The sequence below is a fragment of the Pleurodeles waltl genome, chromosome 3_1 (genome assembly GCF_031143425.1).
Source record: "Pleurodeles waltl isolate 20211129_DDA chromosome 3_1, aPleWal1.hap1.20221129, whole genome shotgun sequence".
NCBI classification, from domain to species: domain Eukaryota; kingdom Metazoa; phylum Chordata; class Amphibia; order Caudata; family Salamandridae; genus Pleurodeles; species Pleurodeles waltl.
In genome coordinates, this window is record NC_090440.1 from 740845336 (window position 1) to 740989514 (window position 144179).

Here is a 144179-nt window from a genome sequence, read left to right on the forward strand (position 1 = left end):
CTGGGGCTAACAGAAAGTCCTGTAAATCAGTATTATTAGACAGGAGACTGAGGTGTTCTCGATCCGCAACTAGTGAGGAACTCTTTAACCATTGCTGGCATAGTTTACCTACACTGTATGTTGTTACTATACCCGCATGTTCGGATGATATATAGCGAGGGTCCGGCCTACTAGTTCTAAAACAAACCTGTGGAGTTTATAAAACGTTTATGACATCCATTGGTATCTATTGTCCACAATAACCACCCACCAGAACGTGACAGTGAAGCATTAAATGTGCCATTCTGGACCCATTCATAGAGCTGATCTTCAGTTGCATTTATATATTTTTGCCATTTATGAAATTTTGCAGGGGTAGGAATACTGGCCGTGTTCAATTCCTTAATCTCTGCTAAGCCTAAGCACCTTGTTTGTTGTACAGTTTCATTTAAAAATATCATTTGAACAGGTATCAGGCATGCACTAAATAAAGCTTCCTTCCCCCATATTTGCCAATGTCTGGTTTCCCACACACTTTTTAAGTCAATCGACTTCAGCCAATATTCATAGCCTTCTATAGTCAACCGGAAAACAAAGGAATCTGAATAAATAAATTTTGTATTTGTCAATAATATGCGAAAATGTTCTGTAGGTGGCAATTTAAAATAAAATAACTCAGCATTTTTAACATCGTGCCCAGAGAAATATGTAAAATTTTCAGAGTATGTTTTAGAACTCCCTTGAGATGGAGTTGGGCAGTGTTCCAATTGTGTGTAAGTAAAAACAGTCTTTGGGGCACTTGCTCTGTGGATGAAATGGTGCCCATAATAATTATAGCAAAACATATCACCATAATTCTCTTTAGATTGATAAACATATTTGTTTTCAAATACAGTGTAAAACTGCAATTCAGTCATCATAGAATCAACTGTTTTCACATCCCAATCATCAGTAACAACTCCAGGTATTATTATATCGTTCATTTAAATGTAAACACATCTGGTATTTGAATGACCTCTGTGGGGCCATATTTATCAAATGTTACTTTATCCCAAACAATCCCATGAGAAATTGGTATGGCAGAAATGTTCACAAAAGACAAGTCTCTACGGAACTTGTGAGAAGAAATATGTGGTTTTAGGACCTCATCCACCAGTTCAACCGTCGATTTTTCAGGAAGAAAACGACCATGTATTAATAAAAAGAATGTTATGACAAACCCAATCCAAAGCAGGAAAGTCAGTACAGTCAAGGAAAGCCACAGATAGTTCCATGGAAGAATAAAGTAAGTTGTTTTAAGCCAATTTACCAGCTTACGTGTTCTTGATAGTTCAGGTGTCGAAGAGGCGAATGAGTCCGAAACGTTTTCGTTGATGTCGGCAAAGTATCCAGAAGCAGTTTGTGCAAAAACTGGAGCCGTGTTTGTAGGTGCAGTGGGTGTTTCCCGCAGTGGCTCAGAATAAATGACGCCGTCTTTGTTGAAGTTGTGTCAAATCGATCAGTTATTTGTGTATTGTTTGATGTCAGTGGAACCAATGCAAGATAATTTTCCACCCTCCCCAAGCTCGGAGAGGTATCAGTGTTGCTGCTTACAACTTGTAAAGGAACTTCTTGACCAGTAGCGAGAGGGATTCGGGAACTACTGGCTGTTTCAATTTGTCGGCTGTGCAGGATCGGCCACATGGTGTAACTTTACATAGTCGATAGATACAAAGCGGTTTTCTTTGACACCTGCTAATGGTGGTAGAATGACAGTTCTGGTACCATGTATTCCCAAGTCTGGGACTGGTGCATGATCAGAAGGACCAAATTCCATTTTCACAGCAACCTTTCACGTACTAGATCCCCAACTTTAGGAATCCAGCATGTAGGCGTTACAGGTACGTCCTTAATTCCTGTGGAGGCAGCCCTAGCCGAAGCGTTGTTGTCACAGAACTGTTGCAATTCCTGTAAGACAGTGACACTTTCATTTATATTAAAAGGTGTTTCTGCCGCCTCCACGCCAGGACACACCTCAGCAGTGCTCAGATCACCCTGAGAATCAAGAGATAGCAAGGAGTCATTGTACCCATTAAAGAAAGGCCACAAGGGGTTGACAACAGGGTCACTTAGGGAGACAAAAGCTTAGTGGTCTCTGTAAGAAACTGAAGACCTGGCTCGTCACCTAGCTCTGACCCTTGCTCAGTCCATACATCTCTTGCTTCAACACCAGGATACCCTCCTGGGTGTGCTGCGCGCTATACAAATACACATAACAGAACAGAGCCAAGCACTCTGTAGCCTCCGGAATCCAGACGAGGTGCTCCATTCCTCTGCCTGCCCTCAGGGTGAAGAGTAGCACTCAGGGATGGAGACAGGAGGCAAGAAGGATGGGAAAAGAGAGCCACAGTTCCCTGGGGGAAAAGGACCCCAGCAACCTGCTCACATCAGCACTGTCCAGTGGTCTGGGGCATGGAGGTAGCCAAGGAATGGATCTCATGTCCATCATTCACTAAGCCACATCAGTGCCACACCCTGCCTGACCTCCACCCCGCCACCAGGGGCCATCACCTGACCATTCTTGATGTCAGCCTCCGACTAGCAACAGCACAGTAATCCATGCCCTTAGAGATGTTGTAGTCAATATATTATGTTGGAAGCCGGCGGCGATGCAAAATCAAGCATCCACCATGCTGGGCTGTCAAACTATGCTCCCAGTCAAATGATATTTTTAACTAGACATTCAGGTACCCTACCTTCAATGACATGTAATATGTCTCATCAAGCATCTACTATTAGCGCTATCTCTTTTTGCTTTGTGGTAGTTGTAAGAAATTGGGGCATAAGTTGAAAGGGGTGACAGCTCCACTCAAGTAAGAAGCATAATACTTGCCAGGGTGAACCACAAAAGTCACTAAATAAATCTATGTTTAACTCCCTGATAGGTTGACAAAAAAGCAGTCAGACAATGTAGAGGCAATGTGTTATGTATTTATGCAGCACTCAAACAGTCAAACCACAAAACAAAAAAATCCCAAACCAATATAGAAAGCTAGGGTTAGTTTTAGTGCATAAAATTACACCAAAATTACAAAAATCTAATCAGTAGAACAGGAGTTATGAATTTTTTAATTTGTAAGTAAAAATCAAGCCAAGAAGCACAAAGCACCTATTGCAGTTAACTGGTCACTATGAGCGAAGTTAAAGTAAATCGCAATTGAGCGTGGGTCAGATACAAGGACCAGTTCTTCCCAGTGGAAAGTTTTCCTTCTAACTTAAAGCCTGATTTAATCTAACTCCCTTTCTATCCAATCAGATATAGATTTTGGTGGATAGGATATCCTTCACCACTGTGATGGAGTACCCAGTCTGACGAATTCTAAATCAGGCCCTTAGTCTAGTTCCACACAAAGAGCCTCCGTTAAAGGTTCACATTGGTGGTGCAGTGGTTGATGGTGTGAGGAGCTTGCTGGTCAAAGCTTTGCGTTGGCGAGAAATGTAGGGCGTTTTTTGTAGGTAAAATTAGCCCTATGCAGGTGAAGTATAGAGGCCAGGTAGGTTGTGGCAGCAGTCTAATGCAGGTTTAATGTTGATCTCGATGAAGTTTCTCCCTGTTCACAAGGAGACAGGAAGCAGTTTTTTTTATGTGAAGAGCCCAGAACCTCTGGATTTTCACCTGGAGTCTAGTTCTTGCGGTTTGTGGGTTGGGGAGCACACACTGACACTGGCCAATGGTCCTGGTGCTGGGGTGGCACCTCTTGGGGGCAGGACTCACTCCAGCAGAGGCAGTAGCATGGTCCAGGTAGGTACATTTGCTGCTGTTCAGCTGGGTAGTTGCAGTGAAGGTCTCTGGAAGCTTGTTGTGTCCATGTAGTTCAAACAGGAGGTCACACAACTGACCTTTGGGTTCAAGGCAAGCAGATTGAACCTTCCATCTTCAGACAACATGGCAGTCCTTCTTCTGAATCTTCTTAGGTTTAGGAGTGTTCTGATTCTAGGTTCTGAGGGTGCCACATTTATACCCAGTGCCAGCCTGTCTGTGAGAGGCAATCCTTGGTCCATTCCCAAACTAGTTTTGGCCAGTACTTTCCTTTTCCCTGGGTTTGGCTCCAATCTGTCTAGAGTAACAAAGGGCAGACAGGCCCTGGTGTGAGCTGCATTATACAGTAATTGGGAAGGCATTTTCATAAGTCAGGAAGGGGTGGGTAGAGCCTAAGGCTACACTCTGAAGCTCAGGAAGGGTTGGATACAAATCCTATGCCATCCTGCTCAGGAAAAGAACATCCTTCCCACACCAAGGACACTTTCCCCCCTATTTTGAAGAAAAACACATCACTCCACAGGAGAGTCATTAACAGTCATGTGACCCAGGACACTGGTAGCAAGGCCCGTTTGCGATAGATAAAAAAGTACCCGTTTTCTAAAAGTGGCATTTTCAGAAAGTTATCTTTTCTTTTTTTAATTTTCATTTTAAAATTCAGTGAGTAGAGGAAGTATTATTCTAGCTGTTCTCAGTCGCAAGTTGTCACTTATTAAATGTAATAAGTCTTTGGAGAGCTACAGTGAAAACCGACTTTGAGAGTTTTTAGCAGTCAACACATGTAAAACGTAAGTACACGTCCTATTTTAAAAAATACAATGCACCCTGTCCTATGAGCCTTTATGGCCTACCTTACTGGTGACTTGTCAGTATTAAAAAAAAGGTTTAGTCCTGAAAAAAGGTTTGTTTTGCTAGGTTGAAATGGCAGTTTAAAACTGCACACACACAGGCTACAGAGGCAGGCCTGGATACGATGGGTACTGCAGTCCATTGAATTTATAGACTCTAGGCACATGTAGTATCATGTACTAGAGAATTATAAGAAAATTAAATGGACCAATCAGGTGTATACCAATTGTACCATGTTTAAAGGGGCGAACCCAGCACTTTACCACTGGTTAGCAGGAGTAAAGTGTGCTGAGTCCTAAATGTCAACAAAAACAAGTACAGCAAAGGAAGACAGAAATCTGAGGTGACACTGCAGAAAGGGCCAGGTCCAAGATTAGTCATTCTGAGTCACCTAAACAATGTGCAAAAGAAGAGAAAATATAATTAGAACATCACTTCATTAATCAAGTACTTGCTGTTTTTCCTTTTAAACCTTAAACACAAATGTTTGCGTGCCAATCTGTCTTTCCAGAGCTCAATCCATTACTACCTTTTTGAAACCTGGTGCATCACAGCATTAATGATGCTTCTCTTTACCTTAGTACTTATGTTTCTCATGTTGTGGTTAGTATCTTTGAAGGGCCAGTTGCTTCACAGAATTAAAAGGCATTCCCCACATCCTCAGTTCATGGTCAGTTTTGTGACCCGTCTGCAGTCTTAAAATTACTAATTAATTTCACTCAAAGTTACTGATTAGTTTATTCAGGAAAATGTCTTATGGCACTCACAGTCGCATGGATGCACTTACCCGTAACACTTTATTTGTCAGATGATACGTTAGGTCACACAATAACTTAATGAGAAATCCAGAGCTGAGTGAAAAATAAGAGCCTTAAGGGGCCAACTGGGAAGATGCTGCCCTGTCTGTGTCTCTGTCTCTATCAGTCAGTAGAGGGCTGGTAGCAGGGTGCACCTCTTAGTCCAATGCTTGATTTTCTAGCAAGATAATTGAGAATTACGTTGGGTATATACAGAGGAGGCAAGAAAATAGTCACTGACATTTGATGTCCTCATGAGATCATGGAGATCCCATATCTCGCAGGAACACCAATTCCTAACCACGTAACATCCTGGAAAATGTAGTCCCAAGTGGCTGATTTCTTCCTGGGAACCACATTCCTTGCCTACTACCATGCCAAGCAGTTTGGAACCTCAAAACTCCCCATAATTTGCATGTTGTAATAGGAACAGATACAACATTAACAGACCCTTCACCCACGTGGTCTGCTCAGATGCAGGAGGGACTGGTGTGGTCAGGCCTAATGGGTTCCCTAGACATGGGTTGGGATGTGGACCCTCTGTGGCAATGAAGCAGGGCTTTGGCCTGGTTTAGATATCTGTGAACGGGTTACTGCATCACAGTGGTGACCGATAGCTCGTCTGCTGAAATCTAAATCCCATAGCATATAACCGTTGTGACAGGGTAACCCATCTGCCGAAATCTAAATCAGGCCCTTAGTATCCATCCTGATGCAAGAGCTTCAGGGCTTGAACAGCAATTCTGAAGTCACTTTCTGGTTGAACATTTTTCACTTTCTTTAGCAAAGAGCGCTAGTACCAGGCCTTCTTGGTTTTCTATAAATTTTGAGGGTGAGATTGGTGGTAAATGGGAATTTGAGTGACTTGGCGCTGGTTGAAAGTGGGGCTTTGAATCCTTTGTGTGGACCTGCAACAAGGTATGAGCTATGAATCCATTTGTTAGACTCATTCTTACAGCATTTCCAGGACTAGAGTGTACATACTTTAACATATTAACAAGCTTTGTGTCTGGCAGGCCCAATGTGCCCATTTAAAGCTATGCTATGGTTTCAGCCGCACTGGGGATCCTTATGTGCAATTCATAATGTAGAAAGACTCACATCCATGGACTTTCATCACAAACACTAATGAACGCGAGTACTATCTGAAGTACGACACCGAGCATTATATCTATGCACTGTAAGTGTCTCTAAGCACTCTCAGCCCAACCTCCAATTTACTTAGTTTGTGCGGGTAGGAGGACTAAGGTAAGGGGTGTCTGAGTAGTCATTGAGTAAGACCACGAGGGTCCTTGGAATACATACAAGTGATTAATATGATTCTACCAATTCCAGGTACATTCATAATCATTGTATCTTCTCTCTGGAGAGAATCAGGGTTAGCACTAAAACTGACACAGGACATTATTGTAGCAGTAGTTTGTTGTGTGGTCTTGCTTTTGTTTTGTTCTGCAGAAAATCATGCAATGTAATCCACGATGAAAGGCAAAGCTTGAGTGCAAAAGGCATTGGGGAAGCAACACCGAGAGGTGTGATTAACAAACAATTTTGTTTACAATGTTTTATATTTAATATGAAAGAATATCAAAGGAAGTGTATCAATGAATCATGAAATATCTAGAAATAAATGTTTTTTCAAACATAAGGAGACAAATGGATCATTTAACTGTTCAACAAATGAATGGGAATCACTGATGCAGAGTAAGTATCATTAGAATGCCATACAATGCTGTGCATGGGGAGAAACATACCATGAAATGAGGAGTGCTTAAAATGGCATTGGTTGGCAGAGACATCAGGATCTTGTGAGGATTGCTTCAGAAAAGAAGAGATCTTTGATAAGAGGTAGGCATAATCTTCTTTGTAGATGGCTTTGAGGGAGCTGAAGAAATTGGCAATGTAAGTTAGTCTTGCATGTTTTACAAAACACTGCCTAAACTTACACACCTAAACACCATTATTCTTTTGTTATGTATAATAAGGGATTCACTCCTTCGAGAATTAACAGAATCTCAGAATCTACCACAATTTTAGATTTTTTCTGGAATCTAATTCATTTGTAGATTTCAAGACATTAGTCTAGCCTTCTAGCCCTAACCAATTTCAGGAATGAATTTAAAGTGTGTTTTGCACTTTTCTGTGAAATTCATTTTCCTCTACAGGGATCCTAGTTTTCTGTGAGGTGAAACCCCTTCCCCAGCACAACTCCCACATTAAATATGATAGGGTGCCTGTAACAGGCTGATGGATTGGACACCACTAAAGAGGTATTAGAGGTATGATGCCTTTTATTCAGAGTATGTTTGGTAACACTACCATAAGGTTGAATCACCACCCGCTGGGTCCTCTTTCTGAGTTCACCGATGGGACTCCTTGGCTTCCCCCCTCCTTGCAATGGTGTGATGTACCCTCAGGGATAAAAGAACATAGGTCTTCATAATCGGGCTCCTATTATTTCACACCACACCGTAATGTGACAGTTTTAGAGAAATCTTTTTCTCCACAGGAAATCACTCTTGCCTGTGTGCACCCTTGTGTACTTGTTCATAAATAAGAAAAAGAACACTCAAGTAAAAGTTTGTGCCAGCGGTGACAACACGCAAGACCTTTGTGTAACCAAGCACTATCAAAACACAGTTATCGCTTCTCATATCGCCACCCACCTCTGTGAATTTCCTGAACCCTTATGGTTCACTTGCCTAAGATCACTGCTCTGAACCAGAGCCCCAGCGCCCATGTCTTTACTGCCTCCCCTTGGGGAAATCACCTCGGCCTCCACACCTGCTGCTGCCACCATCTCCTCCTCACTTCCTTTGTTCTTCCACCAGTCACCTCATCTCGCCTTCTCTGCTTCTGCAGATGCCCTATAGGTTTCCGATCTCTGACCTCCTGTCGACGTCTCGTCCTCACTTCACACTCCTTCTTCTGCATGCCTCCATCATCCCTGTCTTCGCCACCATTGCCTCCTTCTCTGCCCATTTTTACAGGATTGGTCACAACATCACCAACCACTAGAATGTTCACCAGATACTCGCTGGTACTCCTGGGGTCCTGGTGGCCTCGCACTGCAGGACAAACGGACAAAGCATTGAAGGCCGTAGCCCTCCGCCAGCAACGTGTGCTGTTCCACCCGAGGCCATTGGTGAGGCAAGACTTAGAGAAACCCAAAAACCTGGGAGTAATCAAGAAAGTATCTGGACCAATGCCCTGGGTGCCCCCCATGCTTACAGCTGAAAAGCCAAAACAGCCTGGCAAAGTGAATTTGTGCATGGCCTCCTGAAAAAAGGCCGTAAAAAAGCAGCGGCACATCACGCCCACAATGGGCAATATTATTGCAGACCTAAAGGGAGCCAGGTGGTTGTCAAAATTAGATCTCAACGAAGGCTACCACCAACTGCAACTAGCTGATGAAAGGTGGTACATAGCAACGTTTTCCACACTCCCAGGGTTACGCAGATAGGAACGATTGAATTTTGGCATTTCCTCAGCGGCGGAAGTGTTTCAAGATGCCATAAAAGAGGCACTATCAGGGCTGCAAGGCGTTATGAATGTGAGTGATGATATTCTAATCTATACAATAACCTCAGCGGAACATCAAAGGTGCCTGCAAGCTACTCTGAAACACCTGTGGGAACATGGAGTCACCCTCTCACAAAAACAAATGCTCCTTCTTCCAAACCTCAATAGAGTTCTTTGGAAATGTCTTCACTCAAAAAGGAGTGCAGGTCGACCCTAGAAAACCGCAAGCCATCAAACAAGCTCCAGCACTGACCATCGCCTTTAAGTGCATAGCTTCCTAGGCATGGCCATGTATTGTGGATGATTCATCCCCATCCTAGCAATGATCGCTGAACCCTTGAGTGCCCTAACAAAGGTAAATGGCTATTAGGTGTGAGCCCGAGTGAGGAAGATGCCTTCCAAAAGATATGCACAATGCTCTTGTGCAAGACATTGATGACGTATGTTGATTTGAAGAAGAGAACTGAGTTCTTCATTGATGCAAGACCAGTTGGCTTGTGAGCAGTAGTCACCCAAGCAGTAGAACAGGCGAGATGGACAGCACTAACATTTGCCAGCAGAGCAGTCATACCAGCTGAAGCAAATTGAAAGAAAAGCCTTAGCTATCGAATGGGCATGTGGTCATTTTACTGATACCTCTGTGGGAGACCCTTCAGGATACTTACAGACCACCAGCTGCTGAGCCATTCAGTGACAGCATTACTGCTTCAAAGTGGTTTGTTGGCAACGGTCCAAAAACTCAGCAGACTTCCTCTCACATCACCCTCCCCAAGCTGCAGGAGAGGCAGAAGAAGAGACAGGGCCGACAGAAAAGTACATCCTCACGGTGTCCCAAGGGGCTTGCCAGAGAGCTTTAAGTCTGTGTGAGATTGAGGAAGCCACTGTTGATGCAACGCAAACAAATGGTGATGGACACTACAGCGAGGCTTGTGGCATAACTTCCTATGCGATGCCAACAATTGCCATGGCCCGGACAAAGAGAAACTCACCCAAATGTTTGGGAAGAACTCAGCGCCACCCAAGAGGGCCTCATATTGCAAGGCTGCAGGTTAGTGATCCCTAAGAGTCTACAACACCAAGTAGCAACGCAACCCCATGGGGGGCATCAAGGGACAGCGAAGATGAAGTTGTGTCTGTGCGAGAAGATGTGGTTCCCAAATCTTGAAGCTGTGGTGGATTAGTTAGTGGAAGAGTGTCCTCCATATCAACTCATTAGACACCCTGAAGCTCCAATGCCAATAATTACTGAAGAACCCCGCACCACCCTGTGGTCCAAGGTGAGCATGGACCCCAGGAGCTGCCCAAATGGTAGAATGGGCCCGGTCCTCATGGACAGCTATTCCAAATATCCAGTTGTCAAAGTGGTTGAAACCATGGCATTCGCTAATGTAGCTCAGGTGCTGGAAAAGGTCTTTGCTTTGGTCGGTCTGCTAGATGAAATCAAAACGGACAACGGGCCACTGGTTCAAGGATCGGAATTTGAAGATCTACTTGAGCGACTAGAAATCAGACATCATCGTATCAAACCCTAATGGCTGCAAGTGAATGGGGAGGTCAAATGCTCCATGCATACCCTGAACAAGTCTCTTAGGGTTGCCACTGTTGAAGGGTCCAACCCAGAAGTCAGCCTTCAAGGTTTCCTCCGTAAATATCGAGGGATGCAACATTGCACTACGCAGTGCCCCCCTGGTCTCTAATGCTAAATGGGCCTAAGAGAGACATGATCCCAGTTCACCCAGAATGGACTACACACGTCTAGAGCCTGGTAAGTACCCAGGCACGGCGTACATAGACTAATGAACGAGCTAGTCTTCAGAGGAGACCGATCCTATGACAAGTGGCACAAGGCAACAGTGTGCTCATCAGGGACCGAAGACCATGATGGGAGTTCAATATTCCTTCCAAACGTGGAGTGTGGACAGTACTCAGTGTGGATGTCACCATGATCACAGCCCACAAGGGTGGAGAGATTGTCAGTAGGAACATTTTGTGGCTTCGGAAGTGAAGAAACTGAGTAAGCCAGAGCCGGAAGAAGAGACAGCCGAGGTTGATGTCCCACCCATGGATGAGAGACCTAGCGACCAAACCTCGAGCGAAGTACCCCTGGGGAGGACCGGAGCAGGGGAGAGAAACAGTATGGACACTCACAGTGCCCAGAACACAGAAGATGGGCCAGACTGCTTACATCATCAGAGGTATAATCTCAGTCGAGACCCCATGCTGAACCAAAGGTTTGAGGGCTTTGTGAGCCAGGTCTAAGAATACAGTTTTCCATATCAAGTTGGGAATGGATGTAAAGAGCCACCCGGACTCTTCTGTGGTAGCTCATAGCCCCAGATGTACAGGCTCTACATCCTATGGGCAGGCGTGGCAAGAGGCTAATTAATAAGGGTGTCTTCACCCGTACTCTTACACTGTGTGATTCATTGTAGTCAGTACAAGAGTGCCACGTGACTTTGGTTGTGGATGTGACCAAGTCACCCCTGCACACCTATCAGGAGCCAAGCAGCAGCCTTTCGGGTCAGGGTCGTATCATAAGCTCCTGCAGCCCCTGCGGTGCAGTGGGCCCCGAACCCCTAACCCTTCAAAGGGGCACCCATTCAGCTCAAAGCCAACTAATATATGTGTCACTTGTGCTTCCTGGGTAAGAACCGAATAAAGAAGAAAGCTAGACTGCACATTGTTTTATCAGGAGAAATAAGACCTTACATGAGAGTAGGCCAGACTGTATAAAGGAAGGAACAGGAGGTTGGGAGTGAGTTTTGGCGGGGTTAGGTTTCAAAAGATCTGACATCCACCACCATTTATAGACAATTTCGAAAGGAAGTGGCCTTCCAGCATGAAATGTCATGAAAAAACATTGTGGCTGCTCTTAAAGAGAAACCCATGTTATCGTCACAGGTTCTACGTGCCATCGTTGCATTTCTTTCACCATCCGCCCCTCTTAATTCCCTTTTCCTTAACACAGACTTAATGGGAAAAGGTCGCATATGTGAATGAATTTCCTTTTGTAAAAAATGAACAAGTCCTGGTCTGCGAAAAAGTATTTGGAATTTACAAACATCAATTAAAAGGAGCATCCAGTTTATAGAAAAAAGGCAAGCTCTCTTTACCGAGTCTTCCATTGCTAACAATCACGAAAAAGCAATTCCAGAATATTTCTGATGGTGTCAATATGAGTTGTAAAGCATATTGTGACATCATTCAACGGCTGGCCCGTTCAAACTTTTATGTTCACAAACCATTTTGGTAAATGAGGTCCTTTGTAGCTATATTTGTAATTGCTGCAGTGCCATTACTATTAGCCTCCCTTTGAAAAAGCTGGTGAAAGCAAGCCTACATAGTCTTGATGGTTCATAAATTTATTTGCACAAAGATTAAGCATTCCCTGTTTTAAAACATCTCAATTTTGCATCTCTGGGGTTGCTGCTGGGAATTCGAGTGCGGAAGTTCCATTGATGTGCGCCTTTTTAAGTTCCTACACTATCCATGTTTTGATCTTCACTTGCTTAAGAAATAATCGTTTTGTCAAACTTAAAGGAAGTCTGATTCTAATTTGCAATCTACGTCTACATTCGTAAATTCTTTTTATAGATTTTTTTAAACAAGTTATCACTAAAATCTTCCTTCACTCTAGCATAAGTGAAAGTTTTATCTTACTCGGTAGATCACACAAATAATGTATTACTGAGGAAACAAAACCTTTTGCCTTCAGACATATTTCTTTAGGACAGCTGTGGTATTTCAGAGAAAGCACCAAATCTGTGATAGCCTGGACTGCAATCAACCATTTTTAATAGGAATTTTTTACAGACTTTTAATAAGCCTTCGTAATGTAATTTATGGCCTGAGTTTTTGAACTAAAGCTACATTTTTGGCAAAGTGTTCTTCCTCTAATCTCAGGAAATTTAAATGAAACGTGGTCATTTCCTTCTAGCTTGTATGTCTCAAAAAAGACTAAGAGGAACACCTGTTGCAAGAGTTCAGAGTAAGTTGCTTCCTCGTCCAACCAAAATATTATAGTAAAGAAAAACATTGTATTTGTAATGGTTCGAGCTGCAAGAGTGTCCAGCACTGAAAACTTTTTTTTAAAAATCTTCAAATTAGCATCTATTCAAATTGGCTGGTACTGACCTGACTGATCTGTGAACTCATACCTTATATTTTTCAAAGGAAAACATTGATACTTTTCAACACAACCACTTGTCCTTGGATGAACAAGTATCAGCAAATAAATTACCTTTCCCTTAAATATTAAGCCATGAATATGTGGAATTGATATTCTAAATTTGCATATGACATAACGTGTTTTTAATATGGGAAGTTCGCCTTTTGTAAGAGCTAGCAATGACTGACATTCCTGTTATTTAACGTCATCATTCTCAAATTACTGAGTTTGAAAGGAAGAGAAGACAGTTGCCCTTGTTGGTGTTCAGTTTGATGTCCCATCGTGGAATCGTGTGGAGAGGATACACTGCTTTACTGAGAGGGAGACTAAGATGTGATTTACGTCCACCACCAGGCAATGCCTTTGCCACCTCTATTCCGGCAGACGGATCCTTTAGGTGCCCTCCTCCCACCCTGCTGTTTTTTATATCACCAACCTGGCATACCTCCACTCTCAACACATTGACCCTGTCAGTGACATCTTGCCACACGACCTACTTCTCCCTGCATGGCCTGCTCCTCCTGTCCACTGAGGATATCGAAGAAGCAGAATTTCTGGTCAGTTTCAAGGTTACAAAGTTAACAATGAGCTCTGTTTCCTTGCCAATGAAGCTCCTCTTCCGCTAGACTGAAATGATTTGTATCTTGGATGCAGCTGCAGTGCTTTAGCTCAATGATGTCTCACAGCACAAAGGAAAAGCCCAATGACTCAGCCCACGGATGGCTTGTGTTTATGTGCTTCAACGTGCAGTTTTTTCCAGGTATGTGGTTTTGCTCAGGTTTTGCCCTACTTCTAGGTAGCTGACATTTAGTGATCTCAACAGCTTAGGCTTGTTACTCAGAGTTGTATCTAAAATATAATTGAAATGTTACTTGTGGTAACATTACAGTCATATCTTGAGATCATCATTACACCACCCTCTCATTTACATGGTTGAGGGTATGGAGAAACCTGTACCCTTAGTACTGGGTATATTTAAAAAACAAATCTGTAAATTGTATCTGAAGGAAGACACAGGCACAGATATAGGTTTAACTTTGAGAATGGGGCCATAGCCTTTAACCTTTGTGACCTTAATTAAATGTGTAACAACATGTTCATTAATGACATCAACTGTATAGGTAAAACCTATTTTTAATATATTCAGAAGTCACCCTGCAGTGTGCCCTACAAGCTTACAGGGCAAGATTTTTTTTTTTTTTTAAATAGTACACACTACACAGTGGGGTTAGTGTGCTCTCACAGCGAAATACAATTCTAAAGGAATTTCACTATGTAGGCCTTGCTAGACTTTTCCTTGAACAGGTGTAGATTGGATTAAAATCTACATTTCCTATTTCTGGTGCAGGAAAAAGCACAAAAGTGCTTCTAAGCTGTTTCCTATTTCACTGTCAAACAATGACTTAATGGTGAAATCATGGTTTTGAAAAGTTAAGTGAAAGAGTAACCTTTTACAAATGTACTCTATGGTGTCTGAGCCAGAACTGGCTAATATCAGTTTTGTAACTTATCATACCTCCAGAGCTGAAATACATATCCTAGAATACGGGAATTAACAACTCTAGTTCAGCAGTGCTTAATTTGTAAATCAAAACGTGCCAGTGCTCAAAGACCTCCTCTTAAAGACGCGGCTGCTGCAATTAAATGTGGGAACACGGAATACTGAGGCAGCGTAATCCTGAAGCCATCTGGAGCCTCTTTAATCCGTTTACAGCCACTCCCTGTCTCTTTGTCTCACTCTTGCAGCTTTCTGCTTTCTGCTTTCTCCCATTGTGACGCTTTTTTTTTTTTTTTTCTGCCTTCGCCTTTCACATATGTGTCTTTTGCTCGCAGCAAGTGCTTGAGGCAGAAGAGTAAGAGCCGGCAAAAATAAGTGCCGGTGCTCTGCACCGGAAACAACAAGCACAAATTAAGCACTGTACTTCAGAGGACAGTAACCCGCCCCTAACTGAGGCCGACCGTCACTGAACACAAAGCCAAAGGGAGCAAACTGCAGGCATAGGTGGATTCTTTCGGACCAAAAGCTAGAAGATGCTGAAGGTGAATCGCCATGCAACCACATCCGTCTGGAGGGGCTGCATGAAAAAGAGAAGCTTCCTTGTGCTGAGTTATTTGTGGAAAAATGGGTGGCATCAACAGTGATGGAGAGGAAGGTCTCCAACCTATATGCCATGGAACGAGTGCACAAGGTTCCTGGATGGACGCCTGCACCGGTAGCACAGCACAAACCTATAGTAGTGCCTGCAGAGCTTTAGTGAGAGGGACATTATTCTGTAGCATGCACACTCTCATGGGCCTTGGCAAATTGAAGGGGACCGTACCGCAATGTGCATTGCCAGCTTGAAACATTCCTGATAGTAAAAACAACATCAAATAAGCCTTGCTTTTACTGTCATGCCTCCACAACACAATTGACTCAGAGGCTCACTTCTCTTCTTCGCAGTGGCACAGGAGGTATGGGATTGTTTGGAGTGCTAGAGCCACCCTATGCCTGCATCATAGGACAAAGAATGCTCAGCCAAGTGGCACACGTACCAGCTGCGCTGATGTTTCTAGGTGACTCCCACACAAGAAGAGGCACAGGCAGAAAGGTACAAGGTGGTAGCAGAACTGCATCGGAGCTATCCATTGACCTTGCAGAACTGTTACTAGGCACTGAAAAGAGACTCTGAACAACCAAATGAGGGCATATCCGCCTCCTGGGAGGGCACAGAAGGGCTTTCCACATCCAGTGGTAACCCCTATGATGAGGTCAGATAAGACCATGGATGTGAGGATGGAACTACAAGTGTCGGCCCAGGCACATAGGACACAGAACAGCCTGCACTGGTTTGCCAGTGGGCAGCCTTATGGTGTGCCAACCAGGCCTGGCCAATCTGGGACTACACTGTTGGCCAGTTAACTCATTAGGTAATGTATGAGGTATGTTTGAGAGGGTGACCGGCACCTAGGGCATTGGGGTGGCTGGTAGTTTTGAACTTGCAGCACGGGGTAATGGGAGGGTGGGAGCACTGTGAAGGAGTGGACTGATAATTGGGCAAGGAGAGGAGGGAGAACCATTAGAGGGCCCCAAGACAACCCTCAATTATGTCAGGGGACCCTTTGGAGGGCCCTGAGACAACCATCATTTGTGTCACAGGTTACATTTCAAGTACAGCGGGATGACATCTCCCTTACAATTATGTCCTGGAATGTATTTGGCCTTAGTAATAAATTGAAAAGGGGAGTGGTGCTCATATAACTCACCCAGCACTTCCTGGACCTTCTCCAGGAAACACACCTGGCAGGCAACAACTGTGGATTCCTGGGTATGGGCCGTTACAAGGCCCTGGTTCATGTGTGTTACTCCACTGGGTCTATAGGCATTGGGACATTTGTTCGTAGGTTCTTGTCCTTCCTGGTGGTGAAAACGTGGGAGGACCCCTTTAGATACTGGGCAGCCATAGAAGGTAGGTGGAATAGAGAAAGGTTGATCGTGGTATCCTGGTACCTCCCTCTGGGTCTTCAGAGGGAAGGTCTGTGAAAGGTGGGGATGGTGGAATGGTTGACAAGGATCTCTGATGCACTGCTGGTAGTGGGAGGGGACCATAACTTGACCCTACAGGGAGATGTTGATCAAGTCCTTCAATCAGGTCAGTCACTCAGGGAAGATGCTTGTCTCCGTATATTCACGGAAGCCTAGGGACTGACAGACTTGTGGCGGGCCACACACTCTGAGGCTAGCTAATATTACTCCTCGTCCAACGCAGTTCGCTCACACCCCAATGTAAAAGACACCGTAACACTGCTTACTTACAGAGTGGTATTTCAGACCACTCCCCACTACTCACAGAACTCTGCAGCCCAGGTATGTGTGTCCGCTCAGGCTGGCGCCTGGACCCCTGCGACTTAACAGACTTTGTCACCCCGAAAATTATCCAAGAGGAGAATTCCATTACTTACAGAAAAACACAGGGTTGGTGGCCTCAGAGCTAACCCTCTGAGAGTGCCTATAAGACAGTGCTGAGAGGTCAAATTATTTTCCATGTTACAGGGAAGAAATGGGACCGGGATGCCAAAGTACTGGAGCTAGAGGAGGAGACACAGTTAGGGAAAGTGACTTACATAGAGGCCTCATAACCCAACTTAGCTGATTGTTTGTCCCATCTCAAGGATCAATATCGCCAATCGCTGCTGCAGGAGGCCAGAGCACTTCATAGGGCTAAGTGAAGTATGATTTATGAACAAGAGGACAAGACTGGGATGCTGTTGGCCTGGCTGGCTCAGAAGGAGGAGGGACAAGGATGGATCTCTGTGATCCAGGCACCCCAGGGCAAAGCAACCAACACAACAGAGGCCATAGGAAAGATTTTTCTAATTTCTGTATGATCTTTATAGCCTGTGTCTCTTCAAGACAGCTGAGAGAAATTGTCTAGTTTTTTGGCAGATATCCGAGTTCACACTTACAGAGGTCAGATATACGGTCTCTTGAAACTGATATTGCCAACAGGGAGAATGCAAAGGCCATTTCCCAACTCAAAAGCAGGAAGACCCCGGGACCAAATGGCTTCCCGAGGGTATTTTTCAAGTGTGTTAAGAATGGAGAGCACAGGGCAAACACCCCAGGGAGTACAGGCAGGCTTCCATAACTCTAACACATATAGGGGGTCATTCTGACCTTGGCGGTCTTTTCGCAAGACCGCCGAGTTACCGCCGCGGTGAAGACCGCCGACCGCGGCGGTATGCCGCTGTGCGCATTCTGACCGCTGGGAGCGTTCCGCCGGAAAACCGCCAGCAGCCACACTGGTGGTCGGCGGGAAAGTGGAGACTGGTCAACCTCCACCGCCACGCCAGCAGAACACCGCCCACAGAATTACGACCCACATTTCTGTGTGGCGGTCTTCTGTTGGCGGTCTTCTGTTGGCGGTCACCTCCCCATGGCTCCTGTCACCTCCCGGAGGACCAACGCACAAGGTAAGTTGATCGTCCGTGAGGGGAGGGGGTGGGGGGGTGTTGTGTGATGTGTGAGTGCATGGGGGTGTGCGTGTGAGTGTGTAGAGGGGGTGTGTGAGTGCGTGCATGCGGGCGGGGAGTGCTGCTGTGCCTATGGGCAATGTGTGTAGTTCGGCGGGTGCGCATGTCGGCATGTATGTGTGCGGGTATGTGTCCCCGTTGTGTATGTGTGTGTGTAGGGGGTGTGTATATGTGCATGTTGGGGGTGTGTGCATGTCGGGGTGCGTGTATGTGCATGTCGGGGTGGGGGTGGGGAGGGGGTTCGTACCACCTCTGGGGGGTGGCAGAGGGGTGGAGGGTGTGGGGGGAGGACTCGGGGGGGCAGTGGGGGGGGGGGGTGGAGACCCCTATCAGTGCCAGGGAAGGAATTCCCTGGCCCCGATAGTGCCTACCGCCATGGTTTGCATGGCGGTTCCCGAACGCCAGAAACCGCGGCGGTAAGCAGGGTCATGATACCGTTGGCGGTCTTGGGTCGACCGCCGGACCGGAGTGCGCAGACTCCAGCCCGTCGGTCATGACCGCCGTGGCTGTCGGAGTGGGGAAGTGGCGGTCGGTTGCGGCGGTGACCGCCGCGGTCAGAATGCCATTTTTAATACCGCCGGTCTGTTCGCGGTCCGACCGCCGCCTCTCCGCCGACCGCCAAGGTCAGAATGAGGGCCATAGTGCTAATTCATAAGCTGATTAAGGCACCAGAGGAGTGTGGGTCCCATCAACCAATAACCCTGTTAAATACAGAACCACCTTATGGAGATCACTGACCACGATGTCGCCCTTGACCAGTCAGGTTTTATACCGAACAGATGAACTATACACAATCCCTGGTGTCTTTTTTAGCTGCCTGGTCCACAGTCAAAGATTGAGGGAACCAGCAGTGATTCTGACACTCAATGCCAAGAAAGCTTTTGACACTGTAGTGGCCATACCTTTGGAAACTTTAGTTAGGTTTTTGGCCCTCCTTTCTGGCCTCAGTGTGCCTTCCCTATTCAGCACCTATAGCAAGAGTAATAGTGAATGGCACTCTTCCAGAAGAGGTTGACCTGGGCAGGGGTACACACCAGGGTTGTTCCCTGTCACCTCTACTATTTGCTATTTGTCCCTGATGAACTGGATTAGTAGGGATGCATTGCTCAGAGGTCTTAGATTGTATGGCGACTGGGAGGATGTTCTCTCCCTATACACGGATGATGTCCTTCTCTACTTAACAGACCCAGATGGCTACCACCGACCAGTGTTGAAGGGGGAGCAGCAGGCAGGCTACCCTACTACTTATGATTTGGGAAAACCCAAAATTACCTGAATATTGGACAGAGATACAAAAAGAGACTCTCCCAGGTGGTGAGTGACGCCCTGGTGTTCACTCTCCAGTTGATAGCCCTGGGCATTTGAGGTGAGGTGACTCTGGACAGATACATGTTGACCCTCTGCAACACCGTCTTAGCAGTGGCGGGATGTTGTACGCAAATGAGGGAATAAGGATCTCTGACAGCTCAGGACAGTATGTCTAACATGAAGTGGTGCAGACAGTGAGAGGAACCAATAGACCAGGGTTGAGGATGTCCCCAAAATCATGGTAAAATTTGGGGACCATGGCAGGAGGAGGTGGGGGACAGAGGGGAATAACCAAGACCCTGAGATAGGGTTAATGGGTGCCGCCCAAACCCTGAAGCTAGACCAAGAGATTTATGTGGCAAGAGGGGTAGAAAGCCCGAACGCACCAATGGGAGGGGAGAAATCCTTAAATTTTGTTTGGATCCTCTGTCCGTTGTCCACAAATGTGGGCATATAGTTCTGTAACAATATTTGCTCAGCACCTGGGGGGTGATTGTTAATTAAGATTGTTATTGTGTTGTAAAAATGCCTAATTAAAAGAGGTTTTGCAAAAAAGTACACATTTAACAACAAGGAAGCCTTACTGTCCTCAGTCTTGAATCTTGTCCTATTGCAGTGCTTCCCAAATTTTTGGAACCACAGCCCATTTTTTATTCTAACAAATATTTGCAACCCACCTAGCTTTAATGGACATTACATTTCTATTGTAACTAAAGCATCATGTGGTAGTGCACTGTCATTTAAAGGCAGCACATTTTACAATAAAATGGTCACAAAATTTACACAGACATACAATTTTACTGATTAAACTATATGTGATAACATGTGGAAATTGGGTTTCTGGGAAGATTTATTATTTCTATTTTACCAAGTAAAGTATCTTAATTTGTTCTGATCCAATTAAAATATTTTTTTTCCATCACACTTCAGAATTACCAAAAAATTAGCTTCATATTTGCCTTCCTAACTGCCGAATATGTACAATTCATTTACAGGTATTTACATTTTGCTGTGTGTAGTCCAGCAACATTGTCACATAATGTATTTTATTTTTATTTTTATGACAGCAAAGTGAGAGGAGTTTGCATTCACCAGCTCCTATTTTAAAAACATAAGCAGCAGAAGACTTAGCCTGGCTTTTGACCTCTGTCTTTGAAGTGAAGATGAATACAGATTTTAAGAGCGTAATTATTTATTTCTTATACCTTTGCAACCCAACAAAAATTGACTAACAACTCACCCACGACCCACAGTTTGGGAAACACTGTCCTAGTGGATGATTTTGACCTCCATTTCAAAGACTAAGGGACTGATTTAGACTTTGGCAAACAGGTTATTCTGACACAAACGTGATGGATATCCCTCTCTCAGTATTCCAAGGGCATTCAATGGCACTTGCAATATGGTGGATGGGCTATCCGTCAACTTTGTGACAGATTAACCTGTCGGCCAAACTGTAAATCAGGCCCTAATTCTGAAGATAAAAAGTTTGACCAGATCCACCTGCTTGGTGGATCTGAACTCCTCTCCATTTTGGTTGGCTTGAAATCGCAGCTATGACCCAGTCAACAGCGAGCAGTCTCTTTTGATTGGCATTTTACTTTTTCTTGGCACTGTTTGCCTAAAAACTTAAAAATTCACATCCCTGCTTCCATGTTAACCTAGTTTCATGACATTAGTGTTTCTTTTAAATTTGGCTATATTTTTCTACATTGGTTGGGGAACTTTAGTGAGGTGTGTACTTTGCTTTGAGTTAATTGCTACTTCTTGAACTTACCACTAGGCCAAGGCGGAAAACTTCTTTCCACTTAGGGAGCTGATGGAATTCAGGTAACTCCACGCTGCGCTTGTAACGTGGTGTTCCCGTGTAATTCCGCCGTCTGGTGCATGTTTTTTTTTCCACATGAGACTCTGTTATCAAGTTTGAGTCTCCGTTATTGTAAGTTTGCAAGCACGAACAAGCTTTCCTCACCCACTAGCTCAGCTTCTGGTCTCCACAGAGCCTTCCGGTGCTGTTTTGTGACACCGGTGATTGCTTCTCTGCTTCCCAAGAAGATTTTCAACTCGAGAAGCAGGTAAATCAACTCAAAAATACCTTTTCAAGTTGAAATTCTTCTCCAATGGACAGCTCAAGTTGTTTTTTTGTGCGAAAAGCAATTTTTTTGTTTACTTTTTTTTCAACAGGAAGGAAGTGCCCCAGAAACTGCAACTTCCTCTTCCTGTCCAGAAGGCTCCTCCCAGTGCTTGGTCCATCTCTTAGTCACTTTTCTTTCAGGTTTCAAGGCGAAAGGATCACTCTCTTTGTCTGCTGCATATACTATTGGATTTTAAGGACTTTGGCCCTCATTACAACCCTGGCGGTCGGTGTTAAAGCTGCGGTAATACTACCAACAGGCTGGCGGTTAAAAAAATGGGATCATGACCACGGCGGAAACTGCCAACACATACAGCCACTTTAACACTCCGACCGCCCCGGCGGTAACAACCAACACCACGGCGGTCACCACCAACAGACAGGCGGAAGACAATGTACCGCCCACCACATTACAACCCACCAATCTGCCAGCTTTTCCGGCCGGTACCAACACCATCAAAAGCACAGCGGAAACAGTGTTTGGAAGGGAAACCACTCACTGCTCGACACTCAACAAAGAATCAGGACGCCATGGAGCCCGAGCTGCAGGTTCTGCCGATGCTGGTCTACCTCCTCATCTGCCAGGAACACCAAAGACAGTGGCGGCGACGACGGTGAGTACTGCACCTAGTACACAGTGGAGGGGGGAAGAGAGTGACACACAGACGCAACACGCAACATCCCCACCCTCACCCACAACACCATACACACAAACATGTGGTGGTAGTGCTGGTGCTGGTGGGGGTGCTGCCAGTGGTGGTGGTAGGCTCCAGCTCATCTCCTGCAGACTCGGTGCTGGTAGTGGTCCAACTGTCAGCGGTGCAGGTGGTGGTGCTTGTGGCGGTGCTTGCGGCGGGGATGCTGGCGATGCTAGCCATGGTGCAGGTGCTGGTGCTGCCAGTGGTGGAGGGAGGCTCCAGCCCTTCTCCTGCAGCCTCGGACAGCTGCCCACTGGGGATGCTGCTGCTGACAGCAGTGGTGGCTTCTTGGAGTTGCAGGTTCCACATTGGACGGCGACTTGGTGGCCGAGGTGCTGGGCTGGGTTCTGGACACCCTGGCCTGAGGGGAAGGACGGGGGATGGGTAGGGAACAGGTCAAGGTTTGCCAGGAAATGTTTTTTAGACACACTGGGGCGGGAAGATGGAGAGGGTTTGGGAGTGGAGGAAGAGGGAGCGGTTGTAGGAGGTGTCTTTCTTCTAAGTTTGGGTGAAGGTGTATGGGCTGGCTGCTGTAGTGGGGTGGATGGCTGTTGGGTGGGTGGGTGCTTGCGTTTGTGTACTTTGAGAGGAGGCGTCACAGACACACTGGGAGAGGACACAGGGGACGTGTGCATGGTTGTGGGGTTGGTGACTGCCAGTGAGGGGTGTGTAGTGATGGGCGTGCTGGTGATGGAGGTAGAGGATGAGGATGCAGTGCACGCAGGTGTGATTGGAGACAATACTGGGAGGGAGGTGGATGAAGAGGAGGAGGGGGACACAGTGGAGGCCGTGGATGTTGGTGTGTCTGCGAGGGGGACACAGGGGAGGCAGTGGATGTTGGTGTGTCTGCATGGGGATGGTGTTTGTGTGAGTGCATGTGAGATGAAGTGTGGTGCATATGTTTGCCTGAGACATCTTTGTGTGTTGATTTGGGTGAATGCTGGTCTGAAGGTGTGCCTGGGATAGGCTGGGGTTGACAGGATTGGGTCTGGGTAGAGGAAGTTGGAGGGGGGAGGCTAGACACAGGGACAAGGGCTGCCATCAGTGCTGAGGCCAGAGCCTGAAATGCTCTCTGTTGGGCCGCCCTCAGAGAATGAATGCCCTCCAGGTATGCATCTGTTTGTTGCAAATGCCTCTCGACACCCTGGATGGCATTCAGAATGGTTGACTGCCCAACAGTGAGGGATCTCAGGAGGTCAATAGCCTCCTCATTGAGGGGTCTGATGTGCCTTGGGCGAAGGAGATGCCCGCCGTCCTGGGTGAGTGGGCACAGGAAACACGCTGAGGGAATGCTGGGAGGGCGGTGCTGGTAGGGGAGATGGCAGCTGTACAAGTTGTTGGGGTGGGCACAGAGGTGTCCGCCACCTCCAGGGAGCTTCCATCGGAGCAGAAGTCGCTATCAATGGTCTCCCATACTATCCCCGTTGTGGTGCTCCCCTCGCCCTCCCATGTGGGATGCAGCTCCCTCCAATGCCGGTGCCTCTGCTCCTCCGCCAAATGATGCTAATGCACACAAGGACAGGGTGACAAAACAAAAAGGGGGGAGAGACAGAGGATACAGTTGGTCAATGCCAGCAACACCACTCCCATTGGCATACACAACACACAGGGAGCAGCCCTATGCACTAGGCCATGCACTACCAGTTACTAAGACAGTCACCAGCCCAGGGGGTTCAATGCCAACCCCATTAGCTGTACACTTGAAACCCACAGGACCCTGCCCAGGAGTAGATGGCCGCCAACACTATTGGGGTAGGAGTGATTCTGAGCCTGCCCAACAAGGGACCTACTCTCTCATGTTCGCCCTGGCCTAGGGGCACCCAAAGCCCACATCCCCTACCCAGGTACCTCCTAAAGCGCGCAAAGTCAGGTTTCAGATTCTGTACTCACACCCTCATGGCTGCTGTGAGGCCTTCAAGCGCCCATCCAACTCCGGATAGGCCACTGCCAGGATGCAGAACATCAGAGGGGTCATTGTGCAACGGGCACCCCTTCCTCGTTGGGAGGCCAGCCCCAGCTGGACCTCCGCCGTCTTCTTTGCCCAGCAGCGCAGGTCCTCCCACCTTTTGTGGCAGTGGGTGCTCCGCCTGTCAAAGACCCCCAGGGTCCGCACCTCCTTGGCGATGGCACTCCAAATACCCTGTTTCTGGTGGGCGCTGACCTGCAGGGAAAAAGACAGCAGAAAAGGGAATTATTCACTCCTCCGCACCGTCATACTCATTGCCCACCAGATCCCACACATCCCCTGACGCACATACATTGACCACCTTACATGCTGCACTCTGGCCAGGACCCCTCTGCCCTCCCTACATGTGGCTTACACACACAGCAGTCCATACATTCATGGCCCACACATCATGCTCACAGTGTACACCCCGGTTTGTCTGGAGAACCGTAGAGTAACGTGTACTGGGGTAGGACCCCATTCACCAGTTTATCCAACTCCTCTGCAGTGAAGGCCGGGGCCCTTTCCCCAGACACATGAGCCATTGTCGCTTCCAGACACAGGTCACAGCAGGACTTGCAGTGTAGGTCCTCTCCTGTTGAAGGTCAGGTAGCAAGTGAGTGATTAGATAGAAAATGGCGGTGACGTCCACGGTGGTGCGTACCGTCACCCCCGACGTACATCACCATTGGCTCCTGGAACCCATAGGCCCCAATGATAACCAAAGCGAATTTGCTCGGCAGTCATTGACCGCCTACTGCAACGGCGCACAACGCCAGCACAATTACCTAATTTCCACTTGTCCCTCCTCACAGGTCAGGCAGCCACCATTTCAGGGGGGCACAGGGCATGGCACCTAACTGCATCACAGCAGACATTGGCACATCAACGGACTCTGGACTTCACATACTGTTTCTGTAAAGACAACAATTCATCATTAGTGCAATATAAGTGTGAATATGACCCTCTGCTCACCGTTCTCTTCCATAGGCTTTAACCGCTGAGGTAGAATATGAGATGGCGGCATCCTCCGGTGTACAGACCCCTGGTGGATTTAGTGACAATAGAGGACAGACACATTATCATTACCTACAGGCTTGATCGTGCCACAATCCAAGAACTGTGTGCCTAATTAGAGCCAGACCTGATGTCTGCTATCCGCCAACCCACAGGTATCCCCCCTCTAGTGCAGGTCCTGTCAGTACTCCATTTCCTGGCAAGTGGTTCCTTTTAAACAACAGTGGCCATGGCATCAGGGATGTCTCTGCCAATGTTCTCCAACATGTTGACCAGAGTGTTGTCAGCCCTGCTTAAACACATGCGCAGCTACATCGTGTTCCCCCATGTGGAGGATTTGGCCAACAAGAAAGCTGACTTTTATGCCCTGGAACATAACCCCAACATCATTGGTGCCATTGATGGTACACCTGTGGCATTTGTCCCACCCCAGAGAAATGAAGAAGTTTACAGGAATAGAAAAAGCTATCACTCAATGAATGTCCAGGTGGTGTGTTTGGTGGACCAGTACATCTCCCATGTGAATGCCAAACTTCCTGGCTCTGTGCATGATGCCTATATCTTGACGAATAGCAGCATCCCATATGTGATGGGCCAACTCCAGAGGCACCGGGTGTGGCCAATAGGTGAGCCAAAGGTCCCCACACAGTATGAGTAGGTGTCTGGGTATGGGGTTGTCCCTAAGGGTTAGTGTGTGTCTAACAGTTGTCCCTCAATGTTTTCAGGTGACTTTGGTTACCTCAACCTCTCATGGCTACTGACCCCAGTGAGGAATGCCAAGACAAGGGCAGAGGAACGTTACAGTGAGGCACATGGGTGTACAAGGAGGATTATAGAAAGAACCTTCGGCCTCCTGAAGGCCAGGTTCCGGTGCCTCCATCTGACAGGTGGCTCCCTGTACTACTCACCCACGAACGTGTGCCAAATCATCGTAGCATGTTGCATGTTGCAAAACCTGGCCTTGAGACGCCAGGTGCCTTTTCTGCAGGAGGATGTGCCTGGAGATGGTCTTGTGACAGCGGTGGAGCCTGTGGACAGTGAGGAAGAAGAGGCAGAGGGAGAAAATGTTGACAACAGAGCCAATGTTATTCGGCAGTACTTCCAGTGACATACAAGTAAGACACTGTAACTTCACTTAACATTTCAGCTATCTGTTGCACATTGTACAAGGCAGCCTGTTTCCCTATGTCTATGGCCATTGACTGTACCCTTTGGCATCTCCATTTTCAGATCTCTGTGCCCCATTCTGGCTCCTGCTACGTGTACTGCTGCCAACCAGAGGTCATCCTAAAGTATATTTCACTGTACTTTTGAGTTGCAATGCCTTGCTAATGTTCTTCTAATACATATTTGAATCATTTAACAGACTCCAGATTGGTATTTGTTCAAAGGGTGTTTATTTAGGTGCTCATAAGTAGATGGGGTGGTGCAAGGGGCTGGGCTGATGATGGAAGAAAGTTCAGGGTAGAGTCCAGTCTCTTGGTATCACAGGTGCATTGTCCACTGGGGCATAGGAAGGGGAGTAATGGCAGTTCAAGGTAGAGAGGGGGACAGTGTGGGACACAAAGGTGACAATCAGGAGAGTTGTATTTCCTGGCGGAGTCTTGGCAATGTTCTCTGTCTTCTGCCTGGATCGCAGGGACCGTTTGCAGTGTGGTTCTCCTTCTGCAGGGGGTGGGGTGCTGGTGGCCTGTTGGTCCTGTGGCAGGGCCTCCTGTCCACTAGCGTCGGCGGAGGTGGAAGGCTGTTCCTCAGTTTGGCTAGTGTCAGGCACCCGTTGTTGTACCACTGACTCCCTCATGGTCTTGCCCATGTCTGCCAGCACCCCTGTAATGGTGACGAGGGTGGTGTATATTTTTGTTAGGTCTTCCCTGATCCCCAGGTACTGTCCCTCCTGCAGCCGCTGGGTCACCTGCAGCTTGGCCATTATCTGGCCCATGGTCTCCTGGGAATGGTGGTATGCTCCCAGGATGTTTGAGAGTGCCTCATGGAGATTGGGTTCCCTGGACCTGTCCTCCCCCTGTCGCACAGCAGTCCTCCCAGCTTCCCTGTTGTCCTGTGTCTCTGTCCCCTGAACCGTGTGCCCACTGCCACTGACCCCATGTCCCTGATGTTCTTGGGTTTGTGGGGTTGCCTGGGGTCCCTGTAGTTGTGGACACACTGCTGATTGATCTGTCCTGGGGACAGAGGGATGGGCCCTCTGGGTGGGTGCTGTGGTGGTGTTTCCTGAGGGGGGAGGCTCTGTGGTGTGTTGGGACTGTGGCAGGGGAACCGACTGTCCAGAGGTCCCGGATGGGCCAGGTTGGTCATCGAGATCCAGGCGTGCAGAGCTGCTGTCGTCACTGTGGGCCTCTTCTGTGGGGGGACTGGATGTAGCTGGCACCTCCTCTGCGGTGACGTTGAGTATGGGTCCTGTGGGGCTGCAAATGCAGTGTTATTGTATCTGCGTGGGCCATATTGTGCATGGGTGTGTTTCCCTCTATGATTGTGATTTCCCTGTCAGCTTAGCCTTGTGTGAGTGGTGATTTACTGGGCATGCTGTGGTGATGGGTGTCCATGCAGGTCTGTGATGTGGGTCCCTGCATTGCTGTTGCATGCAGGGCTTGGTATTGGGAGGGGTGGGTTGTGATAGTGGGGTATGTGTGAGGCGATGGAGTGATGGTAGTGAGGGTAAGTTTGGGGGTATGTGATGGCATGCAGGTAGGGTGGGGGATATAATAGTAAAGATATGACTTACTAGAGTCCAATCCTCCTGCTACTCCTGTGAGGCCCTCAGGATGCATGATTGCCAAGACTTGCTTCCCCCATGTTGTTAGTTGTAGGGGAGGAGGTGGGGGTCCTCTGTATGGCTACCTGGTGTCTTGCTACCACGGAACTCATCTTCCCCTGTAGGTCGTTCCGCCTCTTCCTGATGTCATCCCTTGTTCTGGGGTGCTGTCCCACGGCGTTGACCCTGTCCACAATTCTCCACCATAGCTCCATCTTCCTAGCTATGGACGTCTGCTGCACCTGTGATCCGAAAAGCTGTGGCTCTACCCGGATGATTTCCTCTACCATTACCCTTAGCTCCTCCTCAGGAAACCTGGGGTGTCCTTGGGGTGCCATGGATGTGGTGCGAGTGATATGTGTGAGGATGTGTGGGGTGATGTGTGGGGTGATGTGTTGTAGTGTATGCTGTGATGTGCATGGATGGTGTATGGGTGATGGTATTCTGTGCCTCTGATTGAGTGGGTGCTCCTGCCTTGTCTCTCTCTGTGTGCCATTGTTTTTTTCGCTGTAAGGCATTGTGAGTAATGTGGGTGTGTGTTTTTTAGTGGTGTGAGTGTGTGGTGTGTGCATATGTGTCAGGTGTGTGTGGTTTGAATTGTTCAATGGGGTGTTTCGTAAGTGTGTGTGTATTTTGAGCGCGGCGGTGTGTACCGCCAATAGTTTACTGCGGTTGAAAGACCGCTGCGGTGATTCGTGGGTCGTGATACTGTGGGCGTATTCCTGTTGGTGTAACGGTGTGGGTTTAGCTATCGCCAGTTTATCACTGACCTTTGGTCTGGAGGACTTGTGTGGGTGTCTGTATTGTGGCGGATTTCTCAGTGTGAGTCATAATACCCGTAGCGGAATACCGCCGCGGTCACAGTATGTTGGCGGCTGTCAGCACGGCGGTAGGCGGCATTTACTGCCAGGGTTGTAATGAGGGCCTTTGTTTTTGTGACATCACAAAAAGTAAGTTCAAAAACCTTTGGACAAGGGTGTTGTTTGATAGAGGGCATGCACCAGTATTTTATTTTCACTTTTCTTCAATTTTTTTATTTGATTGTAGTTGTGATGGGTGTCCTGGAGTTGCAGTAGGGGCCTAGTATTTTTTTGCATTTAATTTTTTATCTTTTATAATGGAAAAAGTTTGCGCAGTTAAGTGTAGTTTCTCCATGTTTGTTAAATTTGCACTATTCATTTATTTTACCATGTGGCCCAGTCTGCCCATGGGTCACCAAGCGAGTACTAGTCATTGGGTACATGATACCACTATATCTGTGGTACATGTTGTTTTAAAACATCTATGATGACTTAGGCCAAGGATGGCATTGGATTAAATGCTATTTTGTGTTTGTATTTCCCTTTTTTTTTTGCTAAAAGTGTACTTTTGTGGGGTAATATGATATCACACTTTGGGAGGATGTTTGTTTTAAAACTTTTCATAGCTGACTTAATTTTCATTTTTGGCATTGCTTAATTAATGGTAGTGTTTTCTTCATTGCTTACTAGGCATGCTTTGTCTGGCTAGTGTATGTGTGTGTGTGTGTTTGCCATAGGCCAGCATTTTGTTTTTGTTCTCCATGCCATGTCTCCAGAGCCCATTTCGTGTAATCAATATCCTTCCATTGGCCAGCATATTTTCTTTGCTCTCCATGCCTCCTTGTTTGCTATTGTTGTTTGATAATGTGACCGGTGGCCATTTTGTGTAGGCAGTCAGTGTGCTTTTGCCATAGGTCTGCATGTGTTCTTTGTTCCCCAGGGCTCCTTGCTTGCTGCTCTGTTGTTGTTTCACCATGTGGCAATTTTGTGTAGGCAGTTAGTGTGCTTTTGCCACAGGCCTGCATGTGTTCTCCATGCCTCCATGCTTACTTTTGTTGTTTGACCAAGTGGCCCGCTGCTATTTTATCTAGCCAGTCAGTGTGCTTTTGCCATAGGACTGCATGTATTCTTTGTTCTCCATGCCTTGTTGTTGTAGTTGTTTGACCATGTGTCCGGTGGCCATTTTGTGTAGGCAGTCAGTGTGCCTTTTCCATAGGCCTGCATGTGTTCTTTGTTCTCCAATGCCTCCTTGCTCTCTGTTTTTGTGTTTCACCACGTGGCCAGCAGCCATTTTTAGCCAGCCAAATAGTGTATCATTATTCTCTTTTTTCCAGTTTTTAGAGCCATTTTCTAGGGACATTCACATAAAAGGACTATGCCATTTTAATTTAGTTTTTTTACTTTTTTACCCTAATATCAGTTTAATGTACTTGAGAATCATTGTAGTATTTGTAAGAACAGTATTTAAAACATTAAATGCATTTTTTTTTCCATTTTCCCCTGCACTTCCTGGCCTCCCAATGGATTTCTCATAGTTCTTATTGATACCCAAGCAATTTTCTTTTTTAACATTTTCCCTCCACCCCTTTCCTGCCATAGGTCTTCTTCTCTTGGACCATAGAAGCACATCAGCATTTATTTTTTAAAGATTGTTATATTTTCCCCACACTCCCTGCCTACCATACTCACACCAGCATTCACTTAGAAGGATTATTCCATTTTCCCCACAATCCCCTGCCTACCATAACCCACACCAGCAATAATTTTTTAAGGATTATTCCATTTTCCTCTGTGCCCCCTGCCTGCCACAAGTGCACGCAAGCATTCATTTTTGTAATGATTATTCAATTTTTCCCTGCATCTCTACCCCATGACTACCATAGGCACACACCAGCATTTATTTTTAAGGATTATTCCATTTTCCCTGCAGCTCCCTGCCAGCCGTAGGTGTCTCCCCTTTGCACATGAAGCTAAAGCAAATAGTTGCATCTGTATGTTGTTATCCTGATTTGAAATATTAAGTCATGGTGTGGATAAGAATTGATAGTCGATACATTGTTGTTAATTTGGTACTACCTCACAAAGGGCCAGATGTATCAAGAATACCTTTTGGAATTCGGAAATAGCGATTTTTTAGAAATTGCTATTTCTGATTCGCAAAATGCAATGTATCACATTTGCGATTCGGTAATAGCGATTTCTTAAAAATCTCAAATGCTATTACCGAATCGCAAATTGCGATACCGGCCGCATTCACACCTATATTTGTGAATTTTTTGCATTTCCAAAATAGCGAATTTCTAACTGGAATTCGCAATTTTTGGAAATGCAAAGTCCAGGGTGCTGGGGGTCTTAGGCCCCCTCTGCTGCACCCCAGAATTTTTTTTTACAACATGTAAGATACACACATGCCAAAAGGGCATGTGTGCTTTTCATGGAAATTAAAAAAAAACATTTTAAATGCATTTTTAAAATTTGCACATGGTTACCACCAAGTTCAACTTGGTGGTAAATAGCGATTCCTAAATGCCCAATTCGCATTTAGGAATTGCTTCTTACATGTGCTTTAGAAATCGCAAATAAGGAATCCTTATTTTCGATTTCTTATTTAGAGAGTCGCAATTTGCGACTCTCTAAACAGGGTCGCAATTTTAAGGAATCGCTATTTTAGCGATTCCTTAAAATTGCTTTCAGAATGCCTTTGATACATTCTGAAATGGCTTTTTGCATTCGCAAACAGGCATTCGCACCGTTTGCGAATGCAAAAAGCTTTGATACATCTGGCCCTAAATTATATTGTCTGGTCTATAAATAATTCAAACAGCAAAAATGCCATGTTTCACTAATGTTTTTCTTGTTTGTTTAATTTTAGGTGTATAAGAGACATCACCCACAGTATTGCCAGTCAGGGGGCTGGCACAAAGTAACGTGACCACAACACATGACGTGACTCATCTGTTTCCGCTTGTGCAGCTAAGTGTCAACTGACAGAGCTTGAAGATGGCCCCAAAGAAAGGTACTGCCAAGAAAGTGGCCAGTAAGGAGGAGAAGAAGAAGCAGATTGCCACCACTGGCATTCCATCCTCCACCTTTTTCAGGAAATGTGGTGGGCCTGCCACACCGTCCTACAGGCAGCAAGCTGGGTGCAGCATTCCCACATCAATGACAGCACCAACCCAACCTAAATCCAAGGCCATGTCTCTCAGCGAGGCAGCCACTGTAATCATGGCGATGAGGAGTGAGTATGAATTTGAGTTGTCTCAGCTGCAATCTAGTACCCAATCGTAGCAGGAATTTGAGCAAAGTGGAAAACAGGAGCTGCAGCCAAAGCCAGCAATTTTTCTTCCTGATTTAGGAGCAAAATAGGAGTTTGAGCTTCCTGCTGAGCAAGATGTGCCTTTTCTTGAACCATTGGCTTCCCAATCTCCAGCAAGAAAAAGAAAAGGTACTCCACCATCTTCTCCAACCCCCTTTTCTGATGATCTGGACATGGATTGAGTCCCCGCTGAGTCCGGACCCACCACAAGAGACAACGGAAAAGATATGTTTCTGAAAACCTTAGAAAAGTTTGGAAGGAGAGAAGGAGGATAAGCCAACCATTGTCATGGAAACTGGCTCAGACAATACCTACATTATCCTTCTTATTCAACCTGTTCAGGGGCATGTGGCACTGGTTCCACCACCACCTCCAGCTACAATATTTGTAAGGCCCCCACTGTGACCTGAATCCACCGGTAATAATTAGTCAAAGTACGCACTGCAGAGAGGCTATCGTCAACACACTCACCTACCTTCAGTTATTCGGGCACTGGCAAAGGCACCAGTGGTACACTAAAAAAGTTCTCCTTCCCTGTTTGGGATTTCTTTACGATTAACAAGCAGAAGGATAACATTGCAATATGCTCCATTTGCCATCCGAGTGTTTGTTGAGGCAAGCCTGGTTCACACTATGGTAATGGAGGCCAAACAACCCATATGAAAAATCATCTTGCAATTCGGTGGGAGGCATATCTTAAAAATTGCTGCAGGTGGTGGTGGTGATGAAAGAGGGGAATCAGCTCTGATCACAGTGAGAGGCGATGAGGAAGAAGAGGGTGACAGCTTTACACAGAGCACCCCTGTACCCAGCAGTGTGCCAGCATCAGCAACCCTAAAATGACACAAGACCTAGATGAACACACCACCCCATACATTGATCACTACCCCAAGACGCATATTGAGCCTATCACCTCCTGGACATCTCCCGAAGTCACCTGCGTCAGTGGTACTACAAAAGAAAAAAATACAAGCTACTATTATGGGCATGTTTAAGCAGGAGGGGCCTTATGAACGCAACCACCAATGGCACATTTGTACAACGGAAAGCTGGCTAAAATGTTAGCACTGGACCTCCTCCATTTTACTTCTGTGGAAGGAGTAGAATTTTTAAAATTTATGGCAGTTATCTGCCCGCAATGGAAGGTTGCCAGCCAGACCTATTTTGCCACAGTTGCTTATCTAGTGCTCCTTCACAGTGTGCTGCAATTGGTAGGACAAGCTTTGAAGCAGAGTGCTGTTCACACTATCACACTATACGCCGGCATTACCAAGAAACTTCAATCAAGACTACGAGTCCAGAATGCAGCAGCCAGGCTCATCCTGGACATCCCCCGCACAGCCAAATCTCCTCCCACCTCAGAGACCTACAATGGCTCCCAGTCAACATCCACATCACATATAAACTCCTGATTCACACCTTCATGGCACTGCATAACATAGGACCAGCACACCTAAAACACTGCCTCACCTTCTACGTCCCCAACAGATGTCTCAGCTCCTCCCAGTTTCCCCTTGCAACCATCCCCAAGATCTGGAAAAGTACAGTAGGATGAAGATCCTTCTCCTTCCTAGCAGCCCGAAATGGAACACAATTCCCATCAAGCTCAGACAGACTGTATAACTGAAGCAGTTCAGGAAGGACCTGAAGACCTGGCTCTTCATCTGAGCAGCATGCCTTAATCCTGTGCCTTGAGATGCTATGGGTGATTAGCCATGCTTTGCAACAGTAGCAATGTTCGCCATGGAGAAACCCCATACAGCTGCAGCATCTTGGAAGACTTTAACAGCAAGGTGTTTGAATGGCTGGGACCCAGAGATTTCAGAATTGTATTTGTTGCCTCATACAATGGCAATATTATAGTCAAGGCCATGGAAGGTGGTGGAAGTTTCAGGGTCCTATGTTTGGCACATTGCATCAACCTGATTGTGCAGGTCTTTCTAAAAAATGAAGACATAGTGAGCAACATACTGACCACCTGCAGAAGAATCTGCACTAATTGCAGTCATTTTTTTAAAGCCCATAAGCAGATAAGGATCATTCACCGTTCTAACAGAGTACCGGTTAAAACCCTCATGGAGGAGGTGCCAACACATTGGAACTCAACCTAGTGCATTTTGCATCATCTGTTTGATCAGTGCAGGTCAATCACCGACTATGTCCTTCAGAGAGGAAGAGATGCAACTGGGAAAAGCATGACCATGGAGGTGGACAAATTGTATTGTATTGTATTATATGTATTTGTAGAGCACATTCTGGCTGTAGCATCGAAGCGCTAAAGGAGAAAGGTAAGTCGGAGAAGTCCTGATATGAGCGAAACCAATCACTGAAACTACATAAAAGCAACATCCTTCCTGACGTGAAAATAGCCAGGTTTTAAGCTGCTTCCGAAAGCGGAGGTACGTCTCCTCCTGCCTGACAGACAGCGGAAGTGAGTTCCAAAGTCTCACTGCAACCACTGAAAAGGCTTTATCCCCCCATCTGGCCCTACGGCAGTGGGGCACCAAGATAAAATGAGGAGCAGAAGATCTGAGCTGACGACAGGGCAGGTAAGTCTGCAACACTGAGCTGAGATAATGACAACCTTCCTGATGGAGAGCCTTATATGTGAGGCAGAGTGCCTTGAACGTAATCTGTTTTTCCACCAATAACTTGTGCAGCTGTCTCAGACAACTGCTGGCCGATGCTGAACGCGGAAGATCCAGAACAAGGCAAGTCACAGCATTTTGCATCAGCTGTAATCTATGAAGGGAGACCTTACTGATGTTTAACATCAGAGCATTGCAATAGTCAAGTTTAGAAATAACTAAGCTTAAGATCAGCATGATTCTAAATTCTTCCTGAAGAAAGGGAATGATTTTCTTCAGCATTTTCAGAGACCAATAACAATGTTTAATGGTATGGTTCACTTGTTGCTCAAAAGAGAGAGTCCTATCAAAAATAATTCCAAGGTTTCTGGCCGATGAACTCAGGACTGGACACAAATTACAGGACTGCGGCCACCAGCGGGCGCTCCATAAATTGGTGTCTAAACCAAAGAAAAGAATTTCCGTCTTCTCTCCGTTCTTTTTAAGCCAATTAGGGCTCATCCAATTATTAATCTTACTCATGCAATTGTAGAATCTGTCTGCCGCCTCCTCCCAGTTCTAGTTGACAGGCATGATCAGCTGAGTGTCATCAGCATAGGAGACCACCTGAAAACCGAATGAGCGGACCAGTCTGGCCAGTGGGGCAACATAGATATTGAACAAAGTAGGGAGTAATGGAGTAGATGCCCACCTAAAAAATATAGAAATTGATAGCCCTAAAATAGGAGAATGTTCTATCCCAATTCTTTTATACGCAGATGATGCTGTACTGCTGTCACGAACTGCAAATGGGTTGCAGCTGTTAATTGAGGGCTTTGTGGAATTTATGGAGGAAAGAGATATGATGTTGAATATGAGTAAAACAGTGGTAATGACTTGTGGACAGGGAAAGGCCAGGAAGAAAACTTACTTTATTAAGGGCCATAAATGTGAAGAGGTGAATGGATTTACATACTTGGGTATACAATTTTCTAACATGGGTCATTGGAAACAACACCTAGAAATTATTAAGATGAAGTATATTAGGACAACTGAGGCTGTCTTTAGATTTTCCCAAAAAATTGGTAACAAACCCCTAAGGGAAATACTGCAAATTTACAAAAGCAAATCAATCAGCAGCATCACATATGGTTCTGCCCTTTAGGGCCTGATGCCCGAGATCCATTCATTACAAGTGCTAGAGAATACATTTTTTAACAGATTACTTGCAGTCCCAAATAGCATCTCCACATACATGGTACATAAGGAACTGGGCAGCCCTTATGTGGAAGATCTAATATATATGAATGCGTTGTCGGCTTGGCACGGTATTTGGTCAAAAGAAGGGACGCATTTTACCCAAAATATTATTAAAGATTGTCTTACATTAGGATGTTGGGATAGAATCCCATAGTTCATGAATTTAAAAGATCTGTTGAAAGGTATAAATCTAGCTCCAAATTTGGACAGCTCGGGCATAGTCCTCCAATTTAGTAAGAAAGAATTGAAAAACGAATTAATGGCATGGAGGGTTAGTGATAGAGAAAATAGAGAATGCATGAAATCAACAGTAGCACTCTATATGATCGAAAACAACGAGGTAATACCAAAATACTTATTAACAGTTGTAAACACTCAGCATAGATTTTATCTGACCCGATTACGTTTCAGAATGTTGCACTTTTTGGTAGCCTTCCCAAAGGTGAGGATCCGGAGTAAAAGCCTACCGAAGTGCCCCTGTGTGGGACGATTTGCACAATCTACAATGCACTTTATTACATCTTGTAAATTTTACCATGATATTAGGAAACAATTTTTAAAACCACTATTTATTACTAACAAGTTATTTTACTGTAGAGAAGCTTTTAACTATTTATCTAAATTGGATACCAATGAGAAATGTGAAGCAGTGATAAAATGTATTCTACATGCAATAGAACAGAGGAAAAAGTTGTCTTATCTAGAAAAACTCTGATTTAAGAATGAATGACCGCCTAATTTGTTGCAGCAAAAGTTCTTATCTATTTATTCACCAGTAATGTATCTTGAAGTATTTTATTGTATAACCTTTTTATTTTAAAGAGATTGTTTATCTTTTATGGAGTAAAATCCGAATAAAGATTGTTTTTGGATTTGGATTTGGAACAAAGTAGGGCTGAGTGAGGACCCTTGTGGAACCCCACAAGGAAGTTGAAACAGGGTCGCCTTGTAATCACCGCAGCTAACTGTAATGGATCGATCCATCAAAAAAGATCTTAAGATATCAAGGTCCTTTTCTCTAACTCCTGCCTGGTAGAGGCGTTGGATCAACAAATGAGGGGAAATGGTATCAAACGCCACAGAAAGATCTCTTAGAACAAATAGACCCTAGTCAAATGTGTGACACAAATACTACTTCCTTTTGAGGTTTTCACACAGGAAGTCAGTAAGGACGACAATGAGGACGATGAGCCAAGTTATCCCATTGTTGCATCTGTTACAGGATCAGCAAAGGTTTGCCGGTGAGAACGGCAACAGAGAAGTACATGAGTTAGTTAAGAGCTAAATCCTTTGATTGGCTGCTAATCAAAGGCTGCAAAGAATCATTGTGTCCTCCAAAGAGTGCCACAAAAAAATACTGCCCACTTTCATTCCTTTTTCAGAATGACATGTTTCAGTGTAAAAGATGTGGATTGTTTAGCAAGTGAGAGATCTGGAAGAGGAACAGCTAGAAGTTAGAGTCCCAGGCAGAAGTTCTAGCGTGCAGCCTTCAGCCTCCAGAGAGGGCAGTGTTGTTGTATCACAGCAGCCAACACCAGCAACAGCACCAGCAAAAACACCAGCAACAGAAGAATCTGACTCAAGCTCTGTAATGGCTGGTTTCAAGTGGCTGGGGTTAATTTGTGTGTAGAGGCAAAGGCAACAGAGTCCGAACAAGTGGCAGCACCAATGACCATTCAGAGGATGGTCCAAGACTATCTGGGTGACCCAAAAGAGGTCTACATGGACCAAAACTTATTGGGCTATTGGCATGGGAAGATGCACCAATGGCTAGAGCTCAGCAAGTATCTTGCTTGTCCAGTCGCCAGTGTGTCTTTTGAGTGTGTGTTCAGTGCAGCAGGCACAGTTGTCATAGTTAGAAGGACCAGTCTCTCAACTCAAAATATGGAGAGATTGACCATGATGAAAATGAACAAACACTTCATAGTACATGATTACACCGTTTCTGAAGTACCAAAGGAGGAGGATGAGGGTGATTGGTCAGACTCAAGCATGTTAGCTGACCAACGTCTGGGTGAACCCCCCTGAGGATGATCTCTTCTTCCCTGACAGAGTAGGCCATCATAATAACTTTCAGATTATCATGTTGAACTGATTTGCCAAAAAAATTATATATCTAGAGGAACATTATTTTCAGAGGCAGACCACCCAGTTTAGTAAACAAATACAAAGCTACACAAAATGCTCAAATTCTTTTGTTCTTCTTGTTAATCAACTACAGTGTACTACAGGTCTATCTCTCTCAATCTCATTTGGGCCGGGAGTCAGACTGAATCATTACTCAGAGCCAAGACTTAGGATGGGACTACCTCAACAACCACAAGAAGGAAGTTATCTATTTTTAAAGGGAAACCTAACCAACATGATGATGACTCAAAGAGGCCTACTCAGCTGTGTGGACTGGAGACAGGTATGTTGATTTAGGAAATGCAGAATAGTGTGCTGGCTGAATTAAATGTCAAACTCCCCTATTATGTGGCTGCGGTCGGGGACTGTAAATGGAGACAGACATGTGATGATGTCACATCATCAGCATCACATGATGTATGCACTCGGCTAAATCTCATGACAGCTGTGAGATTGATCAGCCAGGTACATGCAGCTACATGTCTGGGATTGATTGTAAAAATGCTCTCATTTCTCACCTAATCACACGAGCCATCATATCTGATTCCAGCAGCCTATGTTCTTGCTCTGCCTCTTGGCCACTCCTCATGAAGCTTACCTTCTGTCCTTCTCCTTGGCTCTACAATATCATTATTATTTTACAATCCACAGGCCTTCTCTTCTCCTGCATGAAAGACAAAAACTCCACAACACTCCTGCTTACCTTACTGGACCAGTTCTGGTGGGCACCCAAGACAGATGTTGCGGACATTGCGAGGAGAATGCAGATGCACAGCCCAATTTGGCCCTTACACAGTATCATTTTTTCTTTTAACAATCATAATTTTTAGAATTGTGTGGGTTCACTCCTCTATAAATTGTATTTTTCAAACCTAGATGACAGAACAGTTAGATATATAATAACTTGGGTCTCTGGGGCTCAATGGCTGTTTTTGCAATGCTTTTAATTTAACTGTCATTCCTTAATTTCCTCCCACAACAGACTTCATGATGATGATGTGCTGCTCAGATATCAACCTAATAAATGTTGTTGTGTAGTGTTTGTCTTTGTCGCACCTTTCCGCAAATACCCATTTCAATCCATTCATCAAGCCCCTAACCCTCTTCCTCCAGGTTATGACATATTTGAGGTGTGACATGAATCTACACCATAAATAGATGACGCACCTGATGTGGTGAAAGCGACACCAACTCTCTGTGAGATCTTCTCTTACCCGAGCGGTAGTCCACGGCAGCCCCACGTACCTACCCACGCATAAAAGGTATATATATATAACATAATGCGTCAACGTCATCATTCAGGCCTTGTCCCTTGTGGTGCTTAAATGCTTAATCTTCTCCTGTCCTGAGTCCACTTCTCCTGAATTGAGGATTTCGTAGGTTTTGTTTTAATTGTTTTAATACATTATTTAAATACTAGCTCCCCATTACTCAAAAGTTACTACTGCTAGTTTTTGCAAAAATGTCAGGTCTTTGTGTCATGGTGGTAGTCTGGTCTGTTATGATATAAATAACCTATTAACACTGTGTTTTCTTTCAATCAAGTTGCCTGTGATGGACAATCCTTTTGAATAATCCTACAGTTGGAGTTCATCTAGGTGGGAGTGGGACCTCACTGGTGATGTGCACGAGCCTGCTACTACTACCACCACTATTAAGAAGGTACCTTGGGAAACCCTGCAATATGATTTTGGAAGATTGAGAGGGGTAGCAACCATCACTTCATCTATTCAGGTAAAAGAACTAAGAAGTGAAGTGAACTAGTTTAGTTAGTATATTCTACTGGAAATTAAGATTGTTTTTATGTATGTTATAGGCAATAGACATGGGCATATCCACTAATGGTCAATAAAGTTTCAGAGAGTGGAAGGACAAGGGTATACCTAACTGGTTTACACTTTGGTAAGTGGCTGGGTGATGCAAAAGTGGCAAAAGAGAACATCCTCAAGCAATAAGACACTCTGGTAGCTGGGTATTGTTTGGGTAGAAGTAAAGAAAGTAACCTAGCAAATATGGCAAGGGAGTTCGGAATCAGCCATGGGAAGTCTGGGGAAAAAGGTGATTTACAGTATGTGACAGACAGAGGAGAAACATTAATAATTGCAAGCAGAGATGTACTATTATGTTAGGTAAGGTAGGGAATGGACATGAGATATGTCTATGCTGTAGCACTGTACTGGGGGAATCATAGAACATGGTGTGGTAGGAACATAAACTGTAGGAGGGAAGATTAGAGAAGAAAGTTGGAAGATCTAACATTGTGGTGCATGCAGCTCCTTATCATGCTGGGGTAATTTAACACTAAACTTCACATCAAGAGAATCCAAAGTGTGGCAAGATTACTATTGAATTTGGCAATGAGGGCCCCGGCACAGAAGCCTGCGCACCTTCAGGAATTTCCATTTCCAACTAATTCAATACAACCGACCACTGCGGCAGTTCAGAGAAGTTAAAACAGATGACTACTACGATGTCTACACAGCCAGAGACAAGTAGCACCATAACAGTAACAGCTGAAAAGTGAGTCACGCAGGAAATTACATGTTTTTTAATCAATACTATTTTGCTGCATCAAGTTGATTACCATAACATTTGATGCTACACCTGTACCTTTACCTAGCAGAGATGACACGGGGAGAGCAAGTGACTTTGATACAAGGAGTAGGTTTGGAAGGAGAATTGCTCAACCATCTAAACTCAAAGACTACGGCCCTGATTAGAGTCTGTCGGATGGGGTTACTCCGCCAGAAACGTGATCCCCTCCACTGTATTACAATCCCAATATATCCTATGGGAATAGTAATATGGCAGACAGGATATCTGTATTGTTTGTGATGGAGTAGCCTGTCCGCCAAACTCTAAATCAGGCCCTATGTGTAATTTTAATTTGTACAGTGTTATTAGGCAACTATTAAAGCTGGATTTATTGTGTTTATTTTCATTAGTTTTCTTTTTTTATTTATTCCTGTTGTTGTTCCAGTTTTTGAATGTAAGATGGGAGAGGTGATACCACTCTGGGGGAATCATAGAACATTGTGAGGTAGGTTGGAATATGGAATATAGGAGGGAAGAAACGTTAGAAGATCTAACAACGTGGTGCATGCAGCTCCTTATGGTGCTGAGGTAATTTAACAATAAACTTCACTTTAAAAGAATCCAAAGTGTGGTGTGATTACTGCATGTACATTATTTATTTATATCTTGTTATGACTGGAAGGAAAGGTTTAGATTGTCACGTTGACAAGATATGTTGATGCACAATTTGCAATTGAAATAGAAGAATAATTACAAAGAGAATTTCAAGGTAGGTGCAGAAAAAGGATATATTAGGAACATTTTAATATATCTAAAAAGATGCTTAAGGGGCACTTTGACCTTTGCACAAATGTGGTAATGGAAAGACTCACCTTTGCAAGGGTGTACAATGAGAAACTATATTGCTGCTTTGAGGCAGATGTCCAACACATGCAAATTTGAGGAAGTGGTACTTTGTGTATGTGAAAGAGAATGTGTGTGTGTGCATGTGTGTGAGAGAAATAATAAGTGGTACCTTCTGACAAATACTTCTTTGAAAATGATTTTTGCATATACAAAAAAGTACTACAGTGTGCATGTGTAAAACATACATCAACCAGAGTTTTTTTCATTTGTTGTTACCCAACTCAATGGTACTTATTTGATCAACCTTAGTAATATGAAAGGCTTAATAGGCCTACCGGGACTTTGACCTGTTAGCAAGGGTCAATCAATTCAGTAGATGCCTTAGTCCACTGCATATTCAAACATGATCATTCTAGGGTCTAACAGTGGGAGTTGTCTCCTAATGAATTTTATAGAGGGACACATAGGCATCTGTAAGGGTTTTGGCAGTCTTGTGGTCCAGTGAGAGGCTGGTGGTGGTGCAACTAGCATCCTCTTTTATTTTGGCTCTAGCTATCTGGAGTAATGCATTAAAAATAAAACACAAGGTTTGTGAAATCACTGCAACATACGCTGGTTCTGGCATTGAACAGCTCAATATGTCTCAACCGTCCCTTAACTTTGCACATCTATGTAATTACCTTTGCCTGTCCATTTTTCACCCAATGTAGTATGTGCAATTCCATCGTAGTTACTTGCACTTGACAATGCTAATTGTGTGCTATATGTTGTTATGTCCTATTACTGGAATGTTTATAAAGTTTGAGAGTGCTTCTGCATTTGAAAAATATATTGAGGGACACCAGAGCTGCTTGGATGTCTGTCATTGTGGGCCCTTACTGAAGAATATACTATCTTCAGTTTTACTCCATGCTAACTGGGAAAGTTTATTTTCTAAACAGCTTCGCTGTTCACCTCCTACAAACTTTTGGTACCAGGTGAGGGCTTGAGCGCATTACTTCCAAGTAGTATGGCACTCTCTGACCAGCGGACAGACTTGACTTTGAAATTTAAGACAAGGGGCTCAACTTTGTAGTCAAACTCGACCAGAGGCTCTACTTTAAAAAACAACTTGGCAGCATTATGGTTTTTGGGTGAGTACCACAGAGAAAGCTTCTCTAACTCTCCAATGGTTACCAGTTGTGTGCTCACCCATTTGCCACCCATGAACATTGCTCACAACTTTTCTACCAACAGTCACAGTGAAGACTCGAGCTTAGCCCTGGAAAGTGTGTTAGCCTGGCATTTTGTGTTCACTCTGATGAAGTGCCATGGGCACTCCCAAGGCACATTGCATTACAGGCATGCACCTGACGTGAAATAAAAAGGTGTAGACAACCTTGAAACACCAGAGATTTTCCGTGTTGCTTATGTGCCTCAGGTGGGATTTGCCATTTCTACTATTTTGAGATTGTGCTCGCCTACATTATTGGCTGGACTAACTTAGTGCTGTAATAAAATAATGACATCCAATCAAGATGTCAACAACCACCACCATTTCATCAAAGGGAAAGGCAAATATGAAAACAAAAGGAAGGAGTGGTTGAGTATTTTTGAGATAACCTCATTGCAATTGATGATTTAGCCTATGAGCCTGGAAAGAACTTGTCTCTATTGATTAATCACCTAGGGATTGCTGGCCATGGAGTTTTTGACAATCTTTCACTAGTGGTTGCACCCATGGATGAAAATTCTATTTGGGATGTTTCCATGGAAACAAAGGAGAGAATGAGGAGGCAGTACTCAGAGGAATCCAGTGTACTCTTGGAGTGACACAATTCAAACCTAAACAAGGTTTCAACGAGTCTCTGAAAGAGTTTATTGTACCGTTCAGGGTTTTGGCTTCTACATGCAAATTTGAGAATAACATAATAATATGCATAAGGGGCCAATTTGTCTTTAATTGTTGCTCTAAAAAGACTTGGGAATGGTTGTTGACATGTAGAAATCCCACTTTGACTGAGGTCACACACATAGCGAAGAACACAGAGAGACCTATTGTGTCTTTTCAAGTCATGTCTGGTCCAGGAAGATTATTTTCTGTCAATTGCATTACTACTGACCATTTTGTTTGTGCATTGAACTTTAAAAATAGCAGGAATAAGATAATACAAAACAGTAGCTATAAATGAAGTTCCAAGAGTTATTTGGGCAATAGTGTTTCTTGTCCTGGTCTTGGGAATAAATGCAAAGGTTGTAGAAAGATTGGTCATTTCAAGCTGTGTGCCGGGTATCATTGAATGTTGCCAATAAGATCATAATCAAGACTTTGGTTGTACATGTTGAGTATGATGAAGCATGTGCACAAGTATGTAGAAAAAAATAGCAATGTTATTATGATCTTTGACACATTGAAAGAATCTGGTGAGGACAGGAAAATCAAAGGGTCAGGAAAAAATGATGGAGTACCCTTAATCCCTTAATGGTCATGACAGATTCAGGTGCACTGATTACCATTTTGGTTAACATGACATCATTTTTTAAAAACTTTATTTATAAATTTTACAAACATAAGCCAACCAAGTCATGTCTGGCACAGTAAAGGACATTCCTCGCATGTATATTTATTGATATATAATATGGTAAGTATAAAGAAAAATAATAAAGGAATATAAGCAAAAAAAGGAAAGCTCCATTCAATAAGGACACAGAGGCAGGTTGGTTACACAATTATATAGTAAGAACACTCGGTAAGTAACATGCGTGCTATACCAGTTCAAGCCGAAGAAGAAAGATTACCCACATCCCCATGTTCTACATCAGAGTCCAATGTCACAAGATAGTCTCTCAGTGGCTTCCGTATATCTCTTGGTTTAGACATTGGTGGCTGTAGTGACGCATAAAGTTTGCTAGTGGTATCACAGTATGTCATCCCTAAGCTAGGAGGTAACAGTTGGGTCCTACCACTATCCCAATGGAAAGCCACTTGTCTCTTGGCCAGGAGGAGCACAATGGCGGTAAAGCACCAGTGAGTCACCAGCACAGGGGTAGAGGTTTGATGTAGTCCAACAGGGCCAACAAAGGATCCGGGTCAAATGTCTAGTCGATCATTAGGGATATTCTAGAAAATGTCAGTGCCCAATAAGAATCAATCACTGTACAATTCCAAACCATGTGTGTGAAGTCAGCATGCTCAGTCCTACACTTAGGGGAATCATGTGGCCTTGTGGGGTCAAACTTAGCCAAGGCCTTCAGGGTTGTGTAAGCACAGTGTAGGTACTTATCGTGTAGTAGCTTCTGTCAGTGGTAGTTGGACACTAGTTTCATTTGCATACAGCAGTAATGCCATGTTTAGTCCGGAATGGCATGTCTCAGATCATCTTTCTATACAGCCCTGGATTTCTCCGGGCCTGCAGGGCATAGTTGTAGAGAGGTATGATAGAGCTGGGACAGTATTTTGCCATTATCTGGGGTGGATATCACCAACATGAGTGGTGGGAAGTCCTTCAGTTCCCTTGGAGAATTATTTAGGGTGTAACGCAGTACGCAGTACTGTGCAAACGCTGTATAATACCATTGTCAATACATGATGGGTTCCTATCCTCCAACACAGCGTGGCAAGGTTTTATCATGCCATTAAGAAACAGACTACCAATTACACTTAGTTGGAGTGAGGTCAGTGTCCATTACACAAGACGCTCCTGTGTGAATGTGAGCCATGGGTTATTTGACACGGAGATTTGTGGTGAATACAGCATTTCTCATCCCAGGTATCACCACAGTTTGAACCAGGCCCAGCACATGGTGCAGAGGGTCTGAATTTTGGTAGGGTGGTGCAGGAGACCCTGGGGGAGTAAAGGTGACAGGGGAGATGTAATGCCTGGGCTCTTTTACGGATAAGGTAAGGCAACCTTGCGACTGCGTGGTACCATTAATAGGCATAGTGGCATTGCACCACTAAGTAATACAGCTGCAGCCCTGGCACCCCAAATCCACCACAGTCACAGGGCAGTGTCACGGTTTCACAGCGGATATGAGGGCGATGACCCGCACAGACTAGTCTTAGCATTAGGCAACACAAGGTGGCAAAGAAGCTGTTGGTCAGTGCAATGGGGATATTTGTAAACAAATTCAAAAACTGGGGTAGAAAAACCATTTTAATAATAGTGATGCGTCCTGATATAGCTAAAGGCAATTTAATCCAGCGTTCTATCTTAGTTGTAAGGCGGTCAATAGCCAGGCCATAATTATGGAGAATGACTTCGGTTTTGTCTCAATGTAAACATTTACCAAGATGTTTGGGGGAATCAGTGCAACAGCATAGGGAGTATTCAAGGGTGGATGGGACTGTGGCTTCCATTAGTGGAAAGAGTTCTGGTTCATTCCAGTTGATTAAAAGGCCTGAGAAGGTCCCGAAGTGTATCACCTCGCGAGTGAGTGGAAACAAATTGACAGCTAGGTTATGGACAAACAATAAAAAATCACCCGCATAGAGTGAGGCAAACAGGGGTCCATGATGGAACCGAAGGCCCCTGTGTAGATGCCGCTTCTGGAAGTGTCTGACTTGGAGATCCATGGCGATAATGAACAGGAGGGGGGAAAGCGGGTAGCCTTGTCTGGTGCCGCTGGTGACTGGAAAGGTGTCCGAAAGCGTGCCCTTAACCTGAGCTAAGCGTGCCAATAGGTCTTTGTACGTAGCAATATGAGTTCCCTGAAGCCATGGGGTATCCCCAGTTTAATAAGGGTTGCCCACAGAAATGACCATCACAGAAAATCAAATGTTTTTTCGGCATCCAGTAGGGCAACAGCGACAGGAGTAGTGGGCATCATCCGATTCAGCACTGCAAAGATTGTGTAAAGATTAATGGAGGTGGAGTGGTGCGGGACAAAGCCAGATTTATTGGAAGATAATATTGTCCATTAAGCGGGACAGTCGGGTAGTTGGGATGTTGGCTAATATCTTGTTGTCATGGTTCAGAAGCAAAAGCGGCCTACAGAAGGTGCACATGTGGGCTGTCTTGTTCGGCTTTAAAAGTAAGGTAATAACAGCTTCGAATGGGGTGGGGTGAGCGTGCCCGCCTCGACTGACTTTGCGTAGACCTCCAGAAGGTGCAGAGCTAAGATAGTTTTGTGTACTTTATAAAAGTTTCCAGTACAGCCGTCCGAGCCAGGGGCCCTAAGAGCCATTAAGTACATTGATGTCTTGAGTGATGTTTTTGCAGTTAGGAGGGGCCACCAGGAACTGCTGCTGTCCAGGCTTGAGCCAAACCATGGCTACCTCGGCGAGTGACTCTATGAGGGCAGCCACATCCCCCGTCATTCGCAATGTATACAGCTGTCAGTAATAGGATGTGAAAGTGGCAACGATAGTGGCGTTCTCAGTGGCAGTGGAAGTAGCATCATCGGTGGTCTGGAAGTTTATGACATATGTGGCTTGGTGGGGGATGCAGAAGCGAGGTCAAAGTGCGGCCGGAATGCTCTCCCTCACCATACTGGTGCGTCTTGGTATTTTTACCTAGGTATGCCACTTCACGATCCACCAGGTCACAGAACTCCTGCAGAAGTGTAGGTTGGCTGTGTAAATGAGTCAGTTGGGCGCCGGCCTTATCTACCTCATCTAGGTCCCATAGTCGCCCATCCATCCTGGGCAGGTGATTCCTTGTACTCAGGAGCACACCCACATGTTTAGAAATGCATACTCCCCTTAAATAGGCATTAAAGGCTTTCCAAAGCACAGATTGGGTAGCGAAGGAGCCTGTGTTGGTGGCAAAGTATTCAGTTATTGCATCACAGACTTCTGATCGGAAGACTTCATCTAGAAGCACAGTTTCGGGGAAGTGCCTGGCGGAGTAACCAGAGTATGGAACTTGTGGCGTCATCTTTACCGGGGTGCTGTAAGATATGGTGCGGGATAAGTGTGTGATGGAGCTGAGCCACAGGAGGCCTCGTCTGGAGAGATACCAGGGATCTATGTGGGTCCAGACATTGTGTGGGGCAGAGTAGAAAGTAGAGTCTTATGAGGGTAGTGCGATCCCAGGCATTAATTTGCTAGAAAGTCAGTGAGAGCCTGTAGCGTTCTAGGCTTTGTGACTGAGGGAAAGCCAGTTGTATTAAGCAAGGTGTTGTAACTTAATAGCGATTAGATTAAGCATTAGCAGAAGACATCTTGTATTTAGCAACTATTGTGAACATTTGGCGGAATCCATTTTGTATTCATGGCAGCCATTTTCTCTGCCATGTGCTCGCCATGTGCTCTGTCCTACCTTTCTGTTAACTACTCTTGAAAATCTGTCTAGTGACAAGTTATATTTAGCATCTCCCACTTTCGCACATGCCCAGTAAGATCTGCAGCTGTTAGTAATCAGTGACAGACAGTAATGTGTCAACTAGTCCTTGAAACTGTTAGCCCCTCCTACCTGTCGACTGTGCATTTCCATATGACCTTACATGTATGTAAGTCTTGCTTCTATAATTGTACCACCTTCTTTTAGCCCCTGCGTGGGTATTAAAGGAGCATGCTCTCTTAGTTCAGTGTGCTACTTCAAACATTACCGAAGGGTGCTGTTTGAACTGTAGTACCACCTCATGAGGTTTAATAAACTTTGTCTTTTATTTCAATTTCTGTGCCAACTTCTTCCTATATTGTCTGAGGACTTTGTGCAGAGAAGGGCAAACCCCTTGCACTAGTAGGCCTTGCTGAGGCTTACTTCAACAAATTGGTGCCCGAACAGGGACTCATCGGCGACTCGGACGCCCAACGGATTGGTCGCGACAAAGGATTGGGATCCCGCTGCGGACGATCAATGCCTGAGGAGACCCGAGTCTTGGCAACCACGGCATTTTTCCCTTCTTTCTGATTTGACCATCCAGGTGGCGCCGGTCCTCGACTGAGAACCTTTTTGTTCATTCGTCATGCAGTGACCATTTGGTCGATTTTAGAACTTGGCAGTTGGAACCTGGACACCCTGTGATTGGTAAGAGCCGTTTTACGGCACTTGCTGTGGGTTTTGATGCCTTTGTTTGGTAATGAAGTTTAGCACTACTTACTGTGGCTCTCATGTTTTGGGTGACTAGTCAATTTGTGTCCTTTGAATTGATATATAAATTGCAATTTATATAGGCAGGTAATGAGGAGAATTTTCTCCAATTTAATTTTTATTTGAACTGTACCTTCAGTGTTACTTTGATTATAATACTGCATATTCTGCACTATTTTTGGCATGCCTGTTTTTAGTGCACTTCGTAGGATGTGTTGCTTTTGTAATGGTACCAATTTAAGACTGGAAGAATCGCAACCGGCACCCCCAGAGGGGACGCCCAATAGAGATATGTATGTTAAACATGGTCTTTCTTTTATGATGTACAGCACATTATGGAATAAATACACTTGTGCGGATCATGAGTTACGTTGGCCTATGCATGGGTCATTTGATTTGCAAAAGATTGAGTATGTGGAACAATCTATGTGTAAGCAAAAGTCTAGGCAAGATATGTTTGACTGTGTACGAATGTGGGAGAAAGAAGTGCGTGGACGAGTGAAGTGTGAGCAAGCCTTACTTGAGAAAGAGCAGCGGAAGAATGTATATGTGAAAGCATTGGAAATGAGAAAGAAAGAAATAAATGACTTAAAGGAGCTAGAAGAGAAAGAACGTAAATTACAGGTAACTGGCCAATACACTGTTAGGCAACCTCTCTATCCTATCCTTAATAAAAACACACGATGATTTTTTGTTACTAGATCGCCCTCCACCTCCGTATGTCGTTCCTTCTGCCCCTCATGAGTTAGCTAAGGTCTCCGGTTTGGAGCAACAGAAGATACGAGACAGTCGCTCTATGTTGCCTGCTGACCGTGCGTCTGAGCTTAGATCTATTGCTCGTAAAACAATTTGTAGCGTTGTCTCTGCTTCTGAACTTTTAGACAACATGAAAGGGTGGACGGAAAAGTAGCAGCTATATTTTACTGAGGCATTTGACACAGAAGTTATTGAACTATATCGGAAATATTCTGATGAGTTAGAGCCCGATGATGTAGCAGCTTATCATAAGCAAATGCGTGATGGTCTTTTTGTTTTCTCCCAGGTGGCTGATGCAATCAGGCGTTTGATGAAATTATGTGTTGTGGCAGTCCGTTTGCAAGAGGAGAAAAGGGCCGTGGACGTAGTTACACGGACATCTCAGATCGGCGGGGTGCAGCTTCCATCTTTGGAACAGATAAGACTGGGATAGTTCACGCGAAACCAATGCGGGAGGCCGCGCCTTTGTATGTTCCTCCTAAAGGATTGGGTACAAGTGATGATAAAACTTCTGTTGATGCTAAGGGTTATTTTATTTATACTCCTTGGAATAGGGCAGATGTATTGGCACTTAAAACAGCATTACATGACCCGTGGAAAAATCCAGCCGCCTTTTATGAGGAAGCTCAGGGAGCAATTTGTTCTTGTACTATGACTTTGGCTGACATTGATTTATTTTTCGGATTGATATTACCGCCAGATATGTTGAGAACTGTTCGTAAAATTGATGATCGTGTAGTTTTTGGGGCGTCATGGAAAGAATTAGAACAGATGGACGGGGATAGGGAACCTGCTAAAAAGCCATAGCAGTTGATTCTAGATCTTCCCGCAGCCATATTAGTTAAGTTAAAAATGATTATTCTCCCTAAAAAGATAGATTGGACTGTTTTAGCGTCTTGTGAGCAAAAGGCTGATGAATCGGTCTCTGATTTCTGTACACGCTTTGAAGAAGCATTTCATGATTTTAGCGGCCAGTTTTTGTCAGATGATAGGGGCAGACATTTGTTTGTCGATAAATATGTTGCAAATCTATTACCAGGAATAGCGAGTCGTCTAAAAGCTAGTGAAAGTTCATGGACTACCTCTACTCCGGTTTATCTTTTGACTATGGCTCAGTATTATGAACGTCAGGAATTAGAAGCAAAAGGTAGCGAGGATAAAAAGATTAAAGAATTAAAGATGAAGGTTATGTTGGCTCAAGATTATGGTCTGCCTTTTATAGGTAGTGATAGAGGTGGACGTGGATCTTATGGTTTTTCTTACACTCACTCGAATTTGTCTGTTGATCAGTGTGCGTATTGTAAGAAATTTGGGCATTGGGCTGCCGATTGCCCAGCACTACGGGTTCAGCAGTGTTCACATGGTCAGGGACAAATGAGAAATCGCTCAGGATATTCAGGGCCTAGAAGAAGCACGAATGATCATGCTAGGGTTGATGCTAATGTACGAGGGCAGGATGGGTTTAACACTTTTGATAGACGGAACCAATACCAGATGTCTAACCATGTGCAGCCTGATTTCCAAGATTCTGCTTATGCATAGGATTGCCTAGGATGGGGTAAGGAATCAGTTGAAGTTCCAGTAGAACAGAGGGGCCCCTATGTTACAGCACATGTTTTGGGTTCTACTGATCAGTTTCTGGTTGATACAGGAGCTACTCGTAGCGCCTTGTCTAAACAATTGATTCCAAGGGCTCCCCTGTCTCGCTTAACCATTACATCGATAGGTTTCGATGGAACACCTTCCCCTAGCCCATTGTCACAACCACTTGCATTCCATGTTGATAAATTTACTGCTCCATGTCCATTTTTGCTTTCTCCAAATAACCAGACAATATTGTGGGTCTTGATATGCTCAAGTATTTCAGGGCTACAATACGATGCTCTCCTGAAGGGGTGCATGTTATTTTAAATGATAATCATCCTGTGATGGAAAGAGTTTATCTTGTTAAAGAGGATATTGCATTAGCTTCACTCCCTAGTACTTTGTGGGCTACTTCAGATACTGATGTGGGACAAATGATTATTCCACCGGTACATATTAGTGTCAAGGAGGGAGCTCTATTGCCACGTTTGCCTTCATTCAAAATTTCACAGTAGGGCGAAGAAGCACTCACACGAATTGTGCATGATCTTATTGCAGTTGGAGTTGTTGAGGAAGTTCCGTATAATGTTTGTAACAGTCCGATTCTTCCTATTCTGAAAAAGGATACTGATACTAGGATTTACCGATTCATTATTGATTTACGAGAAGTCAATAAGATTGTGATACCACAATATCCTGTGGTATCTGACATCACAACACTTCTTACTTTGGTTCCCCCGACAGCAACTACGTTCTCTGTGATAGACTTGAAGAATGCTTTCTTTTCAATCCCTATTCATCCTGACAGCCGATATTTGTTTGGTTTTACTTTGAATAAACGATCATGTAGATTTTGCAGAGTTCCTCAAGGCTATCCTGAGAGTCCTAGTATTTATAGTCAAGCGTTAAAATGACAACTTGATTCTTTTGTTTTGCCTGAAGGTGTGGCTCTCATTCAATATGTCGATTATATTTTGTTGGCAGCTGATACCCCTGAGCAATGTGAAAAGTGCACTTTATCCTTACTTTCTTTTCTTGCTTCACACCATCATAAAGAGTCTCAAAATGAAATTGCAATATTGTAGGCCAAAGGTAACATATTTAGGTCACCTTTTGTCTAAGGAGGGCCGTGCACTTACATCAGATCGTATTCAAGAAATTTTAGACACACCAATACCCTCTACTCAGAAAGATGTTCGTGCATTCCTTGGTCTTACTTCTTTTTGGAGGCAATGGATATTAGGGTTTTCACACATTGTCAAACCTTTGCTAGCACTTTTGACTAAAGATACTCCAATGTCCCTCCCAGGGACAGATGAATGTGAGACTGCTTTCCGGCAGTTACGACAAGCCCTTTGTTCAGCACCAGTGTTAGGTACTCCAGATTACATGAAGCCTTTTGCACTTTACGTACATGAGAAAGATGGATGTGCATTGTCAGTTTCAGTACAGACACATGGCGATAAGCAGCGTCCCTGTGCATATTTTTCAGCAGTACTTGATCCTGTCGCTCGAGCGTTGCCTGGGTGTTTTCGTTCAGTTGCCGCAACAGCTGTGTCAATACGTCAGAGTGAAGGGATAGTTTTGTCACATAAGCTGTTGGTGTTAGTATCTCATGCGGTTGATGCTCTTTTAAATCAAACAAAGACACAACATTTAACTAGCGCTGGCCTGACAGGATATGAATTGACATTGCTGGCTCCTTACATTACACTGAAGAGATGTGCAACACTAAATCCAGCCACTTTGTTGCCATATCCGGTGACTCAGCCTCAGTCATAAGAAACACATGATTGTATATTCCTTACCGAAGAACAGACAAAGGGTCGTATTGATTTACAAGATTCGCCCCTTCCAGATGTAGACAGGGAATTGTGGGTTGATGGGTCTTGTTTGAAGTTGCCAGACGGTACGACCTCAGCTGCATATGCAATCACCACAATACACACGGTAGTGGAGACAGCTCGTATACCACAGAAGTCAGCTCAAGCAGCTGAACTAATAGCTTTGACACGAGCATGTGAGCTTAGTACTGACTTATGTGTGAACATTTATACAGACAGCCGCTATGCTTTTGGAGTGGCTCATGATTTTGGTTTGCTTTGGAAGGAGAGAGGCTTTCTCACATCCCACGGGATGCAGATAATGCACTGAGAATTAGTGCATAACCTCTTGACTGCATTGACATATCCAAAGGAACTAGCTATTGTGAAATGTAGTGCACACAAGAAAGTAACAGATAAGATTGGGCAAGGTAATGCCCTTGCGGACCGCGTAGCACGTGAGACTGCGATGCAGCGAAGTACTACTTCTATGTATGTAGTGAAGTCACAAGCTGAGAGTTGGCATAATGCTAGACAAGACGTATTAGATATACAGAAATCTGCTTCTGTGAAAGAACGTGAGCAATGGTCTGAAGAAGGAGAATTGGATGATGAGGGCTGTTGGCGGAATAAGCAGATGGATAAATGGACATTGCCTATAGCTTTTGTACAACCTATGGTTCAGATGGCACATGTTGGAGCTTCAACAATAACAAAGTTGCTTACGCAAGTTTGGGAGCATCCAGAAATTTCCAGTACAGCTAAGAGAGTAGTACAGTCTTGCTTGGTCTGTTTACAATACAATCCTGGAAAAGGGACACGTACTCCTGCGGGAGGGTTTGCTACACCAACTGCACCTTTTGAAGTTCTACAAATGGATTATATTCAGCTTGAATGCTGCAACAATTTAAAGTATGTCTTGGTGGTGGTATGTGTCTTCAGTAAATGGATAGAGGCGTACCCCACAAAGGATAATACTGCCATTACCACAGCGAAGGTGCTTTTGAAAGAATTTTTCCCTAGGTTTGGTGTTTGCAGACTTTTATGGAATGATAACGGACCTCATTTTGTTGGGGAAGTTATTAAGTATGTCCTGAAAGGATTAGGGATCAATCAGAAGTTCCATGTGGTTTTCCACCCACAATCAGCAGGGTTGGTGGAAAGGTATAATGCTACTTTGAAGCTGAAGTTAGCGAAGATACAGGCTTCCACATCCTTAACTTGGCTGGATGCATTATCGTTGGCATTATTGTCTATTAGGTCAGTGCCATACTCTCAAATCGGCCTTAGTCCTTACGAAGTGGTGTTTGGAAGGCCAATGAACATTTGGGGAGTTCCTAAGCCAAATTCTGTATATGATGTACCTTGTGTCCTGATGAATGATTATTTGGCACAGTTAACCGACAATTTGGTTTCTATTCATCAACAGGTTAGAGAAGCACTTCCTGACAGATCTACAGGTGAAGGCCATGAACTCCGACCTGGTGACCAGGTGATGATAATGTCCTTTGAAAGATCAAGCAGCTTGGAACCAAGGTGGCGAGTCCCAGAACAGGTGCTCCTTGCGACAAGGACAGCAGTTTGAGTGACGAACCAAAAGAATTGGGTCCATAGTACTCACTGCAAGAGAGTGCTATCTACCTTGGTGGAACCTGCTGTGCTGACCGATCATCGAGAGATTTTGACTATGGAGAAAGGCCGTGCTATATCACCTGACGAATCTGCAGAGTTCTTCCCGGACCATACGATTTCTGGAGTGTTGCGATATAATTTGAGACCGAGGAAAGACCCCGTAGTGCTGGAGAAAACTGGTTGAGCTACCGCCCTGGGTTAGTGAAACGGAGAGCCAATGTGGCAAGGGGGGGGGATCAGCCATGCATTAGAGTAGTGACACCCGTCTTGGCCCGTGGTGAAGAAATCAGCGGCTGCCCAGGGATAAGAGCTATGGGGTTTGTTGTTGTTTTGGTGGTTATAGCAATAATCACCTGGTTTGTTGAAAAGAAGGCTCCTGCTCGTGAGTTTTTTGTTGCCACTACTCCAGTACCAGAGGATCACTATTACTTTACGCTTCCCTATCAGGAGCAGAAGCACCGTCAATCGTACTTCAATAATACTTTCATTCAGATGTTGCATCATACTCATAATGCTGCAAATACTACTAACTGTTGGGTATGTGGAATGATACCTGCACATCAAAAGAAAGGAGGAACACCTTTAATTCCTCTTCCATTTTCACACAATGGTTCTTGTCAAGCTTGGTATACTCTTTTGTTTACATCTGGAAAACGTACAGAGGGCAGACTTCTTTTTCGCCTTAATAAAGTATGCTACCAAGACAAAGATGGGTATCCCCAAGCCAAAGGAACTAAATGGGAATGGGAAGAGTATCAACCGGACAATGTTTCAATACCATATGTCTTCACAAATATAAGAGACTCTGACAAGAAAGAACAATTTGTGATTTCTGTTACAAAAACTAAAGCAGATTTATGTACACGTAGCATTGGGCGAATTCCAGTCGGGATAAGGAATTGTACCTTGATTTTAACTATTGAGGGTGTAAATAATAGTCGTTTTACAGCTTCACATAATACATATTTTGTTTGTGGTAACTATGGATATTACCAACTACCTGTTGGGTGGTCAGGTGTGTGTTATGTATCTTTTCTTTTACCCCCTGTGTTTTTGGCCCCTGCATCATATCACCGAGATTTTAAACTGTTCAATGACATCATTAAAAATAGATATAAAAGGACAATAAGTACAAATGAGGTAGACCAAACAGATACTAGCCTGCAACAATATGTTGATTTTAATTTAGGGTTGTTCTCCTTTGTGGGTGCTGCGCTAAACAGTAGGAAAGTGAGACGATTGACTAGGGTTGTGGAAGCTGTTACCAATCAGGCAGCTCTGGCACTTGGGAATATTACCGAGGAACTCCAAATTGCGAGGGTTGTAGCGCTCCAAAATCGTATGGTACTAGATGTGATATTAGCTGATCGATGTGGTGCATGTCGCATCATCGGTAGTAGCTGCTGTGTTTTTATTCCAGATCACTCACCTTCAGTATATAATGCAATATCTAAATTGCAAAAAATTGCTGCAGAAATCCACACAGAGACTGGTACTTGGACTTTTTCTGGATGGTTTTGGGCTCTTGTTTCCGCTTGGGGCTGGAAACTACTGACTATCCTGTGTGTAATGATTGCAATATTTTTCACATGCTGTATCTGTATTCAGTGTGGTCCAATGTTCTGCTCCATGTGTATTACTGCTTGTATGCCTACCAAAAGAAATATTACAGAAATGAAAGCACAACATATGTTAGATAAGGAAATAGCTGAAATGATGAGTATAAATGTACAAGATGAATATTTAGATTATCCCAGAAAGACGAATGTCTTCAGCCAATGCTGAAAGGGTCGTCTGTTGTAACTTAATAGCGATTAGATTAAGTGTTAGCAGAAGACATCTTGTATATAGCAACTATTGTGAACATTTGGCGGAATCCATTTTGTATTCATGGCAGCCATTTTCTCTGCCATGTGCTCGCCATGTGCTCTGTCCTACCTTTCTGTTAACTACTCTGGAAAATCTGTCTAGTGACAAGTTATATTTAGCATCTCCCACTTTCGCACATGCCCAGTAAGATCTGCAGCTGTTAGTAATCAGTGACAGACAGTAATGTGTCAACTAGTCCTTGAAACTGTTAGCCCCTCCTACCTGTCGACTGTGCATTTCCATATGACCTTACAGGTATGTAAGTCTTGCTTCTATAATTGTACCACCTTCTTTTAGCCCCTGCGTGGGTATAAAAGGAGCATGCTCTCTTAGTTCAGTGTGCTACTTCAAACATTACCGAAGGGTGCTGTTTGAACTGTAGTACCACCTCATGAGGTTTAATAAACTTTGTATTTTATTTCAGTTTCTGTGCCAACTTCTTCCTATATGGTCTGAGGACTTTGTGCAGAGAAGGGCGAACCCCTTGCACTAGTAGGCCTTGCCGAGGCTTACTTCAACAAAGGGGTGGCATATAAGATTGAAATCCCCTCCCATGAAAATGTTGTCAGCTTGAGTGTGGTCTATTAACGCAGACAATTTGAGATAAAACTCTAGACAGTCAGTACTGGGTACCCATAAATTTACAAGGAACACTGATCTATCCACTAGTGAACTGGATACCACAAGTAACTGCCTTCAGTGTCAGCAATACACTCACGGCAATCAAAGGGGGAACTTTTATGGAACAGGATACTGGCTCCATGGGAGTAGAAGCTGTAGTATGCAAAGTAACAAGTGGTGCCTCATGTGGCAGCAAATGTGCAGGTATCACGAGAGGAAAGGTGTGTCTCTTGTAAGAAGGCTAACTGAACCTCATGCCTGGTTAAGTAAGGAAGTACCTGCTTCCCTTTCTGGGGTTATTTAGGCTTCAAATGTTCCAAGTTATGTATTGGTGCTCAAAACCGGAATTCGGATTAGGGTGGTGTGTCATTTAGTGTAGGACAAATAACGTGCACAAATGTGAGGTTGTGCCATCATGTAGTTAGGTAGCATGACATTGGTTTGGTAACCTAAGTCCAGTGCAACAGTTCAAAACAATCCTCCTCCCACACCAGACGAACAAAACTCCGGCAAATCGCAACCCCAACCTCCAAAAAACAAATCAAGTAAGCTAAGCTAACCTTTTGGTATACACCTGGGGGGAGGGGTGACAAAATTCAGGGGAGCATCGCCCAACTTTATAGTAACAGAGAGAGAGAGAGAGTTTGTCCAGGTAGTTCGCCCACTTATTGCATAGGGAGAAAAGAAGAAATAGTGACAAAAGTATGGAAGGCAGGTTTAGGGGCAAAGAGAAAAAACTGTGACAATCAAGACAATGCCTATGGTACAGAGTCAATCAGGGCCGTATATTGCGCTGGAATCCTGTGGCGGAGTCTGAGGGGGATCCATGCAGCAGAGAGAGGTCAGGTAAGTTTGCATCTAGTTTGTGCTGCCTGCAGAACTGAAGAACATACGCAGGGGTTTGGAATATGTGGTGTTGTCCATTCATTTCAGCTCTCAGGTGGGCTGGGTACAGCATATTGTACTTGAGACCTCGTTTCTGTAGGGTGCGATTTACATCCACAAACTTGCATCGTGCCTCCTCAACCGTCTGTGTGAAATCTGGCAAAAGGGATAAGAACATTCCTTGATATTGTAGGGTCCTTTCTCGCTTGCTAGCCACAGTGCTGTGTCCCGGAAATTCAGTAACTGAATGATGGGGGGGGGCACCCGGTGTAGGCCGGGGCCCAAGTGTTTTATGGGCCCTTTCCACAACAAGTGTCTCAGTGAAGGCAGGTCTACCAAATAGGTCTACCAACAGCAGTCTTTAGCAGGTGCTCTACTTTCTCAAGGAACTTCAGTGTGCCCACACTACCATCCTCTCTCTCTGAGATTCAATGTTCTGCACTATTGAGTCATGTGGAGTGTTTGTCCATGCAGTCTTCCATGCGGTCCAGGTTACTGGCTAGCATGTCAAGGCAGGTATCGATGACCTGGAAGCCAGCACACAGTTCCACCATGATGGCAGAAACGCCATTCGGGGAGGGGTTGGATGTCTCTCCCGAAGGGGGGGTCTTTAGTGTCCCGAGGGGAGGGTGTGCGACTCAAGGTCTTCGCGGCTGCAAAGGGGAGCTGCTTCTGTTTGGGGTCATCACGACCCATTTCACAAGTGAAATAAGGACACTTAGCAAAGGGATAAGCATAGGCTTGACAACGTCTCACAGGCAAGGGAGTGTAGCACTGGTATCTTCTAGTGCCATGCAAATAGCCAGATGAGTGACTAGCATTTCCCAGACCAGGTTGTCTGTGGGAGTTACAGGGATACCATCAAATGTGCCAGGGTAAATTATGGTGGTTATGCCTCAGTTCAAGTAGGAGGAATAACCCATGTGGAAATGGTAGGGCCTACTATAAATATGGGCAGGAAAATTACGGAGCCCGGACTAAAGTCCCTGTAAGGTATGCTCTCAATGCAGCACAGTCACAAACTTAGAGACAAGTAGCTCTGATGGAGTATAGCAGGTGTAGTTCTGCAGCAATCTGGTAAACAGAACAATCACACACAGCCCGTTCCTCCGCTCACAAGCAGGTCATGCATTGCTGCAGCAGTCCCCCTACCCCCCCAACACTGCGGCAGTTTAATGTTGTCACAGTTATGGTAGGTCCTTGTCAAAAGTGGTCAGAAGAGGGGGGAGGTCACGCTCGAACTCCCAAAGCTCCCACATCACGGCAGCGCCCAGGCCAGACGGCAGTGGCTCCACGCAGGGGCAGACAGACTTCAGGAAGGAGATCAGAGCAGCCTCCAGACAGCACGCACAGGTCATGCCAGCTCCCGGCAGATGGCAGAGGGGTTGGACCGAGGCCGTAGGGCCCAGTGATGGCACCGCACCACCAGGATCACCCACAGCCCATGTCACTATGGGGCCTCCGTAGGCCATGTCAGGCTGAAGCGGCAGGCCAATTGATCGTCTCCAGATTGAGGGCTCTTGGGGATGGCAGGGCAACAGCACAACAAGCCACCCCTCCACCTGCTCCAATCTAGGCACAAGGGGCATATTTGAGGGCGGATGGTGCCTGGATCAGTGATTATTGGGCAACCCCTCAAGAGCTTCAGAGTCGTGCGGCCATCTTGTTTGCCTGTTTAGTCAGGTCCCTGCTAACACAGCATCATAAGTTTTGGGCAAAGTCACGCTTCACTGGAACAGATGTTAATCCTAAAGCTTTTGGGGGACTATGATAGTGACATGATGAGGTACTTTATAATAACTTGAGACTGCATGGTATGGCGAATGTGTACAACAGTGTATGTGGTGGTTAACAAATGTGATATTGTGGGTTGGAAAGGGTTGGTTAAGTTAGGCATCATTTTGAGACCAAGACTTGAGAATCCCATCATTCTGGGATATATGCCTGTTTTGGCTAGGAACACAAGGTGGCTAAGTATTCAAAGGTGTGCAAGTATGAAATAGGTATGGTTAACGGTTTTGATCATGATATTAAGCTTAAGAAAAAGTTGTGCCAATCATACATAAATTGAGGGCCATACCTTCGAGTGTGAATAAAGATTTAAAGAATCTTTTAGACAATCTGTGATTGGAAGGGGTCATAACTCCTACTGATTTGTCAGCATGGGTTTCCCCAGTTGTTTTAACAAGGAAATGTTCTGGTGATTTGTGTTTGTGAATGGATCTACATTCTTTGAATCAGAATATATTAATTGATTGCCATGCTCTGGCCCGTATTCAAAAGATGACTGCCAACATTGGTGGAGCTACGTATTTTTAAAAATAGATTTGCATTTGGCTTGCCATCACATTTCATTGAGCGAAGATTCTCAGGTTCTGACTACTTTTGTTACATCCCATGAGACCTATAAATATTCGTAGTTGAGGTTCGGGTTGGCATCAGCAGTCAGTGTTTTTCAGAGGGTGATGGACATGTACAAGCCTTTCAAGATGACATTTTGATTTTCACGAAAAATAAAGAGGATCATCTAAAAGTGCTTGAAAATGTATTATGCATTTTAGATGAGAGTGGTATGACCGTAAAACCGGAGAAGTGCAAATCGCTTGTTCAGCAGGCAGATTATTAGGACTATACTGTTTCTTAAGAGTGTATAAAGCTGAAAATTTGTAACCTGTAAGCTATTCAAAGAGCACCACCTCGAAGCGACAAAGATTTGTTAGGCTCATTGCTGGGGTTCTGCAAGGATTATGCCAGTTTTGTTTCAAGGTGTACTTTGACTGTTCAACCATTAAGGTCAATACTCAGAATGGGGACTAAGTTTGATTGGTCTATACAGGTTAATGATGTGTTTAAAAATATCAAGACATTAGTAGTGAACGTTCCTGCTTTGAGTCTTTATGTCCCTAGTGGGAAATCTTTCATTATGGTTGATGGTAGATTGAAAGGTATAGAAGCCGTATTTGGCCAAATGGTGGATGGCAATGGAATCACAGTTATTTTCACATCAAGGACACTCAAAGAAGCAGAGGAGACCAATAGTACAATTGAACGCGAAGCACTGGTTTGTGTGTGGGCAGTGCAGAAATGTAAAACATAGATTCAGGGAATGTCATTTGATGTGTACACTGATCACAAACCTTTGGTTTATCTTTTAAGTGGTAATGGCTTAGGTAAAGCTTCAGCGTGATTGGTGAGGTTGCATTCCAAACTACAGAAGTGTGATATGTGTGCTGAGTATATTCAAGAAGGTAAAGATTTCAGGGCAGATTGCCTTTCCTGTCTACCACTACCTTCACAGGAGTTATATAATGATGATCACGAGTGTGTTGTAGCTGTTGTTGATGCTATTTCAGGAGGTAAAGGAAGTATTTCTGAAGATGAATAGCAGGATGCAACGTTGAGTGACCTGGTGTTGCAGAAAGTTTTCAAATTTATTACAGAGGACTGGCCACCTTCTACTAACTTGTCAAGTTATCTGAGGTACTTTAGTCAAGTGTCCTAAGTGCTAACATGTGATAATCAAATGTTTGAAAAATAGGTTTTATTTATTATTTCTGAGGAGTAGCGAGAACATCATGTATTGGTGGCATAATGTGGACCAACAGATTTCTTATGTTATTGGTGAATGTCGACAGTTTATTGTTGTGACAAACACTGAAGAAATCTATTAAGCCCCTTTTTTCATGTTTTTCTTCCTAATGCCTTGTAGGCAAATGTTGCATTGGATCTTTGAGGTCCGCCCATGTGCTTCCTATGAACAAGAAACAGCTTATTGTTTTGATTGAGTATTTTTTAAAGTGGTTTTACTTTTCATTTGTGGATACACCTAACACTAAGAATTTAATTGAGTTTCTTGAAGACGTTTTGCTTCTGGAGTGATCACCTAAAGAAATAATCACTGATAATGGGACATATTTTGCTTCCAAGGGTTGAATGACTTCTTGAAAGTGCATGGCATTAAACATTCACAGGTTTCTCCATATAATCCAGCAGCAAACAGTCTCTTTGAAAGGGGTAACCATTTTTGAAAGAAGGTGTACAAACTGGACTATTGACCGCTCTGGATGATTTTAACTTTGTTTAACAGAAACCCTCGGCTTATTTAGCCACTACCCATGCTACAATAGGTGTTTTCAATTCAAAGTATTGAGGTGTAGGGAAGCTAGATCTAAAAACTTACTGGTTTTGCTTCAGAAGAAAAATTGTAAGAAAGGGCCAAGTACTGGGACAAGTATGTGTGAGAGAGAAATTAGAAAAATAGTACAAATGAGAAAGTTTGATAACAGGATTGATATGAAAAGCTTGTGTTTTGTGGTTGGGGATTGAGTGTTGATTAAGAAATGTTTCAAAGTGATGAAGGGAGTGTCTAAGTAGTTGATACCTGTGATGGTTATACAAACCAGCAGACCTTCTCTTCTTCTTCAAGGTAAAGGATGATGGATCAAAAGTAGTGTGGTTCCTATCTCTAAGGAATAGGCAGACATCTCTTTGCAGTCCCATTCCAATTTGAATTATTCTGCCTCCCTCAATGTTGACAACAGATGTTGTAAGTAGCAGCAAAAGGCAAGAGACTGGGTTAGTTACTGAATGGGTTGAATATTCAGCTAAGACACCCACACTTGAAAAAAACACACCATCTTCAAAGGTGGGGTCTCAAGAGGGTTGTGTTATTTCTCAGGGCAGGGAGAGTTCATAGGAGGTGTTATGACTCAACGTTCACATGTGGTCAAACTACCTGTCAAATTATTAGAGTATGTTTTGTATTAATGTTTTTTGGCTGAGGAAAGGAGGGTAATGTAGTATGTGCATTGCCATTGTTGTTATGTGCACTTGCCAGAGCTAGTTGTGTGCTATATATAACGCAATGTAATGTAAGGTGGATTTGTAAAGTGCTGCTTGTCACACGTGAGAGTATCCAGACACAGTATATATGCTATTATGTTATATTGCTGAAATGTTTGTAAAGTTGCTTCTGCTTTAGAGGCAGTTATTGAGAGCTGTGGGCCCTTTTTGAAGAATAAACTATCTTCTATTTCACTAAATGCTGCCTGAGAGAATTTATTCTCTGAAAAAGTTTCTTCTTCAACTCCTACACCCAACATTTCAACTTGGAACCACATGGGTTTCATTTTGCGAGGTCCTAATATTGAATCTTTGTGATTCGCTATTAGAAATCGCAAACACCTACGTACTGTGTCCTTGACACATTTAGCGATACCTAATGGGGTCGCAGTTGACCTACCACATAAAAATGAGGTAGATTGCAATTTGCGACCTATAGGGAACCATTTAAAACACAGGGATGGTGGCCTGCTGGGGACAGCAGACCAACATGTCTGTATTTGCTTTTAAATAAAGCAACTTTTTTTTTTTATGCAGCCCCTTTTCCTTAAAGGAAAATGGGATGCATTTCAAACAGAAAAAGAAATGTTTCAGTTTCATTTTTTGAGTGTAGGCAGTGTACCGTGGGACCCCTGCCTGCCCTTAAATTTTTTTTTTGCATGCATTCAAAAAGGGGAAAGGGTCTGTGAACAGGGTTGTTTGTGACCTGAAAAAAGCTTTGTGCACCTGTCCCTTGGTTTTCTTTATGTTCTATTCCCCTTGAAATGGTGTTTTTTAAATATTTTTTTATTCACTGCCTTTGGGCTCCTACTTTTATGTTCCCTTTTGTCTGTTTTTGCAACTTTACCCCTTCCATGAACCTCCGGTGTCAGCACTGGTGCCTTTAAATGTATCTGTCTCCTGGGCTCTTGCCTTTGTTCACCTCTTCCACAGGGCCCTTGAAGTACTCTTCTACTTTTCCTCTTAGGACTCCCTACCTTCTACATACATTTGACTCTGAGAAAGGTTGCTTGGATAGCACATGAAGCCCTAAGCATAAGACTGGCAGGGATCGCTACGCCTTAGGTCTTCCCATCTTGATAAACACTTGTCTGGCAGATCAGGATAGTCAAGGCTGATCTATATATTGCTGATCTCTGTAGAATACCATAGCGGGCAAAAAATAGATGGATTAGAATGCGACCCAATCAATCACCAGTGTGAGCGCTGAAATTACCGTTAAATAATTTTTACATGTATTCCTATATTTGACTTATCATAGAAGATGTAATTAGCATAGAAAATAACGTGTGACTCATAATGTGCCTACTTGATTGGCCTCCATCGTGTGTGGGGTTGTTAACTAATAATGTATTAATATGAATTAAGAGTTTATGTGCTTGAAAATGCATTACTCTGTCATACTTGCGGCTATATGTTATGAACTTTGCTTAAGCTAACTAAAAGGCATCAAGTTTTAACAAGGCCATGGTCAGATTGGGCATCTGCCAAAGAACTGCAAGTTGTTAAGTTAGTAGAATGATCTCATGTCCGCTGTATAATAACTTCCATGCCTGAATCTCAAACGTGTTCAGAGCTCGTATTAACAAAAAGTATTTCTTTCGAGGAAATGTTGTATAGCTGAAGAAAGTTTCTACATCATTGTAATTGTTGATTTGATTATGGAGAAGAACAATGAACCTGTCTTATAATGAACAGAAGGTTCCACAAGTTGATTCTTATTGTATCAACTGGATGTACGTAAACAGAGAAGAACCAATCTTTGATGTACGTATGTCTGTCTAGCATATTTTTCTGATATGTAGTAAATCTGTAATTGGACAATCTTCATCACAAGATGTTTCTGACCAATTGCAAATGTGTGATAATCTTGATTTAACGTTGAGGTACGGAAAGTAGGGTTACCATTCTTCTTACAACCATTGTTCTGAGATGTTCTCTCTCTTGCTGTTTTGCAACTTGGACTCTTACCAGCCTGCCTACTGACGTTCTGTTAGTTTATGATTATTTTCCAAGTTTACTTTGCCTGTTCACTACTAAACTAATCATTTGCTGGTTCGGAGAACTTATTGTCCAAGTACTGAACCGTTCTCTTTTCCTGCCCCTTGTCCCGATGCTGATGTCCTCCTGTAGAAGCTTAACCTGTTTTCTGAGGTAGGTAGGTAATATGAGCAGACTGTAAATTATTGTTTTGTCTTTTGTTTTAAGGTACCAACTGCTGTTTTTTTTTATAGAGCCTTAGCTAAATGTTTCTCAATTTATGTTACTAAAACTTTTGCATGAAGCCCAACATGCTGATGCTAATCTGGAGTTAGTAGAGTGTTTTCCTCCTTACTTACGATCTGATGTCATTCTATTGTTGAACAAATGTACATTATGACTCTTGCCCAAATGTTGTTGCTAATAATTTGTGTTTTTGCTATTGAGAGCATTGTTTTAGATGCTTTGTTCAAATTGAGATTCTTAAGGCTACTAGGTCAGCCTGTGTTGCTTCTCTATTTGTACTGTTTGGTTTTGAGACTCATTTTTGTGATCTTAGCTTTGTTAATATAGGGAAATAAACACTTTAATTGATATCAAATGTGTGGTTATTGGTGACCAAATGGGTCATGGTGCGTTCTTTAATGACTCTCTAATTATTTGTATCATTTAATTGATGGGTGTTTTATGTTTTATGTTTTACTTAGGGTACGATCATCTAAAACAAGTCAAAAGGTTCATCAGCCTTGAGGACGCATCTGCTTATACGTTACTATAACGTAACAGATAAGCCTGGGAGCGCTCACAGTTTTGTTAGCAGAGTTTGATGGTTATATCTCTTTAAGAGCAGATCCTACATAGTTGATTTTGATTAGAGATTTTTTATTTAAATTGATGCAGAATATGGAGAAAATGTGTCCCTAAACGCCCAAGGTGACTTTCTCTGGTCTTTGGAGTTTGCCTATGTTTGTTGGGAATGTTCTCAGCATTCTATTGAGAGAGAGAATGAAGTAGATTATGCACTTGCACAGCTTTTGCAAATTAGAGGTGAATTGAGTTGTTGGTGAGAGTTTAGGGAGTCTGCGTACTCCAAATGAGGTTGTAGAAGGAGTATGCGTACTCCGAAGTGTGAGAGTAGGGAAGTCGGCAAACTTAACATGTGTGTGGCGCTTTGTGCTAAAATATTGTCCACATGGTTGTTGGTATATGGGCCCTGCGAGGTCTAAGACTCTGGAGTATATTGAAAAAAGTGTATGAGACACTTGGTTTTTGTTGTTATCTGTCAGTTTAGTAGGTCGATCAGGTGTGGTCGACAAGTCAGAGTGTGACTCTAAATGAGTGAAATAACTTTTCGACTGATATTTGGTGAGTCCTATGTGCACCAGGACAGACCCATTGATCAGATTGAGAGTAAAATGTGCGGCTCAATTTTGCTCGCAAATCTGGGGACCTGAGAAAGAAAGAATAGCTGCTAGAGCGAAAGCCGTCGGTGAAAAATCCATGAGGTTCCTGAAGTGATTGTGATTTCCTTACCTATAGTAAATGGACAGATTTGTTTATTGGACTTGTTGAATTGCTCGCAATCATTTTGCATCAGTTTGCTGTGAACCTGTGTTTAGGAGGACAAGCCGCAAGACTTTGTCAGCCGCTGTGTGTAAGTGTGATGTCATTTGAGCCGCTCTGGGATACGTTGGTTAGTGAGAAAGGTCGCACACGGATTGGTGGAGAATCGTGAAGTGTGATTAGATGAGAAGGTAAACGAAGAGGATTATGGGATTAAAAGTAATTTCCTGATTATCGATTTTTTACATAAATTTGTGAAAATTAAGTTTTCAAAGCTCTGAAAAGCACACTCAGGGGAGATGAATATACTCTTGCTAGGGTAGGAGAAGTTTGCCCCCCAGAAGGTACTCAGGCATATATTGTAATAGAGTAAAACGGTACTGGAGCATGCCTTTGGTTAAAACATTTGTGTAAAATCACAAAAAAGGAAGGAAGTCTAGCATTTCCTGAAAATGGAACCTTTAATTTGAGAATTTTAGAGAATTTGAGACAAGTAATGCATGGTTTAAAACCTCCACCGAGACAAGTTCAGTTCAAAGCATTAGGGATCTGGGAGCTAGTAGCAAGACAACAAGTGTTGAAATTTGAAAGGAAAATGAGAAGAGCAGAGAAAACACTAGCGGAAGCTAGGTGGGATAATGAACAGAGACATTGGAGATTAGATAACTTAAAAGGAATTAGAATGTTTACTGCAATTTCGCAGGACAGTAACAAGGAAGCAATGAAAGCTTCAAGAAAATCAAACAGGAGCTCATCTGAGGATGGAGAGCAGAAATCAAAGGAGACTAGAATATTTTTAACTCCTTATGAAGAGTCAGACGATGATGAGTTTAATTTACAGTTATTAAAAAATCATCCACCACCATATGTGGCACTAGAAAACGGTCCAAGCGCTAGTGTGAATCCTACTGCACAGACTCCAAGTTCCATACAGAGTAATCTTAACTTGACTAAAAGTTCTGTACAGGTTAATCCTACCATGACACAGAGCTTAGTACAAACTAGTCCTCATTTAGTGCCGGTACCATTGCAGAGCAGTTTTAACCTGCCTACTGCGTCTGCAATACAAAATCAGATGCATCAGCTGAATATTCCTAGGATTTACCTAGATGTGCCTATTGTACATGCAGCAACAAATCTAACAATGCCAACAGGACAGGTTTATCAGAAACCAATGTTGGTTCAGCCGGAGCCAACTCCGCTCTTACTACCTCGAATGCAGCCACAAGTGATTCCAAAATACACTCCTATAACTGGGACCCAGACAGATATGTCTGTATTGATGAGTCAGAATACGGGAGTGATGCACCCTCAAAACGCAAGTGCTAGACCAAGTCCAGACGCTGTGACTGTACCTATCACTATTGGTCCAGTGATACCATTGTTTGCTCAAGGAAACAATGGCACAAATGGTCAGGGAATCCTGAGTCAGAGTCGAGTGGGAGGAGGACTTAATGATAATGCCAGAATAGTCTCTGTACGGGAGGACTGACTTTTGATGGAACAGGGTCATTATTACATTTGCGTCCTTTCAGAGCTCCTGAATACTGAAGCAGGATCACATATTGGTCCCAACCTGAAGTTAATGACACCCCAGCTTCCAAACTTGACTGTACAACAGTTACTTGGCACTCAGCCTAATAATATTTCACTACAAGTTTTGACAGCTCAGCAATTGACCGAATGGTTAGATAAGCTGAACAGCCCACAATGTGCTTCTAAGGGAAAGGACTACTTGAACTATACTAGGCTTTCAATGGAAGCAGGTGAATGTATTGAAGGGAGTAAATCGACTTGAGTCCTATACAGAAGCAGAATTATGATACTTGTGTCCAAAGATTACAAAAGAAGCAGGTGAGGTACAACAACAGTTAGCAGATGTAGCAGACAAACGTGAGATAGGCCTTTAAAAAATGAAACGTTTGAAAATAAGTTACAGGTTAGATTTCGAAGCAAAAGACTTCAAACACATGAGATCTGCAGGAATGAAGACACATCTTAAAGAATTGCTTGAAAGTGTTTAAATATGGAGAGCATTAGAAAAATGGGAAGTCAGATGGGTGATTAAAAGGGACAAGCCAAAAAAGGGACCTGATACTTCTCCTGCAGAAGTACCGCAGGATAAGGAAACAGTGAAAGTTCTTCCGATGAGAGAGATTCCAGGAGGGAACGTTGTACATGTTCCCTGGAGAAGAAGTGACATTTTGTCATTCATAAATGATTACCCCAGACTAAGGGAGAAACCTGTAGACTGGTATCAGCAGACATATAGGCTTGTGAAACTTGCAAAATGCCTGTGGGAGGATTTAAATACTCTTTCAGAGATAGTTTTTTCCAACAGTCTTATGGATTGAATGCAAATGGAGCGTAGATTGGCCAACAAGGGAGCCGCCGAGATATCCAGTAACAGGTGGACCATCTCCTGAAGTAATGAAATATCACTATAAAGTGATTGAGTTTTTGAAAACAGGAATTTCACTCAAGAACATTGATTGGCAGCACATAGATAGGACAGCTCAGGAAGCAAAAGAGTCAATTCATGCATACTATCAGAGATTGTTGCAGGCATTTAAGCATTACAGTGGTACATAAACAATTGAGCCAAAAGACATGATTAATTTTGTGTTCAGATTTGTTGAAGGACAGAGACCAGAAATTAGTCAGATGATTAAGAGCCATTTGATTTGCTGGCAAGCAAAGCCAATTGATGAAGTGTTGCAGCATGGGAAATACTGTTGTGATGAGATCGAGTTAATACAAAGAAAGTTGAAGGAGAAGGCAATGGTGATGCAAGGCTGCACAGACAGGGATTCAGCGAAGATTTCAGCCTCAGCAGCAACAGGGACACATTCCATTTCAGAACATAGGCAGAGGTAGAGGTCATGGTGGAATGGGAAGTGTAAACCGTGGTGCTGATTTGAATACAGTGGTGGTGCACGGTGAAGACAAGGGATGAAAAGGATGTTACCATGTCACGCTTCCGGAGGCCTCGGACATTGGAAACTGGCGTTTTCCGATGGTAAATAAGGGAGGTGTTGTTCAGCAAGCAAATTATGTCAACTCTTTCCAGAATGTGCAAGGGCCAAGAATAAGAGGTCCAATTCAAAATTTTCAGAATAATGTGAATCCAATGCAAGGTTTCCAGCCCATGCAACCCATACAGCCTTTGCAGTTACAAGTGCCCCAGTTACAGCAAATGCAGCCACAGGTGCAAATGGTGCCTGGACAACAAATTCAAAAGCCTAGACAGCAAATTAAGATACCTCAAGCCCTTATGGACCAGCAGCAGGTAATGCTTCCCCAGACAGTCATAGGTCAAAGATTGAACCAGAGTAATAATACTGTACACCAATACACTCTACACCATGGATATTCAAAGTGCGGTCCCCCTGACCTTTACATGCGGCCCCCTGGGGTGACAGGAACAGGGAGCTGCTGTTTGCTCGACTCAGCTCTAAAAATAAAAAAAGATATTAAGTAGACAGGCAATCACTTATTTCAAGCTTAATGGGTCTTTAAGAAAGGAAGTAACTAGGGAGATCTGTGCTTTACTTTATAAACAAGTTCATTTTTTAAAACATCTTGCTACAAAAGTGTAAACATATTACAGTGTCTTCAAAATTCAAAAAATGTATTGAGTTAACATGCAGACATTTTCAGTACAATTTATTATATCAGTACATTGAAAATGTTTAACTTAAAAGTGATAGTGTTCAAAATTGAATTTTAATATATTGATTCTTTCCCCTAACCTGACAACAATATCAATAGTGAATCAAAGAGGCAGTCAGTTATGTGTACTTTTTGGGTGGCCCGGATTCCTATTATACATGAACAGAATTATAGTTTATTAAATCAAACAATAGTTTATTAAATCAAACACAGGAGCAGGTTTTGTATAATGCACACCCTGAAATCATGTATTTTGAGGTCCTCATATGTGATTTTTAAGAAAAAGGAGGGTGAGTGAAAATAAACAACAGCCTAGGATCACACAATTTGGGAAAGTGGGGAAGTAGGGATTAATGCCACGTTTTCTGGTTTCACATAGTTCAATTCAGCCACTTTACTGCCAATCCCCCCAACTCTGTTGCCCAATCGCCATCCCACTGGCCTCAATGTGGCCCTCGGGCACTTCACAGACCGAGCTTTTTGGCCCCTGGGAAAATGTTTGGGAGTACCCATGCTCTACACAGTGAGATGGGAATAAACAATGAATGGGTGAATGAGAGTTCGGATGAGGAAGAATGTGTGGTAGCTACTTCATTAGAGTAGATCAGAAAGGTTGCTATGTTGAAGGAAAGGTGAATGGTCACAAAGTCTAATTTTTGGTCGACACTGGCGCCACGCGCTCTACAGTGAGAACTACAGAAGTTTCAGACCTGCCCTTATCAGGGAAGACAGTTCAGATTGTAGGAGCTGCAAACCAATATTTGACGAACCCAATTACAGAACCAGTTATGGTTAAAATTGGCAATTTTAACAGACTGCACAAATTTGTAGTCTGTGATTCAAGTCCTGTGTCCTTACTAGGAAGAGATTTATTGTGCAAAACAAAATGTTTGATTTCATGTTCAAACAACTGTATTGAGATACAGACAGTGATGATGAAGATGATCTGATACTTAGGTGGTCATTATGAACATGGCGGTAAACACCGCACCGCCGGTGGCGGAGGTAACTTCTGCCAACAGGCTGGCGGTCTGGACCGCCAAATAATGAAGCACATGAAAAACAAGTAGCGGTCCATCCACACACCGCCATCTCTGTAGTCCAGATGAGGACGGACGAGGCCACCCACAGGCTGGCGGAAAGGACCTACCCACCCACCAAATAATGAAACACCAGACCGCCAACAGTTCCGGGGCGGGAACCTCTGCAGGCAAAGCGTGGCGGAAACAAACAATATCAAAGAAACAGTCACCGGAGGCACACAGAAAGCGCAGACATGGAGCGAGAGTTGGAAATAATGCCAGTGCTGCTTCTTGCCATATTCCTACAGGACCGTGATTGATGACGAAGATGACAAGGGTAAGTATTGCAGCCTAGTACACATGAGAAGAAAGGGCACAGTTACACAACCACCCCATCCACCCTGCAACGCACTCCCAACCCCTCCCACATCCCAAGCCATACATACCAAAACAAGATGCACTTACCAGACACAAGGCAACAAAGATCTGCACCAAAGTACACACATGTGCACACCACCCCCCCACAGTGAAACGCTGAACAACGTCACTATATTGTGCCAACAGCACTACTGGGCACTGAAACAAAAAAATAGTATTGTCCTAATAAGGCCATTGGCCAGTCCATTTGAAATGGACAATATAGACCAAACTTGACTCCCATGTGTGCAAAGGGTACTCCACTCGAAAGGGGCATCAATGGGGCAGTCAGGCACCTCAGGGAACAATGGCAGGGGGTGGCGGATGTGGGTACTTAGGTCTGGAAGGGGGGGCTTGGGTTTAGTTTTGGGAGGTGGAGGGGGTTTGGGCTTCCCCTTGGAAGGAAGGGGAGTGGGCCTGGACAAGGGGGTGGCAGAGGGACCTGGGGCAACATGGGGCCTCTTCCTCCCTGGGGAAGGGGCACGGGAATGGGAAGGGCGGACTCGGGCAGACATTGACAAAGAAGGAGTGGACTGGGCAAGGACATGGGCTCGTTTTGGGACAAGACGGCATGGGTCAGTAGGTTCAAACAGGTCAACCCGGGATAGGAAAAGCTTCTTAGGTGCAGTTGGAGGAGATTTTGAGGCAGGTCTGGGAGTGGAGGTTGAGGGAGTGCTTGTTTCAGGTGTAGGTGTGCTGGACGTGGATGCAGGTGCCTGTAAAGTATGCTTATGTGTGGTGGATGTGTATGGTGTGGATGTGTGTGAGTGTTTGAGTGTTTTGAGAGGAGTGGGAGAAGACAGGCTGCTAGTGTATATGGATGTTGGCTGGGTGTCTGCAGGTCTGGTGAGTGTGCTGCAAGTGTCTGTAAATGTAGTCATGGTGAGTGCAGGTGTGGTGTCAGGGGTGCATGTCTGGATGTCAGATGTTGTGGTGACTGCATGACTGAGGGTGCAGTGACTGTAGGTGTGCATGGCTAGGTGACAGACATGGTGGCAGTTGAGGTTGACACACTGGGGGAAGTGGATGTTGTTGTGTGTGCTTTTGTATGTTGGGTGTGTGTATGCCTGTGGTGGGAAGTATGGTACTTGTGTTTTTCAGTGTGCTTCTTGTGTGTGTGCATGGCTGTCTGCATGTGTGCTTGGGATGGGTGAAGGTAGTTGTGACCGGGCCCGCGTGGAAGGAATACTCAAACGCGCTGTTCCGGGGTACCAGAGTTTTATTGGATCAATGTGGTAATTGGTGAGTTAAGGTACAGGTATGTTTAAGGTTTTCTTCATTGGCGGTGGATGGAATGGCTGTTTCGGTTGTGGATTGTTCTTCACTCGTCTCTCTCTTTGTTTTCTTGGCGTACAGGTGTCCCCGGGAAGTACATGTGGAGAGAACAGAGGAAATATGGTAAGTGTTCAGGTTGCCTTTGTTTTGGTCTTTTTGTTATTATGTTTCTTTCCTGTTTTTCTCTTTCCTTAATAGGGTTGTGTTGTCTGTCCCTCTACTGTTTTCTGTCTTTTCTAGGCGCTGTCCTGGGACGGTCCGCTTGGCCTTATTATATTGCTCAGTGCCTCTCTTCCTTTTCTTTGGTGCCTATGCCGTTTTGTGCGCAGTGCCTTTGAAGTGCAATATTCTAATAAAAGTGTTTTATGGTGCTCAATTGGTGGTTTGTCTGTTTCTTCCCCCCCTTCCTTTCAGTGCCTGTTTTGTTCCCCTTTTTTTGTTGTCACCTCCTTTCTCTCTTCTTTCCCCCCCTTTCATACAGTTCTCTCACACTCTCTCTCTCTCTCTCTCGTTTTCTCACAGGAACGTGATCCCACGCACCTGGTGTTGCCACGCTTCTACAGAAGCGTGGCGGGTGGTAGCGTTCCGTCCTCCCGGTTGCCTGTTTCTGCTGAACACGTCAGATGCCTCCGGTTGTCTGCCCGAGTAGAAGACGGGATTCGCTGTTTCCCTTGTCTCGAGGCGCCACCACTCTCCCTCTCCTTCGTCCTTTCGATGTGCGTTGTCCTTCTCCTCTCGTGGTCGAGTTTCTTCCTCCTCCTGTGGTCGTTCATCTATGTCTTCCGAATTGCCGACCTCTGCAATTGCTGCCAGTGGCAGTTTTGACCTCTCATCGACCCGCCATTAATTACCATCCCACCAATCACGGGACGGGAGGCGGGTCAGACTAAGAGCACCAGAAGCAGAGTCAGCACAAGACAGGGCCGTGTGCGGGCGATCGCAATCCAGCCCATCACAAACACTCCCCCCAGAAAGCGGCCTGTCGAGACGCTTAGAGGCAGGATACCGGGACAGAAAATCCGCAGTCACCATTTGGGTACCCAGGAGATGCTGGATCTAAAACGAAAAATGCTGTAAGGAAAGGAACCAGCGCAGAACACGGGAATTGGTGTCCTTATTGTGGGCTAGCCAGGTGAGAGGAGCATGATCGGTAACCAGGGTAAATGTTCTGCCAGACAGATAGTATCTAAGAGATTCAATAGCCCATTTAATGGCCAAACATTCCTTCTCTATAGCCGGATAATGCCTTTCACATGATAGAAGTTTCCGGCTGATGTACAAAAGGGGGTGTAGGGAGCCATCTTCCTGCGGTTGCGACAGCACAGCCTCAAGGCCCACCTCAGAGGCGTCGGTCAGTAATACAAAGGGCTTACCAAAATCAGGACAACAGAGAACTGGTGCAGAAGTGAGAGCGGACTTGAGTTTGTCAAAACTACGTAACTCGGAGACTGAAGGAGAACGAAGAGTATTAGGACACGTCTTCCGTAACAAGTTAGAGAGGGGTTCAGCCATTGTGGAAAAATGGGGAATAAAGAGTCTATAATAGCCAATGAGCCCCAAGAATGCCCTGATATCTTTATTCTTCTTTGGATAGGACATCTGGGAAATAGCTTCTAGTTTTTCTACTTGGGGCCTAATCTTACCACCTCCTACAATGTATCCTAGATATTTAATACTAGTTTGTCCCAGCCGACATTTTTCCTGATTGGCGGTTAACTGAGCTTTCCTAAGGGCACATAAAACGGCCTCTAGGTGCAACATATGTTCTGCCCAAGTTTTACTATAGATAACGATGTCATCAAGATAGGCCGCCGCATACTGCCTGTATGGTCGTAAGATTTAATCCATGAGTCTTTGGAAGGTGGCAGGGGCCCGTGTAGCCCAAACGGCAGGACAGTGAAGTGGTACAAGCCGGAAGGGTGGCAAAGACTGTTTTTTCTTTATCTTCCCCCCTCAAGGGTATTTGCCAATAACCCTTCGTGAGATCTAACGTGGATAGATATCTGGCTTGACCCAATCTTTCAACCAGCTCGTCAATTCTAGGCATAGGATAGGGGTCAAAGTATGTTAAATTATTGACTCCCCTATAATCTACACAAAATCGGGTGCTGCCGTCGGGCTTGGGAACCAGTACGACCGGCGAGCACCATGGGCTGGTTGAGTGCTCTATGATACCGGCTGCTAACATGGCTTGGACTTTTTTTTCTACAATTTTCTGTTTGGTTTCGGGGATACGGTATTGTCTCTGTCGGGATACTGTATTTTCTTTGAGGGGGATGGGATGCTGGACCAAGGTGGTTCTTCCTGGATATTTAGAAAACACATCTTGGTTTTGGGTCACCAGGTGGTTTAACTGGATAAGATACGACCTGGTAAGGTCGGGATTGATCCATGGATTTCCTGGATTGGATACATCTTGATGAGAGAGGAACAGATAAGGGATGTCTTCATTTACATCAGAGGTGACATAATGGATGGCTTGTCCACCAGTGGGTTCTACCCATTTCTTAAGAAGGTTGATGTGGTATATCTGTTCTCTTCCGCCACTTTGGGGTATGGCTAACCTATAAGTGGTGGGATTTATTTGGGCAATTACTTCAAAGGGACCCTGCCATCCAGCCAATAATTTGTTTTCAGTGCTAGGGAGTAAGACCAATGCTTTATCTCCTACAGCTAATGACCGAACCGCGCTGCGGGTGTCATATATTTGTTTTTGCTTGTGCTGGGCTTCACGCAAAGCAGTGTGGGCTTCTTCCCATACTGTATGGAGATTTTCTCTCAAATCTCGGGTGTAAGTTAACAAGTCTTTTATCTCTTCTTCGGTGTCCTCCCATTGTTCTGCTAACATATCTAGCAACGTACGAGGCTGTCGGCCAAACAACATTTCAAAGGGGTTATGACCTAAAGAGGATTGTACGTGGGTACGGATAGTGTACAGAACCAAAGGAAGTTTCTTCTCCCAATCTTTACCCGCCTCAGATATACTTTTTCTTAAGAGAGACTTAATGTTCTTGTTGTATCTTTCCACTAGTCCATCTGTTTGGGGGTGATATACTGAGGTACGGATTTGTTTCACACCTAGCAATCGACAAACTTCAGTCATCAGTCTGGACATGAAAGGAGTCCCTTGATCCGTCAGTATTTCTTTTGGGAAACCCACCCTCGAAAAAAACTCTATCATTGCCTGGGCAATAGCTTTAGTATGCATACTAGGGAGTGCAATGGCTTCCGGATACCGCGTGGCATAATCCACTAACACTAAGACATATTGTCTACCTCAGGTAGAAGGAGTGAGAGGACCAATGATATCCATCCCAACCCTGGTAAAGGGAATATCGATAACTGGAAGTGGTTGTAAGGGAACAGGTCTTGTATTAGAGGGGTTACATAGCTGGCATTTGGAACACTCGGAGCAATGTCTGTGAATCTCTCCATAAACCCCAGGCCAATAGAACCGTCTAAGCACGGCTTCCTCGGTTTTCTCCCTTCCCAAGTGTCCTTCCCCGTTATCCTCATGTGCTAACTGTAACACCTGTTGGCGGTGGCTTCTGGGGACAACTAATTGTAGGTCATTACCCCTTGTGTTGGTGGGTTTCATGTATAATAGATTATTATGTATCAGGAATCTGGGACCTATCCCTTGTGCTGCCCCGGATGCTACCTGTTGCCATGTGTGTTTCAATGTAGGGTCCTCATTCTGACTCCGTCGAAAGTCACCTGTGACCGTGCAAACTTTTCCGTTGCTCCCTTTTTTGTCTCCTACTGAGAGTATCCCGTATTAGTTTGGGCTCCTCTATAACCACCCCACTGGGTGCCTCCTTCCACCAGTCCCTAAACAGGTGCTCTTGTCCAGCTTTCTCTAATAAAGAGGGAAAACCCTCATAGTCGGTCCATAGTATAATGTCTTCATCTAATTTAGAGAGTACCCCGACCTGTAGATTCTCGGTTTGGTCTCTCCACTTCAACCATATAGTGGCAAGGGGGTAATATCGTTGATCACCGTGTACACAGGCGATGAGGACTTGAGTTTCCGTATCTTTCTGGCCTGGTAGTACTAGATCCCCCCTTATCACGCTCTGGCTACAACCTGAATCAATTAGAGCTATTCTTTCTCTACCATTGACAATGATGGGGAGGGTATATTTGGGTTTTTCTCCTTCAGTCCAGAACACTCTCCCCTTTGCCAGACCTATCTCCATGGGTTCTTCTGTGTCTTTTCTTTGAGGGCAATACCTGGCAATATGGCCCCATTCGGAGCAGTTATAACATTGTGGTCCAGTGCCGGGGTATCGGGAAGTGACCGGGCCCGTAGATTGAGCGCGGTCAGGGCCATGGATCGCCACTGGTCGATGGGTGACATTTTTAGAAATAACCGGCCGGACAGGAGGGGGAGGAGCTCGTCTCCCGGTAGCACTGAAGTCCGGACCCCTATGATAAGCACAGGCTAGATCCACAGCCGTTTCATTAGTGAGACCGGGATGTTGTCGTACACAGTTGCGAGTGGTAGATGGCAAGGCATCCAGGTATTGCTCTAAGACTATGACATCAAACCTTTCTTCCCTGGACTTTTCTGAGGGATGTAACCATCGGCCAGCTGCGTGTTGGACTCTGTAGTATAAAGTGCGGGGGTTCTCCTGGTGCTGCCATTTCATTTGTCGGAATCTGGTGCGGTAGCTTTCGCTATCTAAGTCCACTCTTTCCAAAATCGTTTTCTTGATTTCTCTATAAGGAAGAGTCCCATTTGGATTAATTGCTTCGTAAGTAGACTGCAGGTGACCAGTGAGAAGAGGGGCAATTTACTGGCCCCATTTATCCTCAGGCCAATTAGCTGTACTGGCTACCCTCTCAAAGTTTGTGAAGAAAGAGTCGGGGTCTTCCTGCTCCTGATAACGCTGCAACACACTGCTCGGTACATTAGGGTGTACTTTGGTATGGGCGATTGTGTCGGTAAGTTTTCCCAATGCGGTTTCATGCACCAGCTGGTTGTTGGCCATAATTGTGGCCTGACTTTTAAGAGCAGTTTGCAATGCCTCACGTTCCTCTTTAGCTTCTTTCATTTGTTGCTCCCATATCAACTGTAGATGACGTTGCCCTTCAGCTAATTGAGCTATTACGTCGGCCATGGTTGCCTTTTCTTCCATGGTGGGGGATTCTTTAAATCCCGCTTCTGACACCACTTGTGACCGGGCCTGCATGGAAGTAATACTCAAACGCGCTGTTCCAGGGTACCAGAGTTTTATTGGATCAATGTGGTAATTGGTGAGTTAAGGTACAGGTATATTTAAGGTTTTCTTCTTGGGCGGTGGATGGAATGGCTGTTTCGGTTGTGGATTGTTCTTCACTCGTCTCTCTCTTTGTTTTCTTGGCGTACAGGTGTCCCCGGGAAGTACATGCGGAGAGAACAGAGGAAATATGGTAAGTGGTCAGGTTGCCTTTGTTTTGGTCTTTTTGTTATTATGTTTCTTTCCTGTTCTTCTCTTTCCTTAACAGGGTTGTGTTGTCTGTCCCTCTACCGTTTTCTGTCTTTTCTAGGCGCTGTCCTGGAACGGTCCGCTTGGCCTTATTATATTGCTCAGTGCCTCTCTTACTTTTCTTTGGTGCCTATGCCGTTTTGTGCGCAGTGCCTTTGAAGTGCAATATTCTAATAAAAGTGTTTTATGGTGCTCAATTGGTGGTTTGTCTGTTTCTTCCCCCCCTTCCTTTCAGTGCCTGTTTTTTTCCCCTTTTTTTGTTGTCACCTCCTTTCTCTCTTCTTTCCCCCCCTTTCATACAGTTCTCTCACACTCTCTCTCTCTCTCTCTCTCGTTTTCTCACAGGAACGTGATCCCACGCACCTGGTGTTGCCACGCTTCTACAGAAGCGTGGCGGGTGGTAGCGTTCCGTCCTCCCGGTTGCCTGTTTCTGCTGAACACGTCAGATGCCTCCGGTTGTCTGCCCGAGTAGAAGACGGGATTCGCTGTTTCCCTTGTCTCGAGGCGCCACCACTCTCCCTCTCCTTCGTCCTTTCGATGTGCGTTGTCCTTCTCCTCTCGTGGTCGAGTTTCTTCCTCCTCCTGTGGTCGTTCATCTATGTCTTCCGAATTGCCGACCTCTGCAATTGCTGCCAGTGGCAGTTTTGACCTCTCATCGACCCGCCATTAATTACCATCCCACCAATCACGGGACGGGAGGCGGGTCAGACTAAGAGCACCAGAAGCAGAGTCAGCACAAGACAGGGCCGTGTGCGGGCGATCGCAATCCAGCCCATCACAAACACTCCCCCCAGAAAGCGGCCTGTCGAGACGCTTAGAGGCAGGATACCGGGACAGAAAATCCGCAGTCACCATTTGGGTACCCAGGAGATGCTGGATCTGAAACGAAAAATGCTGTAAGGAAAGGAACCAGCGCAGAACACGGGAATTGGTGTCCTTATTGTGGGCTAGCCAGGTGAGAGGAGCATGATCGGTAACCAGGGTAAATGTTCTGCCAGACAGATAGTATCTAAGAGATTCAATAGCCCATTTAATGTCCAAACATTCCTTCTCTATAGCCGGATAATGCCTTTCACATGATAGAAGTTTCCGGCTGATGTACAAAAGGGGGTGTAGGGAGCCATCTTCCTGCGGTTGCGACAGCACAGCCTCAAGGCCCACCTCAGAGGCGTCGGTCAGTAATACAAAGGGCTTACCAAAATCACGACAACAGAGAACTGGTGCAGAAGTGAGAGCGGACTTGAGTTTGTCAAAACTACGTAACTCGGAGACTGAAGGAGAACGAAGAGTATTAGGACACGTCTTCCGTAACAAGTTAGAGAGGGGTTCAGCCATTGTGGAAAAATGGGGAATAAAGAGTCTATAATAGCCAATGAGCCCCAAGAATGCCCTGATATCTTTATTCTTCTTTGGATAGGACATCTGGGAAATAGCTTCTAGTTTTTCTACTTGGGGCCTAATCTTACCACCTCCTACAATGTATCCTAGATATTTAATACTAGTTTGTCCCAGCCGACATTTTTCCTGATTGGCGGTTAACTGAGCTTTCCTAAGGGCACATAAAACGGCCTCTAGGTGCAACATATGTTCTGCCCAAGTTTTACTATAGATAACGATGTCATCAAGATAGGCCGCCGCATACTGCCTGTATGGTCGTAAGATTTAATCCATGAGTCTTTGGAAGGTGGCAGGGGCCCGTGTAGCCCAAACGGCAGGACAGTGAAGTGGTACAAGCCGGAAGGGTGGCAAAGACTGTTTTTTCTTTATCTTCCCCCCTCAAGGGTATTTGCCAATAACCCTTCGTGAGATCTAACGTGGATAGATATCTGGCTTGACCCAATCTTTCAACCAGCTCGTCAATTCTAGGCATAGGATAGGGGTCAAAGTATGTTAAATTATTGACTCCCCTATAATCTACACAAAATCGGGTGCTGCCGTCGGGCTTGGGAACCAGTACGACCGGCGAGCACCATGGGCTGGTTGAGTGCTCTATGATACCGGCTGCTAACATGGCTTGGACTTTTTTTTCTACAATTTTCTGTTTGGTTTCGGGGATACGGTATTGTCTCTGTCGGGATACTGTATTTTCTTTGAGGGGGATGGGATGCTGGACCAAGGTGGTTCTTCCTGGATATTTAGAAAACACATCTTGGTTTTGGGTCACCAGGTGGTTTAACTGGATAAGATACGACCTGGTAAGGTCGGGATTGATCCATGGATTTCCTGGATTGGATACATCTTGATGAGAGAGGAACAGATAAGGGATGTCTTCATTTACATCAGAGGTGACATAATGGATGGCTTGTCCACCAGTGGGTTCTACCCATTTCTTAAGAAGGTTGATGTGGTATATCTGTTCTCTTCCGCCACTTTGGGGTATGGCTAACCTATAAGTGGTGGGATTTATTTGGGCAATTACTTCAAAGGGACCCTGCCATCCAGCCAATAATTTGTTTTCAGTGCTAGGGAGTAAGACCAATGCTTTATCTCCTACAGCTAATGACCGAACCGCGCTGCGGGTGTCATATATTTGTTTTTGCTTGTGCTGGGCTTCACGCAAAGCAGTGTGGGCTTCTTCCCATACTGTATGGAGATTTTCTCTCAAATCTCGGGTGTAAGTTAACAAGTCTTTTATCTCTTCTTCGGTGTCCTCCCATTGTTCTGCTAACATATCTAGCAACGTACGAGGCTGTCGGCCAAACAACATTTCAAAGGGGCTATGACCTAAAGAGGATTGTACGTGGGTACGGATAGTGTACAGAACCAAAGGAAGTTTCTTCTCCCAATCTTTACCCGCCTCAGATATACTTTTTCTTAAGAGAGACTTAATGTTCTTGTTGTATCTTTCCACTAGTCCATCTGTTTGGGGGTGATATACTGAGGTATGGATTTGTTTCACACCTAGCAATCGACAAACTTCAGTCATCAGTCTGGACATGAAAGGAGTCCCTTGATCCGTCAGTATTTCTTTTGGGAAACCCACCCTCGAAAAAAACTCTATCATTGCCTGGGCAATAGCTTTAGTATGCATACTAGGGAGTGCAATGGCTTCCGGATACCGCGTGGCATAATCCACTAACACTAAGACATATTGTCTACCTCAGGTAGAAGGAGTGAGAGGACCAATGATATCCATCCCAACCCTGGTAAAGGGAATATCGATAACTGGAAGTGGTTGTAAGGGAACAGGTCTTGTATTAGAGGGGTTACATAGCTGGCATTTGGAACACTCGGAGCAATGTCTGTGAATCTCTCCATAAACCCCAGGCCAATAGAACCGTCTAAGCACGGCTTCCTCGGTTTTCTCCCTTCCCAAGTGTCCTTCCCCGTTATCCTCATGTGCTAACTGTAACACCTGTTGGCGGTGGCTTCTGGGGACAACTAATTGTAGGTCATTACCCCTTGTGTTGGTGGGTTTCATGTATAATAGATTATTATGTATCAGGAATCTGGGACCTATCCCTTGTGCTGCCCCGGATGCTACCTGTTGCCATGTGTGTTTCAATGTAGGGTCCTCATTCTGACTCCGTCGAAAGTCACCTGTGACCGTGCAAACTTTTCCGTTGCTCCCTTTTTTGTCTCCTACTGAGAGTATCCCGTATTAGTTTGGGCTCCTCTATAACCACCCCACTGGGTGCCTCCTTCCACCAGTCCCTAAACAGGTGCTCTTGTCCAGCTTTCTCTAATAAAGAGGGAAAACCCTCATAGTCGGTCCATAGTATAATGTCTTCATCTAATTTAGAGAGTACCCCGACCTGTAGATTCTCGGTTTGGTCTCTCCACTTCAACCATATAGTGGCAAGGGGGTAATATCGTTGATCACCGTGTACACAGGCGATGAGGACTTGAGTTTCCGTATCTTTCTGGCCTGGTAGTACTAGATCCCCCCGTATCACGCTCTGGCTACAACCTGAATCAATTAGAGGTATTCTTTCTCTACCATTGGCAATGATGGGGAGGGTATATTTGGGTTTTTCTCCTTCAGTCCAGAACACTCTCCCCTTTGCCAGACCTATCTCCATGGGTTCTTCTGCGTCTTTTCTTTGAGGGCAATACCTGGCAATATGGCCCCATTCGGAGCAGTTATAACATTGTGGTCCGGTGCCGGGGTATCGGGAAGTGACCGGGCCCGTAGATTGAGCGCGGTCAGGGCCATGGATCGCCACTGGTCGATGGGTGACATTTTTAGAAATAACCGGCCGGACAGGAGGGGGAGGAGCTCGTCTCCCGGTAGCACTGAAGTCCGGACCCCTATGATAAGCACAGGCTAGATCCACAGCCGTTTCATTAGTGAGACCGGGATGTTGTCGTACCCAGTTGCGAGTGGTAGATGGCAAGGCATCCAGGTATTGCTCTAAGACTATGACATCAAACATTTCTTCCCTGGACTTTTCTGAGGGATGTAACCATCGGCCAGCTGCGTGTTGGACTCTGTAGTATAAAGTGCGGGGGTTCTCCTGGTGCTGCTATTTCATTTGTCGGAATCTGGTGCGGTAGCTTTCGCTATCTAAGTCCTCTCTTTCCAAAATCGTTTTCTTGATTTCTCTATAAGGAAGAGTCCCATTTGGATTAATTGCTTCGTAAGTAGACTGCAGGTGACCAGTGAGAAGAGGGGCAATTTACTGGCCCCATTTATCCTCAGGCCAATTAGCTGTACTGGCTACCCTCTCAAAGTTTGTGAAGAAAGAGTCGGGGTCTTCCTGCTCCTGATAACGCTGCAACACACTGCTCGGTACATTAGGGTGTACTTTGGTATGGGCGATTGTGTCGGTAAGTTTTCCCAATGCGGTTTCATGCACCAGCTGGTTGTTGGCCATAATTGTGGCCTGACTTTTAAGAGCAGTTTGCAATGCCTCACGTTCCTCTTTAGCTTCTTTCATTTGTTGCTCCCATATCAACTGTAGATGACGTTGCCCTTCAGCTAATTGAGCTATTACGTCGGCCATGGTTGCCTTTTCTTCCATGGTGGGGGATTCTTTAAATCCCACTTCTGACACCACTTGTGACCGGGCCTGCATGGAAGTAATACTCAAACGCGCTGTTCCAGGGTACCAGAGTTTTATTGGATCAATGTGGTAATTGGTGAGTTAAGGTACAGGTATATTTAAGGTTTTCTTCTTGGGCGGTGGATGGAATGGCTGTTTCGGTTGTGGATTGTTCTTCACTCGTCTCTCTCTTTGTTTTCTTGGCGTACAGGTGTCCCCGGGAAGTACATGCGGAGAGAACAGAGGAAATATGGTAAGTGGTCAGGTTGCCTTTGTTTTGGTCTTTTTGTTATTATGTTTCTTTCCTGTTCTTCTCTTTCCTTAACAGGGTTGTGTTGTCTGTCCCTCTACCGTTTTCTGTCTTTTCTAGGCGCTGTCCTGGAACGGTCCGCTTGGCCTTATTATATTGCTCAGTGCCTCTCTTACTTTTCTTTGGTGCCTATGCCGTTTTGTGCGCAGTGCCTTTGAAGTGCAATATTCTAATAAAAGTGTTTTATGGTGCTCAATTGGTGGTTTGTCTGTTTCTTCCCCCCCTTCCTTTCAGTGCCTGTTTTGTTCCCCTTTTTTTGTTGTCACCTCCTTTCTCTCTTCTTTCCCCCCCTTTCATACAGTTCTCTCACACTCTCTCTCTCTCGTTTTCTCACAGGAACGTGATCCCACGCACCTGGTGTTGCCACGCTTCTACAGAAGCGTGGCGGGTGGTAGCGTTCCGTCCTCCCGGTTGCCTGTTTCTGCTGAACACGTCAGATGCCTCCGGTTGTCTGCCCGAGTAGAAGACGGGATTCGCTGTTTCCCTTGTCTCGAGGCGCCACCACTCTCCCTCTCCTTCGTCCTTTCGATGTGCGTTGTCCTTCTCCTCTCGTGGTCGAGTTTCTTCCTCCTCCTGTGGTCGTTCATCTATGTCTTCCGAATTGCCGACCTCTGCAATTGCTGCCAGTGGCAGTTTTGACCTCTCATCGATCCGCCATTAATTACCATCCCACCAATCACGGGACGGGAGGCGGGTCAGACTAAGAGCACCAGAAGCAGAGTCAGCACAAGACAGGGCCGTGTGCGGGCGATCGCAATCCAGCCCATCACAAACACTCCCCCCAGAAAGCGGCCTGTCGAGACGCTTAGAGGCAGGATACCGGGACAGAAAATCCGCAGTCACCATTTGGGTACCCAGGAGATGCTGGATCTGAAACGAAAAATGCTGTAAGGAAAGGAACCAGCGCAGAACACGGGAATTGGTGTCCTTATTGTGGGCTAGCCAGGTGAGAGGAGCATGATCGGTAACCAGGATAAATGTTCTGCCAGACAGATAGTATCTAAGAGATTCAATAGCCCATTTAATGGCCAAACATTCCTTCTCTATAGCCGGATAATGCCTTTCACATGATAGAAGTTTCCGGCTGATGTACAAAAGGGGGTGTAGGGAGCCATCTTCCTGCGGTTGCGACAGCACAGCCTCAAGGCCCACCTCAGAGGCGTCGGTCAGTAATACAAAGGGCTTACCAAAATCACGACAACAGAGAACTGGTGCAGAAGTGAGAGCGGACTTGAGTTTGTCAAAACTACGTAACTCGGAGACTGAAGGAGAACGAAGAGTATTAGGACACGTCTTCCGTAACAAGTTAGAGAGGGGTTCAGCCATTGTGGAAAAATGGGGAATAAAGAGTCTATAATAGCCAATGAGCCCCAAGAATGCCCTGATATCTTTATTCTTCTTTGGATAGGACATCTGGGAAATAGCTTCTAGTTTTTCTACTTGGGGCCTAATCTTACCACCTCCTACAATGTATCCTAGATATTTAATACTAGTTTGTCCCAGCCGACATTTTTCCTGATTGGCGGTTAACTGAGCTTTCCTAAGGGCACATAAAACGGCCTCTAGGTGCAACATATGTTCTGCCCAAGTTTTACTATAGATAACGATGTCATCAAGATAGGCCGCCGCATACTGCCTGTATGGTCGTAAGATTTAATCCATGAGTCTTTGGAAGGTGGCAGGGGCCCGTGTAGCCCAAACGGCAGGACAGTGAAGTGGTACAAGCCGGAAGGGTGGCAAAGACTGTTTTTTCTTTATCTTCCCCCCTCAAGGGTATTTGCCAATAACCCTTCGTGAGATCTAACGTGGATAGATATCTGGCTTGACCCAATCTTTCAACCAGCTCGTCAATTCTAGGCATAGGATAGGGGTCAAAGTATGTTAAATTATTGACTCCCCTATAATCTACACAAAATCGGGTGCTGCCGTCGGGCTTGGGAACCAGTACGACCGGCGAGCACCATGGGCTGGTTGAGTGCTCTATGATACCGGCTGCTAACATGGCTTGGACTTTTTTTTCTACAATTTTCTGTTTGGTTTCGGGGATACGGTATTGTCTCTGTCGGGATACTGTATTTTCTTTGAGGGGGATGGGATGCTGGACCAAGGTGGTTCTTCCTGGATATTTAGAAAACACATCTTGGTTTTGGGTCACCAGGTGGTTTAACTGGATAAGATACGACCTGGTAAGGTCGGGATTGATCCATGGATTTCCTGGATTGGATACATCTTGATGAGAGAGGAACAGATAAGGGATGTCTTCATTTACATCAGAGGTGACATAATGGATGGCTTGTCCACCAGTGGGTTCTACCCATTTCTTAAGAAGGTTGATGTGGTATATCTGTTCTCTTCCGCCACTTTGGGGTATGGCTAACCTATAAGTGGTGGGATTTATTTGGGCAATTACTTCAAAGGGACCCTGCCATCCAGCCAATAATTTGTTTTCAGTGCTAGGGAGTAAGACCAATGCTTTATCTCCTACAGCTAATGACCGAACCGCGCTGCGGGTGTCATATATTTGTTTTTGCTTGTGCTGGGCTTCACGCAAAGCAGTGTGGGCTTCTTCCCATACTGTATGGAGATTTTCTCTCAAATCTCGGGTGTAAGTTAACAAGTCTTTTATCTCTTCTTCGGTGTCCTCCCATTGTTCTGCTAACATATCTAGCAACGTACGAGGCTGTCGGCCAAACAACATTTCAAAGGGGCTATGACCTAAAGAGGATTGTACGTGGGTACGGATAGTGTACAGAACCAAAGGAAGTTTCTTCTCCCAATCTTTACCCGCCTCAGATATACTTTTTCTTAAGAGAGACTTAATGTTCTTGTTGTATCTTTCCACTAGTCCATCTGTTTGGGGGTGATATACTGAGGTACGGATTTGTTTCACACCTAGCAATCGACAAACTTCAGTCATCAGTCTGGACATGAAAGGAGTCCCTTGATCCGTCAGTATTTCTTTTGGGAAACCCACCCTCGAAAAAAACTCTATCATTGCCTGGGCAATAGCTTTAGTATGCATACTAGGGAGTGCAATGGCTTCCGGATACCGCGTGGCATAATCCACTAACACTAAGACATATTGTCTACCTCAGGTAGAAGGAGTGAGAGGACCAATGATATCCATCCCAACCCTGGTAAAGGGAATATCGATAACTGGAAGTGGTTGTAAGGGAACAGGTCTTGTATTAGAGGGGTTACATAGCTGGCATTTGGAACACTCGGAGCAATGTCTGTGAATCTCTCCATAAACCCCAGGCCAATAGAACCGTCTAAGCACGGCTTCCTCGGTTTTCTCCCTTCCCAAGTGTCCTTCCCCGTTATCCTCATGTGCTAACTGTAACACCTGTTGGCGGTGGCTTCTGGGGACAACTAATTGTAGGTCATTACCCCTTGTGTTGGTGGGTTTCATGTATAATAGATTATTATGTATCAGGAATCTGGGACCTATCCCTTGTGCTGCCCCGGATGCTACCTGTTGCCATGTGTGTTTCAATGTAGGGTCCTCATTCTGACTCCGTCGAAAGTCACCTGTGACCGTGCAAACTTTTCCGTTGCTCCCTTTTTTGTCTCCTACTGAGAGTATCCCGTATTAGTTTGGGCTCCTCTATAACCACCCCACTGGGTGCCTCCTTCCACCAGTCCCTAAACAAGTGCTCTTGTCCAGCTTTCTCTAATAAAGAGGGAAAACCCTCATAGTCGGTCCATAGTATAATGTCTTCATCTAATTTAGAGAGTACCCCGACCTGTAGATTCTCGGTTTGGTCTCTCCACTTCAACCATATAGTGGCAAGGGGGTAATATCGTTGATCACCGTGTACACAGGCGATGAGGACTTGAGTTTCCGTATCTTTCTGGCCTGGTAGTACTAGATCCCCCCTTATCACGCTCTGGCTACAACCTGAATCAATTAGAGCTATTCTTTCTCTACCATTGACAATGATGGGGAGGGTATATTTGGGTTTTTCTCCTTCAGTCCAGAACACTCTCCCCTTTGCCAGACCTATCTCCATGGGTTCTTCTGCGTCTTTTCTTTGAGGGCAATACCTGGCAATATGGCCCCATTCTGAGCAGTTATAACATTGTGGTCCGGTGCCGGGGTATCGGGAAGTGACCGGGCCCGTAGATTGAGCGCGGTCAGGGCCATGGATCGCCACTGGTCGATGGGTGACATTTTTAGAAATAACCGGCCGGACAGGAGGGGGAGGAGCTCGTCTCCCGGTAGCACTGAAGTCCGGACCCCTATGATAAGCACAGGCTAGATCCACAGCCGTTTCATTAGTGAGACCGGGATGTTGTCGTACCCAGTTGCGAGTGGTAGATGGCAAGGCATCCAGGTATTGCTCTAAGACTATGACATCAAACATTTCTTCCCTGGACTTTTCTGAGGGATGTAACCATCGGCCAGCTGCGTGTTGGACTCTGTAGTATAAAGTGCGGGGGTTCTCCTGGTGCTGCCATTTCATTTGTCGGAATCTGGTGCGGTAGCTTTCGCTATCTAAGTCCACTCTTTCCAAAATCGTTTTCTTGATTTCTCTATAAGGAAGAGTCCCATTTGGATTAATTGCTTCGTAAGTAGACTGCAGGTGACCAGTGAGAAGAGGGGCAATTTACTGGCCCCATTTATCCTCAGGCCAATTAGCTGTACTGGCTACCCTCTCAAAGTTTGTGAAGAAAGAGTCGGGTCTTCCTGCTCCTGATAACGCTGCAACACACTGCTCGGTACATTAGGGTGTACTTTGGTATGGGCGATTGTGTCGGTAAGTTTTCCCAATGCGGTTTCATGCACCAGCTGGTTGTTGGCCATAATTGTGGCCTGACTTTTAAGAGCAGTTTGCAATGCCTCACGTTCCTCTTTAGCTTCTTTCATTTGTTGCTCCCATATCAACTGTAGATGACGTTGCCCTTCAGCTAATTGAGCTATTACGTCGGCCATGGTTGCCTTTTCTTCCATGGTGGGGGATTCTTTAAATCCCACTTCTGACACCACTTGTGACCAGGCCTGCATGGAAGTAATACTCAAACGCGCTGTTCCAGGGTACCAGAGTTTTATTGGATCAATGTGGTAATTGGTGAGTTAAGGTACAGGTATATTTAAGGTTTTCTTCTTGGGCGGTGGATGGAATGGCTGTTTCGGTTGTGGATTGTTCTTCACTCGTCTCTCTCTTTGTTTTCTTGGCGTACAGGTGTCCCCGGGAAGTACATGTGGAGAGAACAGAGGAAATATGGTAAGTGGTCAGGTTGCCTTTGTTTTGGTCTTTTTGTTATTATGTTTCTTTCCTGTTCTTCTCTTTCCTTAACAGGGTTGTGTTGTCTGTCCCTCTACCGTTTTCTGTCTTTTCTAGGCGCTGTCCTGGAACGGTCCGCTTGGCCTTATTATATTGCTCAGTGCCTCTCTTACTTTTCTTTGGTGCCTATGCCGTTTTGTGCGCAGTGCCTTTGAAGTGCAATATTCTAATAAAAGTGCTTTATGGTGCTCAATTGGTGGTTTGTCTGTTTCTTCCCCCCTTCCTTTCAGTGCCCTTTTTGTTCCCCTTTTTTTATTGTCACCTCCTTTCTCTCTTCTTTCCCCCCCCTTCATACAATTCTCTCACACACTCTCTCTCTCTCTCGTTTTCTCACAGGGACGTGATCCCACGCACCTGGTGTTGCCACGCTTCTCGAGAAGCGTGGCAGGCGGTAGCGTTCCGTCCTCCCGGTTGCCTGTTTCTGCTGAACACGTCAGATGCCACCGGTTGTCTTCCCGAGTAGAAGACGGGATTCGCTGTTTCCCTCGTCTCGAGGCACCACCACTCTCCCTCTCCTTCATCCTTTCGATGTTCGTGGTCCTTCTCCTCTCGTGGTCGAGTTTCTTCCTCCTCCTGTGGTCGTTCGTCTATGTCTTCGGAATCGCCGACCTCCGCAAGTGCTGCCAGTGGCAGTTTTGACCTCTCATCGGCCCGCCATTCATGACCATCCCACCAATCACGGGACGGGATCAGACTAAGAGCACCAGAGGCAGAGTCAGCACAAGACAGGGCCGTGTGCGGGCGATCGCAATCCAGCCCGTCACAGTAGTGGAGTGCTGGAAGGGGTAGAGGTGGTGGGAGGGGGACGGAAAAACCAGGGACACTGGATGCCATCAAAGAGGAAGCCAGAGCCTAAAAAGATCTCTGTAGGCCAGACATGGCACTGTGAATGCCTTCCAGGTATGCATTGCATTGGTGCATCTGGGATGCTAGCCCCTGCATGGCATTCATGATTGTTGTCTGCCCTACAGAGATGGTTCTCAGGAGGTCAATAGCCTCCTCCGTGAGGGCAGCAGGGCTCACTGGGTCAGAGGATGAGGTGCCTGGATTGAAGGAGACGCCCACCCTCCTGGGTGAGCAGGCACAGGCAAGGTTGTGGCAGCAACTGGGAGGGTGGGTGGTGGAAGATGGCAAAGAATGGGTGGGCCAAGTAGGGTCTGCCACCACCAGGAAGCTGCCATCGGAGGAGGTATCAGAGTCACTACCCTCAGTGGTAGTTGCCTCCCCCATGGTACTCCCCTCGCCCTCCAACCCACTGGTTCCCTTGGCATTGGTCAACTCTGCCTTCTTCGAAGCGTGAGCTGCTGCATCCCCACTCGAGGGTGCCTCATCCCCCTCGCCAGATGATGCTAATGTACACAAAGGACACAAAAGCACAGGGGTGGGGAAATAGAATAAGGGAGAACTATGTCAAATCCAGAATATATGTACATTTTGGCTCACACACTCCCAGCCAGGTCAAGCACGTACCCTCAGCAGAGACAACATAAGTAATGAATGTGCCCCTGACTAGTGGGCATGACCCCAGGATACACCAAATTACCCTCATGAAACACAAACCTGATACACTGTGTGAAGTACGCCCATGAGAGACCATGCCCAGCCAATGCACTTACAAGTCCATATGGCCACAATGGATACCAGATGACAGAAAAGGGACCCCTCATAGGCCATTAGAGGCTGCCACAACAAGCCTTTACACCAGCCCAAGGACTTGGAGGGGGCGGGACTGCAGGGACACACCTGTCTAAGTGCCTGGCACTACAATGCAAACATCCCACAGCACCCAAATACATCCATCAAAGTATTATCACAACAGTGTTGCTATTCACCCCCTTGTGGCTGCTGTGCTACCTTCAAGCACCCATCCAGATCCGGATAGGCCACCGCCAGTATGCCGGCAATTAGGGGGGGCCAGGGTCCGATGGGCACTCCTTCCTCGTTGGGAGGCCTTCCCCAGCTGGACCTCTCCAGTCTTCCTGGCCCAGCACCTCCGGCACTCCCATCGCTTCCTGCAGTGGGTGCTCTGCTGGTAGTAGACCCCCAGGGTCTGCACTTCCATGGCAATGGCTTGCCACAGGCCTTTCTTTCTTTCTTTTGATGGGCGCTGTCTTGTATGGGACACACAGAGCAAAGAAACACACGTCAGTATGTGTGGACCGAATACAAATGCCATGTCATTCCATATGGAACGGCCATTGTTGACATGCATTTTTTCAACTCACAGGCAGAACGTGCCAGACAAATTATGACTGGGCAGTCACACATCAAACCCACATGCATACAGGCATCCGCCACAATCACACACATCTAAGGATGACAGATGCCAACTCATCTGCTCCTTTGGTAGCCCATACAACTTTGCATACAGGGATGGGACCCCGTCCACCAGCTTCTCCAGCTCCTCCGTGGTGAAGGCCAGGGCCCGTTCCCTTGTAACACGCACCATCTGAGGGACCAGAGTCAGCACACAGCAGCACACGCAGTAGAGTACTACCCTTTATGTAAATCAGGAGTCAAGTGTCAAGGGTTTGCTAAAATGGCGTAGGTACAGTGGCGGTGTGCTCCGTCACCGCCGGCAGCGATCATGATTGGCCAAGGTTCCCCATTGACAACCATGTAATCCAATGATCAGGTGCAATGCAGTGAACACTGCCTTCCACCATGACGACTAATGCCAGCAGAATGAAGTCACTTCCACTCTATCATACTTGGATGGCAGGAGGCTGCCATTTTGCTACCACCATGTCTCCATAGCCTTGCCAGGGGCCTCATCCATAGCCCCAATCTCTCTCCCCTTCGTCGCTTGCTGACATCATTCTATAATCCTCACATGTACCCATCGTTGGAAGTGTGTCCCCACTGTGATGCCATTATGACAGAGTTAACTCAGCACACATTTGCCTGACAGTGTACCTCATTCTTTCAGTTTGTGTGCAAAATACAGTGACATTATGGGATGCAAGTGTATGTTGATACTCAGAATGTGTTCTTTTCTCCCCCATAGGTACAGACCCATGTGGCGAGGGAGGGCCCCATCTGTATACAGACCCCTGGTAGATCTGGAAACTATGGAGGAACGTCACATCATTATCACCTACAGACTCAATAGAGCTACAATCCATGACCTCTGTGCATTAATGGATCCTGTTCTGAAACCGGCAAATTGAAATCAGCATGCCATCCCTACAACTGTGCAAGTGCTATTTGTGCTCCATTTTTTGGCTACGGGCTCATTTCAGGTGGCAGTGGGCATGGGTGCAGGGGTCTCACATCCAATGTTCAGCCACATCCTGTCCAAATTCCTGGATGCCTACATTCATCACTTGCAAACATATGTTCAGTTTCCCCAACGGGCTGAACTCCCAGCCATCAAATCTGGATTCTATGCCTTCGCTAATATCCCCCATGTGATAGGTGCCATTGATGGAACCCACATAGCTCTCATACCCCCAAGAGTGAATGAACAGGTATATCGGAATCATAAGAACTATCACTCCATGAACGTCCAATTGGTGTGTACTGCTGATCAGTACATTTCACTTGTCAATGCCAGGTTCCCTGTCTCAGTCCATGATTCATTTGTCCTGAGAAACAGCAGTGCGCCACACATGATGGAACAACTACAAGGGGACAGAGGTTGGCTCACAGGTGAGTGTATATGACACTGGACACTGGATAGCTGACAGCCAGGCTGTATGCAAGTAAAGGCAGTTTGTTAAAGTCCTCTCTCGCCCACTTTTGCAGGTGATTTTGGCTACCCCAACTTGCAATGGCTCCTGACACCAGCGAGGAATCCCAGGACAGATGTAGAGAGGAATTATAATGAGGCCCATGGACATACTGGGAGGGTGATTGAGCGCACTATACGTCTCCTGAAGGCTAGATTGAGTTTCCTCCATCTCTCTGGGGGATCCCAGTGCTATGTCCCTGACAAGGTGTGTATGATAGTGGTGGCCTGATGCATGCTGCACAATTTAGCTGTGGGGAAAGCTATCCCACTTCTGGAAGAGAAGGGTGCTGTCCAACCTGCCCTGCAACCTCAGAGAGGGGATGAGAGTGATGGTGATGAAGAAGAGGGGGAAGATCTCAACTCCAGGACCCAGCTAATCTGCCTATACTTCCAGTGACTCTAAGATACTGTTCAATGATGCTGATGTCTTCACTGCATACTTACAGTTTGACTCATGTAATAAGTGCTGTGGTGTCTTTTGTCAGTGACAATGCTAAATGATGACTGAAGTGGCCATGTGCCAGAGAACCCAATATTATGTACAGTGTGACATACTTCAGACACTACAGTCTGTTGGATCCCCTCCTGCATACACAATCACAATTCATATCTCATATTGACGAGGGACATACGATTTGAGTGCATAGGTGTATTTATTAAGTGGCAAAATATACATAAGTGTTGAGACAGTGAAAGGGAGTGGGCACATGATGCAAATACATACTCGGGTACATATGCTCAGCTCTTGGTAGCACTGGGTTTTGGTCCCTGTGGCCATTGGAAGATGGTGTGATGGCAGTGAGATGTCAATAAGGTATCTCAGCAGCACACAAGGAAGACAGTTCAGGGTAGAGTCTCTTCCTGGCGCTGGACTTGGTCTTGGCTGGTGTTTCAGTGGCATATCTGGGTCTGAGGGCACGGTTGCGAAGGTGCAACTGGGCTGCAGTGTTTGGGGTGCTGGTTTCCTGTGTGTCCTCTGGCAGTGCACTAGTCCAGTAGTTGCTGCTGATGTTGGAGGCAGGGCAGTGTCCTGGCTAGTGGACGGAGCTTGCAGGTGGGTAGAGGACTCAGGCTTGCTGTGGTACTGGTGCTGCAGCACCCCTGCAATGGAGGCCATGGTGGCATTGAGCTGTTTCCATTGCTCCATGGCCTCCTGGTGGTGTGCTATCAGCAGCCTCTGATTCTGCTCCAGGGTGGCCAGGATCTGGCCCATCCTGTCCTGGGTATGGTGGTATGCTCCCAGGACCTCAGATATCACCTCTCGGGCTGCAGCATCCATCCTTTGGCCACCCCCCTGGGCCACTGATGCCCTCCCACTGGCCCTAGCCCCCCTGTGCCTGTGTCCCCTGCACAGGTCTAGCAGTCCCACTTGCAGTTGGCCCTTCATCATCCTGCCTGTTGGTGGGTGGAGACTCTATCCTCTGTACATGTGGGCCACAAGTCTGTGGCTGGGAGACACTGGTGTGAGGTCATTTGGCCAGAGCTGATGATGGTGGCTGGGTGGTAGGGGTGTCAGTGGTATCCTGGGTGGGGCTACTGGAGGGTGACAGTCCAGGACTGTGTGATGGGCCAGGGAGTTACTTTATTTCCAGACTTCCCTCTGCACTCTTCTGAGTGGGGCCTCTGTCTTCAGGTGGAGGGTCGGCACGCGTTGACATCTCCGTCCGGGTGGCATGGTTGGTGGAGCCGGTGTGTGGGGCAATAGACAGGTGGGTTTCAGGTACTTTATCGACAATTGCTGCACTGCTCTGCACTATTTGATGGTTATATTCCCCTGTCGTGGCATGCAAGGTCCCTTTGAGTACATTTAGTTGCATTGTATGTGGGGGGTGGAGGTGAATTGTGGGTGCTGTAGTGACACTGGGATTCTATGCAGGGGGAGGTGACTGTGCACAGAGAGCTGGATGGAGATCTGTTTGTGGGATTGTGGGTATGCAGGGAACTTGGATGTGGGTGCTGTGGACTGGGTAGGGGAAGGGGTCCTGGTGGTAGTGAGAGGGATGGGGTGATACATGCATTATAGGTGGGGTGACTGTTAAGGTATTGTAGCTGACTCACTCGAGTCCAGTCCTCCAGTGAGTCTGGTGAGGCCCTCCGGGTGCAGGATAGTCAGGACCTTCTCCTTCCAGTCGATGTATTCAGGGGGAGTAGTTGGGGATCACCACCAGTCTTCTGTACGGTGATGTTGTGCCTGGATGCTATTGACTGAACCTTCCCACGCAGGTTGTTCTATCTCTTCCGGATGTCGTCCCTTGTGCGTGGATGTTTTCCCACTGTGTTAGCCTTGTTGACTATCCGCTGCCATAGCTCCATCTTCCTAGCCATGGATGTCTGCTACACCTGTGCCCCGAATAGTTGTGGCTCAACCCTGAGTATTTTATCCACCATGGTCCTTAGCTCTCTGTCTGTGAAGCGGGGGTGCTTAGGGGGTGACATGGTGTGTGTTGTCGGTGTTTTGGTTATGTCGCTGTTGTGTGGTTGTGTGTGTCGCTTGTGATGGTGTTTGGGGTATATATACGTTTTGGTGGTGTATTTGTGTGTGTGACTTGTGTGATGTTGGGTTCAGTGTATGTGTGTTGCGTTGTCAATATCAGTCGTGCTATTGGCGATGCAAAGGATTGTGGGGTGTGTATGTGAGTGTTTTATAGTGTTGTGGATGTGTGTCAGGTGTGTGGGTTTCAGACTTGCCAATGTGTGCATTTTTTGTTGGTGGGTCCCATTACTGGCTGTGGCGGTTCGTACCGCCAATGGTCATTCGGCATTCACTATCCGCCAAGCTGATTTGTGCATCATTATTTGGTGGGTGGAGGATTTGTCTGCATGGCAGTGGTGGGGTGGGGTGTACTGCCTTTCCGCCGTCATATGCCCTGACGGTGCGTGGAGGTTGCAGGATTTTTGGAGGTTTAACTGTTTGGCATCATTATTCAGCGGTGTGCAGTCCACTGCCACTGACGGTCTTCTGTTCACCATCGCCACGGCGGTCAGCGGTGCTTACCGGCAAGTTCATAATAAGGGCCTTAATGTTGAGAATGATACAGTGAATGAGGAAATTCCTCTGATCAGTTTCTTTCCAGTTTTTGCTGTAAAAAATCTTCCTTCCGATTTACAAAAATCTGTTGTGTCGAAGGTATGGGATTTTTCAGGAAACAAAATTGGTTTGATAAAAGAGGTTGAGCCAGTCAGAGTCACAATTAAGCCCAATACAGTTTTCCCTCAGACTCCGCAATACCACATGCCAAAAGATGCAATTGAGAGTGTGAAACCGAGAGTTTGTGGAGAAAGGAATTTTAAAAGAAGTGTTGAGCAGCCTGTGTAATTCACCCATAATGGGACCGCGCAAGCTCTGTGTGTAAATTCGAATTGTTCAGGATTTGAAAAAAATAAATGACATTGGGGTCAAATATTGCCCAGTAGTGCCAAATCCAGCTGTTATGTTTCGGATCCCATGTGATGCTGAATAGTTCACTGTAGTGGACCTGTGTCAAGTGTTCTTTTCCATGCCTCTTCATGAGGACAGCAGATATCTCTTCTATTTCAAGTTCTTAAATAGGGTCTACTGTTGGTGTAGAATTCCACAAGAGTTCTCAGAGTCACCTTCCATTTTCAACCAGATTTTGAAAAATCATTTATAATCATTAGTGATGCCTTATCAGTCAACATTGATGACGTACTGATCTCGTCCAAAAGGAGAGAAGGATGTAAATACTATACAATTGCATTGTTGAACTTTTTCGGAGACAATGGTCATAAAGTGTCCCTGGCTACATTGCAGTATTGTCAGAAAGAAGTAAAATGTTTGGGTCATTTGATTGAGAAAGGCATCATGAAAGGGTTGCAACCATATTGCAGATGCCAGCCCCAACTACCAGGAAAGATGTGAGGATGTTTTTGGGAATGGTGAGCTATTGTCGCCAATGGATCCCGAATTTTTCAGTCATTTCAAAGCCTTTGCAGAAACTGACTCACGAGCATGTTTCTGATCCTTTAGTGCTAGACCAGGACTGTATGAAAGCTTTTACTGATTTGAAAGATAGTGTGTTCCAAGCTCCAGCTTTGGGTATGCCTGATTACACAAAACCCTTCCTGTCGTTTTGTCATGAACGTGATGTATGTTCTTTGTCTGTCTTGACTTAAACTCATGGTGGTGTGAATCACCCAGTGGCATATTTTTCAGCCACTTTGGACCCGGTTGCAGAAGACTTACCAGGATGTTTGCGATCCATTGCAGCACTTGAGCAGAGCCTCACATGGGTTAAACCCTCACCACCATGGTTTCCCATTCTGTTGCTCACTAGGTCAAAAACACAGTACTTGACCAGTGCCAGACTTACTAGGTATGGAACCGCAATCCTGGGATCACCTAATGTGACAATTAAGAGATGTACAGTGCTTAATCCAGCAACTTTACTTCCAAATGAGAATGTTAACATTGATAAAATTAATAACATTGAGTATGATTGCCTAGAAAATACTGAGTTGTGCACAAAACCAAGACCCGATATTAGAGATACTTGTTTGAAAGTAAATGACCAAATTGTCTTTGTTGGTGGTTTCTGTCTGAGAGATAATATGGGTACACTGAGAGCAGGATACGCAGTAAGTACAATCTCTGGCATACTGGAAGCTTCCTGGCTTTAAGAAGTGTTTTCTGCACAAGTGGAGAATACTAGAGCATGCATTATTTCAACCCATCTGAGAGTTACACAGATAGCAAATATGGATTCAGCATTGTGCACGATTTTGGCCAGTTGTGGGCACAAAGAGGGTTTCTGACCTCATCTGGCTCACCAGTAAGAAACAGTGAAAGAATACATGAACTGTTACAAGCGATTCAGTTGCCAGAAAGAGTTGCTGTGGTGAAATGCAGTGCACATCAGAGATCGCAGGATTACGTGACATTGGGAAATTAATAGGCGGAGCAAGTTGCAAGGTTTTGCGCCTTGAACATTATGGCCCTCATTACAACCCTGGCGGTTGGCGGAGAAGTGGCGGTCTTACCGCCAACAGGCTGGCGGTAAAAAAAATTGAATTATGACCATGGCGGTTACCGCCATGGTCATCCGCCACTTCTCCGAGCCGACCAGTATCATGACCCGGCTGACCGCCATGGATTTCATGGGGTTGGGAACCGCCATGAAATCCATGGCGGTAAGCACTATCAGTGCCAGGGAATCCCTTCTTGGCACTGATAGGGGTCTCTCCCACCCCACACCCGAGTCCTTCCCGGACACCCCCTACCTCCCTGCCAGCCCCGAAAGGTGTCAGGACCCCCCTCCCCGACAGCACTACACAGACGCACACCCGACACGCATGCAGACACCACCATCACACATACCCGCACACACATGAACAAACATGCCAACAGACACACACACAGTCATACACGCACACCCACATTCAGACATACACGCACACATCCATACAGACATACATACAGGCAGACATTTCCAAACACACTACACCCCCGCATGCATACACACACTCACACACCCCCCTTCATACTCACATGCACACCCCCATGCACGCACACAACACCCCCCTCCCCTAACGGACGATCAATTTACCTGGTCCGTTGATCCTCTGGGATGGGGTGGGATCCATGGGGCCTGCTCCGCCGCCAGCACCCCGTCAACAGAACACTGCCACGCCGAATCACGTAACGTGATTCGGTGGGCGGTGTTCTGTTGACGGGACGGTGGAGGTGGAGCAACCTCCACTTCCCCGCCAACCGCCAGTATGGCTGCCAGCAGTCATAATACGCCGAGCGGAAAAACATCAGCACTGGCGGTCTTCAGCATGGCGGTCGCTCGGCGGTCTTGTGAAAAGACTAGAAGACAAGAAGACAGGATTGACACCTATTGAAATTCACACGGAAAGAGCCATGAGATTGCCAGCTGTCCCTGCAAATGCTCTTGTGAACATTACAGATGAGATGGTATTGGACTACTGCAAAGGTCTGGCTGATGTGGTTCGCTCTTTCTCTCATCAGGTGGAGGCTGCCACATTGCAACCATCTCAAGACCAAGGACACAATATGAGAGCAGGTGACTGGGATGTGATCCGAAAGTACGTGAGAAAATCGTGTTTGGAGCCTTGTTGGAAAGGTCCTTACCAAGTGATATTAATCACTACCATGGCTGTGAAGTGTGCAGGACTTCCGAACTGGATTCATGCCAGCCACACTCGGAAAGTACCAAATCTTACAGAGCAAGAAGAAGAGTTGTTGAGAGTACCAACATAGTCCAGATAATCTCCAGGCTTGGAGAAGAGAGAAACCGAACTGGAAATGGTGACTGAACACTCTTCAACCGATTTGGCCAATCCTGTGAGAGACGAAGTGGAAGAGATACAGGAGGATGAAAATGAACAAACTTCAACTGGAAGAATAGGAAAGCTTGATCAGAGGAGGGCTTTCCCAGAAGAAGACGATCTTCAAAGACTGACCGAAGAAACGACTGACCCCAGCGGGAAAGGAGTTGAGGCAGATCAAATCCAAAAATATTTGACTCCTCCTGAATCAGTTGCGGGAACGTCAAAAGAAGGAAACGCGTGTCCAATACTGAAAAGAGAACTGACAGAAAAAGCATTGAAAGGTGACAGTGACAAGTGGCCAGAATCAAGGTCAAAGACAAAGAAGAAAAACTCAGTACCACCAATTCAGGAAGAAGTTGACACCACCAGTAAAGATCTGAGTGATGGTGAATTAAGTGAAGAACAAAAATTGAAAAGAAAGAGAATTGTAAATCAAGATACTCAGGTCCTGATTGGGCATATGTAACTACCAACGAATGGCAAGAAGAATGTTTCAGTATTTGTTTTGATCGAGACATTCCAGATCAATATTTTGGCACATGAAGAGGATTGATGAACTGATCTGTTGAGAAACTGCAAATAAAAAAATACAAAGAAAGAAACTGTTGGAAATTTTACTGGACAAAGACTTTGAAAACCTAATTTTGACAAGCTGATAAACTGATTTTTGACAACTTTACTGATTTTTTACAAAAAGACTGAAGATTATTTTTGATTTTTGCTGCAAATTTCTTTGATTTTACTTTCTGATTCCTTACCGATCATGAGCAACATTAACCAGCAGAGTAGAAAGAATAAGTGCTCTGAAAACATAGGTATTGTTTTGGCGATTTTATGTGTGATAATATGCCTGAAATTGATTGTGTGTGCAACTGTTCTCGGTAAGGGTGAGGTCAACCATACCACAGCTAAAAAGACAACTACTACGCTTTCAGAATTAGATAGGATTAGGTTAGATGAAAAATATCTGCACATAGACGACACACAGGGAGAACTTTCTTCTGATGTTTTCTATCGCTTATTGCATGAGTATGTTGACACAATGAATGCAAGAGAGTGTTATGTTTGTACACGCATTCTAGCCTCTGTTGAGGCGGGAATGACATATCATAGTTTGCCTTTAACCTATGACATAAGCTGTAGTCTTTTACTAATAAGATTTTATAACCAGGAGTATATCCAATGTTTCTACTCTAGCTACGATATACTGTATTTACGCACATCACTAACCAAGGGTGATTAGCTTTAGAAACACTACATGTAGGTAAACTTTGTATATACAGGCCACAGTCTTATATGGATAGAATATTGGTGGGAACGAGTGAATGCAGGCATGTGTTTTTGTTTGAGAATAAATGGGTGTTTATGTTGAATGGTCAAGATCCAGCAGTGCCTGGAATTTATTACATCTGTGGGACAAATGCATATTACCGTCTTCCTAGAGAATGGAATGGCACATGTTATTTGGGAATAGTCTTCCCGAAAAAGTACCAACTTGATGACTTGAATAAACTTCCTAAAATGACTGAAATACAACACAAAAGACTAAAGTGAGAATCAGTTTCTGGCATAGCTGGAGACATATTTGGAGCAATAATTCCTTCACTGGGAGTTGGTCTGAATACTATTACATTTCTTCAATTGTTGACTATTGTGGATAAGATGGTGACAGGTTTTTCAGGAGCCATTGTCCTCATGGACACTGAATTGGCTGCAGTAAGAGCTATGACTCCTCAGAACTGCCTTGCGTTAGACATCCTCTTAGCGAAGGAGGGCGGAATTTGTAAATTGCTAGGTCCGTGTCATTGTTGATCATATATTCCGGACAACAGTAAAGCAGTTAGAGGCTTGATTAATAATATAACCAGAGATAAAACTGAATTAAAAGAACTAACAGAACCCACTGTTTGGGGAAAAGCTGGCAAAGGATTTGGGGCCATATGTATGAACACATTTTCCCATAGACACAGAATGGATAAAACCCCTTGCTACATCTGGCCCATGGTTCTGTGAGATATTGTCTTGGCAACCTGGGAAAAGGAATAATAATAATAATAATAATATAAGAGATTTTGATTATTGTGATTTGTCTTATTGGTATTTGGGGAATGCATAATTTCTATAATGATATTAAAAGGAATAGATTGGAAAAGAATAAGAGGAGACAAAATTCTAGAAAATTGTATAGCAAAATAAATTTATTTGAGATGTAAGTGTGATGACATATGTAGTCAGCAGAGGAGGGATTGTGAGCGCTGAAAATAATGATAAATAATGTTTACATGTATTCCTATATTTGACTTATCATGTGAGATGTTTTAGCATAGAAAATAACGTGTGACTCATAATTTGCCTACTTGATTGGCCACCATCGGGTGTGGGGTTGTTCATTAATAATGTATTAATATGAATTAAGAGTTTATTTGCTTGAAAATGCGTTACTCTGTCCTACTTGCAGCTAAATATTGTGAACTTTGCTTAAGCTAACTAAAAGGCCTCAAGATTTAACAAGGCAATGGTCAAATTGGGCATCTGCCAAAGCATTGCAAGTTGTTATGTTAGTGTCTGCTGTATAATAGGTTATTTGTCTGAAACTCAAACTTGTTCAGAGCTCGTATTAACGAAATGTATTTCTTTAGAGGAAATTTTGTATAACCTGAGAATGTTTCTATATCATTGTAACTGTTGATTCCAAGCATATTTGGGAATGGAGAAGAACAATGAACTCTCTGATAATGAACGGAAGGTTCCACAAGTTGATTCTTATTGTATAGTCTGGATGTACGTAAACGGAGAAGAACCAATCATTGATGTACGGATGTTTGTCTAGCATATTTTTCTGATATGTAGTAAATCTGTAATTGGACAATCTTCATCACAAGATGTTTCTGACCAATTGCAAATGAGTGATAATCTTGATTTAACGTTGAGGTATGGAAAGTGGGGTTACCATTCTTCTTACAACAATTGTCCTGAGATGTTCTCTCTCTTGCTGTTTTGCAACTTGGACTGTTACCAGCCTGTCTACTGACGTTCTGTTAGTTTATGATTATTTTCCAAGTTTACTTTGCCTGTTCACTACTAAACTAATCATTTGATGGTTCGGAGAACTTATTGTCCAAGTACTGAACCGTTCCCTTTTCCTGCCCCTTGTCCCAATGCTGATGTCCTCCTGAAAAAGCTTAAGCTGTTTGCTGATCCTTAAGGATTGGTAATATGAGCAAAATGCGCATTGTTGTTTTGTCTTTTGTTTTCCAGGTACCAACTGCTGTTTTTTTTTTATAGAGCCTTAGCTAGATGTTTTCTAAATTTCTGTAAACTAAAACTTTTGCATGAAGCCCAACATGCTGATGTTAATCTGGAGTTAGTAGTGTGTTTTTCTCCTTACTTACAATCTGATGTCATTCTATTGTTGAACAAGTGTACGTTATTACTATTGCCCAAATATTATTGCTAATAATTTGTGTTTTTACTATTCAGAGCATTGTTTTAGTTGCTTTGTTTAAATTAAGATTCTTTAGGTGATTTGGTCAGCCTAGGTTGTTTCTCTATTTGTTCCATTTGGTTTTGAGACTAATTTTCATGATCTTAGCTTTGGTAATATAGGAAAATAAGCACTTTAATTGATATCAAAGGTGTGGTTATTCGTGACCAAATGGGTCATGGTGCGTTCCTTACTGACTCTCTAATGATTTGTATTATTTAATTGATGTGTGTTTTATGTGTTACTTAGGGTATGATCATTTTAAACGAGTCAAAAGGTTCATCGGCCTTGAGGACGTGTCTGCTTATAAGATACTATAACTAAACAGATAAGCCTGGGCACTCTGACACCAATACCAAAGATTAATCTAAGCATTCCTTGCTTCACTTTGTTATTTGTTGCAGAGGGGCCATGAGTGTGAATGGTATTCCCAAATGTGGTTCCTGGGTCACTATGCCAAAGGACTCAAGGTATACCACACTAACAAGACCTAACAAAGCCAAAACTGATCTGAGGTTGCTTGTTTTTCCATCCAGAGAGGACCTGGTCAGGCATTTCAGGCTGGAGTGCTCATGCAGGGGCAGTATCAATGCTGATTTGCACTCTGTCTAAAGTGGGTGAAAACCATGGACTTGAATGTGGCTAATTTAAGCATTTCCTTCATCACACTGTTGTTGCAGCAGATGTACTTCGGACATTGTTCTAATGACTTAAGGATTACGTGAATGTCAAGCAGGCTGCTGTATGTATTTTCAGCCCATTCTGCAAATTTACAGAGTCTGTGAAAAACATAATAATAGTAAATCTGACGCACAGAGAGTTTTCTCCCTATACATGAAGGCCTTTTCTTCTTTTAACTACCGAGGTCTGGCACACCTTACATGGTGTCTCATGGAAATCTAGTATTGGTTACCAAGCCCTAAACAGGACAATGTGGCCCACTGGTGGATGTGCCAACAGGTCAAAGGTTTCTAATGGTAGAGGCAGTGGATGTTCCACCATCAGAAAACCGTCAGTTCACCCCACCTCTAAATCAGGAGGATGACACGAGTGTGCTGGGGTGGGAGCACTATCAATATCTAGAAATGCTCCTGTTCAATCGAGCTTCAAATGAGAACCTTAGTTTTTAGGTCGAGAATAGCAGCACGCAAGCGCTGCTTTTCTGAGGTGTTGGTATGTATCAGGGGTTTTTACTACGCCCATCACTAACACTCGTTCATGGGCTTGCCTTTCAAAAATCCTTTCTTTTCATTGGTAAATGCTTTCCGTTTATCCCTCCTTGGGGCTGTTTGGTTACAGCCTTAGCCATCGACCATGTTACATGGATAAGTGCACTTTCGCTGATAACTTTGACTGCAAGCGAACTTATTTTTATTTTTGTGTCTCTCCTTGGCGTTCATGCTCATGGCGGTGGTGGCGCATTGAATCAGCTCGCTTATGTCAACTATTTTACTTTTTATTTTTAGTTTGTTTGGCAAGAAAAGTCCAGTTAGGAATTTACAACGCAAATAGCTCTAACTCGAGAAAATGCGAGACCCATTGCATTGCAAATGCTTGTTAAGATAGTAAGTAACGTAATGTGGGAATCTAGAGTGCTAGTGATTGGTCACACACATCACATTGGGACATGCAGCAACTGCTACATGCACACTTGCTGTCAGAAAACTTCCAGATTGCTAGAATCCTGACACATTATGATGCAGTGATAGCGCGTCCAGTCTTTATAAATTATTTGTACTTGGACACGCCGGAGGTCGGTGAACCTTTTGACCGAGTTGGGTTCTCCTCATCCAAGAATAGTCGGATCACTCAAATCAATAATCAATAACCATTATAATCAATACCCAATACTCAATTAATAGATCAAACAACAAATTTGTTAAACAGAAAATCAGTAATTAGACACACCATAACATTACAGTCATGAATAACCACACCTGTTTATTAAAGGTTAATGAGTTTATTTCCCTATATTAGCAAAGCTAGCACAATATAAGTAAGTCTCAAAATCAAATGGTATACATATACGAACATTACTAGCTGTCCATAGCGACGGAAGAAACGCAATCTACGCAAAATCTGGATTATAATGCACTCGGTTATAGCAATGGAAATCACTAATATAAGTAACTGAATTTGACTAATTGCATACATCGGTCAGCATAACAAGATTTCAATTCAACATGGTGCATCAAATGAATACCTCAACTAACCTCTGATTAGCATTAGCATGTGGGGCTTCATGCAAAACGAATTTAGTCAACACAAATTTAGAAAACTTCTAGCTTGGGCTCTGTCAAAATAAGCAGTTGGTACCTAAGAAGGAAAACACAATGCATAACACACTTATCCTTTCATAATTACCAAATACAATCATCATTCAAGGAAAAGTCTTCGTCTTTCAGGTACTGGTTCGATCAGCATGGGGCAGATTTCAAAGGGGCAAAGTTAAAGCAAGTTTCCTTGCGGCAGCAAGGAAAATGGGGAAAAAGTTAATGCATGGACAAGACGGGGCAAAATTAAAGTTAAAATCTCTAGGGTGAGAATCCTTAAAGTCTCTTTCTCTGCGACAGAGAAAAGGCATCAAAGTGTCATCTAAAATGGGGTCTTGAATCTGGCTTCAAAATGGCATCAAAGAAAATGTCTGACTTCTCTTTGTCCGGTGGGTTTAAGTAAGAAACGTTCCAAATTCTTCAGGGTCTTCCATTGGAGGGTTCATAGGGTGGCTTCCTTTTGACCAATGAATAGTGTCTTTCTCTTAGTACTCATTTATGCATAAGGTGTCGTTGGAGCTTTGGAACACAAGTAGCAACAAAGTTTGCCAATTATTTCTGTATCAGTGTCTTTATTGTCTGCACCTGCAGAAACTGACCTTGCTTCATAGGGGATGAAACTTGCCTAGCACGAAACCTTGAGATAAGTGTATTAGTCATTTCTACTGGAAAAATACAGCCTTAAAGTTAAAATATGTTTTTGTTAATACAAGTGAAAACCACGCAGTTACATTTGAGACCAGGCAACTAGGCCAAAACCTCTGCTAAATTTAAGCTAAGCATAAAACAGTTTCAACAAGAAAATCATGGAATACATCTGCAATTATGACAGATTACTACATTGTCAATTCTTCATGATTAATTAAGCTTGTTTATAATAGTGGCGAACTACCTCGTGGGCGCATTTTCCCACATACATTATTTTTCTTTGCTAAAATCACACTACCTTATACGATTTTGTTACATGATATATGAATATTTGTTAGTCTTTCTTTTTCTGCTTCATCAGCAGCCTGGCCAAGGGAGTGGAGTCAGAGGTCGGGTCCCTAAAGTTGCATTTGCTATTCCGGCTTCCATAAAGGGCAGGTTTGCCATTTACAGCGCTAAAAATGTTTGTCGACCAATATCAAAATTAATTGGATCCAAACTGGTCATTATATTGGTGTTTGGGTTTGTGGGCTTATAAATGTAATTTGTGCTGGCAATATATATGGCTACCACGAGCTGAAGATTGCTCTGGCAGCTTTCTTATATCAGTAGGCCCAAACCCAGCCTTCATCACACTGCTCTAAGAGGCAGCAGAATGCTTTATATTGCACAACAACAGATACAAGCCAACATGAGCCAGGCAAGGTAGTACATTCTTGTTAATAAATGCATGTTTGTTTACAAATGCAGATGAACAAGGAAAACGGGGAGTGGAGAAACAGGACATCCGCGTGATATAGGTGGGCAAACATTTGGGCAACGTTTTTGAACGTAGGCTTTCATACAAAAAAATACAAAGAATACATTATAAAAATGGTTTTCAGAAAATGGACAAATGTTAGCTTAGACGAATATGTAGGCATCACTATATTTAGTTATCTGACACTAAATACCGATACTGAAAAGTACAAGAGGTAAGATGAATAAATGAGATGTCAAAATCATTACAGGGAAGCATATTGCTTCACATAGTAGCTCCTTAGAAGGGATGAACTGTAAAAATGTTATGGATGTATTGAAGGAAGGCACCATAGGGGGAATTGTTCCAGCGCGTGAGGGTGATGGATAAGCTTTGTTTTCTTTCCTTTTTTCTTTCCGTCTTTTTTTTTGTTTTGGGTTTCTAGGATCATTTGGATAGTGTTCAGTGTTTCGCAAACAGAACAAACTAGTAAAAGTTTTTCTTTTAGCTAAGTATGCCAGTTTATGAGTTTGTAGTTGTTTCTGAAGGACACAGAGGGATTTTAATTGGATGTGGAGAGGGAGCAGCAGTCAGTGAAGATTACAAGAGGATGAGGTAATCTGATCAAATTTATACTCAAGAGCACCGGTATCTAACATTTTGTGAAATACAAGCCACTTATGTTTAATGAAACTAATCGATAGCTACTAATATTTTTAGTTTTGTAAAAGTGACCACATGAAACAATATTCCATTAGTGGTCACCATATTCAACATTACTAGCAGAGATCAGCTCAGTGCATCGCACATGGCTGCCAACAATAATGTGAAAAAGTCCTTTTCAGTATGGAATGCCTATGCATGGGTAATACATAGCAGCCATCGCCGCAATGCATCTGGTACCAAGCTAATAACATTTACAAAAGATCTCCACAGTGCTGTATGCTTCATCAAAGAAATTTCCAATTGTAATGTATTTTGGAAATTTTCAATTTTTCTTCAAATATCACCTTAAAGGTTCTGAAAATAAGCACATTTCATCTGAACTGTACAACCTCAATTTTGGTATACGTAAATTAAGTCAACCAAGCAAAAGCTTCTGATTTAGTAGGCTGGGCAGCAGACAGGAGAGCTACTTACAGGTATCCAGAGAGACACCAGTAGCTCATGAGCTATTTGTTGGAGAAGTCTGCTTAAGTGTAATAAGATGAGCCACTGCCCGGAAGCCTTGAGTAAGGTGAGGGTGGTATCAGGAAGGATACTTAGAAGGGCATTACCATCACCAATATGGGAGAGGAAAAGGCATTGTACCATAGATCTGAGTGCAGGAAGGACGACAAAGGGTTGACCTTGCCAAGAAAGCTCATTAAGAAGGAGGCAGGTTGCGCCTTTTTTACATACTTCCAGGAAAAGGAACAGGGTCAATGTGAAAACCCAGAGATTTAGGGCCTGATTTAAATCCTGGGGGAGGGCATACTTTGTCACAAACATCACTGATATCCCATCCACCGTATTATGATCTCCATAGGAAATAATAGGATCCTAAAATGGCAGACGGGCTACCAGTCATATTTGTGATGGAGTACTACCCTCCACCAGGATCTAAATCAGGACCTTAGCCTTTAGGGGAAGTGGAAGCAGAGTAGTCATCATGAGGCAGTGATGGTAGCCAGGATTCAATCTGGGTACAGGATAGGTCCAGGACCTCACTCATGTCAAGGGACAGGCCTAGGTCTCAGTGCACGTATCAGATTAATGTGAGGCTATGTCCAAAAATAAAAGAACTGGATATTCACAGTTCAACACTCAAGGCGCCAATCCATCCTGACAAGCAGTGCTTAATTGCTTTGACTGATTGGGGTTATTTGTTGCTTTGGTTATGGTTTAGAATAGTGGTCTAACTCAGTTTGAATAATTGCAAGTTCCTGGTGTGGCTCTAGCAGATTTAAGGGACTGTTGATTGTGGGTGATTTGCAGATGTACCTCCTCAAGATTCCTTAGAGGACACTTAGCAGACTTGAGGTCATGGACATACTGAGGTATAATGTTTTTTGCAGTCATTATTTTAGTATGGCAAGGGGCATGCATGTCAATGAAAGGCATGAATGATGAATTGAGCAAGTTCTTGAGGGGAAAGATTTTTGAAAGATTGAAAGGTGACTGATATGGGTTTGGCTTCCTCTCTTTCAAATAAGTTAGGCGAGGTGAGGGAAAATATATTAAAGTGTTTCGTCAAATTCATTGCAGAGGAAAGAGAAAAGAGATGTAAGGAAAGACAGAAAGAATGGGGGTAAATTGCTGCCTAATATTTGGAGGAGTCTGACATGCTAGAGGAGAAGTTAAAAGAAGTTCTTAGATTCAAGAAGGAGTCTCTGGGAGATTTGAAGTTAGGTCTGTCAGTGAGACGGAAATCATATAAGAAGGGAATGCCAGAACTGGAGATGGAGGAGATGGAAAATTAGTTTGAGGAGCCATTTAGAAATATATTTTCATAGCTAGAAGGTTAGTACACAAGATTGAATGAGGTATGGTGACAGAGGAAAATGTAAGCAAGAGGCATTGAAAGATTTCAGGGCTGTAGCAGAGGAGTGAGAGAAAGGCATTGAAAATGATGGTGAGACCACCATCACATTGGATTGGCCGAAGTACTTGGTGACTGCAGTATTCATCAGGGATGAATGGATCAAATAGAAGGAAGATGTCAGGGTGAACCACGTCTCCATAAAGAAGAGGATATTGAGGTTGTGAGCAGTGAGGAGACTGGCAGTGGCAGCAGAATGTGTATGGGCTGTATGCACATTGGTGAGCACCGGTGATAGAGTTAGGTGAAGGAGATGAATGGTGTAAGGGAGAGTCAGAATGTGGATGAGGTTAGACGTTCACTTTTTACAGATGAAAATGGTCTGCATTTGGTTTTGTGCAGGACAGAGAGAAAAGGGATAGGGAAGTTGACTGAGAGAAGCAGCACATTGATGTGGCTAGGAAGTGAACGGTGTGAAGCTGGAGTGAAAAATATTGATGAAGTGGTGCAATTAGCTCACCTTGTGCAATTGTGTATATAGAGTTATACAAGTAGATTCTCATTTGGAGAGCACTGGACAATGTGAAGTCTAGAGCTGTTCGATGCCAGACAATATTCAGGCCATAAAGTGAGTGGATTCTGCCAGCACGTGGTGTATTTGTTGAAGGCCTCTTAAAGTCTCTGGCAGATCATCTGTATATATATGAAGGGATCTTGCCAAGTGCCTTTGCTTTTGGAAGGGAACATTTCTTTCCTAAGGGTATCGTGTATTCTTTCAATAGTTGATGTTTTGTGTGATACTTAGTATACATTTAAGAGAAGGTTCATGCATTTAAGAACTGTTAGATGTTCTTACTGAAGCCCTAAATGGAAACGTTGTATAAACCAGATGCCAGTACTCATCAGTGGTTGGCTATCAACAAAAAGCTCCTCACAGGGTGGCCATCTTGAAGAAAGATTCTGAAACTTCATCTTGAATGAAGTGGTGACATGCCGTTGTTATCAAGGACCAAGACACACCACCAGATGAATGTAAGGAACATTTGAAACTTGGTTTTTTAGTTCTCCATACCATGAATGAGGTCATGGGTGTGATCTTTAATGAGGGGTGAAGTAATGTACATATTAAAACATGATGTTTTCAGGGTGGGTTAAATTTACTGCTAGAGGTTTGCTTACATAAGCGCAACTCAACAGGCTTGAACGACATTTACAAAAACAATAAAAATGGATCTGTGGGCAGTATTACAGCATGCACAGCATAGTCAAGGCCACTCTATCTGCACAGTGCTTGCAGGACATTCCCACAGGCCATGCCCTGTCGTATTGAAGTATGGCCATTGTTGCAAAGTACATGGTATGGATACTGTGCATTGTCTCAGACAACAGGGCATTGTCAAAAGGCACATTTTAGGTCCTGTGATTGGTAACCTAGTTCATATCCACAGTCTACACCCTGTACACAGCACTCCCAACACTGCAGGAGCATTGGACGACGAAGGCACTGAGTATACAGCATGACCAAAGGCCATCATTTGGATGTGCCCGGGAATGCACTTCTGGTTTGATGAGTAGGGGCTGTGCGGGCACCGATCTGCACAATCTGTAGGGGCTGATCTGCTAGCTTCCACTTGCTTACAGGAAGAGTAATCTTTATAGCTGGAGTTTACCCAAACAAAATGTAAGTGAACCTAACCCACTGAATGAAGTTGTGATCTCTATAGCCAAGCAGTTAAGCAGTTACAGATGTTTTTTCTTCCTGTGTGCAGACTTCCAAAGGCAGTCATAAATGTTCTTAATGCCATGTCATCACTTCTTCTGCTGTGACTTTGTAATTAGGTTCCACCACCTCTGACTACCTTCTAGTTGGGAGATATCCTGGTGTGACCAAAGCACAGATTCAGGAAGAAAGTCAACTCACTCCAAGACACATTGTGGGAGGACCAGGATCACAAGGTCTCACCACATAGTCTGGAGATGCAGACTCACCCTAGGCTACAGGAGGGGCAATATTTAGTTCTATCTGCACAGCCCATCAAGGTCAAAATACTCAAGGAGCCTTTTTGCAAGGATGTCTCTGGCACATCTTCTCAGCAGTTAGTGGTTTCCTTTTCTCAAGGTGCGTTCAAGACACCGCTTACTTGCAGGCTGCAGAACTTCCATATGTCTGTTAACAAACTTGGCAAGTTAGTGGACAGTCGGTGACCCTAACCATGGAGTTCGGACTAGAATGAGAAATTCAGGAACATCGACTTTGGTATCCGGCTACATATTTATACTTTGTACATATACAGTGATTTTGTGTTCCACAGGTCAAATTCTAGGATCGATTTCAGGCAGTTCCTGCCTGCCTGTGCATTTATCCCAGAATAATCGCATAGCATACACACCTGAATATCATGGGCACTGAGAACAAAAAAGTCAAAAACTTACAGATTCTCGCTGTGGTGAACTCAAGGCAGGGGCACAATTTATACCGATAGGACCTTGTCCATACTAAAAAGCATTGTGTTGAGAAATGAGGTAGCAAAAACCAGGTGACAGGCATATCTTAATAAAAAAAACTAATTTCATTAATGGGCTTGATAAGCAGCTACTTATCACTGTGACACTTCCATCCTAACCATTCTAAATTATGTATACAATGAGGAGTTAAATATTACCATTACAAGAAACCAAAATCATACCAGCCGTGCCTTTGCATAAACATATTAACTGTTTCTTCTTTTGGATAAGGAATGCAATTTCTAATTAGATAGGTCCCTGCGTATTTTGATATGACTCACCCATATGACATACTGCCAAAAACTGCAAGACCAGTTATATGAAGACTTTATTCAATAATCGTAATTTGTAAACGGAAAACGATATTTTATGCTTTTAACTGTCTACTGAAGACAAATGCCTGTTAAACACTCATAACATTTGAATCAGATAGTTGTCCAAATGGAACTTGGGAAGCACTTTAAACGTTCTCTAAAGAGCACCTGGACCCTAATAAGATGAAGCTGGAAAACGTTTTGAACATTTGGGCATTCAGGCATTTCCCCTTATGCTGCAAAACCTCCTTTTAGGGCTGGCAGGGCTGCTTTGCCAATATATTTAAACAAGCATTGGCAAAGCCAACAGATCACGCTTATGGGTGACTGCTGTTCATTATGGCTAAATGTTAGTGTAAATAGAGTAGAGTGGCATAGAACAGAATGGCACAGAGGAGAGTGGAGTAAAGGAGAGTAGAATAGAGTGGCATAGAGTGGAGAGGTGTACAGTGGAATGTAGAGTAACGTAGAGTGAGGTAAAGTGGCGAAGAGTAGAAGGGCTTAGAATGGACTGGCATGGAGTAGAGTGATGTAGAGTTGGATGGTGTCCAGTGAAGTAGCATAGAGTGGAATGGCGTAAAGAATAGCGGCATAGAGCAGAGTGGCATGGAGTGGCGTAGAGTGGAGTGGTACACAGTGGAGTGACGTAGATTGGAGTGGAGTGGAAAAGAGTGGAGTGGAGTGGCGCAGAGTAGAGTAGAGTGGTGCAGAGTAAAGTGGCGTAGAGTAGAGTGGCATACAGTGGAGTGGACTACCAGAGAGTGGAGTGACAGTGTGGAGTGGCGTAGCATGACATAGAGTGACGTACAGTAGGGTGGCATAGCCTGGGATGGTGTAGAGTGGAGTGGCATAGAGAGGAGTGACATAAAGCGGGGTGGAGTGGCAAAGAATGGAGTGGCGTAGAATGGAGTGGCATGGATTATGTAGACTAATGTAGATTGGGGTGCATGGTGTGCAGCATAGACTGCAGTGAGGTGGAGTGGTGTGGAGTGGTGTAGAGTGGTGTGGAGTGGAGTGGAATGACATAGAGTAGAGTGGCATAGATCAGAGTGGTGTAGAGTGGAGTGGCTTAGCGTAGAGTGCCATACAGATGCATACTGTAGAGTGCCATGAAGTTGCATAGAGTGGTGTAGAGTGATGCACAGTGAGTGGCATAGAGTAGCGTGGAGTGGCATAGAGTTGAGTGGAGTAACATAAAGTAGAGTGAGGTGGCACAGAAAAGAGTGGAGTGACGTAGAGTGGAGTGGCCTAGAGTAAAGTGTTATAGAGTGGTGTAGTGTGGCATGAGATGACATACAGTGTTATAGAGTGGCACAGAGTGGAGTGACACAGAGTGGCAGAGCAAAGAATGGCATAGAGTGAAATGGCACTGAGTGGAGTAGCATCAAGTGGGAAGAGTTGCGTAGCATAGAGGGGCATAGAGTAGAGTGGTGGAGGTTGGAGTGGCATAGAGTAGAGTTGAGTGGCATAGAGTGTAGTGATGTAGAGTGTAGTGGTGGAGAGTGGAATGGAATCATATAAAGTGGCGTGATGCGGTGTAGAACGGAGTGGCATGAGGTAGCGTGGCATAAGGTGGCCTAGACTGGCATTGTGTGGATTGGAGTGGGGTAGAGTGCCATGCAGTGGCACTGTATTGAGTGGTGTGGAGTAGAATGGCGTAAAGTGGAGTAGAATGAAGTGGAGTGGCACAGTGTGGGGTGGCATAGTGTGGCGTAGAGTAGAGTGGAGTGGCATAGAGTAGAGTTGAGTAGAGTAGCATAGAGTAAAGTGGAGTGGAGTAGAGTACCGTGACATGGAGTGCCATGGAGTGGAATAGCGTGGAATGATGTGGAATAAAGTGTGGTGGCATGGAGTGGAGTGGCGTAGAGTGATGTAGAGTGGAGTGGTGTAGAGAGGAGTGACATAAAGTGGGGTACAATGACGTAGAATGAAGTGCCATAGTTGGAAGTGGCATAGATTATGTAGACTAGCGTAGATTGGGGTGACAGAGTGACATAGAGTGGAGTGGCATAGAGTTGAGTGGCATGGTGTGGAGCCTATACTGCAGTGGCGTGGAGTGGTCTAAACTGGCGTGGAGTGGAATGGTATAGAGTGGCGCAGAGTGGCACAGATCAGAGTAGTGTAAAATGAAGTTGAGTGGCTTAGCCTAGAGTGGCGTAGAGATGTATAGAGTGACATGGAGTTGCATGGAGTGGTGGCGAATGACGTACAGTGAGTGGCATAGAGTAGACTAGAGTAACAAAGTAAAGTGAGGTGGCATAGAATAGAGTGGAGTGGCATAGAGTAAAGTGGTATGCAGACAGTGAAAAGCGCGACGGGTGCAATTGCACCCATCGCACAGCCGTAACACCGCCGGCTCCATTTGGACCCGGCTCCAGTGTTGCGGCCGAGATCCCCGTTGGGCCGGAAACAGCGGGGATGTCCAAATGGCTGCAGTGGGAGTGCGGCTGCATTGGCGGCCGCCTGGCGGTCCGAGCCACCCGCCAAGGTCATAATGAGGGCCTATGTCTTTTTCCCCACACAGTCATTTGTACTAAAATTCGGAAATGTTTGACATAACGATTTGTGCAAGAGCACACTGAAGGGATTGTCAATTTTCCCAAGAGGTCCTCTTTGTTTTTTCTTAGGCGCTTTAGTTTTCCTGTGAATTTTCCAAAGCAGGGAGAGAGATCTGAAAAGTAAAGGTAAAAACAAATATGCATTTACTCATTTATCGACTCTTGACTAAATGCGTCTCCAAGATATCAAGTGGAGATCTCTTCTGAAATTAGGGCAAAGCCCCTTCTTTGATACATGGAACAAAAGTAAAACACGACCTCAGAATCAAGAGATGACTAGAACTTTAACCTATGATTATACACAGATTATCAATCTTGTAATATCTATGTATTCGCAACATAAACCTTTGATCATGACTTAGAAAATCTCAAAGAATTAAATATGCTTTTCACATCTTAAGCTTTTCAAAGAACAATGGAAAGTATGATTTGGTTATCTCCAGAAATATCTTTACATTCACAACCATAAATGCCAAAAGGTTTTTCTCATTGAACTTTAAGCACTTTACTTAATAATACCAAGAAGCGCTTTTACTCAAGTAACTTGAATCACTTAGATTGTTATGCCAAGAACCTTTTCCTCCTGTGAATTGAAGCACCTACATCTGTGAACTGAAGCGCCTGAATCATCAAGCCAAAAGCGCTTTACATCTATGAAAGGAAGTGCCTGAATTATCATACCAAGAGCGCTTTACATCTAAGAACAGAAACACCTTGAATTACTGTGCACCAAAGCGCGTTATATCTGTGAACTGAAACGCTTTGAATTACTGTGCCAAAAGAGCGCTTTACATCTGTGAACTGAAACACCTTGAATTACTGTGCACCAAAGCGCGTTATATCTGTGAACTGAAACGCTTTGAAGTACTGTGTCAAAAGCGCACTTTACATCTGTGAACGGAAATGCCTTGAATTGCTGTTGCCAAAAGCGCTTTACCTCTTGGAAGTAATAACTTCCTCCAAACTGGGATTCAGCAAGACCTTACCGCTACAAGTACGACCTACTCGTTTTTTAATGCACTAGGGACTTTAATTAGACAACACTCTGCCATTCAAGAACTCTGCTCTTCTCCAGAGAAAACCCCACGAGGTCTGGCTGCATCGAAGTCTTCAAAATAGTGAGCAACGTGCATGGGTGTGGCTGGGCATTTATAGGCCTGCCACACCCCAAGATGGCTGCTGCCTCTAAAAACAAGGGAATTGTAGTCCCTTCATAGAATAGCCTTTATAAGTGAATCTTGTCCACCAATGCCCTGAACCTGCAGCTCTATGAGTCTTGCCACAGGGCAGACGACGCTGATGGTCACCTTTGGAACAAGTGGTGCGCATAAAGCACCGCAAAGTCACGCAGTGGAATTTCGGGTGAGACCTGGACCGCGCCTGGCCTTATTCCTGACACCTAGTGTCAAATGGGCCTCAGGGCAGGAGGTGGCATCTAGCAGGTCTGCGGGAAGATATTTGGTTGGTGTGCAGATTCATTAGTTATCCTGTTGGAGGAGGTGATAACGCCTTCTTCCAGAGTAGGCATTGTTTCTAGCCTCTGACTCTCACCTCCAGGGAGTCAGAAATTTATGTGTGGTGGCAGGCTGGTTGATATCTTTCAGCCAGCACACTAGAGGACTAGTAGGTTTTCAAGGGGCACCTCCAAGGTGCCCTCTGGGTGCATATCATAATTAATTCAATCGCGGCATCAGTATGGTTATATTAAGACGAGGTGTTTGTACCAAACACCATAGGTTTCAGTGAAGCTATTATGTAGCTTGGCAGCTCATAATGACCAATGCCCAGGAAATCCCTTAAGATGGCTTCCCTGTTCACTTGTAATATCTAGTAATCGAACTAGACATCACAGGGGCATATCTGCTCATGCTGATATGTCTTCACATAAAATATAATGCACCCTGCCTTAGGGTTCTAAGGCCTGCTGTAGCGGTGACTTACATATATCATATACAGTGACTCTGGCATGGCACACACAGAGTGTGCCTTGTCATGTTTTCACTCATGGCTTGCACCATGTCACACAGCCGCCAATGGCACTCTGCATGCAATTTGTTGGGGAGGGTCCTTAGGGTGGCATAATACATGCTGCAGCCCTTAGGGACCCTCTTTAGTACCCATGACCGAGGTGCCCAGGTACCATTTACTAGGGACTTACATGGGTGCTAATGTGTGTGGCAACTGTACACAATTAGATTAGTTTACCTTGTTTTAGGGAAAGCGCACTGGCACTGGGGACTTGGTTAGCAGGAACACAGTGCACTTTCAGACGCGAAACGTCAGTACCACTGTCAAAAAGTGGGGGTGAGCATGTCATACAGGGCACTTTCCTACCCTTCCTACTTCTGTTTCCTGAACTGGAAACAGAAGTGTCCTGAAATGTATACCTCAATCACAGCACAATAGGTTTCCTGACACTAATCAAGAGGAAGCAATCTGTGCTTGGTCCATGCTCTACAGAAAGAAAAGGAAGTGATGCCCAGCAAGCAATGGCCACTTAAAAGACAGAAAAGAAGAGTGACAATGAAGCCAACAAATCGTAAGCAATAGGTGAGCTTCAAGTCCTTTATTGTAAACAATACCCCTCCCAACATGAGCACATGCACTGCATTTGCTGTCACAGGCGAGACCTAAACATGGTGCTGTAACTTGCACTATTCTTTCTAACAATTTCTTTAGGGGCAGTAAGAAACCTCCCAACCCCCATTTAATCCCATGGAGAAGGTGAAGCTTGCTCACTGTGCTCACCTGTGCAGGGCTAAGCAAGTCTGATTTTTGAGCATTTTTGCCAGGGGTGGATTTACTTACCAATCTGTCCCTCCTACCAGGGTGGGTTTTGTGATCTGTTATAACTGGATAAACAACTAGTGCAGAATTTTGGTACAGAGGAACAACTTTTTTCTAAGCAAATCCTAAAACATGTATAATTTGTGATTTGTATCTGAAGAGCAACTTTTATTATTATTGTTAAAAACGGACAGATTCCGCAGATTGAATGCATGAAGGTTGCACGAGGTTGCTTCAGCACAAAAAGTTGGGGAGAAGCATTTCATCCAGTTTTAAACACTAGATCAGTTCTGCCAGGTTATTATTTCAACGTTTTTAGTATGAAACAAACCCCAATTGCTCACCTAGAAACCACAGTATATATTTACATCATGGATAAGACTTTACGCAGCATTAGATCAGAGGAATGATTCACGCTCTCTTGTGTAAACATTCCAGGGCTAAGGGTTGCTGTACCAGCCTCAGAGTTCCTATTACCATCCTTATCTCTTCAGCTGTTCTCTTCCAAGCACTGCTTAGTTTCAATACTTTTCACACCAGAAGAGCTGGTTTGAATTGCTTATCCATTCATTTATAGCCATTCTTTCAACTATAGAGAAACTCGAAAAGAAGGACACATAGTTCAACATATTCACTTTAAATTGGGTGCTGTATAATAAGGTTAGCCTGGACTACATGTGTAACTTGCTAGTACTGTTGAGTGTTGAAAGTTGACTGTGCGCCGGCGCAGTGCCCTATGGGCTAAAAGAGCTTGAGCTCCCCCCCATATTACACCCCCTCTACCCACATAGACACTTCTCCACACCCCGTCCTCGTGGTTGTTAGCCCAGGTGCTGCAGCTTTCAAGACACGCGCAATCCTTTGGATGATGTGTGCTGGGCTGCGTCGGAAATGAGGGCCTGAATGAAAGCCTCGTAGAAAGTATTTCGCAGGTCTATGAGGGGTTCAAGTGCACACAAAAGTATGGGAACTGTGATCCTGAGTGCAATGGGTACAGGCAAGAAATGTGTCTGCAAATGTACAAAATTGTATGCAACTATTTTGTTGCTCTTTCATCTTCAGGTAAATATATATAAAATCTAATGCGCACTTTCAGTGGAAAATAAATGCAAGTTAAAGTAATCAGTGAAATTGTTTTTTATGTTAAGAAACCTTAACTGCTTAATGCTATGACTGTGTTAGTAATCATATAGTCACACAATTAAATCCTGATTTGTATACGGTTATAATGATATGTGCATTTATAGTGCTACGAGGTCCCAGCCTGTATCTGAAAGCACTGTGAATATGCAAGTCATTATTTTAAAATTATATTAGGCTGTTAAAAAATTAGCAAAGAGATTTTGGATCAAATGTACAGTGTCATTTTGCAGTGCAAAGCCTGCGAGTCCCAAAATCCCAGTTACAATCAAGATCACACATAGATATTGATGATAGAAAAGACCATGAGATTCACCTGATGTGCCAACTGTCCTGCCTAAAACCTTGTAGTTCATGCTTAGGGAGACATTTAGAATGCTATGAACAGTCAGCAGATCTGTTCTGGATATACCTCAATTGTCACTGCCATTCAGGAAGGCGATTGTCTACCCTGTTTAGCATCCCCCACCTGCATTACCAGGATTTCTGGGCTATTAGGGCCGCCACCACAGCAGAACCCACTTCAGAGTTTATATGGCCTGCTGAGTGAGTTCTATTTTTAAAGCACCCACTTAAGAAACCCCTTTGATAAAATAAGCCCTCAGAATGGGAGTTTGTTTTCTCAATACAAAACACAGATGGCCTAATATGCAAGGAGCTTTTTCCCTGTGGATGGGGCCATTCTACATTTTTCCTGCCTCTATCCACAATGCCTCAATAGGGTGGAACAACCATGATTATCTATTAAACTACGCCCACGCACAAACACACATTCTCTGTTTATAATATGGAACTGTATTATCAAGGCAGAGACAGGTGGAGATTTTACAGAGGTTATCATTACGATAGAAATGCAAAGATAGATTAGGAGAATAAGGGCCTGATTTAGATTTTAGCGGATGGGTTACCCCGTCACAACGGTGAGGTATGTCCCGTCTGCCAAAATATAAATCCCATTATTTCCTATGGGATTTAAATTTCGGCGGATGGGATATCAGTCACCGTTGTGATGGAGTAACACATCTGCCAAAGTCTAAATCAAGCTCTAAATTATGGATAATTTGGATAATGATTAGTAGATTTGGTAATTACCACCGCCCTGGTGTGGGGCAGTTAATAGGTAACAAAATAACTTCTCCTGAGTTCCCAATCCCTGAAAGAAGCCTAATATTTAGAATTGGTGTTCACCATACTGATTATGGCGTCTTTTGAATTTATGTCATAGCCTTTTATCCCTATAGATGTTCTAAGGCTTTTTCTGGTGATGTCTGTCAGGAGAAAATGCAGAATGTGGTAATTAATCCACACTTGGATTGCAATTTAAAACACAATTTAGAATCAGGGTCTGTGTTCAGTCCATATGTTTATAGAAGGCAAGGATAGGTTATGTCAATTGCCTAGGTCTGCATTGCCATTATTATGGACTTGCAGCATTATAGTGATATGTTGAATTGTAGTTTTATTTATACAATGCTTCACACTCCTTACAAGGTTCCAAAGCATGTTTGCAGAGACTTAGCTTGGTATTCTGCCAAGTAGCATAGATGGAACAGAGCGTTTTGATGTGCAGCCTAAATGGGGATTTTTTGGATGTCATGAGTCAGGACCAGAATTACGCTCTTAGTACATTTTGTTGCTATGCTCCTTCATGAATTTATAGAGAAAATGAGTGACAGATAGGTTGCCTGTTAGTGGACCGAAGTCTCCGAGTGTAGTCTGGCCTATGTTTGATTTATTTTGCTGTATGAATATGCCTGAAACTGTGTCATAAAAAAGTGTGTAGCTGAGCTTATTCATTAATATATAGGAGAAAGAGCGATGATATACACAGCCCCATATGCCAATGCCTGCCAACTATGAGTGGCCTCTGTATAAACTGTTCGAACCACATCAAATGTGGAGCTAAGAAAGCACATAGAGATAGTGGGAACTATCCTTGGGATTTGAAAACTTGGGGATTCAAGCATAAAGGTGTATCCAGTCAACCCCATAGCAGCCTCTTTGGGAGGAAAAAGCCACATTAACTTCACAGTAAAACTGGTCCAAGAGCATCCACAATGCACTTTCCTTAAGCCAGCTGTTACCTATGATCAGGAAAGATGACAGGCTTTAATTGTCTGATGCATTAATTAGAATAGAATTATTGTGTTTTCTTTCAGTCTCTGTTTAGAAAGTGCTTGATGTTATGAATGGGTTCAAAGCATTAGGAAAATAAAGTAATGTTTCTGCCATATCTGTGCTTTGGACCTCTCAAGGATTAGGACAGTGTTTTACACATGACAATACATTACAATATCACTCTCTCTCTAGTACAGAGGTCTTCAATCTGGGGGTCGGGACCCCCAGGGGGGCCGTGGCGTCCTGGAAAGGGGGTCCCGCAGTCCCCCAGCCGATCCTCAAAATGCCTCAGCTGAACTTTGAGTCTCGTGTGCTGTGAAAGCCGCACAGACAGCTGAGGCCTTCCCAGGGGTCTGCTTCCTGAATGAAATGCAAATGTGCTCTATTAGCTCATCTGCAAATGTAAAGGGTGATTGGGAGCAGCTTTAAATGATGGAATCACTCAAAGCTTTGGGACGACAAATATTTATTCTTTTTGAGGGTAGTGCAAAGAGTTAACAACTGCGCTCTGAAGTGCCTGCTTTTAATTGTAATTGTATTTCCACAGTGCTTACTTCACCTGAAGGTGTTGAAGGGACAGCTATTAAAAAAAATTAAAAAAAAAGGTATTGCATATGCTCTGGTATTACTTAAATCTATATTTTGGAACCACAGTTTTGTCTTAAACCTTTTTGTAGTGGCCTATCTTATACTGTGTGTAATGCAAGTATAAAATAATGCCTCACATATTCACAGTGCTTTCTATCACAGTCTGTGACCTCATGGCACTAAAAATACACAAGTCACTATTCTCAACTGCACTAACCAGGATTTTGTTCTGTCGCTTTCTGGTTACACGCAGACCTCTGCAGTGCATTAACTAATAGAGGTTTCATAATGCACTACAGTGCATTTACCAATAAGTAATAACTTTCTTTTATTTATTTTTCATTTAAGCTGGCTGTTATTTTATATGTAGCTACCTGACAGTGAAAGACCTAAAAAACACGTAGAGAATATTTTGAGTTTATTTATGAGAGGCTTGCGCTGCTGGAGCATCATCTTTTTTGATGCTCCAGCGGCACAGGCCTCACAATCATACCTATGAGGTGACGCAAAGCCTTCCTGAGTGGCTTTGAATGGCGTTGTAGATATGGAGAAAGACAAAGCAGCGCAAGCTGCTGCATTGCCTTACTTTATGTCGAGGAGGCGTTCCATGGGAGTAGTGGTGGGTGTTCCCATGCAACACGCATGGATTTTGACGCTGCCCCATATTTACAAAAACACGTAAACTGGAGCAGTGCCAAAACCTTACACCTCCCCAGAGAGGCATAATGAGGAGAAATGTTTTAATTTCTCATTGTTTTTTCCTCTTTCCATGTGTGTTGCTATCTGCCGCACATATAGAAAGAGGTACAATGCCTCTCTGGATTGTTTTTGCGCCAGAAGGTGCCCCTTCCTGCACAAATACAATCCTGCCTATATTGGCACTAGGCAACAATTGTGCTCCAGCTTGGGGGAAAGGACAGAAATGCACTGTATTTGATAAATACGATGCATTCCTGCCCTTTTGTATTGGCGTGGGGCAGTGTAGCAAGAAGACTTGTGGCACTCTCCTATGCCAAATCCTCATAAATGAGTACCTTTGTTTTTAGCCACACCCTTGACCACACCCCCACACTCACTGACCTTTGGTTTGCTAAACACTGTTTAATATTATTTCCTCACAGTAAAAATGATTTGCTGTGGGAAATGGGGACATTTATTATTGTTGATGATGAGGTGTACCAGCTTCTAGAAATTTTTATCAGAAGGGGGTCCTTACACCTAAAATTTTTAAGAGGGGGTCCCGGCATCAAAAGGTTTGAAGACCTCTGCTCTAGTACATGCTGATGGAATCTTTAAATCTTCGTCTTTTATTGATGTTACAGTGTGGTGAACTACTCTGCTGTGTATTTAGTTGTGTGTAAGTCGATCTATACCCAGGCACTTTAAGCAGCTAATCACAGCCCCAATTACAAATTGCAAAGTACCGGCAGGGTGCAAAGTCTGCACCAGTGATCACCACTATAGTGCTGTAACAACTCACCAGTACCATACAATTACAATTTAAATCCGGGGTGTTTTCCGCATGATATTCCCTTTAGCATAGACATGTAACATACTCTAGCAGGTGATGACAGAGTGCCGAGGACTGTAGCAAACATTTGCGGGGGCTGTTGTAAGGCAGGTCTAGAAGGAGTGGGGTGAGGAGGAAAGATTGGAGAACGTTGGCTGTCAGCAGAGTGTATGTATTGCCTCCCCTTCCCCATTACCTTATCTGAGATTTGGGCGGGTGCCATAGAAGGGGTCTCGGTTACAAAGCAACCTTTTGTCACAGTGATTTTACCTGTGGGGTTTTTCTGGCATTACTATTGGGTCTGTTGTTCCCATACCCATTTACTTCGGGTGCAGGAGCACTGGACCTCTTATAATTGTGAAGAACAGAATTGCACATGGGAATTCAGCAACACACAGTTGAGACCCATGTATTTTAGAAGCACATTGGAAGTGGACTGACTAGGTAGATAGAGTGTGACACAATGAAGCGCTAGAAGCATTAATAAAACAAACAAAGCCTCCTCTACCTGTAAATAACTTTTGGATGACCTCAGTCATTGAAGTGTGAGGGGGGTCTAGAAGGATTGAAATTCTAAATCTTTTTACAATACCAGCCCCTACACTTGTTTTTAATACAAATGTTCCATAACAGAGAATGCCTACTTTCAGGGGCCTTTGGCTGACAGGGAAGGGGATGAGTTTCCTGTTTTGTGAAGCCAAGAGAGACAGACAGTGAAAGAAGAAAAACGCTTTCCCCCCAAGGTGCCTGCTATCAGAAAGGAATGTAAATGTGTGCAATTTGCTAATCAGCAAATCTAAATGCTCTTTGGGATGCAATCTATGGCTTTAATGTTTGAAGTCATTTCAGGATTCATGGTGACAAAGGTTATCATATGCATTCTAGAGAGCATCCTTCCTTCTATGGGAATCTTTTAAAAAAGATTTACACTAGGTATACTCGGATTTCTTACTACCACAAATGTTTTTAACACATTTATTGTATCTTAAAAACTGAGTGCCTGATGTTCGAAATTTCCATCTGCAAAAAGTGGTTGCAAATTTCCCACCAACGTTTTGCTAATGGGAATGAATATTGTGAACTGACTGATATTCTAATAGGCCTGTTCACTAAGTTCTGAATCAGAATGTGTCACAATCTGACCAACCCCATCAATATTCATAAGGTAGGTTGGAAATTGTGGTTTGACTCACTGTGATTGGATACCATCACAGGGATGGATGGTGGCACGCTGTGGTTAGGAGACCGCCATGTCTGCAATCACTCTTAAATAAAGTGAACTCTTTAAAATGCTGCCTGTTTTCATTAAAGGAAAATGGGGTTGCATTAAGAAGAAAAAATATTTTTTAAAGTTTATTTCAGAGTTAGCTGTGGTGCACTGGGCCACTGCCTACTATCCAACAACTTTTTTTTTACATTCACATTTGTGAACGTGTTACTACTCCTACTCAGGTGTTGGTAACATTTCAATGTTTTGTGATGGGATTTTGGTTGCAAAACATTGATGCCTACCATCAGGGATGCCTTAAACAAGCCTCTTACAAATAGTGGTTTGTTGGCCTTTGTAACCCATTTTGTGTTTTTTTAGCCCAAAAATGGTTAAGTAATGTAAAAAGCCATTTTACAGTTGCATAACCTCCACTAGTGTAAACATGGATCTTTTTGCCAACTTTGAATAAAGTGGGGAACTGTGTGTTTGGTGGGGAAAAAGTCCCTGATCTGCCAAACTATAAGCAAGGCCTTTAGTTTCACCTCTGCCTTTGCTCCTGGTACCCTGAAGCTTCCATCATGTGGTACATAGCAAAGCATCGTTCATAACAGAGTAGGACAGGCTGGAATATTAGGTTTAGGTCAAGGGAATATAAATCGGTCTGCAACTCCCCCACCTTTGTATACATAAAATATACAATTTTGCACTTAGCAAAACACAAATGTATGTGCACCTACACACACGACAGACTTTAGAAGTACCACATAAATGTCAACAACTAAGGAATTACGAAGTGTCTCCTGCTGCTTCTAAGTCCTATTTTATTTCAAATTCTATCTCTCAGAATGCCAGCTCCTCAAGGACTCTTCCAGGAAGTCTCCAATTTTACCAATCTGTCCTATCTCAAAATGACTATTTCCCCTCCAAAGTTGTTTGTAACAATTTTGTTTCTTTTCTATGAGAAAGGCAAGGCCATTACTAATTGTATTACATAGCTTCAGGTTTCATCCTGTCTCTAACACTATGACTTCAAGCCTTTGACGTTTTTGTCACTCCTGCTGTCCGAAAAATAAGGGAAGAGGAGGAGGTTTCCTCCTTGCTTACATCCCTAAAAGTGGGTTCCCCAGATGATGTATGTCCAGTCAGGAATCTAAAATCACTATCTGTGTAAATTACACCTTCATCCTTACCACCTGTTTACATCTAGTACTGTCTCTAGTGGATGGAAGAACAGGGTTGTCAGACCCCTTGTTAGGAAGTCAAACTTTAACTACAGGGCACAAGCTAACTACAAGCTCAAATTTATATTGCCTCCAGTCGCTAAACGTTATGAGCAGTTCTGGCTCAACCACTTTCTAAATGTGCTGTAGAGCACCAGCTACTAGATGCTAGGTGGATTAATTTAAGGTCTGTTTTAGACACTGAGACTATCTAGTGGCTGTATAGGATATCAGACAAGATTACAATGATGGTAGTTCCACCTCCCTTATGCTTCTATTGCAACGGGGACTGTTGCAACAGGGACAGATCAAATGTTTCCTTTTAAAACAGATGTTTTTTGCAATGCCTGTAGCTATGGAATTTAGGCCAGGGCTCACCCGCCTCCAAGGGAAACCTAGGAAACCTAGACCTTTTTTTAAACCTAGACAGCCGGTGTGCCTTGTGTGGATTCCATAGTGTTTTCTTACCAACAATGCCCTGAAAACCGCAAGCTTTCCCCTAAATCATGCATTTTCCCTGCATTTCTGTGAAGGAAATTTGCAGAATCTGCAGGGATCCACACAATTCCTTCTAACCAACGTTCCCCCACTTGTCCTGATAAAAATGCTACCCTACTTTTGTGGCTGGGCCTAGTGCCCATTGTCCTTGTTTGATCCATTCCTGTTGCAACGTCTAGTCGGAGGCATAAAAGTGGGATAGGGTTTTTATCAAGACAAGTGGGAAAAAATTGGGTGGTAGAAATGTTATGGATCCCAGGAAATTCAGGAAGATTTTGTACAGAAATGCAAGAAAAAATGCATGATGTAGGTCAAAGTTTGACGTTTGCAGGCCATTGTCTGTAATAAAAATGTCATTGAATTCATACATGGCACACCCGTCTAAACTCCCACAGGTGTATTTCTTTAAAAAAATGTGTGGCTTTGGTAGGTTTGCACAGGTTGAGGCTGAGCCCGAGCTCAAATACTGCACTTACCTCAATTGCAGATGTCTCCACACTGCATTTTGGGGACTTTTGTGCTGCAGGTGCTAGTCTGAGCCACAGAGTGTGATATCGTTTTTTTTTTCAGGAGAATTTGAGAATGATGGGTGGTAGGATTTCTTATGGTCCCTGCAGATTCCAGTAGTTTCTGTTACAAACAAGTGAGGAAAATGAGTAATTTTAGGCAATGTTTGAGGTTAGCAAGGTGTATTAAGTAAGACACCGTTGTGGGATCCAAGCAAGGCACACATCCCTGGACTCCCTCTGTCCATGTTGCATTTTGAGGCCTTTTCTATCATGGGTGTTAGGCACACCCACACAAGTTGGATACTGTTTTTATCAGAAGACATGTGGGAAGACACGGTAATAGGAGATTTGTGGAACCTCATAGAAATGTGCGGAAATGTGTGCTTTTAACCAAAGTTTGAGGTTTCCAAGAGCTTCTGGGTAAGAAAACGTTTTGAGATTCACTCTATTCACACCACCCTGGATTCCCTTGAGTGTCTAGTTTTCAGAAATATCTCTGTGTATCTTAAGGATTCCTGGTTGGCAGCTAAGCTAAGACCCAAATTCCGCAGCTACCCACATTGTAAAAAAAAGTATAGACTTTGTCTCAAAATCGTGTTTAGGGGCATTTTGATTCACATGCACTAGGCCCAGCCACACAATTGGGGTACTGTTTTTATCTGGATATGTTTGGAAATACAGAATAGTAGATTTATCAATTGAACTTCTCTGCATTTATGGCTTCTGAATGCAATCCAAGGTGCAAGAAAGAATATATTTTGTAAAATGCCCTCAGAAACATATGATAATATAGGTAACAAAACACTCAGAGGAGCACAAATAACCACTGATCCTCAACTCATTATCTTGTGTATATTAGAGAAATATATAGGGTTCCTGCAGATCCATTTTTCTTTCCTTGTATTTCACCATATAAATTACGGCATAAATGGTACACTATGAAAAATCATTCTAAGATGCACCTGTAGGTATAACGTTTTTTGAAGAACCTACAACTCCTATGTGTGCCTGCAATCTGAAAGGTCCAGCAGACCTAGCAGGATTCTACTTTTGTAAATCGTCCATTGTGACAAAAAAACACAGATGAAAATGCTGTCAGAAATTGATGGTTTTTACCTACTCATTTTCATATTTTTATTTCTGCAGTTTGTTACTTTGGGAAAACATTGAGGGTCTACACAAATAAACCCTTGATGAATTCAGAATTTTGTCTAATTTTCACAACTTTATAGCTTTCTTGGATCATATACCATGCACTGCAAGTAGAATGAAACCACAAAACAAAAGAAAAATGGGCTACCTCATACTTGCAAAGTGCAAAAACGGTGCTTACAATTGTTTTTTGATACAACTCTGCTTCCTCCTAAAAGCTGAGACTTTCTTTCTAGCACAACAATGTTTTGTTAATTAAATTTTAAGGAACAAAAGCATAAGCCTTCTTGCACACCACGTTTTACCATTGTTCCCCCAAAAATTAAAATGTATTTGTCTGTTTTCTTGGTTTACTGTATGGTAACTTACAAATGCTGGGTACTTTTAGAACACCCATAGTCATGAAAAAAGGATTAAAATTTGGTGAAGATACCTTTTGTGGAAAAAAGCAATGAAGTTTAAGTGCAAGCTTACCCAAACATCCACAAAAAAACATAGCACTGGAGTTTGAAAGCCTTAGTAGTCAAGTGCTTTGCGGGCACTTTTTCTTTGCAGGGCTGTGAGAAAGTGGATTATTAGCTGGAGAAGATGTGACTCCTAACCAAGTCATAATGTCACAATTCGGTATCAGATCCACTTAGGTCTCAATCATTTAAACCCTTGCTAGCTGAGGCACAGAGCTGACAGGCTTAACTTAAGAGAAATGTGTAAAGCAAATATCAGTAACAAAACAGTTAACAAGATGGAACCACAACACAGTAAAAACCTCACTCCAACATATAAAAATAGAGTAAATTGTAATGAAAAAAATAGACCCAAAAACAACAAAAATCATTTGTATGGAAACAGAGATATGATTTTCAGAAACTTTAAGTCAAAATAGCTCCTAAAAGCGCCACTCGAGGTTATCTCATCACTATAGACTGGGTCCATGTCATAAGTTGAGGCTGACTACGAGCTACTGCCGGTCAGGTACAGGAACTAGATGTGTCTACGTGGAAAGAAACTTGTGACTCAGAACATTTTCTAGAGAAAAGTCAGGCTGCAGGCTGGGTCTGAAGGAGGGCATGGTGACAGTGGCCTAGTGAAGCATGGGTACTCAGTGGGAGCCTCAGCTCTGGCTGGAAACTTGACATTGTCGTCAATGGCAGGAAGCTTCAAGCTTGTAAAGTCTAGAACCCATACCCTGGAAGGCCTCATTGGCAATCAGATGCTGTTTGACGGTGGCCTCAGTGAAGTCAGTCTATGTCCAGACTTAGACACTCTTCTGGAAGTCGAAATCTTTTCTGCAAGGAAAACCAGCAAGTTGAATCTGGCTGGTGAATCCATTCCAGCAGCTGTGGATTCAGCATCAGTCCTGGTGTGCACTGGTTGTCTGGAGGCAAAGTTCTGAAAACGTTTCTGAGTGACCAGTTTTGCAGGTTTTGGGGTCAGGAGGGTACACTCCAAATCTAGCCAAGGGTTAAGGACCTTTTAGGCACCACTTGGGGGTTAAGACACACTCTCCCAGAAGCCACCACTAGAGACCATGACAAATCCAGTTGGTACTGGTCAGCTGGGATCTTGGAAAAAATAGGCTTCTTGCAGCTTTTGTGGCCCTGTGGCTTAACAGGTCAGCCAACTGAGTCTTGGAGTCAACTTCTTAGCCCTGGGTGCATGTGGGAGCAGGTTAAACAGCAGGTGAAGTTGTTCTTCTGCCTCCCACAGGTGCAGATTTGTTCTCAAGAAGGTATTCAGGGTACCACATTGATGCTTGGCAACAGCAGGTTAGGTGAGAGAGACTCCCGTCCTATAGGTTAAAGGTCCCAAGGGGCAACCCTACCCACCTTGACATAGTTAAATACTGCAACAACTGGTTGTAAAGAGGTTTGTATTGAAATCAAACCTGCTTTTTAGTTGTCAAATCGCTCATTCGCCTTTATAAAAACAGCATATAAACACTGTCAAGTCCCTTAGCATGTTTGTTGCAACCATATTGGGTTCGACCAACATGTTTACAATGCACAATATATTGCTCTATTTACTTGTATTGGCTCTAAGGCTAGTTCAGCCCTAACCTCACAAACTGGATCTCCAACTGCGCAGACATCCTTGCCCCCCTCAAACGCACGCATCGACAGACCAACACCAAAAAACCTCTCTGGTTCTCTGACACCCTCAAAGAATCAAAGAAATCTTGTCGTGCCCTTGAGAAAGCCTGGCGCAAGGACCGCACCGCTGACAACATGACTGCCCTCAAGAACGCTACCCGCGAACACCACCACCTGATCCGCGCCGCCAAAAGGAACTTTTTCACCGTCAGACTGGACAAAAACAGACACAACAGCAGAGAACTCTTCAGCATCGTCAAGGAGTTCTCCAACCCCAGCGCCAACGCCAACGCCGTCACGCCCTCACAGGATCTGTGCGAATCCCTTGCCACTTTCTTCCATCGCAAGATTAGCGACCTCCACGACAGCTTCGGACACCAGACCCAACCAAACACCACCGAACCGGCATCCACGGCCATCACCCTCATCAACTGGTCCTTCATCAACACGGAAGAAACCAAATCCATCATGAACTCTATCCACTCCGGCGCCCCTTCGGACCCCTGCCTGCACTTCATCTTTAAGAAAGCCAATGACATCATCGCCCCTCACCTCCAGACCGTCATCAACTCCTCTTTTTCTTCTGCTACCTACCCCGAATGCTGGAAACACGCCGAAGTCAACGCTCTACTAAAGAAACCTACGGCTGACCCGAGCGACCTGAAAAACTTCCGCCCCATCTCTCTTCTGCCTTTCCCAGCCAAAGTAATAGAGAAGACGTCAACAAACAGCTGACCAACTTCCTGGAAGACAACAACCTGCTCGACCCCTCACAAACCGGATTCCGAACCAACCACAGCACTGAAACCGCCCTCATCTCAGTCACTGACGACATCAGAACCCTGATGGACAACGGTGAAACAGTCGCCCTCATTCTGCTCGACCTCTCGGCTGCCTTTGACACCGTCTGTCACCGCACCCTAATCACCCGCCTCCGCTCCACCGGAATCCAAGGCCAGGCCCTGGACTGGATCGCCTACTTCCTCTCTAACCGTTCCCAAAGAGTTTACCTCCCTCCGTTTCGCTCTGAACCCACCGAGATCATCTGCGGCGTACCCCAAGGCTCATCACTCAGCCCGACACTCTTCAATGTCTACATGAGCCCCCTCGCCAACATCGTACGCAAGCACGACATTATCATCACCTCCTACGCCAACGACACCCAACTTATACTCTCCCTCACCAAGGACCCCGCCAGCGCCAAGACCAACCTACAAGAGGGTATGAAGGACGTCGCAGATTGGATGAGGCTCAGCCGCCTAAAGCTGAACTCGGAAAAAACGGAAGTCCTCATCCTCGGCAACACCCCGTCTGCCTGGGACGACTCCTGGTGGCCCACTGCCCTCGGCACCGCACCGACCCCCACAGACCACGCCCGCAACCTCGGCTTCATCTTGGACCCTCTTCTCACCATGACCAAGCAAGTCAACGCCGTGTCCTCCGCCTGCTTCCTCACCCTCCGCATGCTCCGCAAGATCTTCCGCTGGATCCCTGCCGACACCAGAAAAACCGTGATCCACGCCCTCGTCACGAGCCGCCTGGACTACGGCAACACCCTCTACGCCAGGACCACAGCCAAACTCCAAAACCGGCTGCAACGCATTCAAAACGCCTCGGCCCGCCTCATCCTCGACATTCCCCGCAGCAGCCACATCTCCGCACACCTGAGACACCTGCATTGGCTCCCTGTCAGCAAAAGGATCACCTTCCGACTTCTCACCCACGCACACAAAGCCCTCCACGACAAGGGACCGGAATACCTCAACAGACGCCTCAGCTTCTACGTCCCCACCCGCCTCCTCCGCTCCTCTGGCCTCGCACTCGCTGCTGTCCCTCGCATCCGCCGCTCCACGGCGGGTGGGAGATCTTTCTCCTTCCTGGCGGCCAAGACCTGGAACTTCCTTCCCACCAGCCTCAGGACCAACCAGGACCACTCCGCTTTCCGGAGACTCCTAAAGACCTGGCTGTTCGAGCAGCGATAACCCCCCCTTTTTTCCCCTAGCGCCTTGAGACCCGCACGGGTGAGTAGCGCGCTTTATAAATGTTAATGATTTGATTTGATTTGATTTGATTTGATTTGATTGTTTAAAGAGTTAGCCCCACTTCCGTTGGTTGATCGATTAGCAAGTTCAGTCCTAGTTGCACCCCTGACTGTGTGAACACCAACTTAATTTGCCTGTTTTTTCCTTTCGTACTAACCAAGCCAGAACACAGGCAATATCATGAACGTCCACATATGAAAAAAATGCTTTGCGTACTTCCTTTTGCAGTCTCATTTCTGTGATTCATATGCTTAATCACCAATAATGGTACCTCATGTAGCCTGTTGTAATTACCTCAGAAGCTAATATCACATTTTTCATTCATGAGTTCATTTTTTTATGTGGTCATGCCTAACTGAGACTTTTTTAAACAAATATGTTTTGAATTAAAGCAGTGTTTTTGTTTATATCTCTCAATTTGGATAGATTTGGTCCTTGGAGTCAGAAAGCTGTTTTTAGTTGTGGCATCAAGCAGGGCAAGGAACCTTGTTCTGTGAGAGTTGGCAATGGGGAGGGAAGAGTCACTTGTGAACAATTTAGAATGTGGGATCACGTGTAGACAAGGACTGGTTATGAGTTTGTTCACTTCCAAATTGTCAGTTTTCCTTTAGCACAAGGTTCTTACTTTACTAGAGTCCTGACTCCCAAAACTGTTTGCACACCTATGGCTCTAGATCTTCAGACATTTCCAATCAAAGATTCAACCGAGCATGGCCAATTTTCTGCAATCATATGTATGCCATTAGGTGGTTATGGATGGGTATTCGAAAGGTGAGCACTCAAAGCTAACAGCCTAATGGCTTTTCACATTTGAAAGCACAGGTTTTTTCTAGTTTATCAAATTTTAGAGCGCTTCTGACAGACTGGGAGGGATGTTGTAGGGTTACTGTTTGAGGGAGTGAAAACCTGCTCAGGCATCAACCACAAACTCTGCCAGGGTGAAACACAAGCAAGCCCTCAAATTATCCTGTGCTTAGAAGCACATAGCGCCAACTGTAGTTATCTGGTCATGCCGGACAGAGTCACAAGTTCAGGCCAAATGCGATGGAGTGTGGACCTGATACAGGGACCCAGTTTGGCTTGCAGAACAAAGTACCTTAAATCCTGGTTTGTGGAGCATTGTGAGATCCTGTGTTGAGCATACGTCGCACAGCGGCAGTTCCAAGAAATCCATGGGTCCTTGATGCAGAGTCCTGCATCGTCATTGGGGATGCCATCAACAAGGGGCTTGTGATGTGAAGTCTGCCACCAAGGATGCATCGCGTAGTTGCATTTCTGAAGAAGCTGTGTGGCTGCGTTGTGAAGTCCTGCGTCATCATCAAAGGTGCCTTCGATGAGGGGCTTGTGATGGGCACAGATGACACGTGTTTCATCATCTAGACTTTTTCAAGGCTGTAAAAGTTGATATGTGAAAAACAATTTACTGTCATGAAAAGACGATATCAAGAAATAAGAACAATTATCACGGTTTCGAGTACAGCCTTGAAAAAGTCTAGATGACAAAACGTGTGTCAGCTGTTGCTATTTGAATCATCATAGCGTGGGATGCATAAATCATAATCAACAACAAGACGTATCCGGAACTCACATTGACTTGCTTTACACACCACAAATTCCGTGGACTACTTTGGTGTGCTTTGTTTTTTTTAAATACACTTGTTAAGTCCTAATTGGTTCTCCAGTTGGGACAACCACATCCTTGGTGGTTGTGTGAATACCAGTACGGCACCTAATGGACATTGCGTGAGATTATGAGAATCATCTTTCCCCCATTACTTAGTTTGTGTATTTAGGATGTGTGAACTTGTAAGCACAACCGCCTTTCCCTTGTAGTTCACCATTAAAGAGGGTTTTAAATTGCAATTCTTTAGACACCGAACATAAATTTTACATTCCAGTCATCTCCCAATTGAAAGTTATCACTGTAATAAGGTAACCCAACGTTATCCTATGGGAGATGTAGGCCTTGCAGTAGAGAACAACACATGTAAGTGTTTTTCACTAACACGGCAAGTAAAAGTTCAAATAAAATGTCCAACTTTTAAAATGCACTGCACCCTGCCCTATGGGCTATTTAGGGCACACCCTGGGAGTAACTTATATTTATTAAAAAGGAAGGTTTAGGCCTAGCAAAAGATGTATTTTGCCAGATCGAAATTGCAGATTAAAACTGCCCACACAGGCTTCAATGGCATGTTTAAAGGGTCACTTAAGAGGATGGCCTAATCAGTACTGCGGGTCCACTAGTAGCATTTAATTTACATGTATTGTGTATGTGTAGTAGCACTTTACTAGTAACTTAATCCGTGCCAATTGGGTAGGGGCCAATGATAACATGTTAAAAGATGAGAACACATGCACTTTAGCACTGATTAGCAGTGTTAAAGTGAGCACAGTCCTATGGACAGCAAAAACAAAGTCAGCAAAAACAGGAGGATGGGAGGGCAAAAAGGGGAGAGAACCATGCCAAGGATGTCCAACAGATGTTAATCCCCTAAGGATTTTGTTGCTCATGAATTAAACCTGCCCAACTAATTTCAGTGCAAATTACAATATTAATAGTAAAGCATATTAGGGTTTACAATGAAAACGAATTTAGAATTTAAAATAAGACCATGAAAGTTTATTAAGGATTTCAGATCATTACAGCAAGCAAAATTAAATGGTTAAGAGTCCATTAATTAATCAATAACCTTATATCCAGAATCAAATGCAAATAACAGAAAATCAGAACAAATTATAGTCCAGCTCTAATCCAGTCTGGCATAGTGTTGCATTCTAAATATCAGAGGAGAGGGGCCCCAACCCTAAAAAAAGCGGCACAAATTTACAAAATATAATTGTATTTTGTAAGTTTGTGCCGCTTTTGCGTCAAAAAATGACGTAACTGCGACGCAAAAAAAGTATAAATATGGGCCTTAGTATCTTGGATGTATGAGATTGCGCACCCTGTAGTGTTGCATTGCTCTTATTAGTTCAATGACGGCTTGGGGGTACCATTTATTAGGAAACAGTATAGTCAATTCAGGTCGAAATCAAATAATCATGTATATAGAACATTTCGTCTGTTACAGTGCATTTTACTATATTTTGGAGAATGTGGATTTTAGAGTGCAGTTAGTTCAGTTGTTTAGGCAAAGTATGTTGACCCACAGATTTCCTGGTCGCTTGGCTGATATGACTAACTACCTGGCAATCCACTCACAGGAAGACTGTCTGGTCAATCAGGAGGGAGTTGTAAAACTATAGAAGTGAAAATTAAGTTTTTAGGATGACGGTTGTGCAGAGCAATTTCAGATGAAAGAAAAAAAAGGATATGGTTTGAATCACAAACCACTGACTTGAAAAGAATCATGATACAAGACGAAACTCCAAAATAGACCACTGAATAGCTAAAAAGAGGAGTGTTTGGTAACACAGAGAAAACAGTGAGCATTTCCCAGGTGTAGACAAACGTGATTTGTATTTTGATCATTTTTGTTTTCTAGGAAGTTTCTGTTGTCCCTTGAATGCTGAACAGATTCACAGTTAATGTGTGCTCTTAAAAAGCTTCTTCTGTCATCATTATATAAATGTGTCTTGCATATTAATTTGGAAAGCACCTTATACTTTTTGCCTAGCAGGTATCTGCCGTGAAGGCTAAATATTTGCCACTTATTGAGAAGGAGAATCATTTATTTCCATGGCTTAATGCCAGCGTTTTAATATGAATACATTTCACGACGTTCTGAGGCCAAGAAGCCATTATATCCAGTGAGTGTTATTTAACTGCAAATTTTCTGCATTGTATAGTAAATGTAACCAGTTTTGAGTAGTGGCGCTGCATAGCTTGAATTGTAGAAAGTAGTGGTTAATCATTTGTTTATATTTTAGTATGTAGAGATATCAGAACGATGTGCTCCAACTGGACTTTGGGCAGAAGCTCTGGTCCATTTAAAGATAATTGCAGCGCACTATGATGCTTGCATACCGGCTATTTTGTATTAAATGCATGTTAGACTTTTAAGCTTCTGGAAGTGTTTTGTTTTATTTTACCCTAGATAACATGTCACATTCCTAACTGCACACTTTACTCAGCTTACATTTACCCTCCCTCTTGAAATCATCCAGTCTTCTGACTGGATCTGTGGAGCCAAACCAGCTACATATATTGACATATGCTTTATTATACTAAATACTCATCTTTGAGGGCCTGATTCACAAAGGTAAACTTACACGTTTCTGTACTTTAACGTTTTCTGTATTCACAAAACTGCATTTAAACAGTAAGTTTAGAAGTGCGGCGAACTCTGCATATTAAAAATTAGGCCACTTAAATTTACTCTTCTAGGCTTACACCTATATTTGGACTACAATTCTGACTATCACAGAATTCACAATTATTCTGGGAACCCTCTGGGAATTTAGAACAGTTGCAGTTTTCCAAGATAAGTTCTGGAGTTCTTCCTGAATTCCATGTTTCTGACATGCAATTTGCACCGAAGCCCGCCACTAGCGCTATCAAAAGTTGGGGTGCTGGTTACCAAGGCTATGTACTGTTGATTTTACGTCATGCTCATGTAATCCAGCACCAGACACTCCCTGTCGCTTTATTTCACTCTTGGAGGTTCTTTTTAGGGTCAAGCACATAGCGCTCTGTCCCTGGTGTAACCTCTCTGTGGGCTTTTAACCACGACCATGTCAAGCCCATCAGTTTGGTTGGTTTGTCCGCTTGACTTTTAAAATTTGCTCTATTTAATTAGTAAAAGGCATGCATACGTCATGCCTTTTCCATTGTTTAGCCCGCCTCGAGCACACCGGCAAACTACTGAAAACGTTCGAAGCTCCATGTTTTGGGTATGGTTTATGCACAATTTTTTCTCTTTATTTCATAGGCAGCGTTATCTCGCTGGGCATTAGTAGAGTGCTTTGCATGACATCGACCCTTTTACATTGATAATTGCACTTTTGCCGGTTACTTGGATAATTGCACTTTTGCCAATACGTTTTACTGCGAGTGAACTTCTGTTTTCTGTTTCCTTTTGTGTGTTTGCTTTGCGCTCATGGTGGCCGTCGGCTCACTTATGTGAAATTGTTTTACTTTTCATTTTCAGTTTATGTGGCAAGAAAAGTCCGGTTCAGTGCTCCAAAAGTTTCGGTGGTGGGTATTATAGGGACTAGACTGTAAGCCTAGGTTAAACCGGGGTCTGAGGTATGGTGCCAGCATCCGACTTTATCTCCAATGTCGAAAAATGGCACCAGCCCCAAATGTGTAAATTGGCGGGACAGCGGCCATGCAACAAAAAATCATTTCTGCCTTGCCTTAGTGTTAGATGACCCCCAGTAAAAAATACTAAAAAATAAATGTCATGTAATAGGAATTGCCCACAGTAAAGTGTTTACCGCCAGCCTTAATTTTTAGGTTGAGCATTGCAGCGCACAAATGCTGCTTTTCCGATGTGTTGGCCTGTATCTGGGCTTTTAACCACGCCCATCACTATCACTCGTTCATTGGCTTGCCTTTCAAAAATCCTCTGTTTTTATTGGTAACTGCTTTATGTTTGTCCCTCCTTAGGGCGGTTTTGTTACCGCCTTGGACAGTGTCCTTGTTACAAGGATAATTGCACTTTTGTCGATAACTTTGACTGGGGGTGAACTTCTTTTTCCTTTTGTCTCTCTCTCCGCGCTCAGGGCGGTGCTTTGAATCCGCTCGCTTATGTCAACTGTTTTATTTTTTTATTTTCAGTTTGCATGGCAAGAAAGGTCCAGTTAGGAATTTACAACGCTAATAGCTCTAACGCGAGACCCGATGCAATGTAAATGCTTGCTTTTTTATCATATGTAACATGCAACGTGGGAGAGAATGAGCCAGGTTCGAGTCTCGGAGTCCTCTCAACATCCTGTGATCCTGCTCAAATCACTTAATCTCCCCTTGCCTACTAAAAATGAACGTTTTCTTGTTTACATGGTGCTCCCTTAAAGCTCTCCGATAACGTCGGGTCGAGTTTGCGCTTTATAAAAGTGGAATTGCTAAAAAACAAAAGAGCCGCCTCACTAGTGACAGCAGACATTTATACCTCCTCGCGCATCTCCTGTCTAACACCCTGCACCAGTGCATGCATGATCCCGCAATCACCCAAACACTGCTTCAAGGCCAGTAGTTGTAGATGCGAGCGCTATGCCAGTAACAGTACCAGCACTCCAACTGGGGGCTCGTGGCAGGGTGGTGACTGTCTGAGGGCACGACCAGTGGTTCCCACCATTGTGGTCCCCTTGGAGATAAGTAGTGCCTCTTGTCGCCCTCAGCCTGTGGCGGCAGCTTTCTGCTCGGGCTTATCCCCCTCCTCCGACTGCGGCTTAATAGTACTTTATCTCCTCTGAATGTTGAGTTGCATTACCTGTGTGTTTATTTAACTTAAACACTGTTATACTGAAAGGCATGTTCTCTTTGGTCAGCCCACCTGCCGTGCGTTGTGGGTATTGGTTCCCCAGGGGCACTGGTGCATTTATTTCAATACAATTCTGCATCAGACATGGTACAAGTAATGGCCTTGGTTGCAGTCTCAGTAGAGAGGCCAAAGAGCGAATGGGCATGAATTTATAACGAATCTATGGTAATTGTCAATTAAGAGGATTTTCTGAACGCACTGAAAGAATTGGTTAAGGACGCCGGTAGTATTGCTGCTGGTTATCCTGCCCTTGGGTGTGTGTGTTTTGGGTGGAGCTAGGGGCGACAAGATTTTGAAAACCAAAAACCGTGACGTTCCACAGACATAAAAGTAGGACTTCAGTTTTCCATTGACCAAGCGGCACAGAATAAGGTGACTGCGCAGAACAACATCTGAAAAAACCAAAACGAAACATTAAGGGAAAATAAAAGTTAATTTAACACGCTGTAGTATATTTGTAAACGACTTGCATTCTGATAAGGCTGCTTACTAATTTCTCACCCAAACAAAAGAGAGCTTGTCTCAATTAACCCTCTCTGAAAACCAGGGAATGTAGTAAATGTCACAAAAAGTTGCAGAAGTATATGATGGAAAAAACAGGACTGTATCAGTAACTATGCGACACTTGGTCACCCTAAATATGATAACTACACTTACCACCACTGGAGGACTACAGTGGCGCACCCCAAAAACCTAGGAGACAGATCACTTGTTAGAAACACAAACAAGGACAGAGTTTTCGAGACTGCGCCATTTGCTCCAATTCATGAAGCTTTAATGAAGAAAGTATTACAGAGATCTCAAGTTAGCCCATGAGTATTTTGTCTAGTTTTCCTTCCATTCTGGGACTTCTTCTTTTCTACTTTATAAAAGTTAAAACACAACTGAAAGTTCAAGAAAGCAAACTGTAAAACCAGGGCTTGATAAGTGTAAATACATGCCTCCAAGGTAGAGGAGAACGCAGCGGAGAGATGCTCGGCGATTCATAACTGAAATATTTATCTGGCCTACCATATAGAACTAAAAAAAAAACATGGTGCACCTTTTTGCAACATGACCTGGTAGTAAAGTTGTGCTGTCTTTTACATTAGAAACAAAATAGTGCAAACAAGTACTTTCATTGAATAATCCCACTCCTGCTCAGACATGTAGTGATAAATCTAAGGGTAGAGCCACTTTATGTGATTGTATGGCCGCAGTGATTTTTGCATAATTATAGATTTGCTGCATTTGCCACAAAATCCACTATCTGCTGCATAATCTGCAGAGTTTAGCAAAAAAATTGTTACTACCTCAAGCAGTTCAAAAGTTAGTAAAAATGCAATGTCTTGCTTTGCAATGGAAAATCCTTTGAAAAGCTGGACTGGTCACCTTTCTTTTGCTTGTCCCCTGTTCTAATTGTGTGTGTGTGTGTGTTAGTGAAGCTTGCTGTGCTGCTCTGTGCCACGTGTGCTCTGTTGATGTGTGCTGTTTTCTACTGGTATGTGTTTGTGTGAGGGAAGCTTGATCAGCTGCCTGTGCTCTACTGATTCTCTGTGTTAGTGGATGTTGTTCTACTGCTCTCTGTTGTGTGCTCTGGTGATGTGTGTTCTGTTTTTTTTTTTAATCACATATTTCGCATTGCTTTAAACATAACATCGAGTTATTACAACGGTCTATCTTGCGTCCAGGATAACTCTGTTGTCCGCTGTGTAACTTAGTAGCTCCTACGATTAAAAATCGAAAATAATAAAGAGAAAGAATGAGAGAGAGAGAGGAAAGTTAACATTGAAGCGCCATTCAAAAATGTTTTTGTGTGCCAGCAACCCAGCCCATGCTCCCCTTTTTGTGGGAGGGGGGAGCTGTGGGGATCAGGATCTATGAGGGGGGGAAGGGAGAGGGGGGAGCGAAGAGAGGGAAGGGAGAATGTGAGCTACCCATTTCTAAAAGGTTCCAGACTAGGCAAGAAGATGATTTGTGTAAATATTTGTGAGGTTGAGGCGAGGTTGACTCATGGAGACCGAGTGTCATCTTTTTGCTCCAGCTGCTCTATGAGGGAGTCCCATATATCCGCCCCCTTGATTGTCATTCCGCTGTCACGCATGTCGCATATTATTTGTGCTTCTGCCCTACCCCAGTGTAATAATTCTGATGTCCATCGGCGTATATCTGGTGCGCTGGGCGATTTCCATTGTATCACTATTAGTCGTTTAAGTAAAACGAACGCAAGGTCAGCGCACCCGTGTTTTTGTCTGTCCTTTCCTCGCCGTGGGCGTATCCCCAATAGGCAGGATTCCGGAGTCGGAGTAGGGGCAATCTCGACCAGTCAGCCGTCTGCATCGTTACCTCCTGCCATATGCAGAGTATTGGTGGACAACTCCATGTCATATGTAAAAAGTCAGCCTCCAAGGATCTGCACCTCGGGCATTCTGGTGTTGACTGTGGGAACATGCGTTTTATCCTGGCTGGGGTTAGGTATGTCTGGTGTAGGTAATTGAATTGGGTGTATCGGAAACGGGCGTTTCTCAATACTTCCGGTGTAGTTGCGAGCGCTGTGTTCCACGTTTGCGTGGGTAACGGTGTTAGCAGGGCTGCTTCCCACCTGATTTTAGCCTGTGATTGCATCTCCTCAGGGTAATCCTGTAATATCTGGTATATCCAAGATATATCTGATTGCTCGCCCGCGCCTAGTAGTAATTCGTGAAGTACCGTTGATGTGTGCGGTTCACTATTGCCATTTCCCTATGTACTGCGCACCGCCTGTGGTAGTGCCCTGTGTGTGAGAAATTCGCCCCTTCCTAAGTCATATGTGTTTGTCAGTGACTCATATGATTGGAAGTGTCCCTCTTCGAATATTTCTCCAATAGTTTTCACCCCTTTGTCGACCCAAGTGGACAATTTAAACTGTCTTTTTATTTTATTTGCGCCCAGAGTGGCAAGCAATGGAATCTTGGATGAGTATGGTGTTGGCTGCCCTTTTTTTATCACGTATCGGCGCCACACCCATTCTGCCACTCCCATCAAAATATTTCTGTTGGGCAGTGGATTTTCTTGGCCTATGAGCCACCTGAATACGTCCGAGTGTCCCAGCTGTGCATATACCATTTGTCCCTCTGAGCCTGTTGGGTTGCACATCCAATCCATGATCCAGTGTATTTGTGCCGCCGCATAGTATAACTCGAGTTGCGGTACTCCCAGCCCCCCCTTTTCCAGTGGCATATAAGTCTTATCTAGCGCCACGCGGCAGCATCCTCCACCCCATATTAAATCTGCCAGTAGGCTGGACAAAGGCGCGAAGTAGTTTTTGGGGAGTTTTAGCGGTAAGGCCGACAGATAGTATAGGATCCTGGGTAATATGATCATTTTAGCTATTGCTACTCTTCCTATGGGCGAGAGTGGGAGTGAACACCAAAAGGGTATCGAGCCTCTGATAGATCTAATCATCCTATCTAGATTTTCCTCTCTGAGGTCCATTTCGTCATGGTATATTTGCACTCCTAGATATCTGAAAGTGGTGTAACACCATTGTAAATTATGTGCGGGGAGGTTTCTCCCTGGAGGTTTGGAATCTGTTGCAATGGGAACAGGCATGACTTCGGCCAGTTTACCCGTAGGCCTTATATGTCCCCAAATATACCTAATAGTTGTAATAGGTCCGGTAGGGATTCAGATCGGTTGCGCAGATATATTAATGCATCATCTACGTATAGGGAGATGATTTTGTGTACACCCCCATCGGGGATACCCCATCGTGGAGCTTCACAGCGTAGCCGAGCTGCAAGCGGCTCGATTGCCAGTGCAAACAGGAGTGGCGACAATGGGCAGCCTTGTCTGGTGCCTCTATTAATCGTGAATTTCTCTGATATAATCCTGCCTGTCTTAACTCTTGCCTTCGGTTCTGCATACAGCGTTGCTACCCATCTCGTAAATGTATTTCCGAAACCCATACATTTAAGGGTTTCCATCAGGTATGCCCAGCCTAGTGTGTCAAATGCTTTTTCAACATCTAGTGAGACCGCCGTTCGTGAATGGTCTAATTCCGGGGTCTCGGCTATTAATCTTAAGAGGCACCTGATGTTAATGTGAGTGCTGCGGCCGGGTATGAATCCCAATTGATCTGGGTGGATTAGTGTCAGCATCATCGGGAAGAGACGATTTGCCAACACTTTCCCTAGCAATTTGCAGTCAGAGTTCAGCAGAGATAATGGTCGATAGGACCAGACATCCAGAGGGTTGCGTCCTTTTTTGTGGAGAACCACAATAATTGCCTCTTGTTGTGATTCTGGTAGGTGACCTTTTTCGTATGCTTCTTGCAGCATTTCTAAAAATGGTTTTATCATCTGCGCTGAGAAAGCTTGATAAAACTCTGCTGGGAGGCCGTGCCCACCTGGGGCTTTACTATGGGCCATTTGCTTCAGGGCTTGCTGAATCTCGTCTGTTTCTATTGGCTTTTCCAAATCTAATAGTTGTGCTTCCGTCAGGCGGGTCAGCCGGGATGCTTGTAGGAATTCTCCCAGCCGTTCCTCCGACGGGGGGGCCCGCTTTGTACAGAGTGGCATAGTATTGTTTGAAGGCCTTGTTAATCTCCCGCTGTGTATTGACTATTTTGCCCGTATCTAACCGAATGGCGCTTATGGTGGAGTATTGTTGCTCATCTTTTACCAGCCATGATAACAATCTACTGGATCCGTCCCCTTCGGCATGTAGTCTTGCCGTATAGTGCCAATAGTCAAACTTGCTCAAGTGTGTATCAGTCTCAGTCCATTGCGCCTTTAATTCCGTCACTTCTTTCATGTCTCCTCCTCCTCCTTCCACCCCCCTCTCCGCCTCTCTCAGTTTCCCCTCCACTTTGTGTAGTTCCGCGATCAGGGTGCGTCAGACTCCACCTGACGCCGACATACATAAACCTTACATTACAATTACCACCTTATGCCCATCCCACTCGACTGCTCTTGATGATGCCGATTTTGCGTTTATTTTAAAATATGATTCTATACCCTCTGCTAGATCGGCACGAAAGGGGGGATCCCGTAATAGAGAATGTTGCAGGCGCCAGGTAGGAATACGTGTTACTGTTCTACCCCATCGCATTGCGGTAATTATGGGGCTGTGGTCTGATATCGTTTTAGCTAGATATGTTGCTTTGTCCATGAATTGAGTGAGTTCGCTGGAGCATAATAACAAATCTATCCGGGTGTGGAGTTGGTGTACTGGGGAGAAGAAGGAGTATTCTCTGTCTGTGGAGTGTAGGATCCTCCAAACATCATGGAGTCTCCTTTCTGTCAGCCATGTTCGCAACGCCTGAGAGAGTCCTCTACTTTGAGCGCCCTCAAGCGGAGGGTGAGACCTGTCTATAGTTACATCTGGAACTCAGTTGAAATCTCCCCTCCAACCCCCAAATGCTAGGTACTGATGGGTCCCATGTTAGGGCTGCGTAGGTGGATAATAAAAAATCTCCCTGTTTAATATTGGGTGTGTATATTCCTGTTATTGTCAACTGTTTACCGTCCAATTCTACCCCCAAATGAACATATCTGCCTTCCTTGTCTACTTGTGTGTGTTTAATTGAGTAGGGGACCCCAGGAGCTACCCATACCAACACCCCTTTTGCTTATGTTGATGTCTGAGTGCCATATATTGTTCCCGACCATTTCCTGTCAACCCTGCCTAGTTCATCTTTGGTAAGGTGTGTCTCCTGAAGTATTGCAATATGTATTGCATGTCTCTTAAGGTAGTTATATATTCTGCATTTGGAGGCAGTAGCCATCCCTCTCACATTTGGAGGCAGTAGCCATCCCTCTCACATTCCAGGTGAGAATATTATATATAGTCATAATTTCGAGTTGACTGTACTTCGTGTCCCCCCTCCATCGGTCAGTATCCCCCCCAGTCCGAGGTCCCATCCCTCAACCATCCCCCCCCTCCGAGAGCAGAGCACGTGGCGCATGTAAGGAAAGGTGTAAAGATGTAATAGAACTTACAATAACCAAAGCATCAATAAACTGTATGGCACAACCGGTGCCAACAAATACGTTAAATAAGTTACTCCAATCTAGGTCCATTCGGTAGCCCATGTGGACGCGAGGGCATGGTCAGTGAGAGTTCGAGTCAGCGATTGCCCGTGGCCCACTTAGATGGATGTGTCTTCCTGAGGGTCTTGGCCGCCCGGACACCCGTCCATATTCGACCGCATTCGGCACCCCAGTTTAGCAATTAATCCGGTTCTCTTTTCTGGGTTCTGCTCTGGTACTCTCGCAGTCAGCGGGAACCCAGCACATTCGAGTCCTTGTTCTCGAGCTTCCCTTCCCTGTGGCGATTAATTAGGACCGTTTATGTCTCATAGTATTGGTTTGTGTCCACATGAGCTCAGAGCTCTGGTGCGTCCAGTTCAACTGTTTTATTTCATATGTCATCAGCCGTGCGTGGTGTCAGGTCGGGACCAGTTGTTAGTGGCGACGAAGGAGGACTTAGATGACCTCATGAGGAATTCGAGTCTGTGTCCCCATTTTCATTCCTGGTTAGTGCTGGCGTGGTCGCGAACCTGTTTGCTTCTTTCAGGGCTTGTGCCTGTGCGTCCGCTGCTTGGAGCTTCGATGGGCGTGTTTTGAACCCGGTGTTCCTTTTTTTCTTTCGTCGATGACGCTGCTCCAGCCATTCTCTGTTTCCGTCCGGCTCCTCCACTGGCTCCGCTAGGCCCTTGGCGAGCAGCCATGTCCATGTATCCTCCGCCAATGGGAAGAAAAGAGTTCTGTCCCCGTCTATTACTCTTAATCGGGCTGGAAAAAGGAGGGAGTAAGTGATGTTTTTGTCTCAAAGCACTTGCTTTACTTTAGTGAAGGTGGCTCGTCTTTGCTGCACTTCCATTGTGTAGTCCAGGTATGCCGTTATTTCCGAGTTCTCCAGGCAGATAGGACCCTGAGTTCTAAAGCCCTATATCACCTGACCTCTGTCCCTGTAGTTTAGAAACCTCGCAATCAGTGGTGTAGGACGCATGCCCGGCTGGGGCGGGCCGCCCGGCACCCGGTGGGCTCGTTCCACCACCAGCATTGGTGACACATTTCGGGTCAGCACTGTGTCTTTTAGCCATCGCTCCAGAAAGAGTTCTGCGTTAGGAAGCTCCGTTCGTTCGGTATACCCAAGAACCTTATGTTGTTCCTGCGTGGCCGGCCCTCAGCATCTTCAGCTCTGCATTGTAGTTGCGTTACTTCAGATTCCATTCGTCTGATTTGAGCTTTCATTTCAGATATTACAGGCTGTGTCGTTTCTAACATTAGTTCAGCAGCGCTGGCCCTTTCTGTCAATTTACGATGATCTGCGCAGGAGATTAACCTGTAGTGCCACCGAGTCTATCTTTCCTTCCAGTGAG